The sequence below is a fragment of the Malaya genurostris genome, chromosome 1, assembly GCF_030247185.1.
Source record: "Malaya genurostris strain Urasoe2022 chromosome 1, Malgen_1.1, whole genome shotgun sequence".
Taxonomy (NCBI): domain Eukaryota; kingdom Metazoa; phylum Arthropoda; class Insecta; order Diptera; family Culicidae; genus Malaya; species Malaya genurostris.
In genome coordinates, this window is record NC_080570.1 from 115,182,433 (window position 1) to 115,326,611 (window position 144,179).

General features: G+C 40.0%; 19 protein-coding genes and 1 pseudogene across 22 annotated transcripts; 10 read left to right on the forward strand and 10 right to left on the reverse strand.

The window, feature by feature from the left end:
* The first annotated feature begins 45,234 nt into the window (after positions 1–45,234).
* Positions 45,235–53,572, forward strand: LOC131425461 (uncharacterized). 4 transcript variants are annotated; one of them, XR_009228994.1, is made up of 4 exons: positions 45,235–45,501; positions 45,703–45,733; positions 45,957–46,113; positions 52,851–53,572. XR_009228994.1 is itself a non-coding variant. In XM_058587406.1 (2 exons), exons 1-2 carry the CDS (start codon positions 49,176–49,178, stop codon positions 52,895–52,897), a joined length of 798 nt encoding a protein of 265 aa, XP_058443389.1. In that variant the 5' UTR covers positions 49,083–49,175; the 3' UTR covers positions 52,898–53,572. The 4 variants fall into 4 exon arrangements, 1 of the variants encoding a protein (XP_058443389.1); XR_009228993.1 differs by lacking the exon at positions 45,703–45,733; XR_009228992.1 differs by lacking the exon at positions 45,235–45,501 and having other exon boundaries at positions 45,581–46,113.
* Positions 53,573–64,267: 10,695 nt separating this feature from the next.
* LOC131440420 (histone H2A-like) lies at positions 64,268–64,576 on the forward strand (the record flags this gene model as incomplete). Its single annotated transcript, XM_058611692.1, has 1 exon — positions 64,268–64,576. A coding segment is annotated over one exon (309 nt), but the record flags the coding sequence as incomplete, so codon positions are not given.
* Positions 64,577–65,461: 885 nt separating this feature from the next.
* On the reverse strand, positions 65,462–66,169 carry LOC131440429 (histone H1B-like). Its single transcript, XM_058611703.1, has one exon. The coding sequence runs from the start codon at positions 66,167–66,169 to the stop codon at positions 65,495–65,497; it is 675 nt and encodes a 224-aa protein (XP_058467686.1). The 3' UTR covers positions 65,462–65,494.
* Positions 66,170–68,129: 1,960 nt separating this feature from the next.
* Positions 68,130–68,558, reverse strand: LOC131425462 (histone H3). The gene has a single exon (XM_058587407.1). The coding sequence runs from the start codon at positions 68,538–68,540 to the stop codon at positions 68,130–68,132; it is 411 nt and encodes a 136-aa protein (XP_058443390.1). The 5' UTR covers positions 68,541–68,558.
* Positions 68,559–69,229: 671 nt separating this feature from the next.
* LOC131425463 (histone H4) lies at positions 69,230–69,541 on the forward strand. Its single transcript, XM_058587408.1, has one exon. It carries the CDS (start codon positions 69,230–69,232, stop codon positions 69,539–69,541), a length of 312 nt encoding a protein of 103 aa, XP_058443391.1.
* A 999-nt stretch (positions 69,542–70,540) lies between these two features.
* LOC131440438 (histone H2B-like) lies at positions 70,541–70,915 on the reverse strand. Its single transcript, XM_058611715.1, has one exon. It carries the CDS (start codon positions 70,913–70,915, stop codon positions 70,541–70,543), a length of 375 nt encoding a protein of 124 aa, XP_058467698.1.
* Positions 70,916–71,182: 267 nt separating this feature from the next.
* LOC131440444 (histone H2A) lies at positions 71,183–71,557 on the forward strand. Its single transcript, XM_058611729.1, has one exon. It carries the CDS (start codon positions 71,183–71,185, stop codon positions 71,555–71,557), a length of 375 nt encoding a protein of 124 aa, XP_058467712.1.
* A 2,991-nt stretch (positions 71,558–74,548) lies between these two features.
* LOC131440452 (histone H2B-like) lies at positions 74,549–74,923 on the reverse strand. Its single transcript, XM_058611741.1, has one exon. It carries the CDS (start codon positions 74,921–74,923, stop codon positions 74,549–74,551), a length of 375 nt encoding a protein of 124 aa, XP_058467724.1.
* Positions 74,924–83,035: 8,112 nt separating this feature from the next.
* Positions 83,036–83,410, reverse strand: LOC131440460 (histone H2B-like). Its single transcript, XM_058611752.1, has one exon. It carries the CDS (start codon positions 83,408–83,410, stop codon positions 83,036–83,038), a length of 375 nt encoding a protein of 124 aa, XP_058467735.1.
* A 288-nt stretch (positions 83,411–83,698) lies between these two features.
* On the forward strand, positions 83,699–84,073 carry LOC131425466 (histone H2A). The gene has a single exon (XM_058587410.1). It carries the CDS (start codon positions 83,699–83,701, stop codon positions 84,071–84,073), a length of 375 nt encoding a protein of 124 aa, XP_058443393.1.
* Positions 84,074–84,781: 708 nt separating this feature from the next.
* LOC131425464 (histone H1B-like) lies at positions 84,782–85,666 on the reverse strand. Its single transcript, XM_058587409.1, has one exon. The coding sequence runs from the start codon at positions 85,664–85,666 to the stop codon at positions 84,992–84,994; it is 675 nt and encodes a 224-aa protein (XP_058443392.1). The 3' UTR covers positions 84,782–84,991.
* A 15,415-nt stretch (positions 85,667–101,081) lies between these two features.
* LOC131425475 (histone H4) lies at positions 101,082–101,393 on the forward strand. The gene has a single exon (XM_058587419.1). The coding sequence runs from the start codon at positions 101,082–101,084 to the stop codon at positions 101,391–101,393; it is 312 nt and encodes a 103-aa protein (XP_058443402.1).
* A 993-nt stretch (positions 101,394–102,386) lies between these two features.
* LOC131425474 (histone H2B-like) lies at positions 102,387–102,761 on the reverse strand. The gene has a single exon (XM_058587418.1). The coding sequence runs from the start codon at positions 102,759–102,761 to the stop codon at positions 102,387–102,389; it is 375 nt and encodes a 124-aa protein (XP_058443401.1).
* A 267-nt stretch (positions 102,762–103,028) lies between these two features.
* On the forward strand, positions 103,029–103,403 carry LOC131425470 (histone H2A). Its single transcript, XM_058587415.1, has one exon. The coding sequence runs from the start codon at positions 103,029–103,031 to the stop codon at positions 103,401–103,403; it is 375 nt and encodes a 124-aa protein (XP_058443398.1).
* A 9,604-nt stretch (positions 103,404–113,007) lies between these two features.
* Positions 113,008–113,382, reverse strand: LOC131425473 (histone H2B-like). Its single transcript, XM_058587417.1, has one exon. It carries the CDS (start codon positions 113,380–113,382, stop codon positions 113,008–113,010), a length of 375 nt encoding a protein of 124 aa, XP_058443400.1.
* A 288-nt stretch (positions 113,383–113,670) lies between these two features.
* Positions 113,671–114,045, forward strand: LOC131425468 (histone H2A). The gene has a single exon (XM_058587412.1). It carries the CDS (start codon positions 113,671–113,673, stop codon positions 114,043–114,045), a length of 375 nt encoding a protein of 124 aa, XP_058443395.1.
* Positions 114,046–114,671: 626 nt separating this feature from the next.
* LOC131425467 (histone H1B-like) lies at positions 114,672–115,638 on the reverse strand. The gene has a single exon (XM_058587411.1). It carries the CDS (start codon positions 115,636–115,638, stop codon positions 114,964–114,966), a length of 675 nt encoding a protein of 224 aa, XP_058443394.1. The 3' UTR covers positions 114,672–114,963.
* Positions 115,639–118,263: 2,625 nt separating this feature from the next.
* Positions 118,264–118,537, forward strand: LOC131425476 (histone H4-like; annotated as a pseudogene).
* A 1,022-nt stretch (positions 118,538–119,559) lies between these two features.
* Positions 119,560–119,934, reverse strand: LOC131425471 (histone H2B-like). Its single transcript, XM_058587416.1, has one exon. The coding sequence runs from the start codon at positions 119,932–119,934 to the stop codon at positions 119,560–119,562; it is 375 nt and encodes a 124-aa protein (XP_058443399.1).
* A 267-nt stretch (positions 119,935–120,201) lies between these two features.
* On the forward strand, positions 120,202–120,576 carry LOC131425469 (histone H2A). Its single transcript, XM_058587414.1, has one exon. It carries the CDS (start codon positions 120,202–120,204, stop codon positions 120,574–120,576), a length of 375 nt encoding a protein of 124 aa, XP_058443397.1.
* Positions 120,577–144,179: the final 23,603 nt, after the last annotated feature.

Consider the following 144,179-nt stretch of genomic DNA (forward strand, 5'->3'; position numbering starts at 1 on the left):
TGAAACTCCAATTGTCTTTATGAAATGATAAAGAAGTTTCATGTAAGGAAGATCACGACAAGCAAGAATGTCTCGAACTGGAACATTGGACAGTCTTTTTTTGGTGCGCAAAGAATTTATTAATTGAGATCTGACATCACGATACTCCACGCATGTCCAAACGACATGATCAATATTCCGATAACCTTCGCAACAAGCACAATGATTAGTCTCGGAGAGTCCAATTCGAAGGATATGTGCATCAGTCGGTGTTGAACAGTCGTTCGCACCGCACGCGTATAGCTCTTGGCTCCTGGAATTTTTTTCTGGCTACCTAGAGTTTCATTGATTCAAGGCTTCAGTCTTTTTCAAGACTACCTGAATCACTAACTAAGTGACTAAGTGATATTAGAGTGACTAAGTGATACAAAGAGTGATATTAGAGTGACTAAGAAATTAATCAGCCTTTTTTAAGGCTAGCTAGGAGTCTAATCGAAGACTAATTTAGCCTAGTTAATTTAATTTAAAATTTCATTTATTTCAAAAATGCCTGCGTCCAACCGGAAAGGCAACAAGCCTAAGGCTAAAAATAATTCAATACGGAATAAATCACAATCCGTTATTCAACATTTTTCTAATAACATTCACGATATTATAGAATCTGAATGTAAAAATAAAAGACAACGGACGGATTTCCCTTCCGCTGATCCTATGCCGTCTAACAATATTTACGAGATTCTTCCTGAATCCGATTGTAGCGACATAGAAGAAAATTCTTCAAAAATTCCCAAAATGGACGCTTGTCGTTCTGGGAAGAAACAACAATCTATGCCACCAGTGACGGTGATGATTTCCGACTTCAAAGCATTCCGTACTGAGCTTTCTACTTTTCTCCCGGAAGTAAAAGTCTCATTTCAAATCGGACGAAGAGGAGAATGTCGAGTCTTGGTGGATGGATTGGAAGATTACGAACGTCTTATTCGATATTTGACCGAGAAACTTCATAAATTTTATTCATATGATATAAAATCAGACAGACCCTTCAAGGCTGTCTTGAAAGGATTATCAAATGATCAAAGTATTGATGAAATTAAAAATGAACTAAAAGAATTGCTTGGTTTTGCCCCTTCCCAAGTAATACTTATGAAAAAAAGAGCGAATGGTACTTCTAAACCACGCTCTGGAATTTCGCATGAACTTTACCTAATACACTTCAATCGAAGTGATGTAAACAATTTGAAAACTTTAGAAAAAGTACGTTTCATTTCCCACATTAAAATTCATTGGGAACATTATAAACGGCATAATCGTATTGCAAACTTAACGCAATGTCGTCGTTGCCAAGGCTTCGGTCATGAAACCAAAAATTGTCATATGGATATACGGTGTTTGAATTGTGGTAAATCGCATTCGAAAGACGTTTGTCCAGTGAATGAAACCACTGATAAATTTTCATGTTCAAATTGCAATGGAAATCATAAATCCAATTATTTGAAATGTCCTGTCAGGGAAAAAATTTTAAACGCTCGTTCGCTTAGACAACAAGTCAAATCAACGACCTTAAATTTACAGAACATACCTGAAAATCAAAAGGCCGTTACAAATGCCACGCCTAATTTTTCTAAGGCACCTATTTCTTCGAATTTAAAACATAAAACAGGTACGCCTGCCAATTCGTCTTCTAACGAAAACAATTTATTGACAGGTAGATCGACCTCGTCATCATCTTCTTCTAATGTCAGTTATGCTGGTATATTAGGTAGAAAACTACCACCTATTTCTTCTAATGTAAATAATTCTAACGAAAACAATTTATTAATAGGTAGACCGGCCAAATCACCTTCTTCTAATGGCAGTCTACCTACCAATATTCCTTCAATGCCATTCGCTTCTTTAAATGAAGTCGATTTAGGCGATATAACTGAAAATAAAATGATCTACCTACAAGATCAACTTTTTCAAATGATCATCCAAATGAATTCGACTTCATCTCTTTTTGAAGCATTTCAAATCGGATGGCAATTTGCAAATAATATTATAATGAATTTAAAATTTAACAGTGATGTTAAATAAATATTTGAATATTTTAAATTGGAATGCTCGATCTTTGAAATCGAGTGAAGATGATTTTTATAATTTTCTCGAAGTTCACAAAATCCATATTGCCATTGTGACAGAAACTTTTCTTAAACCAAATGTCAAATTGAAAAGTAATCCACATTATGTGGTTCATCGATTTGACAGGTTTACTGGAATGGGTGGTGGAGTTGCCATTTTTGTCCAACGGCAAATTAAACATCGAATTTTACCTTCTTTCAATACTAAAGTTATTGAAAGCTTGGGAATCGAAGTTGAAACCATTCATGGAATTTATTTCATCGCTGGAGCATATTTGCCATTCCAATGCACCGGCGAACAATTAAATTTCTTTAAAGGCGACTTGCAAAAACTTACAAGATATCGATCGAAATTTTTCGTAATAGGGGACTTAAATGCTAAGCATGTCCAGTGGAATTGTAGGCAAAATAACAGTAATGGTAAAATACTTCATAATCAACTCTCAGCTGGTTACTTCACAGTTCTTCATCCCAGTAATCCTACTTGTTTCTCTTCCGTGAAAAACCCGTCTACAATTGATCTGGTTCTAACAGATCAAAGTCACATTTGTAGTGAACCGATTACTCATGCTGACTTTGACTCAGATCATCTTCCAGTAACATTCAGACTTTCCAACGAAGCTATAATTAATCCAATTAGTTCTATTATCAACTATCATAGAGCTAATTGGTTGGATTACAGATCTCACATTGAAAATCATGTGGATCATGAAACTGTTTTAGAAAATTCTGCGGACATCGACACAGCAATAGATAATTTGAATCATTATATTATCGAAGCTAGAAATCTTTCAGTTCCCAAAGCTCAAACTAAATTAAATTCTCCTATCATCGATGACAATCTTCAACTGTTCATTCGGTTGAAGAATGTTCGTCGCCGACAATATCAACGTTCTCGTGATCCTGCTATGAAAAACATAGTTAAAGATTTACAAAAAGAAATTAAACATAGATTTACTCTTTTGCGAAATGAAAATTTCGCTAAAGAAGTTGAACAAATTAAACCATATTCTAAACCTTTCTGGAAACTTTCTAAGGTTCTTAAGAAACCTCAGAAACCAATTCCTACTCTCAAGGAAGGAAATCAAATACTTCTTACAAATGGCGAAAAAGCTCAAAAACTTGCTCAGCAATTCGAGAGTGTCCACAATTTTAATTTGAACGTTATGAGTCCTATTGAAAATGAAGTCTCACTGAAATATGATCATATTTCAACCCAAGTGTTATCACACGATGACATTATTGAGACGAATTTTGATGAAATTAAACCAATTATTAGGAAACTCAAAAACATGAAGGCTCCTGGTAATGATGGAATTTTTAATATTCTTATTAAAAATCTTCCCCATGTTGCCTTGAGACTCCTGGTTAAAATTTTCAACAAGTGTTTTTCATTAGCTTACTTCCCAAAACGATGGAAAAACGCTAAGTAATTCATATCCTCGAACCTGATAAAAATCCAACAGAAGCATCAAGTTATCGACCAATTAGTTTACTTTCTTCTATCAGTAAACTTTTTTTTTAAATTATCTTGTTGAGAATGATGTCTCATAGAAATGAGAATTCATTTTTTACCAGAGCAGTTTGGATTTCGTCATGAACATTCAACTACTCATCAACTTGTAAGAGTACCGAACATGATAAAATCAAATAAATCTTCTGGATTATCCACTGGAGTTGCTCTTCTAGACATAGAAAAAGCATTCGACAGTGTTTGGCACAAAGGTTTAATAGCAAAAATGTCTGATTTCCAGTTTCCTATTTATTTGATCAAAATGATTCAAAATTATTTAACTGATCGTACTCTCCAGGTTAGCTATCAGAATTGTAAATCTGAATTGCTACCCGTACGAGCCGGTGTTCCGCAGGGTTCGAGTGTAGCTCCAATCTTGTATAATATTTTCACTTCTGATCTTCCAAATCTACCCGTTGGTTGTCAGAAATCGCTATTCTGTGACGACACAAGTCTGGTAGCCACAGGTAAAAATCTAAGAGTGATCTGCAGTCGCCTACAAAGAAGTTTAAATATTTTCAGTGATTATCTGTCAAAATGGAAAATTAAACCAAATGCAGAAAAAACGCAATTAATTATCTTTCCTCATAAGCCAAGAGCTTTATTTCTCAAACCAAACAATAATCACATTCTAAAATTGAATGGCTTGGAATTGACATGGTCTGATCAAGCTTATAAGCAAATTCCGACAAAAATCGATCCAATCTTCAATTGAATCGATTCGCTCTCTGTATTAGTTAGTAAGTTAGTATATAAGTTCCTTTTCCCCATTACACAATACAAGTAGGTTTAGAATTTTCCCTACACAAAAATCTCAGAATTGCGGAAGCAAATAATGTCCTCATGGTAATAACCAAATCATATATATAATAGGGCTGAAAAGTCACCACTTGTGGCTGAACACCCAATTTGAATCTTAATAATTTAATTTTAACTCATATTCCAATAAATAATTATTTAAAAAAAAAAAAAAAAGGATATGTGCATCTAATACCGCTGACAGACATGTGATTTCCGTATAATGATTTCTGCAAGACGCTGTACGCGTAAAACGATGAGGTGACATACATGTTTTGCGCCCAGAAAGAATATACACTGAAGTCTTTTTTTATGCGAACCGCAACCGCTTAAAAAAACCGCATAACTCTAAAAATTCACATAAAAAAAACCGCATAACTCTGAAACTTCGCATAAAAAAACCGCGTAACTCTGAAACTTCGCATAAAAAAGACCGCAGAAGGGAAAACGCATAACTCTGAAAATTCGCATAAAAAACCGCATAACTCTGAAACTTTGCATAAAAAAAACCACATAACTCTGAAAATTCTCATAAAAAAAGTCGCGTAAAAAAACGCATAAAAAAAGACCGCATAAAAAAAGACCTCAATGTACAGAGAAACGAAACAACTCAAAACTTAGCTTGATTTCCCAACTCCGATGATCGATAATATAGAAACCAAAAATATTTACGGATAGAAGTGTATTCCTAGTAACTGATTCATGACAGATATATTCAATGCCTCTCTGAATTATTCAACTAGTTTTGTATGTAAGTGTTCATCGAATGACATTTTCACTCATAACAAATGTTATGGTTTTAAGGTACATTTATGACACGTTTGTTCTGGGATACAGAATTTTTTCATGCATTGTTTAAACGTAATTAGAATTACGGAATATTCGATGTCCATAATTTTGACCCCCTGAGAGAGTAGTGATAAGTTTATGATCGTGAATATCTCTTGCTGTATCTAACGTATCAATAAAATTTACGTATACGATTACTTTATGCCATCGGAAATATGATCATCAATTTATGATAACATTTTCAGTTGTATGACATTATCACGAACAATTCAAAATTAAAGTTTTCTGAAATGTTGGGTATCAACGAGTATCAAAGAATAAAACTCACGACGCCTTTTTCGTACCTGGGTAGGTACAGAAGGCCGACACTTGGTATATTTGCAGTTGCAGCTCACAATTGACTGAGCAGGAAGTAAAGCGGGAAACATTATGCAAAATCAGGCTTTTTTGGTGGCTCCTGGTTGTTATCTAAATAATTTTGAAGGTTGCTTCTTTGCAAATCGGAGATAGAAACCATCAGTTTAGTGCAAATATAGAATAGTTTGATTAGCTTTGTGCACTTTTCGTTGTGAAAAAATTTACACTAAACGTGTGCGAATAAAGCCAGCATTTGACTGATTCGCGTTCGAGCAAAATTTGTTTATTCTCATTTGTTCCGCGTTATTCAATTGTGTGGTAGAATATTTGTTGCCAATAAGTCAAGCTTTGCACCGTTACAATTCTGGAAGAGAAGCAGTACAACACCGTTCAAAATCACCGTTGCGCACGACTTTGCACGCATTTTTTTTCTTCGAGAGCGAAATTGTCAAGTATTTATCAGGGTTCAATTTTAAAAAAAGAGTCTAAATCTTTTGTCATACCATCAGTCACGTAGGACATGAATGACGATAGGTTGGTGGTTGTGGCATAAAACCATGTTGAGTATCGATAATATTTTGGTTGCAGTGGTTGAAAATCGGTGTCAGACCAACGTTTTCAAACAGTTCAGGAACTGCACTAAGCGATGGGATTCCACGGTAATTATTCAAATTGGGTTTGTCGCCTTTCTTATACACTGGGAACATAAAGACTTCCATAAGTTTGGAAAAAAAAAATTCCAGAAAGTGACATCCGAAATAGTCCACAAAGAGGTGCCATGATGGATGCCGTGACAGCTGGTTGGATCGTTTTGGTACAGAAAAGTCGATCGCGTAGATCATGACGTTAGAGAACGTCTCTTCAGCAGTGTTGACATGATCAGAATTTCTTCCCAGTCAATATGCATTAGAAAGTCGGTCATTTTAGTGTAGTTGGCTTTATTAAAATTATAGCTGATAATGTCGGTCGTGTTGTAGCCATCCGGTAGAAGATTAGAGTTGAGCATAATATGAAGTAGCGGGTGATGTCGAACAGATTTGACCAAAGGGAAGAAGCATAGATCCAACATTCGATCGTTTTCGTTTCCAATAAGATTCGATTGACGCAGTAAGTTGACATTGTAACCGACAAGCAAGATCGTAATGCCAACACGGAATGTTGAAAGCGTCGGATCAGCGAAAAGGAATCCACCGGAAGTTCCTTGCCATTTAGTTCCGGGAATATTAGTATCTAACAACTAAAATGTCATCAATGGGACGCGGGTGACTTGAAATTTCTAGTAGTGATTCTACGCGTGCATTGATCAGAGGAAGATCGCGACATCGATCAGGTGGAAAATATACTACGCAGAGGAAAAATGTGAGTTCGGCAAGCTTAATACTGATCCACGATTGTTCGACACGAATCCCAGGCGTAGATTCGATACACTGCGCTTCGAAACGTCTGTGGACTGCAACTAGCACTCCGCCTCCGATAGTTTTGAGACTGTTAAGAAGACTGCGATCGGTGCGAAAAATTTCGAAACTGGCACAAAACTTGCACGGATAGCGTGGTTTCACTGAGCCAAGTTTTTGTAAGAGCGTTGATGTCGAAACAATTGTCTGAACTTGCCAACAAATACTCGACAAATGAGTTCATACCACCGATGGTTTGGAAGTAAATTTGAAAGACTAGCGTTGCAAAATTGCTAATATCGACTCAGAATTGTTTTGACGTATGACTTCGTTTTGCCATACTATATTCACGATACTCACCTGGGTGCATTTTCAAAATTTCACATTTTGAGAGTGTAACAGAGATGTCAGGTCCCAGGCCTGCAGATTTGTCTGTAAATCGGTAGATTTCGTAAATAAGCTGCAGACATGTTTTTGCTGCAGACTTTTGAAAATCATGTTTTTCGTAGACATTCGTTTAAATTTACAGATTTAAAATAATCAACACGGCCTGTTTTAGCACGCTAAACCGATTTCATGCATCATCCTCTATAGAGAAATTAAAGTTCGCAGACTTTTTAGAAGTTTCCAGAGTTTTCAACCCTGCCTGAAGATAATTGTAATTTTCAGCCGGCATTTCTGGAGTGTAACGAATTATTAAGATTTGCTTTCCTAATAATGTTTTAATTGTTTAGATATGGTCTTTCTTTTACTAAATGAATGGGGAAGAGTAATCAGTTTGGTGAACTGTTCGCAATTCGCAGCGAACTTCGCATCAATCGAGTACAAATAAACCCAACATTAAGATGCTAATATAATCAACAATATTTCGTTCAATGCTTTTTGCTGTCGTTAGGCGCGCCGGTTTTGATTAGAATGAAGAGGAAACCTCATTGCATGAGAGCCCCTTGCGAAAATCACATCACTATTGTATCAATCCACACTGAGAGCAGTTCTACTGCGGAACAATTTTCATTCCGACTTTCAGCTTCTGATCCTTGGCAGATGAGGGAAATTCACGGAACAGTGCTAAACATCGGAGAAATAATATTGGCAACATTACGATATTATCAAAAGATATAATAAACAGCACTGTTTTGATCTCCTAAGCGTCAAATGGTTGTCTACCTCCTGTCAGGATGGCTGTGTCGGCAGGGGGAATGTCTGAGGTAAAAATATTGTAAAGGATTGGTCTCAACAAACTTACACTGTATGACACCGAATAGAATTTTAAAATTTTCTGATATGGGACCTTGCACCGATACTCGCAAAGCGGCAAATAGTTTTTGTTAAATAGATAAGGCTGGTTAATTTTACTCGCATAGTTTGTGCCGCAAAATCTCGTATCAAACATTGTCGAAGGCTTTCTCTACCCCTTGCAAAGCCATACCAGTGGACTTTAATAATGTTTTATTTCTTCACGTTTAGCCTTCGGCTTATCAGTGCCTAAAAGCAGTTCAATTTAAACCGCTAAGCAGACGCAAAATTTACCCATTATGGATATGGCACCGAAGTTTTAACTGCGAATGCAAATTAAATATGTGGTTTTTGTACGAACTAAAAAAACCCTAAATGTTTACATTGTGCCGACCAGTAATCAGTCGTCACTCGTTTACGTTCGAGACGTCGGAATGAATATTGCACTGCGATGCAATATCCATAAACTGTCTAATTTGTGTCTGCTTTGCGGCTCACATATACTTACATAAACATATACTTTTTGTACAGACGAAAGTCCCAGCACCGTTTAGAGATTTGAACTAGGAAGACAAATGAGCAAGTGCTCAAATGCTTCAGCTCGATGTTAAAGACCGGAGAGCTTTCGACGGCAATATTGCTGAGAAATTAGTCCAAAAGGGAATGAACTTCCGATTTGGACAGTCTCGTTGGGCTGTTCGAGGCGACGATGTTATACTGATCATCTTCTTGGTGATCTGCAAGGACGACTCCATTCCTGTTTCGGTTTCCGTTTTCCCATCTCTCGTGACGCGCGTTCAGATCACCGCCGATGATGTATTTGCCATTCCGTCGGGTCGTTTTTCAACGTTGCGGCTGTACTATTCCGAGTGCTGGTTTGCTTCGGACAGTTTGCTGCGATGATAATGATGGGTCCTCTATGGGTTTCAATCACGATCCTGATAGTTTCCAGAAGACGGAGCCGCGTGATGTTCGCCTTCACAATTTGCACATATAATTACCGGTTCTTTCATTGGCTCGCAATCATCCGTTTGGTGATTACCGGCGCAGGTCGAGCAATGGATTCGGATATGACAATTAATAGCTCCGTGTCCATATATAAGGAAGTTTAAGCATTGCTTTAATTACTTGCGGGCTTGTAGCGTTCCCACTCGACGACAATGTCAAAAAGAGCTTTAATATTCTTCAATTCGTTCAACGTAGTGGAACCTCTTTCCAAATGCACAAAATAGAGTTGATACCCGTACTTCACATTCTGGTTGTGTTGTTCTATCTTATAAACTACCGATGGCTTCCGTTTATTGTCAACCAGCTCTATCTAAAGCTCTTTGATAACCATATCCGATAGGCCACGAAAAAATAACCTTGCAGGGTTTACTGAATGCAATGTCATGGGTGAAGTAGTACTCCATCAGTGCTCTCTGGATGTCTTCTGGTGCCCGCAGCTGAAGATTTTCGCCAACACGAGAGTCGATAAGACGTTGAAAGTGACCCCAGTTCACATTGTGGTAGTCCTTCCGTTGATGCTTCGGGGCAAGTCCTCCAAGATTGCATCACTGTCCTTGCGTTGCGTCGAACAGTAGACAGCAAACATCCCAATGCTTCTCGATGTTGAAACTATTTCCACACCCAGTGCCTCGATGACAAATGAAGCAGAGTGAGGAAGTGTTGAAAGCTGATAGAAAGTGATATGTAAATTTCATGAGAGCGCATAAAATCTACTCTAGCTCTAGCCTTTTTGTATTGATTGAATGAACATTCCAATTTAGTAATCTTAGTGAGTTCATAACCATATTGAATTATGAACTCTCCAAGATACAGGATCTGGCACGCACGTGTGCGACACATAGCACTGAAGATTGGTAGCAATTCCTCTGGTGTAAACATGGGTGCAGTTTCGGTTTCTTCTGCTCGATTACGATTGTTTTGTTGCGAATGCCGGATAGAACCTGGTACATGATGATATTTTTAACCAACCGTCTTATTATTTCATTTTCAATGAGCAATTGAGCGTCATTATATCGATTCTTATTATCAACATAAAGCCTTTTAGAAGTAAGCGGAACCAAAAACATAGACTCTGTTCGCCTTGACTTATATTTATCTAGTATTTGACGAAATTATATCAATAGCCCAAATATATGCAATAATATCTATGTGCTTACTTGTGTTACAGATTCTGATATCTAAGCTTTTTTTCGCCAACTTTGTGTTCAAGTTTTACTTGCATGCAGTTGTTTTATAGCGTTAGGTTTCACTTGCGTTGTCGCGATAGTTTTTCTTATTATAAAACGAATTTATATTATTTGTATGATAGTTGTATATCTACCCTGGCTCAGTTCCTGATTTATGAAGCAAAAACGACATAAGAGAGCTTATAACAAGCCATAAACCCAAATCCAGAAAAATGGTTCCTGATTTTTAGCGCTACCTATGTCTCAATAATACAAAGCGTCAAGCCAGGAACCAAAACTGATGTCGATTCATGAATAAAAGTTTATTTTAAATTTAACTAGTAGAATTTAATGTTATCGTTAACTTATTTCGATCACCTTGGGTCGACAATTTACATAAAAAATGCACATTGATTGTATGATTTCTCGTCATTTCAGATCAATGTTACCTCCCTTTGATATGAATATTTATTCTACCTCCCTCTTGTTAATATTTTCGTGATTCTTTCTTAGTTGCTAGAAATATGCATTGGTATCTGTATTAGTCAAGAAGTATCGTTTCTCGTCACAAAAAAAAACAAATCTCGTCAAATCATTGGAATCCCCTTTTGTTAGTGAACTCAGTACTGCTCTTTGCCCTCTGAGTAGTGTAGAAAGTTTCTGTGCTCGATGGGGCGAAATGAAAATTGATTGTCAAGACCTCCTTCTTCTAGTCTAAATCCACAATTTTAAGGCACTTGTTACAAACTCCACCATTTTGTTCACCTGTGTAATGAATATCTTTTTTTGTGTATCATTTATTTATTTTCTGTTTTTACCTAGTTGCGGTTGTTCGCCGAATGAATATCTGATCTCACCAAGAAAAATGAAAAATACCCTTATTACCATCTCTGAACTGCAAAAACTACAAGGATCATAGAGACCACAGACCTCTTAGAGTTGCTCGAACCATTGATGTGGAACAAGGCAACCAAAAATTCTAATGATCGACATTTTCAATCAATCGGCACACTTTGGAATCCGCAATTGCACGAGAATCTGTTTAGATTGTTCTTTATTAGGAACCAACACCGAAGACGCAAACCTAGAATATAGACTTTGTTTGCCTCGATTTGTATTTTTATTTGTAGCCGACGAAATTACCCAAATGTATGCAATTATTTGTATATTAATTATATAGATACGGATTTTAATATTTAAACTTCTCTTCGCCAAGCTTGTATTCAAGTTTGGTATGCACGCTGTTATTTTTATAGCATTAAGTTTCTCTATCATTACCCAGTAAATCCGAGCATCGGACGCATCGTGCACGAAAGCTTTTGATTGCGTTTCGAACTTACGTAGTGTATCGGTAGAACAAAAGAGTGAAGATGTACTAAAGCAGAGAGCGGATGTCTGATACTCAGGAGAGATGCGATATATCGGGGTTTGGATTTCCAACCCCGAACATAGGGCAAGAGTTTTTCTGGCCCTAAGAGGCGAATGACCTTAACGGTAAAGCCTCTATGATCAAAACAAAACAGCGTTTAACACTCCTTCACACACAATCGGGGAGACGGCGGCCCGAATATGCCTAGTTTGATTTTCCTTCGCTCTGTTTCTCTAGCGATACATTATGTAAAAATAAAGCTTTCTTAAGTCGACGCGGTTGATGCAAATGGTGCAGAATTGTCCGATGACGGGCCGATCGAAGCGCTACGATCGGCCCCATATCGTGCTCAATCGGTCCGATAATCGGGCCGATGATCGGACCGATACGGGTCTACAAATTTCACTGGGTACTACCATTCTGCGAATTCGATTGAAGCGATAAATTTTTTCTCCTTAATCGAGTTCATCTTATATAAATTAGAAATTAATCTTAAGCACTCAACATTTACCATGGGGTAGTTGCAAATTTCTAAGACGAAAGCAACATAACAAGGAATTTCATCCAAACTCGCATGACACAAGCTTCAAATTTATAGCGAACGACACAAGCGTTGTTTTATGAAATCCGGTAAACCGGGGATGTTTAGCAGGCAAAACAGGATACTGTTAGCTAATAATCAACATTTCAATGATATATAATTGAAAATACATGGCTATGAACATTCAAATCAATACGTAGAAATATTTCCAATGAATTGGTGAAATAACACTGATTGAAACTGAACTGACTGAGTTGTAAGTGTTCAAAAGCTGACCACATTTCTACTTGTATTTATTCTAGAATTTCAAATTTGCACCCTTATATAGAAAACAAAGATGTGTTCCAATCAAAAGTACCTATGCCAAGTTTGGTGATAATCTACTGAGTTGAGTTGAGAGCTTTTTTCAAAGAGACGCTTGCTATATAATAAACATCTGTGCCTGCATGTTTTGTGTTTTGCTAAAAGCAAGGTGCATAAATTTGGGCGTTAAAAAAAGTTGTTTTCCCCTTCAAATTATCCAAATCTGTACGGCTAGATAGCCGAAGTCAGCTTCGTCCGAGACGTCAGTTTGCACATTACACTTCAGTGTAATAAAAAGGCGGGTGGGTAATGTCAGAGACATAACTGGATGTCGTGAATACGAAAACAACTGACATGTTCCTTAACACTTCCGAATATCAATTAGTTGATCAATTGTATGAATTATGCAAGCATTCCCCTTTGCACATTTTGCGCAAAAACAAAGAAGGCTTCACTTTTTATTGAGAGGCTTGTTTCTACCTGATTTCGTTTGTAGCTTTTTCACTAATGGGCGGTCCTAACGGCTATAAAAATATCAGCATTCAGAATTTTAATGTTGATTATTTCATTTCGGATTTGCATAATTTATTGAAAGAAACTATCAATATGCTGAAGGGACTCGTTTCTAGCATTCAGAAAGGTCAAATTGCGTAATTCTCTACGACATTAAACTCTGGAACATTTTTCGCAAAAACAAAGAAGGCTTCACTTGATCTCGTTTACTGTGAGTTTCACACAGCGAAATGTGCACAAATCTAACCAAACTGTTCTAGATTTGCAGTAAACTGAGGATATTTCCCTACGATTTGCGAACAACAAATCCTAATAGTTCTTTAGAAAACTTTTAGAGCCATTAGAACGGCTGATTTTGTGCAATGCTCTCCACCGTTGTTTTTTTTTCCAATGCTAATGACTGGCAGCTGTGACGTAATCGCTCTTGTCGAAAGCGAAACTAGCTGTGCAGACGACACAAAACACATCTGCTCGCAGTGGCGATAGAATCCAAACTGATTCAATTTTTGTTAAGAGATTTCCTTTTGTGTGATTTCGTTTGTAGCTTTTCCACTAATGGGCGGTCCTAACGGCTATAAAAATAGCCGCATATAGAATTTTAATGTCGATTATTTCATTTCGGATTTGCATAATTTATTGAAAGAAACTATCAATATGCTGTAGGGATTCGTTTCTAGCATTCAGAAGGACCAAATTGAGGAACTCACTACGATATTAAACTCGGAACATTTTTCTCAAAAAAAGGCTTCACTTGATCTCGATTACTGTGAATTTCACACAGCGAAAAGTGCACAAATCTAACCAAATTGTTCTTGATTTGCACTAAACTGAGGATAATTACCTGCGATTTGCGAAAAACAAATCCTAATAGTTCTTTAAAAAATTTTTAGAGCCATTAGAACGGCTGATTTTTTATAATGCTCTCCAACGTTGCTTTTTCATCCATCGAAATGACTGGCAGCTGTGACGTAATCGCTCTTGTCGAAAGCGAAACTAGCTGTGCAGACGACACAAAACACATCTGCTCGCAGTGGCGATAGAATCCAAACTGATTGAATTTTTTTTTTTTTTGCATAAATATCTGTTTATTAATCTTATTTTTGTGTATTACATCAACATTTTACAGTACAAGTGTTTTGACCCTTTGGCCTTTCATCTTTGTTGTTCATACGATTCGTTATTAATATTAGGTGTTTTAGTTACTCTTGTTTTACATGCTAATGTTTAATCATAATATTTATTTTAATTATTTATAAAATGTCTACCTACTTATAACTATGCTTAACCTAATACGTACAAATTTTGAATTATTTGTATTTCAGAGATTGAGCACCTCTCTTCAAATTTCGTGCAGTATTGTTCGAATTTTTGTTCTAGTATATCCAGTGAGGCCATCTCATGTACTTCACTAGTTCTTGTCCAAGGGGGTAGATTTAGAATCATCTTTAAGATCTTACTTTGAATGCGCTGAAGCCTAAGTTTGTGTGTTCGTGCACAGCCCCGCCAAACAGGGACTGCGTATTCAATTGCGGGGTAGATGATTTGTTTATAGACAGCCATCTGATTCTTCAGGCATAGTTTAGATGTTCTACAAATCAGCGGATACAGAGACCTAATGAGTATGCTGCATTTTTGAACGATTTTGTCAACATGTGACCTGAATATCAGATGTCTGTCAAAGGTGAGTCCTAGATAGATAACTTCATCGGACCATTGAATGACCTCATCACCGAATCGTATTCTGCATTCGTCTGATGGAACAAGTTTTGGAGATCTTGAATGTGGAAACAAGATGACCTGAGTTTTTGCTGCATTGATCACAATTTTCCAGCTTGTAAAATATTTCGTTAAAGCGTCCAGACCTGTCTGTAGTTTATTCTTCAGAGCATTAATGACACGACCTTTGTAAAGAATGGCAGTATCATCAGCAAATTGTGACAGAACACCACCACCTGGAAGAGGTGGGATGTCTGATGTGAAAATGTTGTATAGAATGGGGCCTAGGATACTTCCCTGGGGTACACCAGCAGGAATAGTAAATCTTTCTGAAAGTGCATTATTCAGAGAAACCTGGAATGCTCTATCTGCAAGATAATTTTTGATAATTTTAATAAGATACATGGGAAAATTATACCGATGCAGTTTGAACACCAGTCCATCGTGCCACACATTATCGAATGCCTTTTCAATATCCAATATTGCCATGGCAGTCGTTTTGGGATTGAATTTTTGTTAAGAGATTTCCTTTTATGTGATTTCGTTTGTAGCTTTTTCACTAATGGGCGGTCCTAACGGCTATAAAAATAACCGCATATAGAATTTTAATGTCGATTATTTCATTTCGGATTTGCATAATTTATTGAAAGAAACTATCAATATGTTGTAGGGATTCGTTTCTAGCATTCACAAGGACCAAATTGAGGACCTCACTGCGATATTCACCACTTCTCGGAACATTTTTCCCGGACGATTTGTTGTACAGCAGCAGATATTTCGTTCTCTTCCTTAGAACGCGTTCTGATTGGCTGGTGTTGACATGGATCAAATGAGACAAGTTTTTCAATAGTGTACTATTGAAATACTTCAATGCTTTTGCTATACACGTTTAAATTGAAAAATTTCGATTCTATTGGTAGTTAGATTTTATAAATCCTTTCACAGACCACTGAGCTATGAGCTTTAAAAATACGAGAAAGGCAAACGCGCCATATGAATTATCCTCTTCGATACTCGTTTATACCAAACATTTCAGAAAAGTTTAATTTTGAATTATTTGAGACTATGTCACAAAACTGAAAATTTTATCATAAAATTGTGATCATATTTCCGATGGCATGTCGCAAGAATTATGTTGATTCATTAGATACAACAATAGGTATTCACGATCAAAAACTTATCACTCTCTCAGAGGGTAAATTTTGAAAAGGCACCGCATAGTAAAGTAAGTCGTATTCACGACAAAATTAAAACAAAAATTTATTGCTTGAATTGAATTATGCAAATTAATTGTATTTACCTTGTCCCGGCACGTTGCGGGTCACGTCGATACGCTTCCGTATCGCCCGCGCCAACGCCGTAAATTGTCTTTTTAATGATCTTAAGTTTTGAATCATTCCTCTTTGGAATAGAAAAAAAAGGAAAAACGTACTTATTACTTTTAAATTAAAATACTTACTATATTTGACGCTGAATTATAAAGTTGTTGGTTTTGCTGCTGCCTTTTGTGGCGATTACCATGCTGTTGCTTATTACCCGGCTGCCGTTTGTCCTGCTTTCGTTCTGCTAGAACTACAAATCGGTGTATAGCGCTTTGTGGGATGCTTGCTGTCTATCAGCGACCTTTCTCTAACATATTTCATGTGAAACTGAAGAGTTTGCATTTTTGATGTGGAACACGTCTTAGTTTTCTATTTAGGGGTGCAAATTAGAAATTAGGTTTGTAACACTTACAGCTCAGTCAATTTTGTATGAATTATTAATATCATTTCATATTTGATTTTTAAATATTTCCAATTTCCGATTTTAAGGTATCAAGCCATGTATTTTCAATTATATATGACTGAAATTTTGAATAATAACGAGCAGTGTACTATTTTGTCAGTAGTTTTGAAGGAATAAGGTAGTTGCTAGACAACAAGTATCAAAGAAAGCGCTATAGAACTACTTGAAGCTTTAACTGGTTTGCTTTGATCACGTGTCATGCGAGTTTGGATGAAATGCTTTGTTATGTCATTTTTATCTGAGAAATCTGCAAATATCCCATGATAAATTTTAAGTGTTGAAGATTAATTTCTAATTTAAATAAGACGAACTCGATCAATGATCGAAATCGCATAATGATAGTAATGGTAGAGAACTTAGCGCTATAAAAATAACACCATGCATGCAAAACATGAATACAAGATTGGCGAAGAAAAGCTTAAATATCAAAATCCGTTACGCTAGAACGCATATGGGTATAATTGCATATATTTGGGCTATTGATGTAATTTCGTCGGATATAAGACAAATACGAATCAAGACAAACAGAGTCTGAGTTCACGTGTTCGATGTTGGTTCTCCATACACTGAGGAAGTTGTTTTACGCGATACGTATCGCGTTACTTCGGGAATTCGCTTAAAAACCGCGTAGCTTCGAAAACCCTCGTAAAATCCGCGTGTAATAGATTCGTAAAGTCCGCGTGTAATAGATTATTCAAAGGAGACTCTCAAGCAATCGAAAGCATGGCGATTGATTAAACTGTTTAGTTGAAAATATCGATCATTAGAAATTTTGGTTGACTTGTTGCACATCGAAAGCTCGAAAAACCCCATGGGGCTGATGCTAGTACTTTTATATCGTTACTGAACCAACTACGAAAGTTTCCAACCCTAGCGGCAATAATCTGTTATCATTTAGGGGTTTTCGATTTGTACAAAAATTACATATTTTGTTTCGACTCCTTCCCGTTTCTCCTTCGGCTCATTAGTGCTTAAGGTAGTTCAAATTCAACCGCCATCTCTGCCTAACAGTTCAATTTGAATCGCTAAGCAGACGCAAAGTCGTCACACGTTTTCCCCCGAGACGTCAAATAGGATACCACACCTAGTGAAATATCCTTAAAGTGTCATATAAATTGTATGAACCTGTGCGTCTACTCAGCGATTCAACGATGAACTTATACGATTACGCAAGGATATAATTGTCTTAGTACTGTCATCAATGTGGAGAAACTCATCTACCACCCCCATCTTGTTAGGACGTATCTTGATTCCGCCTCGGCGATGATGTTGGTCCGATGCTAGAGAGCACTATCGATGTCAGCTGCAGATACCAACGGAGGGTTAGCCTAGTTGATCTTCGACGAAGCGTTTCAGTCTGGGCCAGTTTACTCGATGATAATTGCGCCTATGAATCGGTTGGCGCATGTTGATTTCTCGTTGTACTTCGAATACCACCGGCTGGTAGTCGGATGATAGATCAGCAATCACACTGGGGATTGAGCAGCTATCCACCATATTGGTCAGCGCAAGATCAAGTATGGTGCCGAGTCCGGCCGGCATGTAGAAGGTTGGTGATTCCGGATGAAGTAATAGTGACCTGCTTGAAGGTCGTTTGCTAACACTACATCGTTGCTGTTGTTCCTCGTGTTCGCCCATAGCGAGCGGCGGGCATTGAGATAGCCAAAAAACATTAACTTTTCTCGTCTTCTTGTTACCTTCTTCCCTCACTGTGTTGGACAGTAAGCTGCAATCGCAGCAGTGAATATTGAAGCTCATGACCATAAGCAAAAGTGTTCGAAATGGTAGTATCAGCAGTTCCCATTTCAGGGGGAAAACCGTGGGTATTTGGATCCGGAAACGGTTGACATTCGGTTGTTTCCACTTGAAACCTGGAGGGATTGATGTCGAACGATCACGTTGCCCAGGACCTGTTCTGACGTCGAGTTAATTTCACTTGATCGTTGCGGATCTTCCTGGTCATACCGTTACTGTCGTAGCATTGCCGAGGACAGTAGGCAGCTATCACTAGTGGAGTCCCGGTGTTTGTTGAAATTTCCACGCCTATTGCTAGAAGTTGAATAGTGCGGTTGAACGATCAATTTATTGGTCTTTTGATCGTACCAGGCCGTATTCAGGAAGAATGAAGTTTATATTCGGTTTCAGAAACGTTTCCGTTATCACTATTATATCAATCTCTTCACGTGATGCTAATTCAAGCAATACCATGCACTTTGGTTTGATGGCATGGGCGTTCCACAGCAGTATTTTCAATAGTCTAGCATCCATATTTAATAACAAATTCTCCCAGTACTAATACTTGCTCAGCACGCGTGTTGCAGCACTGTAGCTGGGTCCACATAGCGGTAAAGATTGGCAGAAGCTCTGCAGCAGTATATTTGGGGGTATATTGATTACCTTCTTCAGGGTTTGAATTTGATTGTCCAGGAATTCGCCAAGGAGAGGAACTATCGTTGTTACCTTCTTAGAGTCCTAGGGGAAGCGGGTCGGAAGACTGAATTCCTTGAATGCCATTATCCAGTCCACCTGGTGGTAGCTCTTGGAAATTTTCTGGAGTGAACGCTGGAAATTTGTTCGGTCGACGTCCTGGCTGGTTTTTCGTGGATGCTTCTTTACGGATACGTCTGTACGTTTCACGTGCCCCGCACGTTCGATCGGTAGCACAATGTTGCTCACTGCAGTTGGCACACTTGAACTGAGTAGTTGCTTTGATTGCAATACACTGCGTAACATCACGGTGCATTCCACGGTACTATTCCCAGAAAATTTATTTATTTATTAATCTATTTCTTTCCATCTGACCTGGATTGATCTCAATGGAGTTTTTGGTGGAGTGGGAATAGCCCATTTGAAATTCATCACATGCGCGTAAAAACCCATCATCTTTTTAACATTTTACATATTTGTTTACATAATTACAATTCAAAAACATTAGCCTAACGAATAGAGGTACAAACATTGTCCAGTGCTATAAAATAAATAAGTTCTACTTATAATCTATTTGAGTCTCTTAAGCCTATTCTTGAAAACAACACTAGATACACAAAAGTCAAAAAGGTCGTACACACTATTGAAAACATTGCACACTGCCCTAATCGGTTCGTTTTGACCATATTCCGTTCTTCGTAAGTCGAGTCGCAAGAAATAACGACGTTGCAGCGTATCGGGGCGCTAATCGAGACATCACACAGTGCCAGCGGTGTCTAAATTTCGGACATGGCACCAAAAACTGAAACGTTTAACCACGATGTGGAAACTGCGCGCAGTCACATGAAACCAGTGACTGTTTCGTAGAAGGTGCTATCAAATACCGCTGTGCAAGTTGCGGTGGGCGTGTCTGTCTGAAGCGTGCGGAATATAAACATACTCGGAAGCAAGCATCTACGAAACCCCAAGCGGGGAAAAAGAATCAAGAACCTCTCCACAATCAAAGGCGAATTTCCCTCATCTACCTGGCGCTGGTAGTAGGATCCTTCATCCAAAACTTCTGCGATTGGATAGACACAACACTCGTGGTGTAGGCGTAGCCATCATAGTTAAACAAGGTCTGCAATTTCAAGTCCTTCCACATCCCAACACATATTGCTGTGCACTGCCCCAGGCAATGCTACGATGGTAAAGGTTTAGCAAGAAAGTTCCAGAACGACTTGTTTAAACTCACCAGAACCAAGACCAAATTCATCATTGGAGGAGATTTCAACGCTCGCCATGACCTCTGGAGGAACAACCAGCGACATAGGAACAGGATTTTCTATGAGCCTATTTTCCTCTCCACTGCTGGAATCTCCTCAACACCAGCTAAGTTCCTATAACTACCCGGTGGTGTGCGAATCAATCAGTACACAGGAGACAATTAGACAGAATGAAATTGTTAGCTATTTGAACAAAATGATCCAATATAGGGTAGAAACCATGAAAAATGACAGCTTTTTCAGAGACATTAAAGCGCTTAAAAACTATTAGAAACCATTCTGGAAGGTTTCTAAGATCCCTAAATCCAAACCTCAACCGTTACATCCTCTAAAATTAGCCATTAGTGTATTAATCTCCCCCATCGAAAAAGCTAATGCAATTGGTGAACATTTACTCAGATCTCACAACTTGGGCAGTGAAATTCGTAGCCCTCTAGAAACGCAAGTCTCTCATTAGGCATGTCCGAAACACCAATCCGTTGCGGACTTCACGTACGACAAATCACCGGTGGGGCTTTTCGTTTACAGAAATCTCTATTTACGAACGGAAGCGAAAATTTTCAAAAACGCTTTTGTTATGAATATCATTTATAATACTTCTTAAACACACTTGACGTTGATATATTAGTAATTGAAGGTTCTAACTTCCGAAAATTAGCCGTAAATTAGATAGTGTTTCACAATTATTGGTCTATTTTTCAAATTAAGATCTGTTGAAAGAGTTTCAAAATAAACATATAATTTTTTGTATCGATCAAAGTTGGTTATGCTTGGTTGAATGAAAACGAGAATTATCTCGAGAATCAAGCTACTAAATTGAACATGACTATCTACAGATAGAAAATCGGACGGAGTCACTGCAACATCGTTTGGTAGTTCTGGAACGGCTCTACACTAGAGATGGTCGGGTATCGGGTATTTTACCCGAAACCCGACCCGTACCCGTACCCGACGGGTTTTTGGTCGGGTACGGGTAAAAATTTTTATTTCCAATCGGGTACGGGTCGGGTACGGGTAAAAAATTTTACTGCTCACTCGGGTACGGGTCGGGTACGGGTAAAAAAATTTACTGCTCACTCGGGTACGGGTCGGGTACGGGTAAATTTTTTTTTCTGATCGATTACCCGACCATTTGTACTTCACATAAATATGTTTATACGTTGACGAGAATTTTTTATTGCAAAACAGTTCTTCCGAAAAATAAACAATTTGATTCAAGGGGTTTTGACATTTCCAGAAAAAAAACATTTCTTTTCTTCATTTAAAAAAAGCGATCAATCATAGTTACGTGAAAAGTTATGTAATACACATTCAGATACAAGAAAACGGTTGTTTTAAATATTGGTTGGAGATTTTCAAAATTTTCATATAAATCATTAGGGTTTTTACCATAAAAACATGAACATTTATTTCAGAAAATCTGCATAGAAGTTCTTCTTATTCTTCACTTCTGGGTGGTGTCACCTCACTTGAAATGACACCGATTGATGGCACAGCAAGTTGGGCTATATTGCCAGTTAATTTTCGTTTCTTTTCACTGGACTACAAGTGAAAATCTCGATACGTGACAACGTGGAGTCGCAAAAGTACGGGTGAGAATCTTTTCTCGCGAAATACTCAAATTTTCACCGCGTTCACTCGTTGAGGGTTCCACCGGAGGTGGCAAAAAAGTTCAATTGCTGTAAAAACCACCAGCTACCGTTAACATAGTGGGTGTGGGTTTGTGAGCCAAAATCATAATTCATTTTGCTTTGTAGTAAAAAATTTTAACCAAAACAAATTTCCTGCGAATGTTTAAACTACTTACACTTGAAGGACTCACTGTTCACCATTTTCAAAATCGAATACACGTACATTGTTTGATGTTTGGTCAATACACGTAAACGAACTGATGATACTCTATTCATTTTAGGGAATCCTCGCATAACATTAATTTTCGTCACGTATAATATTCAATTAGACATTTGGAACCATTTAACGTGATTTTTCAAGTGATTTGAATGTGAATTTTGATTTGTGTGTCAAGATAATGAGAACGCTTACTTGTGGCTCTAAAGAATCGAATCAAAAGTCACACTATTTCGTAAAAACCATACCTACCCAAAATTGAATACAACGGGTATTACGACATTTTGGCTAAATATGCTTCTTGAAAAATTTGAGTAGATATTACTCTCTTTTGTTGACATTTGTAAATGAGTATAAAGTACCAAAGACATTGGAAATCTACAGGGTCCGCCATCTAACATTTATTTTTGAACTAGCGGTTATTTCGACATTAGTAACCTAAATGTCACTTCTGATTTGACAGAAACTTAGTTGTATCCTTCCGCTTGAGAAACGCGTGAAAAAAGTGCAGTTTTACTTTGAAAATCATGGTAATGTTGCGGAATGTGTGCAAAAAAATCATCTTTTCGGATGAGGCGCATTTTCATCTCGGCGGGTCTGTTAATAAGCAAAATTGTCGCATCTGGGGGACGGAAAACCCGCATGTTATCGTGGAGAAGTCGATGCATCCTCAGAGAGTGACGGTTTGGTGCATCATTGGCCCATTTATCTTCGTAAATGAGGCAGAAGCCGTCGCCACGGTCAATAGCGAGAGCTACCGCACCATGATTAGCGATTGGTTCTTCCTGTTACTTGAAGAGGAAGACTTGGACACCATTTGGTTCCAACAAGACGGCGCTCCGAACCACACAGCTAACGCTACGATCGATCTTTTGCGCACAGTCCTCGAAGATCGAATTATCAGTCGAAATTCGAATGTCGTTTGGCCGCCTCGGAGCTGTGATTTGCCGCCGTTAGACTATTATCTTTGAGACAATTCAAGCCTTGAAGGACAACATTCGTGCAGCCATAGCTGAAATAAAGCTGCATACAATCAAAAATGTACTAAAAAACTGGACCGACCGTATGGCGTACTGCAAGGCCAGCCGAGGCAGCCATTTGAATGAAATTATATTCCACAATTAACCGAAGAATTGTACTTTAATATGAAAAAAAAAAATAAATTTTGAAATCGGATGAACCGTTTGTGTTTTATTGCATGTTTAAAAAAAAAGTTACATGGCGGACCCTGTATTCATGTTTCATATTGTATTTATATTTTTAAATGTAAACAAGCATTTTAATGTATTTTACTTACCAACTAGAGCCTGATACGGCTCGATATCTAAAACACTTTAATTTTTCCATACTGAATTTTGGTAAAATTTTTACTACTCATTCGGGTCGGGTACGGGTACAGGTAATTTTTAATCGGGTACGGGTCGGGTACGGGTAAAATTTTTTATTTTTTTTCGGGTACGGGTCGGGTACGGGTAATTTTTTTTAATCATTGATCGGGTACGGGTCGGGTACGGGTAATTTTTTTAATTTTTGATCGGGTACGGGTCGGGTACGGGTAAATTTTTTTGCTGATCACTCGGGTACGGGTCGGGTTCGGGTATAAGAATTTATATACCCGACCATCTCTACTCTACACTAAATGGAAAGTATAACGGCATTTATTTTCCGGAAAAAAAGAAAAAACTGGGATAGCTTTATAATGCATTTGGAATAAAAACATCAACCATGTTTCTTGATGAATTGTCGCAACCTAGATTTTAACGAACGGACTTCATCAATACGTGTATAATCCGTCTACATTTTTAGTAATCACCTACCGATTCTTTCGCTTACCGACTGAGCGAACGAACATGTTTTAATTGTTTTGATCGGACGTGTTTTAATTTGGCCGCAAGTTTGTTAGTGTTTAGTAGATTCGGAAAACCAGTTCGGCCGTATGACCAAACGCAGGAAGAAGAATCCGGGTGTCATCCCGAATTCAGCAGATGTTACAGCGAGTACTCCTGAACAAATAAAGAAAAAGCAGCGTCAGGGCGACGATGGCAAATCAGTGCATTATATTATTTTATAATTATATCGCAAAATCGGTTCATCGTTCTCAGCGAGAAAACAGTAGGAAATACGAGCGACCTCAATGGTTTCGGAGATGATGTCCCATCTCACGGAAACTTATACTTCCCCCAATTGTTGTGCAGTCCATCCGGCTCGAAAAACTGTCAAACGATATGCGATCCATGCAAATTGATGCGAAATACAAACTAACGAGAATTGGGATCAAAATATTGACCGAATCCCGAGAAGATTATACCAAAGTTATGGAGTATCTTAACACACAAAACACAGAATATTTCACCCATGATGTTCAATCGGATAAACCGTTCAAAGTAGTTATCCGGGGTCTACCAAACATGAAACTCGAATACATAAAAACGGAAGTGGAAGAGAGATTTAAACTGCAACCACTGGCAATATACACCATCACAAGAAAAGCGGAAATCCGTACATTCAAAGATAGGCTTTATCTTGTACATTTCAAAAAAGGCACTGTTACCCTCGGAGCTTTGAAAGCTGTGCAATCGTTATTCAATATCGTAGTCTCATGGGAGGCTCATAGAGGTGCCCGTAACGAAGTTACTCAGTGTACGCGTTGCCTAAAGTTTGGACATGGAGCAAGAAACTACAGAATAGAAACACGATGTAATGTCTGCGCCCAGCAACATGAAACTAAAGAGTGCCCAATCGGAGAAACTGATGCTTATAAATGTGTGGTAACTGTCTTGGAAATCATCGAGCTACTGACCGTTCTTGTCCAAAAAGAGAAGAGTACAAATATTTTCGAAGAGAGGCTCCAATCAAACCTCAACCTGGACGTCACCCACGTAAAGTTCCCTAGCTGAATGAAGAAAACTTTCCATCGCTCCCCTCGAATGGAAATCAAAACAAAGGACCTGTCCCGAACTGGAACATTCCGCTACATCCTGGTTCCTACTGGGCTCATCATTCACCTGACTCTTTCCGAAACCGACCAGAAGAAACCGGAACAGCACCCTTGCTTACACCTGAGGAATTGTTACCAATTTTCAGTGCCATGTGGGCAAAAATTAAACCGTATCGAACACGTGCAGACCAGATCCTGTGTCTTGGCGAGTTTATCATTCAACGTGGCTGTTAACTCGCTAAAAATATCAAATTGGAATGCTCGTTCGGTTAAAACGAAAAAGATAGAGTTAGTGGATTTCATGCGCAGTCGTGAAATTGACATCGCACTTGTTACCGAAACACATCTCTCCTCATCGGTAACATTCTCAATTCCGGACTATTCAACCATAAGGCTGGACCGCACTGCATCAAAAGGTGGCGGAGTTGCTATCATCATTCGTAAAGGCGTTTAATTTTCAACTCTTCCTCACCCTGCCACATCCATCATCCAGGCACTGGGGGGGTGGAAATAGAAACAGCTTCGAGAAGCATTAAAGTGTTTGTTGTCTACTGTCCGACGCAAACCAAGGACAGTAATGGCTCATCGCGGCGGTTTAAGAACGATCCAGCCAAACTGACAAGAAATCGTTCCCAATTTATAATCGGACTAGACATGATCTTTGGAGAAATAATCACCAAAATAAGAATGGATCGATCCTGTTCGACGACATGCAGCTTGGCTACTACACTGCATTATCCGGATGAAACGACCTATCTCTCTTCCGCTGGTATTACCTCAGCGCTCGACATCTTCCTGACGAACATCAACATCGGTAAGCCGATAACGTACCAAGAACTGAGTTCCGACCACTACCCGGTGGTATGTGAACTTAGTAAGCAGATCTCAACAGCACCAAAACATCAACGGAAGAACTACCACAACGTAAACTGGATTCAATTACAACGGATAGTCGACTCTCGGGTTGGCGAAAACCTCCAGCTGCAATCCCCAGAAAACATCGACCGGGCGCTGGATATCATCGGCTCAGCCATTGAAGAAGCGGACAGAACCTGCGTAAGAAAAGTACCTGTTAGGGGTAAGTTCATTCCATTAGACCACTAGACGAAAATGTTGATTAGGTTGAGGAACATTCGCAGAAGACAGTTTCAGAGAACAAGTGATCTTAGAAAGAAAGAAAGCGTTAACTTTTTAAACAGTATGATCCCAACTAGAGTAGAATTTTTGGAAAATGATAGTTTTTCCAAAGACATTCAAACTATAAAAGAACACTCGCAACCCATCTGGAAAGTCACAAAAATTCTCAAAACCAAACCTAAACCAGTACCACCTTTAAAAATAGCCAACAACATTTTAATTGCCCCCATCGAAAAAGCCAATGCAATTAATTTGCGAACATTTTATAAAATCCCACAACTTAGGTAGCACAACCCAAGTCTCTGATAGAATCATCACGCTGGATAATATTCTGTACCAAACGAAAAGAAAATCACGGTCGAGCAAGTACAGTTGGCCATATGAAAGCACCAGGATTCGACGGTATATTCAATCTAATCCTAAAAAGCTGAGTCCTATGGTAATATCTGCAATCTGTGTCTTATTCAACAAATGTTTGGAACTAAATTATTTCCCAAACATCTGGAAACGTTCTAAAATCATACCTATCCTGAAACCTGGCAGAGATCCAACTTCCCCGACAAGCTATCGTCCCATAAGCTTGCTCGCTTCGCTCAGTAAAATTTTTGAAAGGCTGGTACTGGACCGCTTACTAGCCTTTATTGATGAAAATAATGTCATACTTCCGGAACAGTTCGGTTTCCGTAAAGGCCACGCTACAATCCATCAACTGTTGAGGGTGGTGAATATTGTCAAAAAGCACAAAACAGTATCGAAATCCACCGGAATGGCACTTCTCGATGTGGAAAAAGCTTTTGACAATGTCTGGCACGACGGACTATTGTACAAACTATGTGCAGCAAAGATCCTTTCAAGTATCGTTGCAAGGTACTGTTTCAGAAACTTTCCAAATCCCAGCCGGTGTTCCACAAGGTAGCTTGTTGGGACCAATACTGTACAATATATTTACCTCGGACATTCCCCAGTTGCCCGCAGGTTGCTTTCTCTCCTTATTCGCTGACGATACAGCCATTCTGGTGGGAGGCAGACAACCGGGTAAAATTAAAAGTAAGCTGCAGCGATGCTTGAACATCTACGTCGAATATATGAAAAAACTACAAGGATCAGCCCCATGGGGTTGTTCGAGTCATTGATGTGGAACAAGGGAACAAAAATTTCAATTGATCGACTTTCAATCAAACAGTTCAATCAATCACTTTTGAATCCGCAACTGCACGAGAGTATGCTATGTATGATCTATATTAGGAACCAACACCAAACACGCGAACCCAAAATATAGACTCTATTTGTCTTGATTTGTATTTGTTTTGCAGCCAACGTGATTACATCAATATCCCAAATGTATGCAATTATAATTTGTACATACTTGCAATACGGATTTCGATATTAAGCTTCCTTTCGCCAAGCTTGTGTTCAAGTTTTGTATGCGAGCAGATTTTTTTATAGCGGTAATTTTCTCTACCATTCTGCGATTTCGGTTGAAGCGATAAACATTTTCTCATTATTAATCGAGTTTATCTTATTAAATATAAATTAGGAATTAATCTCAAACACTCAAAATTGACCTTAAAGTAGTTGCAAATTTCTCAGACGAAAACGACATAACATGGAATTTCATCCGAACTCGCATCACACAAGATCAGAGTATACCAAGTAAAGCTTCGAATCGTTTTATGGCACTTATTGTCTTGCTGTCTAACAACAACCTACCTCTGGTATGATACACGTAAGACTGAAACGTTAGCTATTTTTATTGTCGTGAATACGACTTACTTTACTATGGGGTGCCTTTTCAAAATTTACCCTCTGAGAGAGTGATAAGTTTTTGATCGTGAATATCTCTTGTTGTATCTAACGAATCAACATAATTTTTGCTACATGCCATCGGAAATATGATCACAATTTTATGATAAAATTTTCAGTTGTGTGACATAATCTCAAATAGTTCAAAATTAAACTTTTCTGAAATGTTTGGTATAAACGAGTATCAAAGAGGATAATTCATATGGCGCGTTTGCCTTTCTCGTATTTTGAAAGCTCATAGCTCAGTGATCTGTGGAAGGATTTATATAATCTAACTACCAATAGAATCGAAATTTTTCAACTTAAACGTGTATAGCAAGAGCATTGAAGTATTTCAATAGTACACTATTGAAAAACCTATCTCATTTGACCCATGTCAACACCAGCCAATCAGAACGCGTTCTGAGGAAGAGAAGAAAATAGCTGCTGCTGTACAACAAATCGTTCAAGAAAAATGTTTCCAAAAGTGGTGAATATCGTAGTGAGTTCCTCAATTTGGTCCTTCTGAATGCTAGAAACGAATCCCTACAGCATATTGATAGTCTCTTTCAATAAATTATGCAAATCCGAAATGAAATAATCGACATTGAAATTCTATATGCGGCTATTTTTATAGCCGTTAGGACCGCCCATTAGTGAAAAAGCTACAAACGAAATCACATAAAAGGAAATCTCTTAACAAAAATTGAATCAGTTTGGATTCTATCGCCACTGCGAGCAGATGTGTTTTGTGTCGTCTGCACAGCTAGTTTCGCTTTCGACAAGAGCGATTACGTCACAGCTGCCAGTCATTTCGATGGATGAAAAAGCAACGTTGGAGAGCATTATAAAAAATCAGCCGTTCTAATGGCTCTAAAATTTTTCTAAAGAACTATTAGGATTTGTTTTTCGCAAATCGCAGGTAATTATCCTCAGTTTAGTGCAAATCAAGAACAATTTGGTTAGATTTGTGCACTTTTCGCTGTGTGAAATTCACAGTAATCGAGATCAAGTGAAGCCTTTTTTTGCGAAAAATGTTCCGAGTTTAATATCGTAGAGAATTACGCAATTTGACCCTTCTGAATGTTGGAAATGAATCCCTACAGCATATTGATAGTTTTTTTTCAATAAATTATGCAAATCCGAAATGAAATAATCGACATTGAAATTCTATATGCGGCTATTTTTATAGCCGTTAGGACCGCCCATTAGTGAAAAAGCTACAAACGAAATCACACAAAAGGAAATCTCTTAACAAAAAGGCGGGTGGGTAATGTCAGAGACATAACTGGATGTCGTGAATACGAAAACAACTGACATGTTCCTTAACACTTGCGAATATCAATTGTATGAATTATGCACGCATTCCCCTTTTTCACATTTTTCGCAAAAACAAAGAAAGCTTCACTTGATCTCGATTACTGTGAATTTCACACAGCGAAAAGTGCACAAATCTAAGCAAACTATTCTTGATTTGCAGTAAACTGAGGATATTTCCCTACGATTTGCAAACAACAAATCCTAATAGTTCTTTAGAAAACTTTTAGAGCCATTAGAACGGCTGATATTGTGCAATGCTCTCCACCGTTGTTTTTTTCCCAATGCTAATGACTGGCAGCTGTGACGTAATCGCTCTTGTCGAAAGCGTGCAGACGACACAAAACACATCTGCTCGCAGTGGCGATACAATCCAAACTGATTGAATTTTTGTTAAGAGATTTCCTTTTATGTGATTTCGTTTGTAGCTTTTTCACTAATGGGCGGTCCTAACGGCTATAAAATTAGCCGCATACAGAATTTTATTGTCGATTATTTCATTTCGGATTTGCATAATTTATTGAAAGAAACTATCAATATGCTGTAGGGATTCGTTTCCAGCATTCAGAAGAGTCAAATTGCGTAGTTCTCTACGACATTAAACTCTAAAACATTTTTTGCAAAAAAAAGGCTTCACTTGATCTCGATTACTGTGAATTTCACACAGCGAAAAGTGCACAAATCTAAGCAAACTATTCTTGATTTGCAGTAAACTGAGGATATTTCCCTACGATTTGCAAACAACAAATCCTAATAGTTCTTTAGAAAACTTTTAGAGCCATTAGAACGGCTGATATTGTGCTATGCTTTCCACCGTTGTTTTTTTTCCAATGCTAATGACTGGCAGCTGTGAAGTAATTCCTCTTGCCGAAAGCGTGCAGACGACACAAAACACATCTGCTCGCAGTGGCGATACAATCCAAACTGATTGAATTTTTGTTAAGAGATTTCCTTTAATGTGATTTCGTTTGTAGCTTTTTCACTAATGGGCGGTCCTAACGGCTATAAAATTAGCCGCATACAGAATTTTATTGTCGATTATTTCATTTCGGATTTGCATAATTTATTGAAAGAAACTATCAATATGCTGTAGGGATTCGTTTCCAACATTCAGAAGAGTCAAATTGCGTAGTTCTCTACGACATTAAACTCTAAAACATTTTTTGCAAAAAAAAGGCTTCACTTGATCTCGATTACTGTGAATTTCACACAGCGAAAAGTGCACAAATCTAAGCAAACTATTCTTGATTTGCAGTAAACTGAGGATATTTCCCTACGATTTGCAAACAACAAATCCTAATAGTTCTTTAGAAAACTTTTAGAGCCATTAGAACGGCTGATATTGTGCTATGCTTTCCACCGTTGTTTTTTTTCCAATGCTAATGACTGGCAGCTGTGACGTAATCGCTCTTGTCGAAAGCGTGCAGACGACACAAAACACATCTGCTCGCAGTGGCGATACAATCCAAACTGATTCAAGTTTTGTTGAGAGGCTTGTTTCTACCTGATTTCGTTTGTAGCTTTTTCACTAATAGGCGGTCCTAACGGCTATAAAAATAGCCGCATACAGAATTTTAATGTCGATTATTTCATTTCGGATTTGCATATTTTATTGAAAGAAACTATCAATATGCTGTAGGGATTCGTTTCCAGCATTCAGAAGAGTCAAATTGCGTAATTCTCTACGACATTAAACTCTGGAACATTTTTCGCAAAAAAAGGCTTCACTTGATCTCGATTACTGTGAATTTCACACAGCGAAAAGTGCACAAATCTAAGCAAACTGTTCTTGATTTGCAGTAAACTGAGGATATTTCCCTACGATTTGCGAACAACAAATCCTAATAGTTCTTTAGAAAACTTTTAGAGCCATTAGAACGGCTGATATTGTGTAATGCTCTCCACCGTTGTTTTTTTTTCCCAATGCTAATGACTGGCAGCTGTGACGTAATCGCTCTTGTCGAAAGCGTGCAGACGACACAAAACACATCTGCTCGCAGTGGCGATACAATCCAAACTGATTGAATTTTTGTTAAGAGATTTCCTTTTATGTGATTTCGTTTGTAGCTTTTTCACTAATGGGCGGTCCTAACGGCTATAAAAATAGCCGCATACAGAATTTTATTGTCGATTATTTCATTTCGGATTTGCATAATTTATTGAAAGAAATTATTAATATGCTGTAGGGATTCGGTTCTAGCATTCACAAGGACCAAATTGAGGAACTCAATTTGGTCCGTCGCTGCTGGTTGATGATTCCACTTCCACGACGTCTGCTTCCATCGAACGCACGAAAAGAAATGATCGATTTTCGATCACGGTTCCCCTTTTATACGCATTCAGTTGAAGATATGTGCCTGACTACCTCAAAATCGTCGTCCCTGCGCGAAAAACCCAAGCAAAAGTAAGGTGTTTTCCGCGTTGTTTTCAAATTTTAAGAAAACTTAATTTTTGAGTTGTTTGTGGTTATCGCACACTGTTCAAAATATTATCCTGAATTCCTGATCATATTTTTGATGAAATGGTGAAAGAATTATGTTGCTACCATTAATACAAGTCGAGATATTCACGATTAAGTTCTGCCCATTCTTCCATATGGGTAATTTTGAAAAGGCGCCCCATAGTAAAGTAAGTCGTATTCACGACAAAATTGAATCAGTTTGGATTCTATCGCCACTGCGAGCAGATGTGTTTTGTGTCGTCTGCACAGCTAGTTTCGCTTTCGACAAGAGCGATTACGTCACAGCTGCCAGTCATTTCGATGGATGAAAAAGCAACGTTGGAGAGCATTATAAAAAATCAGCCGTTCTAATGGCTCTAAAATTTTTCTAAAGAACTATTAGGATTTGTTTTTCGCAAATAGCAGGTAATTATCCTCAGTTTAGTGCAAATCAAGAACAATTTGGTTAGATTTGTGCACTTTTCGCTGTGTGAAATTCACAGTAATCGAGATCAAGTGAAGCCTTTTTTTGCGAAAAATGTTCCGAGTTTAATATCGTAGAGAATTACGCAATTTGACCCTTCTGAATGTTGGAAATGAATCCCTACAGCATATTGATAGTTTTTTTTCAATAAATTATGCAAATCCGAAATGAAATAATCGACATTGAAATTCTATATGCGGCTATTTTTATAGCCGTTAGGACCGCCCATTAGTGAAAAAGCTACAAACGAAATCACACAAAAGGAAATCTCTTAACAAAAATTGAATCAGTTTGGATTCTATCGCCACTGCGAGCAGATGTGTTTTGTGTCGTCTGCACAGCTAGTTTCGCTTTCGACAAGAGCGATTACGTCACAGCTGCCAGTCATTTCGATGGATGAAAAAGCAACGTTGGAGAGCATTATAAAAAATCAGCCGTTCTAATGGCTCTAAAATTTTTCTAAAGAACTATTAGGATTTGTTTTTCGCAAATAGCAGGTAATTATCCTCAGTTTAGTGCAAATCAAGAACAATTTGGTTAGATTTGTGCACTTTTCGCTGTGTGAAATTCACAGTAATCGAGATCAAGTGAAGCCTTTTTTTGCGAAAAATGTTCCGAGTTTAATATCGTAGAGAATTACGCAATTTGACCCTTCTGAATGCTGGAAATGAATCCCTACAGCATATTGATAGTTTTTTTTCAATAAATTATGCAAATCCGAAATGAAATAATCGACATAAAAATTCTGTATGCGGCTATTTTTATAGCCGTTAGGACCGCCCATTAGTGAAAAAGCTACAAACGAAATCACATAAAGGAAACTCTTAACAAAAATTGAATCAGTTTGGATTCTATCGCCAATGCGAGCAGATGTATTTTGTGCCGTTTGCAAAGCTAGTTTCGCTTCCGATAAGAGTGATTACGTCACAGCTGCCAGTCATTTCGATGGATAAATAAGCATCGTTGGAAAGCATTATAAAAAATCAGCCGTTCTAATGGCTCTAAAATTTTTCTAAAGAACTATTAGGATTTGTTTTTCGCAAACCGCAGGTAATTATCCTCAGTTTAGTGCAAATCAAGAACAATTTGGTTAGATTTGTGCACTTTTCGCTGTGTGAAATTCACAGTAATCGAGATCAAGTGAAGCTTTTTTTTGCGAAAATGTTCCGAGTTTAATATCGTAGAGAATTACGCAATTTGTCCCTTCTGAATGCTGGAAATGAATCCCTACAGCATATTGATAGTTTTTTTTTTTTCAATAAATTTGCAAATGCGAAATAAAATAATCGACATTAATATTCTGTATGCGACTATTTTTATAGCCGTTAGGACCGCCCATTAGTGAAAATGCTACAAACGAAATCACGTAAAAGAAAGCTCCTAACAAAAATCTAATCAGTTTGGATTCTATCGCCAATGCGAGCAGATGTATTTTGTGCCGTTTGCAAAGCTAGTTTCGCTTCCGATAAGAGTGATTACGTCACAGCTGCCAGTCATTTCGATGGATGAATAAGCATCGTTGAAAAGCATTATAAAAAATCAGCCGTTCTAATGGCTCTAAAAGTTTTCTGAAGAACTATTAGGATGTGTTGTTCGCAAATCGAAAGAAAATATCCTCAGTTTAGTGCAAATGTAGAACAGTTTGGTTAGATTCTTGCACTTTTCGCTGTGTGAAATTCACAGTAATCGAGATCAAGTGAAGCCTTCTTTGTTTTTGCGAAAAATGTGGAAAAGGGGAATGCTTGCATAATTCATACAATTGATCAACTATTTGATATTCGGAAGTGTTAAGGAACATGTCATTTGTTTTCGTATTCACGACATCCAGTTATGTCTCTGACATTACCCACCCGCCTTTTTTTTATATCATTACTGAACTTTATGTTGTGAAGTTTTTTAACCCTAGTTGCAATAATTCTGTTGAGTTTTGTCGTGAATACGACTTACTTTACTATGGGGCGCCTTTTCAAAATTTACCCTCTGAGAGAGTGATAAGTTTTGTCGTGAATACGACTTACTTTACTATGGGGTGCCTTTTCAAAATTAGCCATATGGAAGAATGGGCAGAACTTAATCGTGAATATCTCGACTTGTATTAAAGGCAGCAACATAATTCTTTCACCATTTCATCAAAAATATGATCAGGAATTTAGGATAATATTTTGAACAGTGTGAGATAACCACAAACAACTCAAATATTAAGTTTTCTCAAACTTTGAAAACAACGCGGAAAACTTTTTATTTTTGCTTGGCTTTTTCGCGCAAGGACGACGATTTTGAGGTAGTCAGGCACATATCTTCAACTGACTGCGTATAAAAGAGGAAACGTGGTCGAAATTCGGTCATTTCTTCTTGTGCGTTGGATGCAAGCAGACGTCGTGGGACCAGCAGCTTCGGAGAGCAGACCTTTTGCGTGGTGCCAAACCTCAAACGCTCAGGTCGTGCTCTCATTTGGACTTCAGCCGTCAGGTGGAGCAGTCGGCAATGAAAGCAGACCTTTTGCGTGGTATAAAGCCTCAAACGCTTAGGTCGTGCTTTCATTTGGACTTCAATCGTCGGGAGCAGCGGTCATCGATAATGAGAGCAGGCCTTTTGCGTGGTGCCAAACCTCAAACGCTCAGGTCATGCTCTCATTTGGACTTCAGTCGTCAGGTGGAGCAGTCGTCAATGAAAGCAGACCTTTTGCGTGGTATAAAACCTCAAACGCTTAGGTCGTGCTTTCATTTGGACTTCAATCGTCGGGAGCAGCGGTCATCGATAATGAGAGCAGGCCTTTTGCGTGGTGCCAAACCTCAAACGCTCAGGTCGTGCTCTCATTTGGACTTCAGCCGTCAGGTGGAGCAGTCGGCAATGAAAGCAGACCTTTTGCGTGGTATAAAACCTCAAACGCTTAGGTCGTGCTTTCATTTGGACTTCAATCGTCGGGAGCAGCGGTCATCGATAATGAGAGCAGGCCTTTTGCGTGGTGCCAAACTTCAAACGCTCAGGTCATGCTCTCATTCGGACTTCAGTCGTCAGGTGAAGCAGTCGTCAATGAAAGCAGACCTTTTGCGTGGTATAAAACCTCAAACGCTTAGGTCGTGCTTTCATTTGGACTTCAATCGTCGGGAGCAGCGGTCATCGATAATGAGAGCAGGCCTTTTGCGTGGTGCCAAACCTCAAACGCTCAGGTTCGTGCTCTCATTTGGACTTCAGTCGTCAGGTGGAGCAGTCGGCAATGAAAGCAGATCTTTTGCGTGGTATAAAGCCTCAAACGCTTAGGTCGTGCTTTCATTTGGACTTCAATTGTCGAGAGAAACAGTCATCGATAATGAGAGCAGACCTTTTGCGTGGTGCCAAACCTCAAACGCTCAGGTCGTGCTCCCATTTGGACTTCATCCGTCAGGTGGAGCAGTCGGCAATGAAAGCAGACCTTTTGCGTGGTATAAAACCTCAAACGCTTAGGTCGTGCTTTCATTTGGACTTCAATCGTCGGGAGCAGCGGTCATCGATAATGAGAGCAGGCCTTTTGCGTGGTGCCAAACCTCAAACGCTCAGGTCGTGCTCTCATTTGGACTTCAGCCGTCAGGTGGAGCAGTCGGCAATGAAAGCAGACCTTTTGCGGTATAAAGCCTCAAACGCTTAGGTCGTGCTTTCATTTGGACTTCAATCGTCGGGAGCAGCGGTCATCGATAATGAGAGCAGGCCTTTTGCGTGGTGCCAAACCTCAAACGCTCAGGTCATGCTCTCATTCGGACTTCAGTCGTCAGGTGGAGCAGTCGGCAATGAAAGCAGACCTTTTGCGTGGTATAAAGCCTCAAACGCTTAGGTCGTGCTTTCATTTGGACTTCAATCGTTGGGAGCAGCGGTCATCGATAATGAGAGCAGACCTTTTGCGAGGTGCCAAACCTCAAACGCTTAGGTCAAGCACTCATTAGGACTTCAGCCGTCAGGTGGAGCAGTCGGCAATGAAAGCAGACCTTTTCTGAATTTAATTCTTGAACTCAGATCCAGTTCCTAATTTCAGAATTCTTCAAATCGGTTCTTTTTAGAACCATAATAATACTCCCAAAGAATTATGCGAAATTTTACTTTTCTGTACTCTATACAACCCATTTTTAAATTGGTTGCAGTTTGTAGAACTTCCTTCTGATTTGCTATATAAAATGCATAGCACCGACTCAGAAGCCATTCATTTCGAATTTGGCTGTCGTTGTCAACGTATCGATTATGGCGCGATCGAGGCATCTCCAGGCGAAATACAAAGCTTGCTACCGCAAGCGGAAGAAGCAGGAGGCTTCAACAGAACTCGCAGAAGGAGAGCCGAGTCGGCTGTTGAGACGCGTTGAGCAGACAGTAGCAGAGCCGAGTGATGGAGGTGGTTCGTTGAGTTCGCAACCGAGTGGAGTACAAGATGAGCACTCGAATGGAATCCGATCAGGTATGTTATTATCACTTATTCTGAATAGTGACGTATTGATTTTCCGATCGGATCCAAGCTACCCTGGATTTCGACAGCGTTTTTAGAAATATCAATAATATTCGTTCGAAGTTCTAGTGATAATATTACGGATAGCAGAATAACGGTTCTTGATATTTTCCAATAATCTTACATCCTGTTGATTAACCTTAATGCGCGCTGAATAATCGATATTTCATATGATTGATTTTATTACTTCAAAACTTTTAATGTCATTTAGTAATTTGTTCATTACGATTAGTATGATTATTATTATTATTATAATTATTATTATTATTATTTATTATTATTATTATTATTATATTATTATTATTATTATTATTATTATTATTATTATTATTTATTATTATTATTATTATTATATTATTATTATTATTATTATTATTATTTTATTATCAAAATTATAATTGCACAACGGAAGTACACATTTCAAAACGGACCATTGCAATTGTCTCTTAATGAAATCTTCGTACTTGAAAGTTTTCATTGAAATTACTTCAGAAATTTGTTGTACCCAGCCTATATTAGTATATTAAAAATGAATTGTTTTACGCTTAGAATATATAGTTTTGCATTCCATTACCAGCTGCCGAGAATGAAATGTATGAATGGTTTTTTATTTCTTCATAGATATGATGTGTGTTTATGAAAGGGCTGATCGCGAGTTCAAAAAGCGGTTTACTGATAATGAGTTTGGTGTAGTGTGTAGCGTTTGCGATCGATTATGGTTTCAAAATGATTTGAAAACGATTAACAGAGAAGAGGAAAATTTGCTTATTACATTAGCTTCTTTTGAATCCACAAATAACTTTAGAGCATGTCAAACATGCCGAAGCAGTTTGAGACGTGGGGTTGTACCTAAGCTAGCAAAAACGAATGGTTTTGTATATCCCAATCGTCCGCTAGGTCTACCTCCACTTGATCCCATAAGTGAGAGACTCATCTCACCAAGAATACCTTTTATGCAGATTCGCCGTTTGCGTCATGCTGCAGGTAGTCATTCAATTATGGGACAAATTATTAATGTACCAGTAGATGTTTCTGAGATGGTTCGCGTGCTTCCTAGAAACATTGATGATGATTATTCATTCAATGTTAGCATTAAGAAGCATTCGATTCACAAATCATCCTATTTGAATGGATTCGTTAAAAAAGCTACTGTGAAAAAGTGGCTTATGTACCTTGTTGATACTCCATTATACCGTCGTTATAATATAGTCATCAATCAAGATCAACTAAACCAGTTTGACCACTCATCGTCAACATTACTTGATCCTGACAACGAGCCGGAATGTATTGATTCTGAGAGTGATTTTGAGCTTTTAATTGGACAACAACAAACGCTCCTTTGGAATGAAGACCAGTGTTTGGAAATTGCGCCCGCTCAGAATAGAATTCCTCTGTCAATAATATATGACGAATTTGCGGAAGAACTCTCATTTCCAGATATTTATTTCGGGCATCCACGCACTTATAGAACTGATGTTCATGTTACACCATTTATGATGGCTACAAGTGAGCTCAGGCGCCAGGATAGGCGAGGTGCCAAACCGAAACACCTGTTGTATATGGCAGCAAAAATAATGCGACTTCGTGTTTCAGAAGGTTTGCACAGCACTTTTAAGTGTATGGGAACTGCGAATATAACTCGCGAAATGTTAAAGAACCGAGAGTTCTTGGAGACTTGCATTGAGCGTAATTTATCGTTTCTCAAATCTATCCCAAATTCAGTTCAATATTGGCAACAACGTAAGCATGATGTTTTCGCTATGATTAGACAACTTGGAAGACCAACAATATTCATGACTTTGAGTGCCAATGAAACTCGATGGCCCGAATTGTTAAAAATTTTACATAGACTTTCTGATGAACATATCGCTAATTTAGCAAACCCAGTAGATCAACTGACTGCTTTGCAGCGAGCTACACTCGTTAGTGAGGATCCAGTCACTTGTTGCATTTATTTCAATAAACTCGTGGATACCTTGCTCAACATATTATCTTCGTCAAGATTTAGTCCCTTTGGTGAATATTATGTGGTCGATTATTTCAAAAGAATAGAGTTTCAGCATCGTGGCAGTCCACATGCACACATTTTGCTGTGGTTAAACAATGATCCTAAAGAAACAATTTCAGAGGACATGCCCGCTACAATTGAACTTATTAATAGACTTTGTTCCATCAATTCTAACAGTAATCAGGTACATAAGCATACATTTACCTGTTACAAACGGAACGAAAAGCGATGTCGGTTTAATATCCCATATTGGCCCATGGATCAAACAAGAATTATTTTGCCAATGCCATCGAATGACTCCCGTCGTAATCGGTTGATGAAAAAAGGTGAAGAAATGCGCGAAAATTTGAATATAAAAATTTATGCGACATTAGATGAATACCTTTGCGATTGTAATTGTTCATACGATGACTACTTGGATGTAATTCGTGCCTCCACACCAAGACCTATAATTCTTTTGAAACGTTCCATGGAAGAACTTTGGACCAACCCGTATAATAAATGGGTTGCAAACAAATTACTGTCAAACATGGATCTTCAATTTATTCTAGATGAATATTCATGTGCTGCGTATGTTGTTGAATATGTTAATAAAACGAACAGAGGTATTAGTAACTTACATCTCGAATTAGTTAAGTTACAAGAAGAATACCCTGATCAAGATTATGCTTCATTACTGAAAAAAGTTAGTATTAAAATGCTAAATTCAGTAGAAATGTGTGCCCAAGAAGCTGCTTGGTACTTACTACGTCAACCAATGTCAGAAGCCAGCCGGAAAGTACAATTTATACCCACCATGTGGCCACATGAACGTATAAAGTCTAGAAAGCATACTAAACAAATGGACGAGGAAGGAATTGATGATGATTCTACCGATGTTTGGACGCTGAACATAGTACAAAAATATGAAAAGCGTGCAGATCTCGATGACATTTGTTTAGCTGACTTCGTAGCGTGTTACACGAAGGATAACAGTAACACGAATTCGTATAAGAAGCGAAATGCACCTCGCATAGTGCGATGGTTGAAATATAAAATGTCTGAATTAAACGATTACAAGCGTGAAATGGTTCTTCTGTTTCTACCATTTCGAAATGAAGCTTGTGATATTCTTGATCGTAACAAGTTCATAGATTTGTATGATCAAAATAAAACTATCATATTCGACAAGTTAAAAGAATATGATTGTGATATTAAGTTGGAACAGATCGTCGAAGAATATCTTCGTGTTGCAGAAGAAAATGAAAGTGATGATCAACAAAAATCCAACGATAAACACAATGAGTACGTACGGGCCATAACTATGGAGCCCAACGATGATGATATAGAACAGTTGCCTACTGGTGCTCTGTCAGCTGTCATCAAAAAACGTACCAATGTCATGAGCAAACAGGATTATTGTGCTATGGTCAGGGCCACAAATGTAGATCAAAGAAAATTGATTTTACATTTGATTGATATTTTGCATGCGTTCGACGGTATGAACACGCCTTTGCAGATATTCTTCACTGGCCCCGCAGGATGTGGTAAAACGTTTACTCTGAAAATATTGATGGAGACTTATAATCGTTTTAGTCAAGCACACAATTTACTTAAAAACGCATATGTCGCCTGTGCATCAACAGGGAAAGCAGCGGTAGCTATTGGAGGCACTACAGTTCATTCTGCTTTTCGAATTTCAATGGCACGTAGAAGTAGTTCAAAACTTGGGTTCGAAGCACTTCAACTGTATCGCAATGCTTTTGCAGGCGTTAAAGCGATTATTATCGACGAAGTAAGCATGATTGGCGCAGATATGCTTAATATTATTCACACTCGGTTGCAAGACATCACTGGGAACTATGATGATCCTTTTGGCGGAATTCATATAATATTCTGTGGTGATCTTCGCCAACTGCCACCTGTGAACGCACGGCCAGTTTTCAAGCCATGTAAAAACTCTATTCTTGGACCTGTACTCTGGCAATCACTTAATTTCTTCCCATTAGTTCAAGTTATGCGACAAGCTGACATTGAATTTTCTTCCATACTTACTAAAATAGGTAATGGTATGCCACTTACTGATTCTGAAAATGAGCGTATTGAAAGCCGCTTTCGAACAGCTGAGTGGTGTAAACAAAATGTTCCGAATGCTATACGTCTCTTCCATCGCAATATGGATGTTGAAAGATATAATACGGAAGCATTGCGTGAACGAGAGGGCTATGATTTTATTGTCAACGATGTTTTCACAGGTTATCGAAATGCGGAACAACTAGCTAGTGCTAGATTAAAGATGCATAAGATGAGCGTAGTGGAAACAGGCGGTCTACCTTATCTATTACGGTTGACGCTTGGAATGCCCTATATGATCTCAACTAACATTGATGTCGAAGATGGGCTAGTTAACGGGGCCATAGGAGAGCTTAAATTTATCGAACATGATGATGATAATCCCGAAGAGCGCATTATTCGATTATGGCTAAAATTTGAGAGTAATATTATCGGTGCCAGCTTAAAGGTCAAATCTAGACCTTTAGTGTATTCTAACCCAGGTCAACTGCAATTTGATTGGGTACCTATATTAAAACGATCAGCCAATATTAAGCTTGGTAGCATCAACTGTAAAAGAATTCAATTTCCGATAGTTAGTGCATGTGCACTCACGGTCCATAAATCGCAGGGAGGTACATTTTCTGAAATTGTACTTGACTACGATAAATCTTTGGAACAACAACTAGTATATGTTGGATTGTCACGGGTGACAACAATGGATGGGCTTTACTTAACTAACCAAAAGAACTTCTTCAAATTTTGGCACTCAAAGGGTAGTGATTCGCCCAGAATGACGGAACTGAGAACAGAGTTAAACCGACTATCCAGTCATAAACTATCCACAATCAGTGACGCACTGTTGGATTTTATCGCTATGACAAATCAAGGTTTAAGCTTAATCAGTTTCAATGTTCAAAGCTTAAATGCTCATGCTTCAGATATTTTCACTGACAATATACTAACCAAAGTTGATATTTTAGCATTTAGTGAAACTTGGTTGGACAATTGTTCTGCAGTGAGTATAACAGGCTATAATTGCATCGCCGAATATAAACGTTCTAATTGTAGAGCTGGTGGTGTTGCAATTTACCTAAAGGACACTGCGTCTTTGATTGCTACTGTTCATAAACTCGAACAACTTAGTGAGCAATATGATGAAAATTTGTTGTTGGCTGACAATTTCGGCGACATATGTGCAATCGATATTATGCTAAATGGTATAAAAACACTGTTAGCTGTTCTATATATTTCGCCAGATACAACTTACAAAGAGAAGCAATTTTTCATCACGCGTAATTTATTTTTATATTCTCGTAAAATTACACCGATGATCGTTGTGGGGGATTTCAATATAGATGCCTCAAAACAAGATAATATTAAATTCATTGATTTCATGAGCAAGTATATGAAGCTGGATATGGAATCTGATCCTTCACAAGCTACTACGATTGGAGGCACATGTATCGATCTTGTTTTTGCTAGGAACATCAATGTAGAAAGCCGTAGATATATTTCATACTTTTCATATCACAGGCCTATTGTATCATTGATCAATCCAGCAACTTGAAGTTTCCTTTACTGAAAGATTGTAATCGATTGTGAACGCTATACCTACACAAACCATATCAGTATCGCACCCACGGACAACAGCCTGGTCAGCCTGGAAACAGATGAAGGAAGTCAGCGGTATCCATCGAAAGTCAACGGTATCCATCGGAATTCGAACTCAACTCGTCACTCTCCATCACGAACGCTTTCATAAAAGGTTCTTTTCAGAGCCACCATTATTTTATTATAAAGAACTATACTGCTTATTTCATAATATTTAATTGCGTTTCAGAATGATTAATGTAACTAATCTGTAATCTAGTCTAGGCGCATCGTTTAAAATTCTAGTAATGAAAGAGGGGGAAGTTGCACAATTCAAACAATCGATCAACTACCAATTCGAATTCGGAAGTATAAATAAAGCGTGTCATATTCGTATTCACGACATCCAGTTATGTCTCTGACATTACACACCCGTACTTTTTTTAATCGTGAATATCTTCTGTTGTATCTAATGAATCAACATAATTCTTGCTACATGCCATCGGAAATATGATCACAATTTTATGATAAAATTTTCAGTTGTGTGACATAATCTTAAATAGTTCAAAATTAAACTTTTCTCAAATGTTTGGTACAAACGAGTGTCAAAGAGGATAATTCATATGGCGCGTTTGCCTTTCTCGTATTTTGGAAGCTCATAGCTCAGTGATCTGTAGAAGGATTTATATAATCTAACTACCAATAGAATCGAAAATTTTCAACTTGAACGTGTATTGCAACAACATTGAAGTTTTTCAATAGTATACTATTGAAAAACCTGTTTGATTTAACCCATGACAGCACCAGCCAATCAGAACGCGAGATGTCTGCATCTATACAAGAGGATCCATATAAAAGTTGAGTGCTTCATTTTTCCTACCATTTGCTGAGCATCTGTTCCCGAAACAAGACACACGAGAGCAACATCGTGGACCTGTCGTCTCACTATTTCCCGTTCTGCGTACAGGAAAGGAATTCTGAAAGGCAGCCGAAAATTCCAGCAAATTCAAATAGCACTTTTAAGTGCTAAAAATAATCATAAAGAATTAGTTGAATTTTATCGCTTTCCTACCATTTTCCGAGCAAGTGTTGCCGAAACAAGGCACACCCAAGAAGTTAAATTAATTTGCACCGTCACTAACACATTCAATTACGAACGGCAATGCGAAAGAGGAAGTGATGATGTTGAATACATCTTTATACTAGTACACAAATATGCCGTGCGAAAGAGTTGCCACGTACAGATCAATATGTATTTTTTTTTGTCGTGAATTCTTTAGTATGGGGCGCTTTTTGATCATGATATCTAACACATTCAATTACGACAAGACAGTAACGCTGTCTCGCAATACGAAACAGAACATTTTGATTTAGAAACATCTTTATACTAGTATACTTTATACAAATTATTAGAACAAATGTTTTCACTTGATTTGCGCATTCTACTTTCTAGGCGTATCAGAACTGGCTAAATTTAAAGCAATCCTAAATATTTCTTTATCACAGTTATGTGGTCGTCCTGAAAAGGACGGGGTTTTCAACTCCTCGTCGTTACGGATGGACAGCTGCAGATGGCGAGGGATGATTTTCGTTTTCTTGTTGTCGCGGGCAGCATTACCAGCCAATTCCAACACTTCGGCAGCCAAGTACTCCATCACTGTCGCCAGATAGACCGGTGCACCGGCACCGACACGCTCTGCGTAGTTTCCCTTCCGGAGCAGACGATGGAGATTTTGCCAACTGGGAACTGCAGACCAGCACGGTTCGAGCGGGACTTTGCCTTGCCCTTAATTGTTCCTCCTGTGTGCGTGTTTCCGCGTGAAAATTCCACAAAAAGCTGTTAACCGTTAGACAGCCAGTTCAGTATTACTGACTGCCGCTCTACTAACTCTCTCTTTTATATCGTCTCACTGTTTCCCGTTCTGTGAAGGGGAGGTCCGTACACCGCTACCAGTATAAATTGAAATGTGATGTGAGAAATAGCGTCATTTGAGTTAAAGCAGCTACTCTGTACGTACGAGACACCGTCAGAACGATGGCACCGTAAACAGGTAGAAAAGCAGATTTGTACCGTCACTAACACATTCAATTACGAACGGCAATGCGAAAGCGAATGTTGAACACATTTTTATACTAGTATGGGACCGTGTAAAAATATGCCATGCGAAACAGGGTTGCCATATAAACAGGTTAATCTCTATTATTATTATTATTATTATTATTATTATTATTATTATTATTATTATTTTTATTATTATTATTATTATTACTATCATTATTATTATTAGAATAACTCTTGCATACCGAAGATCGTCGATACATTTCAGACCAGCCCATTGCAATTGTCTCGTACTGAAATTTCGAGAACAATCAGATATCTTCGAACTTTGTAGCATCAATAAAAATAAACTACAAATTTGTCGTACCTAGCCTGCTATATTAGCAAATTATAAAAGAATTGTTTCAAGTTTGGAATATATAGTTGTAGAATAGTAGCTGTTTAATGTAACTAATCTGTATTTTAATGTAGGTGCATCGCTTAAACTCTATTAGTGAAAAAGAGGAAAGCTTGCACAATTCATACAATCAATCAACTAACTGATATTCGGAAAAGTGATGGGAGCGTATCAGTTTTTTCGTATTCACGACATCCAGTTATGTCTCTGACATTACCCTCCCACCTTTTTTTTATAAAGCACTTTGCTGAGAATATTTTTTGTTCTTTAGAATTGTGTTCGATGATAGTGTTGGTCAGGTGCTGGAGAGCATTGTCAATCCGGAAGTTTATCTTCGACGAAACGTTGCAGCAGAGGCTAGTTTACTTGATGATAGTTGCGTCTGCAAGCCTGTTGGCGCATGTTGATTTCGCGTTGTAACTGAAATCTGCTTAGATTGATCTTGCTTAGTGTAATGTAAAGCAGGTTTTTACCATGATAATTTTGTACAGTGTAAATAGGATTAATAACACGTAACGTGTCATAACACATTCTGAAGCATAATGAAAATATAACCAGCTAGAAGCTGAGCATTCTATTCTGAGTATTCAAGTAGTTCGGTTGTACATTTGGTTAAAAGAAAAATCCCTGTTTGCTCTTTATCGTTCTCTAACCTTTGGCATCTGAGTTCATCGACCTGTTACAGAGAAAAGCATTTACCTGTGGCTAGTACTTTGCTAACTGGTAAGTTTAACAGTGCTTTGGCTATATTAAAGTTAGCCATAAAGATAATAAAGTGGCGACGAGTAAAAAAAAAAAAAAAAAAAAAAAAAAATAAATAAATTGAACTAACGCGGTGGTTTTCGCCGGAAAATAATTTTCTTTTGCATTCTTTTGTTCCATTATTCCATTGTTTGACATTGGCGTCACATATATATTCGGCAGTGAAGTGTTCTGGTACAAAAGGTTAATGCCCGTAAGTAGGTGATACATATAAAAAAAAAAAGGTTATTTCTGTTAAACGATACTGACAGTTTGCTTATGATATAAAAGGAAAAAAATGAAATATAAAAATTAATTCCTTGGAAAAGTGCCATTTTGTCTAAGCGCGTCGGATGACATTGTGCTTTCAGTTCCTTTGTTTCAATTGTCTGATATCTAGAATTCTAAGAGAGTTTTCTTTTCTTTCGTTAATACAGGCAGTGGTGCTAAATTTTATTGAAACGGAAATTAGTGGTCGCTAAAGGGTGGCACATCTTCGGAAGCTAAATTGGCTGGAAAAAAAAAAAAAAGAAAAAGCAAAATTAATTACTAAGGAAACATTCGAGAGAGGTCAAGGTTAAGTCGCAGATTAAGGTAAGCCGCTTAATTTTTTCCCTTTTGGTTTTACTTACTGGACGGTTTTCTTGTATTTATACGGCAGTTTTTTCTGAATTATCCAAGAGCCCAACCGTTTTTCTTTCTTTATTTGCTACAAATATATATACATAATTCAAATGGCTCAAGTGAATGTCAGTACGACAATTGAACCCTATCGTAAGGGGTGTTCATTTACGGAATGGGTAGAACGGTTAGGTTATTTCTTTATAGTAAATAACGTACCTGTTGAGACAAAAAGGCGGGTGGGTAATGTCAGAGACATAACTGGATGTCGTGAATACGAAAACAACTGACATGTTCCTTAACACTTGCGAATATCAATTGTATGAATTATGCACGCATTCCCCTTTTTCACATTTTTCGCAAAAACAAAGAAAGCTTCACTTGATCTCGATTACTGTGAATTTCACACAGCGAAAAGTGCACAAATCTAAGCAAACTATTCTTGATTTGCAGTAAACTGAGGATATTTCCCTACGATTTGCAAACAACAAATCCTAATAGTTCTTTAGAAAACTTTTAGAGCCATTAGAACGGCTGATATTGTGCAATGCTCTCCACCGTTGTTTTTTTCCCAATGCTAATGACTGGCAGCTGTGACGTAATCGCTCTTGTCGAAAGCGTGCAGACGACACAAAACACATCTGCTCGCAGTGGCGATACAATCCAAACTGATTGAATTTTTGTTAAGAGATTTCCTTTTATGTGATTTCGTTTGTAGCTTTTTCACTAATGGGCGGTCCTAACGGCTATAAAATTAGCCGCATACAGAATTTTATTGTCGATTATTTCATTTCGGATTTGCATAATTTATTGAAAGAAACTATCAATATGCTGTAGGGATTCGTTTCCAGCATTCAGAAGAGTCAAATTGCGTAGTTCTCTACGACATTAAACTCTAAAACATTTTTTGCAAAAAAAAGGCTTCACTTGATCTCGATTACTGTGAATTTCACACAGCGAAAAGTGCACAAATCTAAACAAACTATTCTTGATTTGCAGTAAACTGAGGATATTTCCCTACGATTTGCAAACAACAAATCCTAATAGTTCTTTAGAAAACTTTTAGAGCCATTAGAACGGCTGATATTGTGCTATGCTTTCCACCGTTGTTTTTTTTCCAATGCTAATGACTGGCAGCTGTGAAGTAATTCCTCTTGCCGAAAGCGTGCAGACGACACAAAACACATCTGCTCGCAGTGGCGATACAATCCAAACTGATTGAATTTTTGTTAAGAGATTTCCTTTTATGTGATTTCGTTTGTAGCTTTTTCACTAATGGGCGGTCCTAACGGCTATAAAATTAGCCGCATACAGAATTTTATTGTCGATTATTTCATTTCGGATTTGCATAATTTATTGAAAGAAACTATCAATATGCTGTAGGGATTCGTTTCCAACATTCAGAAGAGTCAAATTGCGTAGTTCTCTACGACATTAAACTCTAAAACATTTTTTGCAAAAAAAAGGCTTCACTTGATCTCGATTACTGTGAATTTCACACAGCGAAAAGTGCACAAATCTAAGCAAACTATTCTTGATTTGCAGTAAACTGAGGATATTTCCCTACGATTTGCAAACAACAAATCCTAATAGTTCTTTAGAAAACTTTTAGAGCCATTAGAACGGCTGATATTGTGCTATGCTTTCCACCGTTGTTTTTTTTCCAATGCTAATGACTGGCAGCTGTGACGTAATCGCTCTTGTCGAAAGCGTGCAGACGACACAAAACACATCTGCTCGCAGTGGCGATACAATCCAAACTGATTCAAGTTTTGTTGAGAGGCTTGTTTCTACCTGATTTCGTTTGTAGCTTTTTCACTAATAGGCGGTCCTAACGGCTATAAAAATAGCCGCATACAGAATTTTAATGTCGATTATTTCATTTCGGATTTGCATATTTTATTGAAAGAAACTATCAATATGCTGTAGGGATTCGTTTCCAGCATTCAGAAGAGTCAAATTGCGTAATTCTCTACGACATTAAACTCTGGAACATTTTTCGCAAAAAAAGGCTTCACTTGATCTCGATTACTGTGAATTTCACACAGCGAAAAGTGCACAAATCTAAGCAAACTGTTCTTGATTTGCAGTAAACTGAGGATATTTCCCTACGATTTGCGAACAACAAATCCTAATAGTTCTTTAGAAAACTTTTAGAGCCATTAGAACGGCTGATATTGTGTAATGCTCTCCACCGTTGTTTTTTTTTCCCAATGCTAATGACTGGCAGCTGTGACGTAATCGCTCTTGTCGAAAGCGTGCAGACGACACAAAACACATCTGCTCGCAGTGGCGATACAATCCAAACTGATTGAATTTTTGTTAAGAGATTTCCTTTTATGTGATTTCGTTTGTAGCTTTTTCACTAATGGGCGGTCCTAACGGCTATAAAAATAGCCGCATACAGAATTTTATTGTCGATTATTTCATTTCGGATTTGCATAATTTATTGAAAGAAATTATTAATATGCTGTAGGGATTCGGTTCTAGCATTCACAAGGACCAAATTGAGGAACTCAATGTGGTCCGTCGCTGCTGGTTGATGATTCCACTCCCACGACGTCTGCTTCCATCGAACGCACGAAAAGAAATGATCGATTTTCGATCACGGTTCCCCTTTTATACGCATTCAGTTGAAGATATGTGCCTGACTACCTCAAAATCGTCGTCCCTGCGCGAAAAACCCAAGCAAAAGTAAGGTGTTTTCCGCGTTGTTTTCAAATTTTAAGAAAACTTAATTTTTGAGTTGTTTGTGGTTATCGCACACTGTTCAAAATATTATCCTGAATTCCTGATCATATTTTTGATGAAATGGTGAAAGAATTATGTTGCTACCATTAATACAAGTCGAGATATTCACGATTAAGTTCTGCCCATTCTTCCATATGGGTAATTTTGAAAAGGCGCCCCATAGTAAAGTAAGTCGTATTCACGACAAAAAGGCGCACTTTATAACTTTGAGTGGTCCGGCAGTTTACACAGAATTGAAACTATTATTCCCAAATGGTAATTTGGAGACAGTTGACTATGATCAAATGATTCAAAAGTTAAAAGCTAGATTTGATAAAACGGAATCAGATCTGATTCAACGTTTTAAATTCAATAACCGGGTACAATTACCGGATGAATCGGTTGAAGATTTCGTTTTATCAATAAAATTGCAGGCCGAATTTTGCCAATTTGGAAATTTTAAGGAAGCTGCTGTTAGAGATCGTATCATCGCGGGGGTGCGAGATCGAGCTCTACAACAAAGACTTTTGAATGAAGAAACGTTGACATTAGAAGCAGTCGAAAAAATCATTACGACGTGGGAAATGGCGGGTGCTAATGCTAGGACCTTAGTTACAAATACTAACCAGGATAATGATCAGATAGCGTCAGTTAGTCATCCAATCAAAACAGGTTCTCATTTCGATAAATTAATAGCGGCTTACAACTTAGCCCAACAAGATACTAAGGGGAAACGACAAGGTGAGCATAGGGGCCCCGTGAAATCCAGACTTGGGTTTAAAAATAAAACTTTTCAAAGAGAGGGTAGAAATCCCGCTGAATGGCGCGAAAGTCAATATAGGAAAAGACCTGATTATTCGGATTATATTTGCGATTTCTGTGGTTTGAAGGGGCATATAAAACGAAAATGCTTTAAATTAAAAAATTTGAAACGTGACACGGTACAGTTCGTCGACAATTGGGAGCAGCCTGGACCTAGCAAAAGTAGCGGATTGAGTGAAGCTTTCAGCAAGATGCGTGCAGAGGATTCGGATAGCGACGACGAACGTGATATGGGTAATGTTGAATGTATGCAAGTGGCGTCTGTAAATAATATAAATAATCCTTGTTTAATAAATTTGACAATGGAAGGAAAAATAATTCGAATGGAGATTGACTGTGGGTCGTCCGTCTCAGTTATGAGTAAGAAGCAATATTTTGCAAATTTTATTAAACCTCTCTTCCATAGTAGCAAAAAATTAATTGTTGTGAATGGTGATGAACTGAAAATCGAGGGTGAAGCAAATGTTTCAATATGGGTTAATGGCATGCATGCTATGTTAAAGCTTTTAATATTAGATTGTGAACACGAATTCATTCCATTGTTTGGGCGAACGTGGCTGGACGTGTTCTTCAAAGATTGGAGACAATATTTCACAAATTCTTGGAATATAAATAGTATGAACTTATCAACAAATAATAGAATGATAGAAGAGATAAAGCAAAAATATGCAAATGTTTTTAGGAAAGATTTTTCATCTCCCATTGTGGGATTTGAAGCAGACTTAGTTTTGAAAAGTGATGCTCCGATTTTTAGAAAGGCTTACGACGTGCCCTTTCGGTTAAGGGATAAGGTTTCGGAATATTTAGACAAACTTCAAAAGGAAAATGTTATCACTCCTATAAAAACAAGTGAATGGGCTTCACCAGTTGTGATAGTAATGAAAAAAAATAACGAAATACGCTTGGTAATAGATTGTAAGGTATCAATAAATAAAGCCTTAATCCCTAATGCGTATCCCTTGCCAACTGCACAAGATTTGTTTGCAGGTTTGGCCGGATGCAGGGTGTTTTGTGCACTTGATTTAGAAGGGGCATATACGCAACTATCTCTTTCGGAAAGATCCAGGAAGTTCATGGTGATAAATACTTCAAGGGGTTTGTTTACATACAATAGGTTACCACAAGGGGCTTCTTCAAGTGCTTCAATTTTCCAGCAAGTCATGGACCAAGTCCTAAAGGGAATTGAACATGTGTACTGCTACCTAGATGACGTGTTAATAGCGGGTAAAGATCTGGAAGACTGTAATAAAAAACTGATTTTGGTGTTAGAGAGATTGTCTTCAGCCAACTTGAAGGTGAATTGGGAAAAATGCAAATTTTTTGTGACGGAGCTCCCATATTTGGGACATGTTATTAGTGAAAAAGGACTTTTACCATGTCCGGATAAAATTTCAACGATACAACGAGCACATGTACCACGAAATGTGACAGAGCTTAAATCCTTTTTAGGCTTGATAAATTACTATCACAAATTTATACCATTGCTATCAACGAAATTATATTATTTGTATAATTTATTAAAAAAGGGAGTTAAATATGTTTGGGATAAAAATTGCGAGAAAGTGTTTGGTGAAAGTAAGAAGCTTCTTACGGAAACAAAGTTTTTAGAGTTCTATGACCCTTTGAAACCTCTTGTAGTTGTATCGGACGCGTCAGGCTATGGCTTAGGAGGAGTAATTGCCCATATCGTTGATGGAGTTGAAAAGCCAATTTGTTTTACCTCTTTTTCATTAAATGATGCTCAAAAAAATTACCCTATATTACATCTTGAAGCGCTGGCTCTGGTTTGCACGATTAAGAAATTTCATAAATATATCTATGGGAAGAAGTTTTTTGTTTTCACTGATCATAAACCTTTGGTAGGAATTTTTGGGAAAGAGGGTAAAAACCCGATTTACGTCACAAGATTACAGAGATACATTCTGGAACTTTCAATATATGATTTTGAAATACATTATAGGCCATCGACAAAAATGGGAAATGCGGATTTTTGTTCGAGATTCCCTTTAGAACAGTCCGTCCCTAAAGAATTAGATAGTGAGATAATTAAAAGCATAAATTTTGGTACGGAATTTCCACTGGATTATAAGGAAATTGCTAAAATGACTAAAAATGACGAGTTTTTACAAAAAATTATATATTATATAAAAAATGGTTGGCCAAAAAAACTTGATAAAAGCCTTGTTGACATTTTTGCAAACCAACATGAAATTGAGTTAGTAAATGATTGTTTATTGTACCGTAACAGAGTTATTATACCGCATATATTACAAAGCGAGATTTTGAAAATATTACATGCCAATCATGCAGGAATAGTTAGAATGAAACAGTTGGCAAGACGGACAGTTTACTGGTTTGGTATTAACTTCAGCATTGAAAAATTTGTTTCTGGTTGCGACGTTTGCAATAGTATGGCCATAGTGCATAAACCAGAGTTTAGGTCTCAATGGACACCTACTATTAAACCATTTAGTAGGGTGCATATAGATTTTTTCTATTTCTCACATAACACATTTTTATTAATTGTAGACAGTTACTCAAAGTGGGTAGAGGTGGAATTAATGAAAGGAGGCACGGATTGTGCTAAAGTCATAAAGAAATTAGTAGCATTTTTCGCTCGCTTTGGGTTGCCAGATGTTTTAGTGTCAGACAATGGTCCACCATTCAATTCATATTTATTTAAACAGTTTCTGGAAAGGCAGGGTATAAAAGTATTGAATAGCCCGCCGTATAACCCTCCGAGTAACGGACAAGCAGAAAGATTAGTTAGAACGGTGAAGGAGGTGTTAAAAAAATTCTTATTGGAACCTGCATTTAATGGATTGGATATAGAGGATCTAGTAAATTTATTTTTGATTAATTATAGAAATAATTGTTTGACAAAGAGCGGTAAATTTCCGTCGGAGAACATTTTCTCGTTCATGCCAAAAACTTTGATTGATCTAATAAATCCAAAAAAATGTTACAAACAAAATATGCTTCCACAAAAAACTCCTTCAGATGATGTTTACAACCCAAAGGATTTAGCTAATGGCAATGATCCTTTGGATAAACTGATGGCGGGAGATGTGGTTTGGTACAAAAACCACAACCCCCAAAATCAGTTCCGGTGGTTGAAAGCAACTTTTATTAAAAAGCATTCTCAAAATATATTTCAGGTGGCAATTGGAAACGCAACCTTCACTGCTCATCGAAGGCAAATTAGGACAGTGGATAAGGATAACGCTCCACGGCCAAATGTCACGATGTCGTGGAAGTTTCCTAAGGGAAATGCAGACGATGAAAGCGATGGTGAACCATTTTTCGGATTCCCGGAAAATGAATCAAGAAGAAGCAGGAAACGTAAAGCTGAGACGACAACGGTTGTGCCGAGGCGTTCAAAACGCCTTCGTTTGGCAAAGGCTGATCCAGATTTTTTGTACGGAAACGAGTTGCTATACAGTGGTTAAAAAACCCATCTGAACTTTCCATAAATTAAATTCGAATTGTTTTTTTTTCTGGCTAAGGCCAATCGAAATATTTAGAATGGATTTATGATTAATCTTTCGAATAATGAATTGATGTTGAATTATTAACTATAGAAGGAAGAGTTGTAATGTAAAGCAGGTTTTTACTATGATAATTTTGTACAGTGTAAATAGGATTAATAACACGTAACGTGTCATAACACATTCTGAAGCATAATGAAAATATAACCAGCTAGAAGCTGAGCATTCTATTCTGAGTATTCAAGTAGTTCGGTTGTACATTTGGTTAAAAGAAAAATCCCTGTTTGCTCTTTATCGTTCTCTAACCTTTGGCATCTGAGTTCATCGACCTGTTACAGAGAAAAGCATTTACCTGTGGCTAGTACTTTGCTAACTGGTAAGTTTAACAGTGCTTTGGCTATATTAAAGTTAGCCATAAAGATAATAAACTTAGGAACCAACACCGATCGTTGTTTGTCATGATTCGTGTTTGTTTTATAGCCGACGAAATTACACCAATATCCCAAATGTATGCAATTATATCTTCGTACATACTTGCGATTTCAATATTTAAGCTTCTCTTCACCAAGCTTGCGTTCAAGTTTTGTATGGAAGCAGTTAATTTTATAGCGTTAAATTTCTTTACCATTCTACGATGTCGGTTGAGCGATGAACTTTTTTTCATTATTAATCGAGTTCATCTTATATAAGTTAGAAATTAATATTAAGCACTCAAAATTTATTTCGTATTCCCAATGGATACAGTTCTGTCTAAATTTATAACATGATTCAGTTATTGTTTGATCAATGGTTCGAAGTTTAGTTAAACTGTGTAAAACTATTCTATTTTGAAACACCTGCAATCTGTTTTTATATGACATCGTTACCGATTGCCATATTGGAACCGCATAACAAATAACAGGCAATATTATTTGTTTGTAGACTGTTAATTTTGCAGTTTCTATTGAGCAAGAGATAGAGTGATCGAACTATTTTATTGCATTTTGTTTTCATTTTTTCGAGATGAGAACGGAAGAGCAATTTTTTGTCAGAAGTGATACCTAAATAAATTACTTCAGGAGACCATTCGACAGGCGTGTTTTCCATGGCTATCTTACAGTCATCTGGTGGCTTGAGCCTTGGAGAACGGCTGTATGGAAAAATAATAGTTTGCGTTTTAGCGGCATTTAGCTCACGGAACGACCGAAATTAGCTTTGCGCCTAATTCGTATTACTGTTTTTGAATTAGTTGATTTTAACAACAAAATTTCCAAAATAACTATAAAATTAGTTAAAATTTAGAATTTACTTTGCTGAGAAAAAAAATCTTATTTTTAGAGAATGTGTTTAGTTGGCAAATATTCTGGACACAAGCCAGCAATATTTCAATCCAACACGAAATTCTCATTGACAACTAATTTTGTTATTAAAATCAGAAAATTTGTTTCTATTTATCTATCACCATCATTACTGAAGGACAGCACAAAGAAAACAAAAATGAAATTGGTTTTATTAACAAGTTTATTAGCCAAAAACTCATAAGAAGTGTCAAAGCAAAACAGCGATTTAGAAGAAAAATTTTAAAAAAGAAGTTTTTGTTTCGCTTATGTCTCTTTCTCCAATACAACATCGTATTTATACCTGCCAATATAGAAAAGATAATCGCTTTCGGTAGTAGTGCCATCTAGTGGCTAGATAATTTTTTTTCGGTAGTAGTGCCATCTAGTGGCTAGTAGTCATTACGGTGTTAATGTTTTTTTCGGTGACAGAGCGCCATATAGCTGCAAATTGCAGAAACCAATTCAACCATTTACGTTGGTTGAAAACAACGTTTTATTTCTCTAATTCAACTAAAAAATTAGTTGAATGGATATGAAGTTTGCCTTAGCTAAGAAATGACAGCACGTTTAATTGGTGAATTCAACTAAAAAATAGCCATTTCAACAAATATTTTATTATTATTATTAAGGGTGTGAGAATTAAAAAATTTTAATTAGCAAAAGTAAGAATTTTTTAGTTGTCTCAAAAAATAACTAACTAAAATCAGAAAATCAACTAATTTTTTCCTATAACTTTTTGGACTGGTAGGGTCTTTGTCGGGTTTCAAAATTGGAATAATTTTGGCAATTTTCCAACTTGATGGGAAGTAATTTAGATCTAAGCATTTGTTGAAGATTTTGGCTATGTGAGAGATGGATGATGTGCTTAGCTTTTTCAGTACAAGATTAAAAGTTGAATCAAAGCCTGGGGCTTTCATGTTTTTGGAACCATTAAGTGCTACCTCCACTTGATCTGTTGTGATTTTCTTGTTTTCGGAGACATAGCATGGAGTATTATTTAAAACTGCTACGGTGTCGTTAACTATTTGTTCCATCGGGCTGATTATATCTCTACCAATCAAATGTGACTGACCAAAGTGAGTTGCTATTGCTTGAACTTTTTCAGATGGAGATACAAGAAGACTATCATTGCACTTGAGTGGTGGGATCTGCTGTGGTTTGCTTTTTTAGCACTTTTGCTACTTTCCAAAAGGGTCTTGAATAGGGGTTCATTTTACGGATATCTTTTCTGAAATTTTTGTTTTTAAGTTCCTGAATATGGAAAGCTATAAGTTTTGTAAGGTAATTTGCTGCCGACTTTTTTAACAAATCGCCGGTGCGTTGAAACTGTCGCCTAAAGACATTTCTTGCTCGTATGCTGCTTTTTGTTAAAGGATCTAATTGAAGTTGTTTACTTGCAACAGGAATCAACGTGTACAACAACTGGTAGATGGTCGGAGCTTAAATCGTTGATCGACGTTGGTGTTGACACAGGAACATTCGTGAGGAAGAAGTCGAAAGTAGAAGGCACTTCCGCTGGCGATAGATACGTTGGTTCGTTGGGTGCTTGTACGGTGAAGTATCACAATTCCGATTCACTGAAGAGAAGGTTTCCATTTTTGTTCCGTAGATGGTTATTCCATGCCTCATGTCGTGCGTTTAGATCACATGCCAGTATGAATTTTGTCGTGAATACGACTTACTTTACTATGGGGCGCCTTTTCAAAATTTACCCTCTGAGAGAGTGATAAGTTTTTGATCGTGAATATCTCCTGTTATATCTAACGAATCAACATAATTCTTGCTACATGCCATCGGAAATATGATCACAATTTTATGATAAAACTTTCAGTTGTGTGACATATTCTTAAATAGTTCACAATTAAACTTTTCTGAAATGTTTGGTATAAACGAGTATCAAAGAGGATAATTCATATGGCGCGTTTGCCTTTCTCGTATTTTGAAAGCTCATAGCTCAGTGATCTGTAGAAGGACTTATATAATCTAACTACCAATAGAATCGAAAATATTCTACTTGAACGTGTATTACAACAATATTGAAGTTTTTCAATAGTACACTATTGAAAAACCTGTTTGATTTAACCCATGACAGCACCAGCCAATCAGAACGCGAGATGTCTGTATCTATACAAGAGCATCCATATAAAAGTTGAATGGTTCACTTTTCCTATCATTTGCTGAGCAACTCTTCTCGAAACAAGACACACGACAGCAACATCGAGGACCTGTCGTCTCATTGTTTCCCGATATGAATGCACGAGACACCGTCAGCACAATGCCACCGAAAAAGGCAGCCAAAAAGTCCAGCAAGGCCCATTACCGAAACAAGACACACACGAGAACCATCTCAGATCTCAATATTTCCTACCAAAAGATTCATCAAGATGGGAGTTAAAATAATTTGCACCGTCACTAACACATTCAATTACGAACGGCAATGCGAAAGCGAAAGTGATGATTTTGAACACATCTTTATACTAGTTTACAAATATGCCGTGCGAAACAGAGTTGCCACAGATCAATATGTATTTTTGTCGCGAGTACTTTAGTATGCGGCCGAAAACAAAAATTGTTAGAACAAATGTTTCCACTTGATTTGCGCATTCTACTTTCCAGGCGTATCAGAACTGGCTAAACTTAAAGCAATTCTAAATATTTCTTTATCACAGTGATGTGGTCATCCTGAAAAGGACGGGGTTTTCAACGGATGGCCAGCTGCAGATGGCGAGGAATGATTTTCGTTTTCGTTGTCATGGGCAGCGTTACCGGTCAACTCCAACACTTCGGCAACCAAGTACTCCATCACTGCCGCCAGATAGACCGATGCACCAGCACTGACACGCTCGGCGTAGTTCCCCTTCCGAGGCAAACGATGGATTCTGCCGCCAACTGGGCACTTCAGACCAGCACAGTTTGAGCGGGACTTTGCCTTGCCCTTAATTGTTCCTCCACAGCTCGACGACCCATTCAGTATTACTGGCTGCCGCTCTGCTAACTCTCTCTTTTATATCGTTTCACTGTTTCCCGTTCTGCGTATAGGAAAGGAATTCTAACAAAGGGGACGTCCTACCGTGCTACCACTAGCACGTATAAAAGGAAATGTGATGTGAGAAATAGCGTCTAGGGATGTCGGAAAATTCGAATTACTCGATTATTCAATAATCGAGTATGATTTTGAAACTAATCGATTGAAATTTATTCGATTATTTGGGTTATTAATCGATTACTCGATTATTCATTCGATTATTACTATGGGATTTTTTTAATTATTCGATTAGCTCAATAATCGAATATTAGTTTTAAGCTATTCGATTAAATATTACTCGATTATCTGGGTTATTAATCGATTACTCGATTAATCGATCAATATTACGACATCCCTAATAGCGTCATTTAAGTTAAAGCAGCTACTCTGTACGTACGAGACACCGTCAGAACGATGGCTCCGAAGACAGGTAGAAAAGCAGATTTGTACCGTCACTAACACATTCAATTACGAACGGCAATGCGAAAGCGAAAATGATGATGTTGAACACATCTTTATACTAGTATGGGGTCGTGTGAAAATATGCCTTGCGAAACAGGGTTGCCATATATACAGATTAATCTGTATTATCATTATTATTATTATTATTATTATCATTATTATTATTATTATTATCATTATTATTATTATTATTAGAATCACTCTTGCATACCGAAGATCGTAGATACATTTCAGACCAGGCCATTGCAATTGTCTCGTACTGAAATTTCGAGAAGAATCAGATATCTTCGAACTTCATAGCTTCAATAAAAATAAACTACAAATTTGTCGTACCTAGCTTCCTATATTAGCAAATTAAAAAGGAATTGTTTCAAGTTTATAATATATAGTTGTAGAATAGTAGCTGTTTAATGTAACTAAACTGTACTTTAATGTAGGTGTATCGCTTCAAATTCTATTAGTGAAAAAGAGGAAAGCTTGCACAATTCATACAATCAATCAACTAACTGATATTCGGAAAAGTGATGGGAGCGTGTCAGTTTTTTCGTATTCACGACATCCAGTTATGTCTCTGACATTACTCACCCGCCTTTTTTCCTATGCCGAGTCAGTTTCACCAGGTCGTTTTTGAATTGTTGCGCTCTTCCTTGTGTTTCATAACATTGCCGTGGACAGTAGGCAGCAATAATTAACAGTGATCCATTGTTAGTGATGAGTTCGATTCCCAATGCTTCGATGATTTTTGTACGGTAGTACGAATGTTTCGTGAACTTTAGCGGGCATTTCATTGCGATGGCTACACCTCCCCATTCGAGTGTAGATGATCGAGTCTGGTAACAATGTATCCTGGGAGACTGAATTTATCACCGGGCTTCAGATGTGTTTCGGTAATGACGATTACATCCACTGCTTCACTAACCGCCAAGTCGACTAGTTCCACAGCTTTGTTTTTGACAGCGTGGGCGTTCCAGAGCATAATTTTTATCCTATTGTCCATAAGTAATGATGAATTCTCCTAGGGTACGTATTTGCTCAGAGCGAGTGTTACATCGATGTAGCTGGGTCCACATAGTGGTAAAGATCGGCAGAAGCTCTGCAGCGGTATATTTGGGGGTAGAATGGTTACCTTCTTGAGGGTTTGAATTTGATTTTCCAGGAATACGCCAAGCAGAGAAAGAATCATTACCTCCTTGGAATCCTGGGGGAAGCGGGTTAGGAGACTGACGGTACGGTTCCCACGAAATAACGACGTTGCAGATCACTTTCATGGCTTTTAAAGCACCAAGGGTTACTGTTCCCTTACGGAAATGAACGAGGTAGAGACAGTCTCTAAACTGCTGGTGCACTTGTTGCTTTCTTGCGATGACAAACACTGCTAGAGAATTTAGTTTGTATTTTTCCTCCAGCTCGGCCTTGATGTCGGCTGTTTGCATTATCGGTAAACCTCTCAACACTGCTTTAAACGTTTTTTCCGACATCATGTCGTGGGTAAAATACTGTGCTTTTTGTTCATTCAGATATGATTTAGTTTTCACATATTCGTCCTTTGACTGTATCATCACTTTTGTACCAACTCTGGTAAGTTTAAACTGCGCACTGATGCCTTTCGACTTGAGATCCAGCTGCAATTTCATCAGGGGAATCGACTTCACTATCAGCGGTGGTAGTTTTGTGGCTACGACGACAGGAGGGTTTTCTACTTCTTCCTCTTGACCGAATCCGTCCAATTCACTGCCATTAATGGCTGTACTATTTTCACTGAGAACACTGAATCTGTTTGCAGACAGTAGCGAAGCTTCATCGTTCGTTCGAATTTTCTTTGCCGGGACGCCCGGTGTACTAACAGTGACATTAGCAGACTTTACTGTACTGGCTGAAACGTTAGCAGATTTTCTGCGTCGCATTTTGGGACTGGAACCAGATTTCTTCCGTTTACCCATTGACGGAATAGAGCGAATGAAAAACTAACAGCGACTAAAAAACACGCAAACAAATGAATGACCGACGCTATTTGCCACATGACAGCTCATTTTATACCTGCTATTGACAGCGGTGAACGGACTGCCCCTTTTTTTTTATTCAATAATATAATATAATTTTTCAGGCACACTGCTTAAGCTCTAAGATGCCGGCATTTTCTAATTTTAGTTAACGACTAACATAAAACTGTAATATTGTATTGGTGTTGAAATTGTCGATTCTCCAGGATTCAGCCTACAGCTGGCAATCCGCAGTGGTCGATGAACTGAATATAGCGTGAGTCTTCCAGATGACGTTGGGAAATATTTATGCTGGCCGCATCCTTTGGTCCATGTGGGACCGCGGGAAACACCCCCAGGCTACGAAGACCCGGCGGGTGGCCCGCATGCTGGTCATCGATTGGAGCGATTTTCCATTGGGGTTGATGGTTATGTTACGGAAGAGAATTAAAGAGACATAGACTAGTAAATATTGTAGAAAAACAGGGTAAAAAGGGGATATGGGAACGAAATGCCTAGAAAACGACAGAGATCTAATTAGTTGACAACGAGATGGTGAAGAGACGGGGATAGGGAGAACAGAAAAGTTAGTGACAACAAAAAGATCTAGTTAGTTCCAATGAAGATGGTGGACAGGACGAGGGGTCGATATAATCGGGCGGATGTTAGTGTCGAACCTGCAGTTGGAGATTATTCTTAGACATAGTTAAAATATCGTCGAGGAATGGGAGGAACTTTCTCTGCAAGATATAATAGATTACACTTGTATATGGATGTGTTTAAGGAATTGGTACATGAGAAGCATGTATGAACTATCCCGACTCGCCAACACATCCCGAACCGGAACCTCAGGCGGTCTACCTCGGGCCCTAAGGGATTCCAGTAGCTTCGACCTGGCGTCACGATACTCTACGCACGACCACACGACATGCTCGATGTCCTGGTAACCGTTGCCACAGGTGCAGAAATTGCTCTCCACGAGCCCAATACGCCGAAGATGTGCGTTGAATATATAGTGATTTGACATTTCCCGGAATGGAACAATGCGAAGGGACCCAGACTAACGATATTGAATAAGACCGTCCAGATAAAGTTCTCAAGTATTCCCGTATTTTCCCCAGGAAATATGGGGGATACTTTCCTGGCTTCATCGTCCGGAGAGCCTCTATTGAACTTAGACTGTCCGTGACAATGAAGTAATGGTCCTTGGGCAAGGTTTCAATGATCTCGAGGGTGTACTGAATAGCAGCTAATTCTGCGACGTAAACTGAAGCTGGATCACTGAGTTTGTAAGAAGCGGTGATGTTTTGATTGAAGATGCCGAAGCCTGTGGACTTGTTGATGTTTGATCCATCAGTGTAAAACACCTTTTCACAGTTGACTGTTCTAAGGGTTGATATTCTGAGCCATGTAATCAAAATACAACGACATGAAACGGGTCTGAGAATTGAGCTCGACAAGCCTTTCGAAGTTTTCAATCACCATCGGATTCAAGATGTCGCATCGGATTAGCAATCGATATGAAAGATCCCAGAGTCGATTTTTCAACGGTAAGACGCCCGCGAACACTTTGAGACTCATCGTATGAGTCGATTGCATGCAACCCAAGGCAATACGCAAACAACGTTACTGAATTCTTTCCAGTTTAATGAAATGGGTGTTCGCGGCGGATCGGAAGCAGAAGCATCCATATTCCATTACGGACAATATCGTTGTTTGGTACAGCCTGATCAGGTCTCCTGGATGAGCACCCCACCAAGTTCCGGTTATTGTGCGAAGAAAATTGATTCTCTGCTGACATTTTTGTTTCAGATACCTAATGTGACATCCCCAGGTGCCTTTGGAGTCAAACCAGACCCCGAGATATTTAAATGTGAAGACCTGAGCTATGGTTCCACCCCCTAGTTGAAGCTGTAATTGTGCTGGTTCTCGCTTCCTTGAAAATACAACCAGCTCAGTTTTCTCCGTAGAGAACTCGATACCCATTTGAAGAGCCCAAGTCGACAAGTTGTCGAGGGTATCTTGTAGTGGTCCTTGGAGATCGGCAGCTTTGGGTCCTATAACAGACACAACGCTGTCATCGGCAAGTTGTCTTAGCATGCAAGATGTATTAATACATTCATCAATGTTGTTTACGTAAAAAATGTATAGAAGGGGGCTCAAGCATGAGCCCTGAGGAAGACCCATGTAACTGAATCGTATTGTTGTCAAATCATCATGCTCGAAATACATGTGTTTCTCAGACAATAGATTATACAAAAAGTTGTTCAAAATCGGTGAAAGACCATGCTGATGCAACTTCTCAGATAGGATGTTTATAGAAACTGAGTCAAAAGCCCCCTTGATGTCAAGGAAAACTGATGCCATTTGTTCTTTACGGGCAAATGCCATTTGAATTTCGGTTGAGAGCAACGCAAGACAATCGTTCGTTCCTTTGCCCCTGCGGAAACCAAATTGTGTATCTGAAAGGAAGCCATTAGTCTCGACCCAATTGTCTAGACGAAACAGAATCATTTTTTCGAACAATTTCCGGATACAGGAAAGCATAGCAATCGGTCGATACGAATTGTAATCGAAGGCTGGTTTCCCTGGTTTTTGAATAGCGATAACTCTTACTTGTCTCCAGTTATGTGGGACAATATTATTCTCAAGAAACTTATTGAATAAATTCAATAAACGTCTTTTGGCAGAATCAGGCAAATTTTTCAACAAGTTAAATTTGATTTTGTCTAACCCCGGAGCTTTATTGTTACACGATAAGAGCGCAAGTGAGAACTCTACCATCGAAAAAGGTATTTCGTGTGCATTTGACGTCGCGGTGCGGGAGATCCTCTGGTCCGGAGCAGAGTCTGGGCATACTTTTTTAGCGAAATCGAACATCCAGCGGCTAGAATATTCCTCGCTTTCGTTTGTGGTGTTTTTGTTGCGCATTCGTCGGGCTGTGTTCCAAAGAGTGCTCATAGATGTTTCTTTTTCTAATACGTCAATAAACCGGCGCCAGTAACCGCGTTTTTTTGCTTTAATTAAGTTTTTCATTTGCGTGTCTAACGTTGCGTAATTACGATAATATTCAGGTGTTCCATTGGCTCTAAACTGTTTGAACGCGGAGGCTCTATCCGCGTTTAGTGATGAGCACTCTTTATCCCACCATGGATTGGGAGGACGGATGTTAGTTTTCGCGCCGGGTACACGTTTCGTCTGAGCTTGAATCGCAGTATCGAGAATCAAGCCAGCCATAAACGTGTACTCTTCCTCCGGAGGAAGTTCTTGTGTTGTTTTGAGTTTCTCAGATATCGAATTTACGTAGTCTTTCCAATCAATATTTCGTGTGAGGTCATACAAAACATTGATTGTTTCCGATGGTCTTAATCCGCTGGCGATTGAAATTACGATAGGCAGATGATCGCTACCGTGGGGATCAGGGATTACCTTCCACGTGCAGTCCAACCGTAGCGATGTCGAGCAAAGGGATAGATCTAGCGCACTTGGTCTTGCTGGTGGTGCAGGAATTCGTGTCATTTCTCCCGTATTCAAGAGTGTCATATTGAAGTTGTCGCAAATATCATAAATCATAGCTGATCTGTTATCATCGTGAAGACAACCCCAACCCATACCGTGTGAGTTAAAGTCTCCTAAAACTAACGTCGGTGCGGGAAGGAGTTCCATGATATCGCTGAACCGCCGATGCCCAATCGAGGCTCTTGGAGGAATATAGATTGAAGCAATGCAAAGGTCCTTGCCTTTTATTGTTATTTGACATGCGACAACTTCAATGCCTGGTATCGAGGGGAGGGTAATTCAATAGAAAGAATAGCACTTTTTGATCCCCAAAAGTACTCCTCCATAGGGATCATCACGATCCAGACGTATAATGCTAAAATCGTGGAAGTTTAGGGGTACATCAGAAGTTAGCCAAGTTTCGCACAATGCAAATGCGTCACATTTCAGATTATTCGCTAGAATTTTGAAAGAATCTATTTTCGGAATGATACTTCTACAATTCCACTGTAAAACAGTGTTTGAATCCTTAACCTCAGTGGGTGACTTAGCCATCGAAGGATACGATCGCTGAAAAGAGGGGCCAATTTGCAGTCATCTGCTTCAAATATGTTTTCACTGTAGGCATGAATGCAATTAAAATGCTTTTAAGAGGGTCAGATATGTTGAAATTTTTGAAAATCCAGTCCACAATATCTGAGAACTTGATAAGTCCACGCAGAAACACGCACACACAAAATGTCTGGCCGTGGTAAAGGAGGAAAAGTCAAGGGAAAGGCAAAGTCCCGCTTAAACCGTGCTGGTCTGCAGTTCCCAGTAGGCAGAATCCACCGTCTGCTTCGGAAAGGAAACTACGCCGAACGTGTCGGTGCCGGTGCACCGGTCTATCTGGCGGCAGTGATGGAATACCTGGCCGCCGAAGTGCTGGAATTGGCCGGTAACGCTGCCCGTGACAACAAGAAAACGAGAATCATCCCTCGTCATCTGCAGCTGGCCATCCGTAACGACGAGGAGTTGAACAAACTGCTCTCCGGAGTTACCATCGCACAGGGCGGTGTACTGCCAAACATCCAGGCAGTGTTGCTCCCGAAGAAAACCGAAAAGAAGGCCTAAATTGCACTTGATTCGCACTGAAACCAATCGAAAAAACGTCCTTTTCAGGACGACCACAATTTTCTGATAAAGAACTTATAGAAATTTACTATTTTACTATCGATCAATCATATTTACTCATGCAAGCGCCATAAGACTTGTTTTTTTTTCCATAGCTTCTAGGATAATTTCCCACATTACAAGTGAAAAGTCGATGGTCGGTGGTCGATTGCGCTGGAGAATAGATTTATTTTTTTTTTTACCGATCAAGCAAGGTTGGTTGAATGAAAACGACAATCGTCTGGAGAGTCAAGCTACTAAATTAAATATGATTATACGAAAAACCGCGTACAGAGCGATACCGTGTCCGAACTGGCTCTACACTAAATGGAAACTATAACGGCATTCATTTTCCAAGAAAAGGAAAACTGGGATAGTTTTAAAATACAAATATAATTGGGAACAAAAACATCAACCATTTTTATTGATGAATTTTCGCAAGCTAGATTTTTACGAACGGACTTCATCAATCATCGTGCATAATCCGTCCGCATTTTCATTTGATCACCTACCGATCCTTTCGTCGCTGCTTACCGACTGAGCGAACGAACATATTTGATTGTACTACAAGAGAAGCATGCGCGTAGCAGCGGGGTCGGCTCTATGGCTGCGCACCAATTTATCCACTATAGCGTGTCGGTGAAGCACACGCTCAGAAAGTAGTGCTGCTGTGATGGATAAAAGCATACTTTTTTTTTTTTTCTTACTGTGCAGTTTTGTTGAAGCGGACTACCCAAAAGCGAGCGAAGTAGGAAATATCGATTAATTCTTTGCATGGATTTTTTGGTAGTCCTGAAAAGGACTGTTTTGTTGAACACCGTCGAAATAAGAACGGTAGAATTCGACATGATGATGATGACTGACTGACGATGGGTCAATTTACTTCTTGGCAGCCACCTTCTTCGGGGCAGCTTTTTTGGCTGGCGCGGCCTTCTTTGGCTTCGGGGTCTTGGGCTTGTTGGCAGCGGCTTTCGATGGCTTGGTGGCCTTCTGCTTCGGTGCAGCAGCCTTCTTGGCGGCCTTGGCTGGTGCTGCCTTAGCCTTCTTTGCAGCGGCGGCTTTCGGCTTTTTCTCACCTGCAGGCTTTTTGGCCTTCGGTTTCTTCTCGCCAGCGGGTTTCTTGGCAACCTTTTTCTTCTCTCCGGCAGCCTTCTTCGGTTTTTTGGCAGCAGCCTTCTTCGGCTTCTTCTCGCCAGCCGGTTGCTTGGCACCGGCTTTGATTTTGAACGAGCCGGATGCACCGGAACCCTTGGTCTGGGTGAGCTTTCCCTTCTCGACGCCAGATTTCAGGGCCTTCTTGATGAACGGGGCCAGCTTGGCGACGTCGCACTTGTAGTTGGCGGCGATGTACTTCTTGATGGCCTGCAGCGAAGATCCGTTGCGTTCCTTCAGCGTCTTGATGGCAGCCACTACCATGTCATTGACTGGTGGATGTGTCGATGGCTTCTTCGGTTTTTTGGCTTCTCCCTTGGCGGCTTTGGCTTTCTTCGGTGCCTTGGCCGGTGAAGCAGCAACCGGAGCTGCGGCCGATACGTCAACAGCGGTTTCAGCCATTTTTTCTAATGTGCACTTTTCTAAAGCAGGTAGAACGAGCGAACGACTAAGCGAATACAAACGAGTGTGTGAATGCAGTAGAATCGTGCGATACGTTCGGGCACCGAATCCGTCGGCCCTGTTAGGGAATACGCACATGACGGTTACCATTCGGTGCTAGGTAGGTGTAGGTAATTTTTCTGGACTATTGTTTTTAAATTGTAAACAATGAATCGACAGCAGCGGAAGTATCGCCAAAGAGTGGTTTTATGTTTGCTACGATGTTTGAACTTTCTGCTCCACCATTCGCGAACAGCCGGACGGGCAGTGATGATAGCGAAATATGCATTCAATATCGGACAAACGGTACATGCTTATTTCGAATTGTCAAAAATAGTAAAACAGTACCATTTAAACAATGCGGACTCCAACGAAACATGGTTCATTGGGAAGAGAAATATTTTCTCTTGACAACTAACACAACCCGTTCGATGACGGTTGCGACGCGCACGAGATTGAATCGGTCAAACTTGAACCTGCTGTCTGGCGCAAATCGATCAAACGACCAAAACGCAGTACGAACCGGTGACTAAGCTTTTCAATTTTTCCGTGTTCTGCATTTGGAAAATACAATTTTTAAACAATTTGACTAACAGATATGTTACGTGAGCATAATATTTCCGAACATGCCTTCCGAAATCTGGAACACGATGGCACTGCCAACGAATAATGCTGGCCAACGTCGCCAACGCCCGGGCGTGTCGGTTGTTCTGAAAGCATTTTGGTTACTATTTTTTGTAATGAACTTGTTTTGCCATTTGAATTTGGTTCATCTTGCAAATATTAAACCTGAACATCAGGACAGGTCAATTCCAAGAGAGAGGATGTTTAAAAATTTCGACAGTGAAAAATTAGAATCAAACAAACCGAAGTCCTTTCTAACACAACGAGTCAAATGTGTGGTGTGTTGTTCACGTACCACAAACGGCTGGCTGGGCTGAGAATATTTGTCATCAGAAGCAAAAACCAAAAAACAATCTTTCCCAAATCAGAATACCGGAATTGTGGAGCGCATTTAGGATTTTACATGCAAAATATACGGTGCAAGTATTACCATTAAATAATAATAATAATCCTTCGACACCTCCATCTGTCTAGCGTGCGTGCCAGACATAGTCAGTCTCTCAGTCTCAATCGATTGGCAACAAAGAACTCGAGCAGTGATTTGATTTGATACCGAATTTGAGTGTTGCTTATATTTGATAGATATTGGCCGAAAATTGTCACGTACCGGAAGAAAGCACCGAACCCAACCGAACATTAGCCTACTATTCAAAGATTGGCAATTGCTGTGTATTTCTTTCGCCAGAAACATCCCCACCAGTCGTCTGGGGATGGGACGTTGACTATGTCAACGGCAAGCAAGCGTCTGTCGGGGTAGTCTTGGAACGAAACAAATTGGTATTTTCATGATTTTGAACCAATATTGTATAGTATAGTGTATTGAGAGTAGCAGTAGCAGAGTAATACTAGTAACTGGTGGCCGAATCCCGTCAGAATTGTCAGGCAGTCAGTCACATGGCATGACACGGCGAGTGCACGATGTGTTGCAAGCTGGGTTACAAATTTTGCTGAACTATGTAACAGGGAAGCAATGTGTATTGTCTGTGCTGCTTGTCTGTCAGCAGGTCGTCTATTCTCCTCTCAACTGCTACTTTAGCAGAAACAAAAATGAAAGACCAAAAAATAAGGAAAACATTTCAAACACCTATAGATTACTGACTTTCCATATGGGGCATGAATTGTGCAACGGATCGGATGTCATTTTCTGTGCGCGCGCAACTTGTGTGTGTGTGTCTGAGTATGTGATTGTTTAAGGGAAAATATTCGAATTCGTAAACTCGTTGGTAATTGATTGGGTGGCCCTGAAAAGGGCCTTTGGGGTATATGTTGTGAGATCAAACGAAAGCCGATAGCCTGTTTAAGCACGTTCGCCACGGATCCGACGAGCCAGCTGGATGTCCTTTGGCATGATGGTAACACGCTTGGCGTGGATCGCGCATAGATTGGTGTCCTCGAACAAACCGACTAGATAGGCTTCGCTGGCCTCCTGCAGTGCCATGACGGCGGAACTCTGGAAGCGAAGGTCGGTCTTGAAATCTTGGGCAATTTCACGCACTAAACGCTGGAACGGCAGCTTGCGAATCAACAGCTCAGTCGATTTCTGGTAACGACGGATCTCCCGAAGGGCTACTGTTCCTGGCCGATAACGATGGGGTTTCTTCACTCCGCCAGTAGCAGGAGCACTTTTGCGAGCAGCCTTTGTCGCCAGTTGCTTACGAGGAGCCTTTCCTCCGGTCGATTTACGAGCGGTCTGCTTGGTACGAGCCATTATTTCTTTCTTTTGCTTATCCTTTCTCTCTACACCGTACTGTACGCGTTGAAAATAGAGATGGGCAATTCGCTCCTGAGCTGTTCCAGTGAATCGAATCATTGAAGTGAGCTGACAGCTCACAGCTCTTTTCAAAAGAACCGCAGCTCATCAGCTCACTCATTTGCTACCCAGTTCACTGCATTATGACGAAGGGAACACGCTACGAGCTGATCGGATCTTCGGCTCTTTAAGAGATTCAATTTAGTCGACATCAATTAAAGATAAACTAATTCGCATTGCATTCATTGCATCATTGCAAATCAATGATTCAATTTCTATCATGCATATGAAAGAAAACCGGTGCATAAGAAAAACGGCGCACAAAATGAACTTTAAGTTCAAACTAAAAGAGCTGATGAGCTGATACATCGAATCGATTCACTTTGGTGAGCTGATCGGTTCGGAGCTGTTCACCAAAATGAGCTGTTTTGCACGCCTCTAGTTGAAAACAAAACACAGAATGAGCTCAAAACGGACCTGGCTGGCTGTTTTATACCTGCCCGACCGCTCTGAAGCAGCCAATCAGCACAAAGCAAAGCACGAAACGGACCCTCTCGGTAGGTATAAAAAAAAGCACCGGTCTGCGAAGTGGCATTAGTTTCACTTGTACTGTCTTACTTGCAAGAACAAGCAGCTAGCAGAGAAAAATGACTGGTCGCGGCAAAGGAGGAAAGGGACTCGGAAAAGGAGGCGCCAAGCGTCATCGTAAAGTGCTTCGTGATAACATCCAGGGAATTACCAAGCCCGCTATCCGTCGTCTGGCTCGTCGTGGTGGTGTCAAGCGTATCTCCGGTCTGATCTATGAGGAAACTCGTGGAGTGCTGAAGGTGTTCCTGGAAAATGTGATCCGAGATGCAGTAACCTACACTGAACACGCCAAGCGCAAGACCGTCACCGCCATGGATGTCGTGTATGCTCTGAAGCGACAGGGTCGCACTCTGTATGGTTTCGGAGGTTAAACGTCGTAACGAGAACACACATAACATAATACGGAAGGATAAAAGGCCCTTTTCAGGGCCACCAATATGTTTCGCAAAGAATTAGTTAGCATTTGCTGGTATTCATTATAATCTATAATCATGATGATGATGATGATGATGATGGTGGTGGTGGTGGTGATGATATGAGAATAGTAAGAAGTGTGCAATAGAGTAGTGAGTAGTGTGAATTCAACCGGGTTCGAAACTGACTAGATTTTTCAGTCCAACAACTAGGTTTTCAAACAAACAATTTAACCAGCAGTCGTTAGGGTGGAAACTGGTTTTCGGTTTCGCATCAAGCAAACACGACATTATTATTTCTGGTCGGTTGTGAGTTTCAAACTGCTGTTGACACTTGAGTACTACTTAACGCGCCGCTGAAAAACGTAACATTTGAGAAAAGAAATTAGTTATGTTGTTTAACATGAACTATCTTTTCGAAATCATTCATTCCCATTCAACTGTTCTGGTCAACTGTCAATGCTGTTGGCTTCGAATTTCGACTATACAACATGCAGCATTTGCTCAAAGCCGCCTAGGATAGAAAAACGATTGCTGTTGATATGTCATTGGTTGGTTTACAGTAGCATGCATGTGTATGTGTAGCAATTTATTATTTGGTTGGTCGACCAAGTCTGTCGATTGGTCCGAAAAGTAATCGATACTTTTCTTTATTTCGAAACCAACATATTTTTGCTCCGAACAATATATTGTCCATATGGCATGGATGAATACTCCGAAACGCGAGAACAATTGTACCTGTGTTGTTCATAATTTGTTCTGTTTTTCTCGTTAGGTGTTTGTTGGCTGATGAAAGTAAAATCATCAACGAACAAAATGTGTTTGGTGATTGAATGAGGGAAATATGCGAACTTAACACTTTGTGTAGATTTGTTTGTGGCCCTTAAAAGGGCCGATTATGCTTGGCGATTCGTATGCACACACACGATCGGGGGGGTTTGGTTGTTCTCACTCAGTTTACTTGGAGCTAGTGTACTTGGTGACGGCTTTGGTTCCTTCCGAAACGGCGTGCTTGGCCAACTCTCCTGGCAAAAGCAGACGAACGGCGGTCTGGATTTCGCGAGAGGTAATCGTCGAACGTTTGTTGTAATGGGCCAAACGCGATGCCTCGGATGCAATGCGTTCGAAGATGTCATTGACGAAACTGTTCATGATGCTCATCGCCTTCGAGGATACTCCGGTATCAGGGTGGACCTGTTTCAACACTTTGTAGATGTAGATAGCGTAGCTTTCCTTCCTGCGGATCTTCTTCTTTTTCTTATCTCCCTTGGCGATGTTTTTCTGGGCCTTGCCGGATTTTTTGGCTGCCTTTCCACTGGTTTTCGGTGCCATCGTGCTTGACGGTTCTCGTACGTTCAGAGTAACTGCTTTAACTTAAATGACGCTATTTGCCATATGACAGCTCGTTTTATACCTGCTATTGAGAGCGGCGCATGGACTGCCCCTTTGTTAGAATTCCTTTTCCTGTTCGCAGAACGGGAAACAGTGAGACGATATAAAACAGAGGGTTAGTACGGCGGCAGCCAGTATTGCTGAATTGGCTGTCTAGTCGTTAACAGCATCTCGTGGATTTTTTACGCAGAAACACGCACACACAAAATGTCTGGCCGTGGTAAAGGAGGAAAAGTTAAGGGAAAGGCAAAGTCCCGCTCAAACCGTGCTGGTCTGCAGTTCCCAGTAGGCAGAATCCACCGTCTGCTCCGGAAGGGAAACTACGCCGAACGTGTCGGTGCCGGTGCACCGGTCTATCTGGCGGCAGTGATGGAATACCTGGCCGCCGAAGTGCTGGAATTGGCCGGTAACGCTGCCCGTGACAACAAGAAAACGAGAATCATCCCTCGCCATCTGCAGCTGGCCATCCGTAACGACGAGGAGTTGAACAAACTGCTCTCCGGAGTTACCATCGCACAGGGCGGTGTACTGCCAAACATCCAGGCAGTGCTGCTCCCGAAGAAAACCGAGAAAAAGGCCTAAATTGCGATTTCCGGAACATATTGGTGTTACCCCCCTTACAGAACCCGTCCTTTTCAGGACGACCACCTCACTGTGATAAAGAAATATTTAAGATTGCTTTGAATTAAAGATTGCTAAAGTTGTGATACGCCTGGAAAGTATAATGCGCAAATCAAGTATAGCGACCTTTGTTCATTTTCGTTTTCGGAATTTTACCCTGAATCGGTGTATCTACCTGATGCGAAAATGATGTCCGCTTTTTCAGTGTTTGGAAAACAGAAGACAAAATCGGTCATACCAGACGAATCGGAATTTTAGAATGATCGATGTGAGTTCAATGGCGAAAATCTTTCCCATCGATTTACCGGAAAATGCAGCCATTAAAACATCCAAACTTGATCATATAATCTTAGAGAAAGTGTCGCACGAGAAATAAGAGAATAATTTTCGTTCGTATCCGTGACGACACACCGATCCAATATAGCGCATGTATCTGTGTCATCGGTCGGCATCATCTCATGAATGGTGACGACCGACTAGAAAAAAAGAAGAAGAAGAAGAAGATATCGTAGCTACCACCATGATGGTGAATAAACACTGCCACACACACAGGCCAAAAACAAATGGTAATGTAATGTGTATATGAGGAAACGAAAATCAAGCTGTACCTAAGTTCAGCCATCGGTCTCAGAACCGGAGGGCAAGGTCGCATAAACGCGCGCGTGCGTGTGTGTGTGTGTGTGTGTGTGTGTCTGTATATTCATTTACATTACATTAGCGGCCCCTACACGTGGCATTGTTTATTATTGACAACCAAAAGCATCGTCAGTACCACCAATCCAATTAGCTTGGTAACTTGTGTCGGTATTTTTCGAGAAAACGTTTAGAGCTTTAAGTATTGCAACTGAATATTGAAACATTGAGAGAAGAGTTCATTAAACAGTACACTCTCGCCAATGAAAGTTTTGTTGGATTGGCGAATAATTTTGATTGTTTGAACATATTCTCATCAATCCGATGATGTTTCGACCATTCGACTAACATATATTTTCGAACGAATACGAATGCCACAAATACGATAGCGACACGAACGTAAACAATAAGGAGAGTAATATTGGCTACTACGAGAATGCGAGAGGCGTGAAAGAGAGAATGAAAATAACCGACGAACAACTATGGCAACAGTGTACACCAATTGTCTAGACCGAACCGCAGTTTAGTGGTTGGTAAGTGTGTATTGGTGTGCGATTCTAGCAGGAAAAATAAAAACTGCTGCTCATTAGAATATCCTATTGGAAAGACTATCTACTTGGAAAACAGGAACTCCGAATTGTTTTCCGACGGTCCATGTAAGAAATTACTGAAAGATTACTCAATAGCAAGTTGCTTATTTAGCATCGATTGTTGAGTTTCGTTGACATGATCAAACGATGAACGCGGCTTACTCAATCCTAACGCAGTGAACGGAACTCTCGCTGTTCGGATGGTTAGGTTAGCTTAGCAACAATGACAAATGGCAACTGAACGAAAAATGGTTGAAATGGTGAAAAATCTCTCAAACTCTCAAGTGAAAAGTAGTCCAGGTTAACCGGTATTTTTTCTCCCTCTGCTCATGCTCATGGATGGGATATGGGAAATCGGTTTGACTTTGCGTCGTATAAACGGTTGTTCGTTTCTACCTACCACCATCCGAGAGGTAAACAATACGTACATGAAAAAAAAAACTTAACGACAAAAGTAAAAACCAATCTTTATATGATACCTTCCCGTTATTGTACGTGTTTCAAAACGCTTGTGCCTACAAAATTGAAAAAATTTGTCTTGTGTTTTCTTTTCCGCAATTTTCAGTAGCAAGCAATTTTGTGAATCGCATACCTCAGTTGCACTATTGCGCAAATTGTGTGTGTGTGTGTGTGTGTGTGTGTGTGTGTGTGTGTGTGTGTGTGTGTGTGTGTGTGTGTGTGTGTGTAGACTGCCATGAACAACATGTTCCAACTTATCGCAAACAGAGGTGCGTTGGGAGAGCGAGAGAGAGAGAAAAGCAAGTTAGAGAACATAAGAATGAACTTTATTATGACTGAGGGAAAAACCAATACCCATACATTGAAGTAAACCAGTATGACGTTGATATACATATGTATTGGTGTATGTTTTTGGAAAGCGGAAAATCTTTTTCGTTCTTTGTCTCCGAATTCATCTCCTTTCATTGATAATCGATGGATGAGTGATAAATGATGAATGCTAACTCAAATCGCTATTAAAATATAAATCACCACTCGCAAAATCGAACAAACTAATGTTTTCTGTCCTGCAGGTACAAATCTAATTGTTCCTAACAAGCAAACAGTAAACTTCGGTTGCTAGAGATGATGTCCGATTTTTCGACATTTTCGTTATTTTGGCACAGGAGATTTATTCTTCTCGAAAACCTGCGATTTTCACGAAAACAAACACACACGCACGCGCGCAATCAAATGAAAAAGTGCATGTTCGAAAGAAATTTACATTTGCTTGTCGTCTTCGTGATGAAGTCTTACCATCAAAGCATCATAGAAGAATACTTTACTATGGAACGCCTTTTCAAAATTTACCCTCTGAGAATGTGATAAGTTTTTTGTTTTATCAATGTCTTCTTTCGCCGTTCTTCGGAAAAGGCGGGAAATCTTTGGTCATCCCTGTACAAAAGTAGTGCCTAAAACAATTCGCTCTCTCTCGCTTCCGCAACGGTGTGTGGCTGGTTTCAAGGAATTCAGTTCCAGCATAATGTAATGCACAAATTGGATGAGATTGTTCAAAACAACTAAACTCACTCAAACCAATTGCCCAGCACCTTCCCTCTATTGCACTTTCTTTCACAAACGGCCACCACCATCACAATCGAAACGAGTAAAGAAGAAGCAAGCAAAACAACACACGAGAATTCGAATTTAACACTTTGTGTAGATTTGTTTGTGGCCCTTAAAAGGGCCGTTTGTTAGTTCTCGCATACACGGGGTCGGTGTTGTTCTCAGTTTACTTGGAGCTGGTGTACTTGGTGACGGCTTTGGTTCCCTCAGAAACGGCGTGCTTGGCCAACTCTCCTGGCAAAAGCAGACGAACGGCAGTCTGGATTTCGCGAGAGGTAATCGTCGAACGTTTGTTGTAATGAGCCAAACGCGATGCCTCGGATGCAATGCGTTCGAAGATGTCATTGACGAAACTGTTCATGATGCTCATCGCCTTCGAGGATACTCCGGTATCAGGGTGGACCTGCTTCAACACTTTGTAGATGTAGATAGCGTAGCTTTCCTTCCTGCGGATCTTCTTCTTCTTCTTATCACCCTTGGCGATGTTCTTCTGGGCCTTGCCGGATTTTTTGGCCGCCTTTCCACTAGTTTTCGGTGCCATCGTTCTAACGTTGACGTGCGTTCAGAGTAGCTGTTTTCACGTAAATGACGCTAGCTCGCCCAAGAAACCCCGTTTTATACCTGCTACAGGCAACGCAGTAGGGACAGCCCCTTTGTCAAAATTTGATCCTCTTTTGCGCTTTATGCTCTGCCTATTCGCAGAACGAGAAACAGCGAGATGGTATAAAACAGAGGGTTAGTACTGCGGCAGCCAGTATTACCGAGTTAGCATCCTAGCTGTTAGCATCGTTTCGTGGATTTTGTCGTGAATACGACTTACTTTACTATGGGGTGCCTTTTCAAAATTAGCCATATGGAAGAATGGGCAGAACTTAATCGTGAATATCTCGACTTGTATTAAAGGCAGCAACATAATTCTTTCACCATTTCATCAAAAATATGATCAGGAATTTAGGATAATATTTTGAACAGTGTGAGATAACCACAAACAACTCAAATATTAAGTTTTCTCAAACTTTGAAAACAACGCGGAAAACTTTTTATTTTTGCTTGGCTTTTTCGCGCAAGGACGACGATTTTGAGGTAGTCAGGCACATATCTTCAACTGACTGCGTATAAAAGAGGAAACGTGGTCGAAATTCGGTCATTTCTTCTTGTGCGTTGGATGCAAGCAGACGTCGTGGGACCAGCAGCTTCGGAGAGCAGACCTTTTGCGTGGTGCCAAACCTCAAACGCTCAGGTCGTGCTCTCATTTGGACTTCAGCCGTCAGGTGGAGCAGTCGGCAATGAAAGCAGACCTTTTGCGTGGTATAAAGCCTCAAACGCTTAGGTCGTGCTTTCATTTGGACTTCAATCGTCGGGAGCAGCGGTCATCGATAATGAGAGCAGGCCTTTTGCGTGGTGCCAAACCTCAAACGCTCAGGTCATGCTCTCATTTGGACTTCAGTCGTCAGGTGGAGCAGTCGTCAATGAAAGCAGACCTTTTGCGTGGTATAAAACCTCAAACGCTTAGGTCGTGCTTTCATTTGGACTTCAATCGTTGGGAGCAGCGGTCATCGATAATGAGAGCAGACCTTTTGCGAGGTGCCAAACCTCAAACGCTTAGGTCAAGCACTCATTAGGACTTCAGCCGTCAGGTGGAGCAGTCGGCAATGAAAGCAGACCTTTTCTGAATTTAATTCTTGAACTCAGATCCAGTTCCTAATTTCAGAATTCTTCAAATCGGTTCTTTTTAGAACCATAATAATACTCCCAAAGAATTATGCGAAATTTTACTTTTCTGTACTCTATACAACCCATTTTTAAATTGGTTGCAGTTTGTAGAACTTCCTTCTGATTTGCTATATAAAATGCATAGCACCGACTCAGAAGCCATTCATTTCGAATTTGGCTGTCGTTGTCAACGTATCGATTATGGCGCGATCGAGGCATCTCCAGGCGAAATACAAAGCTTGCTACCGCAAGCGGAAGAAGCAGGAGGCTTCAACAGAACTCGCAGAAGGAGAGCCGAGTCGGCTGTTGAGACGCGTTGAGCAGACAGTAGCAGAGCCGAGTGATGGAGGTGGTTCGTTGAGTTCGCAACCGAGTGGAGTACAAGATGAGCACTCGAATGGAATCCGATCAGGTATGTTATTATCACTTATTCTGAATAGTGACGTATTGATTTTCCGATCGGATCCAAGCTACCCTGGATTTCGACAGCGTTTTTAGAAATATCAATAATATTCGTTCGAAGTTCTAGTGATAATATTACGGATAGCAGAATAACGGTTCTTGATATTTTCCAATAATCTTACATCCTGTTGATTAACCTTAATGCGCGCTGAATAATCGATATTTCATATGATTGATTTTATTACTTCAAAACTTTTAATGTCATTTAGTAATTTGTTCATTACGATTAGTATGATTATTATTATTATTATAATTATTATTATTATTATTTATTATTATTATTATTATTATATTATTATTATTATTATTATTATTATTATTATTATTATTTATTATTATTATTATTATTATATTATTATTATTATTATTATTATTATTATTATTTTATTATCAAAATTATAATTGCACAACGGAAGTACACATTTCAAAACGGACCATTGCAATTGTCTCTTAATGAAATCTTCGTACTTGAAAGTTTTCATTGAAATTACTTCAGAAATTTGTTGTACCCAGCCTATATTAGTATATTAAAAATGAATTGTTTTACGCTTAGAATATATAGTTTTGCATTCCATTACCAGCTGCCGAGAATGAAATGTATGAATGGTTTTTTATTTCTTCATAGATATGATGTGTGTTTATGAAAGGGCTGATCGCGAGTTCAAAAAGCGGTTTACTGATAATGAGTTTGGTGTAGTGTGTAGCGTTTGCGATCGATTATGGTTTCAAAATGATTTGAAAACGATTAACAGAGAAGAGGAAAATTTGCTTATTACATTAGCTTCTTTTGAATCCACAAATAACTTTAGAGCATGTCAAACATGCCGAAGCAGTTTGAGACGTGGGGTTGTACCTAAGCTAGCAAAAACGAATGGTTTTGTATATCCCAATCGTCCGCTAGGTCTACCTCCACTTGATCCCATAAGTGAGAGACTCATCTCACCAAGAATACCTTTTATGCAGATTCGCCGTTTGCGTCATGCTGCAGGTAGTCATTCAATTATGGGACAAATTATTAATGTACCAGTAGATGTTTCTGAGATGGTTCGCGTGCTTCCTAGAAACATTGATGATGATTATTCATTCAATGTTAGCATTAAGAAGCATTCGATTCACAAATCATCCTATTTGAATGGATTCGTTAAAAAAGCTACTGTGAAAAAGTGGCTTATGTACCTTGTTGATACTCCATTATACCGTCGTTATAATATAGTCATCAATCAAGATCAACTAAACCAGTTTGACCACTCATCGTCAACATTACTTGATCCTGACAACGAGCCGGAATGTATTGATTCTGAGAGTGATTTTGAGCTTTTAATTGGACAACAACAAACGCTCCTTTGGAATGAAGACCAGTGTTTGGAAATTGCGCCCGCTCAGAATAGAATTCCTCTGTCAATAATATATGACGAATTTGCGGAAGAACTCTCATTTCCAGATATTTATTTCGGGCATCCACGCACTTATAGAACTGATGTTCATGTTACACCATTTATGATGGCTACAAGTGAGCTCAGGCGCCAGGATAGGCGAGGTGCCAAACCGAAACACCTGTTGTATATGGCAGCAAAAATAATGCGACTTCGTGTTTCAGAAGGTTTGCACAGCACTTTTAAGTGTATGGGAACTGCGAATATAACTCGCGAAATGTTAAAGAACCGAGAGTTCTTGGAGACTTGCATTGAGCGTAATTTATCGTTTCTCAAATCTATCCCAAATTCAGTTCAATATTGGCAACAACGTAAGCATGATGTTTTCGCTATGATTAGACAACTTGGAAGACCAACAATATTCATGACTTTGAGTGCCAATGAAACTCGATGGCCCGAATTGTTAAAAATTTTACATAGACTTTCTGATGAACATATCGCTAATTTAGCAAACCCAGTAGATCAACTGACTGCTTTGCAGCGAGCTACACTCGTTAGTGAGGATCCAGTCACTTGTTGCATTTATTTCAATAAACTCGTGGATACCTTGCTCAACATATTATCTTCGTCAAGATTTAGTCCCTTTGGTGAATATTATGTGGTCGATTATTTCAAAAGAATAGAGTTTCAGCATCGTGGCAGTCCACATGCACACATTTTGCTGTGGTTAAACAATGATCCTAAAGAAACAATTTCAGAGGACATGCCCGCTACAATTGAACTTATTAATAGACTTTGTTCCATCAATTCTAACAGTAATCAGGTACATAAGCATACATTTACCTGTTACAAACGGAACGAAAAGCGATGTCGGTTTAATATCCCATATTGGCCCATGGATCAAACAAGAATTATTTTGCCAATGCCATCGAATGACTCCCGTCGTAATCGGTTGATGAAAAAAGGTGAAGAAATGCGCGAAAATTTGAATATAAAAATTTATGCGACATTAGATGAATACCTTTGCGATTGTAATTGTTCATACGATGACTACTTGGATGTAATTCGTGCCTCCACACCAAGACCTATAATTCTTTTGAAACGTTCCATGGAAGAACTTTGGACCAACCCGTATAATAAATGGGTTGCAAACAAATTACTGTCAAACATGGATCTTCAATTTATTCTAGATGAATATTCATGTGCTGCGTATGTTGTTGAATATGTTAATAAAACGAACAGAGGTATTAGTAACTTACATCTCGAATTAGTTAAGTTACAAGAAGAATACCCTGATCAAGATTATGCTTCATTACTGAAAAAAGTTAGTATTAAAATGCTAAATTCAGTAGAAATGTGTGCCCAAGAAGCTGCTTGGTACTTACTACGTCAACCAATGTCAGAAGCCAGCCGGAAAGTACAATTTATACCCACCATGTGGCCACATGAACGTATAAAGTCTAGAAAGCATACTAAACAAATGGACGAGGAAGGAATTGATGATGATTCTACCGATGTTTGGACGCTGAACATAGTACAAAAATATGAAAAGCGTGCAGATCTCGATGACATTTGTTTAGCTGACTTCGTAGCGTGTTACACGAAGGATAACAGTAACACGAATTCGTATAAGAAGCGAAATGCACCTCGCATAGTGCGATGGTTGAAATATAAAATGTCTGAATTAAACGATTACAAGCGTGAAATGGTTCTTCTGTTTCTACCATTTCGAAATGAAGCTTGTGATATTCTTGATCGTAACAAGTTCATAGATTTGTATGATCAAAATAAAACTATCATATTCGACAAGTTAAAAGAATATGATTGTGATATTAAGTTGGAACAGATCGTCGAAGAATATCTTCGTGTTGCAGAAGAAAATGAAAGTGATGATCAACAAAAATCCAACGATAAACACAATGAGTACGTACGGGCCATAACTATGGAGCCCAACGATGATGATATAGAACAGTTGCCTACTGGTGCTCTGTCAGCTGTCATCAAAAAACGTACCAATGTCATGAGCAAACAGGATTATTGTGCTATGGTCAGGGCCACAAATGTAGATCAAAGAAAATTGATTTTACATTTGATTGATATTTTGCATGCGTTCGACGGTATGAACACGCCTTTGCAGATATTCTTCACTGGCCCCGCAGGATGTGGTAAAACGTTTACTCTGAAAATATTGATGGAGACTTATAATCGTTTTAGTCAAGCACACAATTTACTTAAAAACGCATATGTCGCCTGTGCATCAACAGGGAAAGCAGCGGTAGCTATTGGAGGCACTACAGTTCATTCTGCTTTTCGAATTTCAATGGCACGTAGAAGTAGTTCAAAACTTGGGTTCGAAGCACTTCAACTGTATCGCAATGCTTTTGCAGGCGTTAAAGCGATTATTATCGACGAAGTAAGCATGATTGGCGCAGATATGCTTAATATTATTCACACTCGGTTGCAAGACATCACTGGGAACTATGATGATCCTTTTGGCGGAATTCATATAATATTCTGTGGTGATCTTCGCCAACTGCCACCTGTGAACGCACGGCCAGTTTTCAAGCCATGTAAAAACTCTATTCTTGGACCTGTACTCTGGCAATCACTTAATTTCTTCCCATTAGTTCAAGTTATGCGACAAGCTGACATTGAATTTTCTTCCATACTTACTAAAATAGGTAATGGTATGCCACTTACTGATTCTGAAAATGAGCGTATTGAAAGCCGCTTTCGAACAGCTGAGTGGTGTAAACAAAATGTTCCGAATGCTATACGTCTCTTCCATCGCAATATGGATGTTGAAAGATATAATACGGAAGCATTGCGTGAACGAGAGGGCTATGATTTTATTGTCAACGATGTTTTCACAGGTTATCGAAATGCGGAACAACTAGCTAGTGCTAGATTAAAGATGCATAAGATGAGCGTAGTGGAAACAGGCGGTCTACCTTATCTATTACGGTTGACGCTTGGAATGCCCTATATGATCTCAACTAACATTGATGTCGAAGATGGGCTAGTTAACGGGGCCATAGGAGAGCTTAAATTTATCGAACATGATGATGATAATCCCGAAGAGCGCATTATTCGATTATGGCTAAAATTTGAGAGTAATATTATCGGTGCCAGCTTAAAGGTCAAATCTAGACCTTTAGTGTATTCTAACCCAGGTCAACTGCAATTTGATTGGGTACCTATATTAAAACGATCAGCCAATATTAAGCTTGGTAGCATCAACTGTAAAAGAATTCAATTTCCGATAGTTAGTGCATGTGCACTCACGGTCCATAAATCGCAGGGAGGTACATTTTCTGAAATTGTACTTGACTACGATAAATCTTTGGAACAACAACTAGTATATGTTGGATTGTCACGGGTGACAACAATGGATGGGCTTTACTTAACTAACCAAAAGAACTTCTTCAAATTTTGGCACTCAAAGGGTAGTGATTCGCCCAGAATGACGGAACTGAGAACAGAGTTAAACCGACTATCCAGTCATAAACTATCCACAATCAGTGACGCACTGTTGGATTTTATCGCTATGACAAATCAAGGTTTAAGCTTAATCAGTTTCAATGTTCAAAGCTTAAATGCTCATGCTTCAGATATTTTCACTGACAATATACTAACCAAAGTTGATATTTTAGCATTTAGTGAAACTTGGTTGGACAATTGTTCTGCAGTGAGTATAACAGGCTATAATTGCATCGCCGAATATAAACGTTCTAATTGTAGAGCTGGTGGTGTTGCAATTTACCTAAAGGACACTGCGTCTTTGATTGCTACTGTTCATAAACTCGAACAACTTAGTGAGCAATATGATGAAAATTTGTTGTTGGCTGACAATTTCGGCGACATATGTGCAATCGATATTATGCTAAATGGTATAAAAACACTGTTAGCTGTTCTATATATTTCGCCAGATACAACTTACAAAGAGAAGCAATTTTTCATCACGCGTAATTTATTTTTATATTCTCGTAAAATTACACCGATGATCGTTGTGGGGGATTTCAATATAGATGCCTCAAAACAAGATAATATTAAATTCATTGATTTCATGAGCAAGTATATGAAGCTGGATATGGAATCTGATCCTTCACAAGCTACTACGATTGGAGGCACATGTATCGATCTTGTTTTTGCTAGGAACATCAATGTAGAAAGCCGTAGATATATTTCATACTTTTCATATCACAGGCCTATTGTATCATTGATCAATCCAGCAACTTGAAGTTTCCTTTACTGAAAGATTGTAATCGATTGTGAACGCTATACCTACACAAACCATATCAGTATCGCACCCACGGACAACAGCCTGGTCAGCCTGGAAACAGATGAAGGAAGTCAGCGGTATCCATCGAAAGTCAACGGTATCCATCGGAATTCGAACTCAACTCGTCACTCTCCATCACGAACGCTTTCATAAAAGGTTCTTTTCAGAGCCACCATTATTTTATTATAAAGAACTATACTGCTTATTTCATAATATTTAATTGCGTTTCAGAATGATTAATGTAACTAATCTGTAATCTAGTCTAGGCGCATCGTTTAAAATTCTAGTAATGAAAGAGGGGGAAGTTGCACAATTCAAACAATCGATCAACTACCAATTCGAATTCGGAAGTATAAATAAAGCGTGTCATATTCGTATTCACGACATCCAGTTATGTCTCTGACATTACACACCCGTACTTTTTTTTGTTTTATCAATGTCTTCTTTCGCCGTTCTTCGGAAAAGGCGGGAAATCTTTGGTCATCCCTGTACAAAAGTAGTGCCTAAAACAATTCGCTCTCTCTCGCTTCCGCAACGGTGTGTGGCTGGTTTCAAGGAATTCAGTTCCAGCATAATGTAATGCACAAATTGGATGAGATTGTTCAAAACAACTAAACTCACTCAAACCAATTGCCCAGCACCTTCCCTCTATTGCACTTTCTTTCACAAACGGCCACCACCATCACAATCGAAACGAGTAAAGAAGAAGCAAGCAAAACAACACACGAGAATTCGAATTTAACACTTTGTGTAGATTTGTTTGTGGCCCTTAAAAGGGCCGTTTGTTAGTTCTCGCATACACGGGGTCGGTGTTGTTCTCAGTTTACTTGGAGCTGGTGTACTTGGTGACGGCTTTGGTTCCCTCAGAAACGGCGTGCTTGGCCAACTCTCCTGGCAAAAGCAGACGAACGGCAGTCTGGATTTCGCGAGAGGTAATCGTCGAACGTTTGTTGTAATGAGCCAAACGCGATGCCTCGGATGCAATGCGTTCGAAGATGTCATTGACGAAACTGTTCATGATGCTCATCGCCTTCGAGGATACTCCGGTATCAGGGTGGACCTGCTTCAACACTTTGTAGATGTAGATAGCGTAGCTTTCCTTCCTGCGGATCTTCTTCTTCTTCTTATCACCCTTGGCGATGTTCTTCTGGGCCTTGCCGGATTTTTTGGCCGCCTTTCCACTAGTTTTCGGTGCCATCGTTCTAACGTTGACGTGCGTTCAGAGTAGCTGTTTTCACGTAAATGACGCTAGCTCGCCCAAGAAACCCCGTTTTATACCTGCTACAGGCAACGCAGTAGGGACAGCCCCTTTGTCAAAATTTGATCCTCTTTTGCGCTTTATGCTCTGCCTATTCGCAGAACGAGAAACAGCGAGATGGTATAAAACAGAGGGTTAGTACTGCGGCAGCCAGTATTACCGAGTTAGCATCCTAGCTGTTAGCATCGTTTCGTGGATTTTTTACGAAAACAAAACACATAAAAGAAAATGTCTGGCCGTGGCAAAGGAGGAAAAGTTAAGGGAAAGGCAAAGTCCCGCTCGAACCGTGCTGGTCTGCAGTTCCCAGTAGGCAGAATCCACCGTCTGCTTCGGAAAGGAAACTACGCCGAACGTGTCGGTGCCGGTGCACCGGTCTATCTGGCGGCAGTGATGGAATACCTGGCCGCCGAAGTGCTGGAATTGGCCGGTAACGCTGCCCGTGACAACAAGAAAACGAGAATCATCCCTCGTCATCTGCAGCTGGCCATCCGTAACGACGAGGAGTTGAACAAACTGCTCTCCGGAGTTACCATCGCACAGGGCGGTGTACTGCCAAACATCCAGGCAGTGTTGCTCCCGAAGAAAACCGAAAAGAAGGCCTAAATTGCACTTGATTCGCACTGAAACCAATCGAAAAAACGTCCTTTTCAGGACGACCACAATTTTCTGATAAAGAACTTATAGAAATTTACTATTTTACTATCGATCAATCATATTTACTCATGCAAGCGCCATAAGACTTGTTTTTTTTTCCATAGCTTCTAGGATAATTTCCCACATTACAAGTGAAAAGTCGATGGTCGGTGGTCGATTGCGCTGGAGAATAGATTTATTTTTTTTTTACCGATCAAGCAAGGTTGGTTGAATGAAAACGACAATCGTCTGGAGAGTCAAGCTACTAAATTAAATATGATTATACGAAAAACCGCGTACAGAGCGATACCGTGTCCGAACTGGCTCTACACTAAATGGAAACTATAACGGCATTCATTTTCCAAGAAAAGGAAAACTGGGATAGTTTTAAAATACAAATATAATTGGGAACAAAAACATCAACCATTTTTATTGATGAATTTTCGCAAGCTAGATTTTTACGAACGGACTTCATCAATCATCGTGCATAATCCGTCCGCATTTTCATTTGATCACCTACCGATCCTTTCGTCGCTGCTTACCGACTGAGCGAACGAACATATTTGATTGTACTACAAGAGAAGCATGCGCGTAGCAGCGGGGTCGGCTCTATGGCTGCGCACCAATTTATCCACTATAGCGTGTCGGTGAAGCACACGCTCAGAAAGTAGTGCTGCTGTGATGGATAAAAGCATACTTTTTTTTTTTTTTCTTACTGTGCAGTTTTGTTGAAGCGGACTACCCAAAAGCGAGCGAAGTAGGAAATATCGATTAATTCTTTGCATGGATTTTTTGGTAGTCCTGAAAAGGACTGTTTTGTTGAACACCGTCGAAATAAGAACGGTAGAATTCGACATGATGATGATGACTGACTGACGATGGGTCAATTTACTTCTTGGCAGCCACCTTCTTCGGGGCAGCTTTTTTGGCTGGCGCGGCCTTCTTTGGCTTCGGGGTCTTGGGCTTGTTGGCAGCGGCTTTCGATGGCTTGGTGGCCTTCTGCTTCGGTGCAGCAGCCTTCTTGGCGGCCTTGGCTGGTGCTGCCTTAGCCTTCTTTGCAGCGGCGGCTTTCGGCTTTTTCTCACCTGCAGGCTTTTTGGCCTTCGGTTTCTTCTCGCCAGCGGGTTTCTTGGCAACCTTTTTCTTCTCTCCGGCAGCCTTCTTCGGTTTTTTGGCAGCAGCCTTCTTCGGCTTCTTCTCGCCAGCCGGTTGCTTGGCACCGGCTTTGATTTTGAACGAGCCGGATGCACCGGAACCCTTGGTCTGGGTGAGCTTTCCCTTCTCGACGCCAGATTTCAGGGCCTTCTTGATGAACGGGGCCAGCTTGGCGACGTCGCACTTGTAGTTGGCGGCGATGTACTTCTTGATGGCCTGCAGCGAAGATCCGTTGCGTTCCTTCAGCGTCTTGATGGCAGCCACTACCATGTCATTGACTGGTGGATGTGTCGATGGCTTCTTCGGTTTTTTGGCTTCTCCCTTGGCGGCTTTGGCTTTCTTCGGTGCCTTGGCCGGTGAAGCAGCAACCGGAGCTGCGGCCGATACGTCAACAGCGGTTTCAGCCATTTTTTCTAATGTGCACTTTTCTAAAGCAGGTAGAACGAGCGAACGACTAAGCGAATACAAACGAGTGTGTGAATGCAGTAGAATCGTGCGATACGTTCGGGCACCGAATCCGTCGGCCCTGTTAGGGAATACGCACATGACGGTTACCATTCGGTGCTAGGTAGGTGTAGGTAATTTTTCTGGACTATTGTTTTTAAATTGTAAACAATGAATCGACAGCAGCGGAAGTATCGCCAAAGAGTGGTTTTATGTTTGCTACGATGTTTGAACTTTCTGCTCCACCATTCGCGAACAGCCGGACGGGCAGTGATGATAGCGAAATATGCATTCAATATCGGACAAACGGTACATGCTTATTTCGAATTGTCAAAAATAGTAAAACAGTATCATTTAAACAATGCGGACTCCAACGAAACATGGTTCATTGGGAAGAGAAATATTTTCTCTTGACAACTAACACAACCCGTTCGATGACGGTTGCGACGCGCACGAGATTGAATCGGTCAAACTTGAACCTGCTGTCTGGCGCAAATCGATCAAACGACCAAAACGCAGTACGAACCGGTGACTAAGCTTTTCAATTTTTCCGTGTTCTGCATTTGGAAAATACAATTTTTAAACAATTTGACTAACAGATATGTTACGTGAGCATAATATTTCCGAACATGCCTTCCGAAATCTGGAACACGATGGCACTGCCAACGAATAATGCTGGCCAACGTCGCCAACGCCCGGGCGTGTCGGTTGTTCTGAAAGCATTTTGGTTACTATTTTTTGTAATGAACTTGTTTTGCCATTTGAATTTGGTTCATCTTGCAAATATTAAACCTGAACATCAGGACAGGTCAATTCCAAGAGAGAGGATGTTTAAAAATTTCGACAGTGAAAAATTAGAATCAAACAAACCGAAGTCCTTTCTAACACAACGAGTCAAATGTGTGGTGTGTTGTTCACGTACCACAAACGGCTGGCTGGGCTGAGAATATTTGTCATCAGAAGCAAAAACCAAAAAACAATCTTTCCCAAATCAGAATACCGGAATTGTGGAGCGCATTTAGGATTTTACATGCAAAAGTACGGGTGTGTAATGTCAGAGACATAACTGGATGTCGTGAATACGAATATGACACGCTTTATTTATACTTCCGAATTCGAATTGGTAGTTGATCGATTGTTTGAATTGTGCAACTTCCCCCTCTTTCATTACTAGAATTTTAAACGATGCGCCTAGACTAGATTACAGATTAGTTACATTAATCATTCTGAAACGCAATTAAATATTATGAAATAAGCAGTATAGTTCTTTATAATAAAATAATGGTGGCTCTGAAAAGAACCTTTTATGAAAGCGTTCGTGATGGAGAGTGACGAGTTGAGTTCGAATTCCGATGGATACCGTTGACTTTCGATGGATACCGCTGACTTCCTTCATCTGTTTCCAGGCTGACCAGGCTGTTGTCCGTGGGTGCGATACTGATATGGTTTGTGTAGGTATAGCGTTCACAATCGATTACAATCTTTCAGTAAAGGAAACTTCAAGTTGCTGGATTGATCAATGATACAATAGGCCTGTGATATGAAAAGTATGAAATATATCTACGGCTTTCTACATTGATGTTCCTAGCAAAAACAAGATCGATACATGTGCCTCCAATCGTAGTAGCTTGTGAAGGATCAGATTCCATATCCAGCTTCATATACTTGCTCATGAAATCAATGAATTTAATATTATCTTGTTTTGAGGCATCTATATTGAAATCCCCCACAACGATCATCGGTGTAATTTTACGAGAATATAAAAATAAATTACGCGTGATGAAAAATTGCTTCTCTTTGTAAGTTGTATCTGGCGAAATATATAGAACAGCTAACAGTGTTTTTATACCATTTAGCATAATATCGATTGCACATATGTCGCCGAAATTGTCAGCCAACAACAAATTTTCATCATATTGCTCACTAAGTTGTTCGAGTTTATGAACAGTAGCAATCAAAGACGCAGTGTCCTTTAGGTAAATTGCAACACCACCAGCTCTACAATTAGAACGTTTATATTCGGCGATGCAATTATAGCCTGTTATACTCACTGCAGAACAATTGTCCAACCAAGTTTCACTAAATGCTAAAATATCAACTTTGGTTAGTATATTGTCAGTGAAAATATCTGAAGCATGAGCATTTAAGCTTTGAACATTGAAACTGATTAAGCTTAAACCTTGATTTGTCATAGCGATAAAATCCAACAGTGCGTCACTGATTGTGGATAGTTTATGACTGGATAGTCGGTTTAACTCTGTTCTCAGTTCCGTCATTCTGGGCGAATCACTACCCTTTGAGTGCCAAAATTTGAAGAAGTTCTTTTGGTTAGTTAAGTAAAGCCCATCCATTGTTGTCACCCGTGACAATCCAACATATACTAGTTGTTGTTCCAAAGATTTATCGTAGTCAAGTACAATTTCAGAAAATGTACCTCCCTGCGATTTATGGACCGTGAGTGCACATGCACTAACTATCGGAAATTGAATTCTTTTACAGTTGATGCTACCAAGCTTAATATTGGCTGATCGTTTTAATATAGGTACCCAATCAAATTGCAGTTGACCTGGGTTAGAATACACTAAAGGTCTAGATTTGACCTTTAAGCTGGCACCGATAATATTACTCTCAAATTTTAGCCATAATCGAATAATGCGCTCTTCGGGATTATCATCATCATGTTCGATAAATTTAAGCTCTCCTATGGCCCCGTTAACTAGCCCATCTTCGACATCAATGTTAGTTGAGATCATATAGGGCATTCCAAGCGTCAACCGTAATAGATAAGGTAGACCGCCTGTTTCCACTACGCTCATCTTATGCATCTTTAATCTAGCACTAGCTAGTTGTTCCGCATTTCGATAACCTGTGAAAACATCGTTGACAATAAAATCATAGCCCTCTCGTTCACGCAATGCTTCCGTATTATATCTTTCAACATCCATATTGCGATGGAAGAGACGTATAGCATTCGGAACATTTTGTTTACACCACTCAGCTGTTCGAAAGCGGCTTTCAATACGCTCATTTTCAGAATCAGTAAGTGGCATACCATTACCTATTTTAGTAAGTATGGAAGAAAATTCAATGTCAGCTTGTCGCATAACTTGAACTAATGGGAAGAAATTAAGTGATTGCCAGAGTACAGGTCCAAGAATAGAGTTTTTACATGGCTTGAAAACTGGCCGTGCGTTCACAGGTGGCAGTTGGCGAAGATCACCACAGAATATTATATGAATTCCGCCAAAAGGATCATCATAGTTCCCAGTGATGTCTTGCAACCGAGTGTGAATAATATTAAGCATATCTGCGCCAATCATGCTTACTTCGTCGATAATAATCGCTTTAACGCCTGCAAAAGCATTGCGATACAGTTGAAGTGCTTCGAACCCAAGTTTTGAACTACTTCTACGTGCCATTGAAATTCGAAAAGCAGAATGAACTGTAGTGCCTCCAATAGCTACCGCTGCTTTCCCTGTTGATGCACAGGCGACATATGCGTTTTTAAGTAAATTGTGTGCTTGACTAAAACGATTATAAGTCTCCATCAATATTTTCAGAGTAAACGTTTTACCACATCCTGCGGGGCCAGTGAAGAATATCTGCAAAGGCGTGTTCATACCGTCGAACGCATGCAAAATATCAATCAAATGTAAAATCAATTTTCTTTGATCTACATTTGTGGCCCTGACCATAGCACAATAATCCTGTTTGCTCATGACATTGGTACGTTTTTTGATGACAGCTGACAGAGCACCAGTAGGCAACTGTTCTATATCATCATCGTTGGGCTCCATAGTTATGGCCCGTACGTACTCATTGTGTTTATCGTTGGATTTTTGTTGATCATCACTTTCATTTTCTTCTGCAACACGAAGATATTCTTCGACGATCTGTTCCAACTTAATATCACAATCATATTCTTTTAACTTGTCGAATATGATAGTTTTATTTTGATCATACAAATCTATGAACTTGTTACGATCAAGAATATCACAAGCTTCATTTCGAAATGGTAGAAACAGAAGAACCATTTCACGCTTGTAATCGTTTAATTCAGACATTTTATATTTCAACCATCGCACTATGCGAGGTGCATTTCGCTTCTTATACGAATTCGTGTTACTGTTATCCTTCGTGTAACACGCTACGAAGTCAGCTAAACAAATGTCATCGAGATCTGCACGCTTTTCATATTTTTGTACTATGTTCAGCGTCCAAACATCGGTAGAATCATCATCAATTCCTTCCTCGTCCATTTGTTTAGTATGCTTTCTAGACTTTATACGTTCATGTGGCCACATGGTGGGTATAAATTGTACTTTCCGGCTGGCTTCTGACATTGGTTGACGTAGTAAGTACCAAGCAGCTTCTTGGGCACACATTTCTACTGAATTTAGCATTTTAATACTAACTTTTTTCAGTAATGAAGCATAATCTTGATCAGGGTATTCTTCTTGTAACTTAACTAATTCGAGATGTAAGTTACTAATACCTCTGTTCGTTTTATTAACATATTCAACAACATACGCAGCACATGAATATTCATCTAGAATAAATTGAAGATCCATGTTTGACAGTAATTTGTTTGCAACCCATTTATTATACGGGTTGGTCCAAAGTTCTTCCATGGAACGTTTCAAAAGAATTATAGGTCTTGGTGTGGAGGCACGAATTACATCCAAGTAGTCATCGTATGAACAATTACAATCGCAAAGGTATTCATCTAATGTCGCATAAATTTTTATATTCAAATTTTCGCGCATTTCTTCACCTTTTTTCATCAACCGATTACGACGGGAGTCATTCGATGGCATTGGCAAAATAATTCTTGTTTGATCCATGGGCCAATATGGGATATTAAACCGACATCGCTTTTCGTTCCGTTTGTAACAGGTAAATGTATGCTTATGTACCTGATTACTGTTAGAATTGATGGAACAAAGTCTATTAATAAGTTCAATTGTAGCGGGCATGTCCTCTGAAATTGTTTCTTTAGGATCATTGTTTAACCACAGCAAAATGTGTGCATGTGGACTGCCACGATGCTGAAACTCTATTCTTTTGAAATAATCGACCACATAATATTCACCAAAGGGACTAAATCTTGACGAAGATAATATGTTGAGCAAGGTATCCACGAGTTTATTGAAATAAATGCAACAAGTGACTGGATCCTCACTAACGAGTGTAGCTCGCTGCAAAGCAGTCAGTTGATCTACTGGGTTTGCTAAATTAGCGATATGTTCATCAGAAAGTCTATGTAAAATTTTTAACAATTCGGGCCATCGAGTTTCATTGGCACTCAAAGTCATGAATATTGTTGGTCTTCCAAGTTGTCTAATCATAGCGAAAACATCATGCTTACGTTGTTGCCAATATTGAACTGAATTTGGGATAGATTTGAGAAACGATAAATTACGCTCAATGCAAGTCTCCAAGAACTCTCGGTTCTTTAACATTTCGCGAGTTATATTCGCAGTTCCCATACACTTAAAAGTGCTGTGCAAACCTTCTGAAACACGAAGTCGCATTATTTTTGCTGCCATATACAACAGGTGTTTCGGTTTGGCACCTCGCCTATCCTGGCGCCTGAGCTCACTTGTAGCCATCATAAATGGTGTAACATGAACATCAGTTCTATAAGTGCGTGGATGCCCGAAATAAATATCTGGAAATGAGAGTTCTTCCGCAAATTCGTCATATATTATTGACAGAGGAATTCTATTCTGAGCGGGCGCAATTTCCAAACACTGGTCTTCATTCCAAAGGAGCGTTTGTTGTTGTCCAATTAAAAGCTCAAAATCACTCTCAGAATCAATACATTCCGGCTCGTTGTCAGGATCAAGTAATGTTGACGATGAGTGGTCAAACTGGTTTAGTTGATCTTGATTGATGACTATATTATAACGACGGTATAATGGAGTATCAACAAGGTACATAAGCCACTTTTTCACAGTAGCTTTTTTAACGAATCCATTCAAATAGGATGATTTGTGAATCGAATGCTTCTTAATGCTAACATTGAATGAATAATCATCATCAATGTTTCTAGGAAGCACGCGAACCATCTCAGAAACATCTACTGGTACATTAATAATTTGTCCCATAATTGAATGACTACCTGCAGCATGACGCAAACGGCGAATCTGCATAAAAGGTATTCTTGGTGAGATGAGTCTCTCACTTATGGGATCAAGTGGAGGTAGACCTAGCGGACGATTGGGATATACAAAACCATTCGTTTTTGCTAGCTTAGGTACAACCCCACGTCTCAAACTGCTTCGGCATGTTTGACATGCTCTAAAGTTATTTGTGGATTCAAAAGAAGCTAATGTAATAAGCAAATTTTCCTCTTCTCTGTTAATCGTTTTCAAATCATTTTGAAACCATAATCGATCGCAAACGCTACACACTACACCAAACTCATTATCAGTAAACCGCTTTTTGAACTCGCGATCAGCCCTTTCATAAACACACATCATATCTATGAAGAAATAAAAAACCATTCATACATTTCATTCTCGGCAGCTGGTAATGGAATGCAAAACTATATATTCTAAGCGTAAAACAATTCATTTTTAATATACTAATATAGGCTGGGTACAACAAATTTCTGAAGTAATTTCAATGAAAACTTTCAAGTACGAAGATTTCATTAAGAGACAATTGCAATGGTCCGTTTTGAAATGTGTACTTCCGTTGTGCAATTATAATTTTGATAATAAAATAATAATAATAATAATAATAATAATAATAATATAATAATAATAATAATAATAAATAATAATAATAATAATAATAATAATAATAATAATAATATAATAATAATAATAATAATAAATAATAATAATAATAATTATAATAATAATAATAATCATACTAATCGTAATGAACAAATTACTAAATGACATTAAAAGTTTTGAAGTAATAAAATCAATCATATGAAATATCGATTATTCAGCGCGCATTAAGGTTAATCAACAGGATGTAAGATTATTGGAAAATATCAAGAACCGTTATTCTGCTATCCGTAATATTATCACTAGAACTTCGAACGAATATTATTGATATTTCTAAAAACGCTGTCGAAATCCAGGGTAGCTTGGATCCGATCGGAAAATCAATACGTCACTATTCAGAATAAGTGATAATAACATACCTGATCGGATTCCATTCGAGTGCTCATCTTGTACTCCACTCGGTTGCGAACTCAACGAACCACCTCCATCACTCGGCTCTGCTACTGTCTGCTCAACGCGTCTCAACAGCCGACTCGGCTCTCCTTCTGCGAGTTCTGTTGAAGCCTCCTGCTTCTTCCGCTTGCGGTAGCAAGCTTTGTATTTCGCCTGGAGATGCCTCGATCGCGCCATAATCGATACGTTGACAACGACAGCCAAATTCGAAATGAATGGCTTCTGAGTCGGTGCTATGCATTTTATATAGCAAATCAGAAGGAAGTTCTACAAACTGCAACCAATTTAAAAATGGGTTGTATAGAGTACAGAAAAGTAAAATTTCGCATAATTCTTTGGGAGTATTATTATGGTTCTAAAAAGAACCGATTTGAAGAATTCTGAAATTAGGAACTGGATCTGAGTTCAAGAATTAAATTCAGAAAAGGTCTGCTTTCATTGCCGACTGCTCCACCTGACGGCTGAAGTCCTAATGAGTGCTTGACCTAAGCGTTTGAGGTTTGGCACCTCGCAAAAGGTCTGCTCTCATTATCGATGACCGCTGCTCCCAACGATTGAAGTCCAAATGAAAGCACGACCTAAGCGTTTGAGGCTTTATACCACGCAAAAGGTCTGCTTTCATTGCCGACTGCTCCACCTGACGACTGAAGTCCGAATGAGAGCATGACCTGAGCGTTTGAGGTTTGGCACCACGCAAAAGGCCTGCTCTCATTATCGATGACCGCTGCTCCCGACGATTGAAGTCCAAATGAAAGCACGACCTAAGCGTTTGAGGCTTTATACCGCAAAAGGTCTGCTTTCATTGCCGACTGCTCCACCTGACGGCTGAAGTCCAAATGAGAGCACGACCTGAGCGTTTGAGGTTTGGCACCACGCAAAAGGCCTGCTCTCATTATCGATGACCGCTGCTCCCGACGATTGAAGTCCAAATGAAAGCACGACCTAAGCGTTTGAGGTTTTATACCACGCAAAAGGTCTGCTTTCATTGCCGACTGCTCCACCTGACGGATGAAGTCCAAATGGGAGCACGACCTGAGCGTTTGAGGTTTGGCACCACGCAAAAGGTCTGCTCTCATTATCGATGACTGTTTCTCTCGACAATTGAAGTCCAAATGAAAGCACGACCTAAGCGTTTGAGGCTTTATACCACGCAAAAGATCTGCTTTCATTGCCGACTGCTCCACCTGACGACTGAAGTCCAAATGAGAGCACGAACCTGAGCGTTTGAGGTTTGGCACCACGCAAAAGGCCTGCTCTCATTATCGATGACCGCTGCTCCCGACGATTGAAGTCCAAATGAAAGCACGACCTAAGCGTTTGAGGTTTTATACCACGCAAAAGGTCTGCTTTCATTGACGACTGCTCCACCTGACGACTGAAGTCCGAATGAGAGCATGACCTGAGCGTTTGAAGTTTGGCACCACGCAAAAGGCCTGCTCTCATTATCGATGACCGCTGCTCCCGACGATTGAAGTCCAAATGAAAGCACGACCTAAGCGTTTGAGGTTTTATACCACGCAAAAGGTCTGCTTTCATTGCCGACTGCTTCACCTGACGGCTGAAGTCCAAATGAGAGCACGACCTGAGCGTTTGAGGTTTGGCACCACGCAAAAGGCCTGCTCTCATTATCGATGACCGCTGCTCCCGACGATTGAAGTCCAAATGAAAGCACGACCTAAGCGTTTGAGGTTTTATACCACGCAAAAGGTCTGCTTTCATTGACGACTGCTCCACCTGACGACTGAAGTCCAAATGAGAGCATGACCTGAGCGTTTGAGGTTTGGCACCACGCAAAAGGCCTGCTCTCATTATCGATGACCGCTGCTCCCGACGATTGAAGTCCAAATGAAAGCACGACCTAAGCGTTTGAGGCTTTATACCACGCAAAAGGTCTGCTTTCATTGCCGACTGCTCCACCTGACGGCTGAAGTCCAAATGAGAGCACGACCTGAGCGTTTGAGGTTTGGCACCACGCAAAAGGTCTGCTCTCCGAAGCTGCTGGTCCCACGACGTCTGCTTGCATCCAACGCACAAGAAGAAATGACCGAATTTCGACCACGTTTCCTCTTTTATACGCAGTCAGTTGAAGATATGTGCCTGACTACCTCAAAATCGTCGTCCTTGCGCGAAAAAGCCAAGCAAAAATAAAAAGTTTTCCGCGTTGTTTTCAAAGTTTGAGAAAACTTAATATTTGAGTTGTTTGTGGTTATCTCACACTGTTCAAAATATTATCCTAAATTCCTGATCATATTTTTGATGAAATGGTGAAAGAATTATGTTGCTGCCTTTAATACAAGTCGAGATATTCACGATTAAGTTCTGCCCATTCTTCCATATGGCTAATTTTGAAAAGGCACCCCATAGTAAAGTAAGTCGTATTCACGACAAAATATACGGTGCAAGTATTACCATTAAATAATAATAATAATCCTTCGACACCTCCATCTGTCTAGCGTGCGTGCCAGACATAGTCAGTCTCTCAGTCTCAATCGATTGGCAACAAAGAACTCGAGCAGTGATTTGATTTGATACCGAATTTGAGTGTTGCTTATATTTGATAGATATTGGCCGAAAATTGTCACGTACCGGAAGAAAGCACCGAACCCAACCGAACATTAGCCTACTATTCAAAGATTGGCAATTGCTGTGTATTTCTTTCGCCAGAAACATCCCCACCAGTCGTCTGGGGATGGGACGTTGACTATGTCAACGGCAAGCAAGCGTCTGTCGGGGTAGTCTTGGAACGAAACAAATTGGTATTTTCATGATTTTGAACCAATATTGTATAGTATAGTGTATTGAGAGTAGCAGTAGCAGAGTAATACTAGTAACTGGTGGCCGAATCCCGTCAGAATTGTCAGGCAGTCAGTCACATGGCATGACACGGCGAGTGCACGATGTGTTGCAAGCTGGGTTACAAATTTTGCTGAACTATGTAACAGGGAAGCAATGTGTATTGTCTGTGCTGCTTGTCTGTCAGCAGGTCGTCTATTCTCCTCTCAACTGCTACTTTAGCAGAAACAAAAATGAAAGACCAAAAAATAAGGAAAACATTTCAAACACCTATAGATTACTGACTTTCCATATGGGGCATGAATTGTGCAACGGATCGGATGTCATTTTCTGTGCGCGCGCAACTTGTGTGTGTGTGTGTCTGAGTATGTGATTGTTTAAGGGAAAATATTCGAATTCGTAAACTCGTTGGTAATTGATTGGGTGGCCCTGAAAAGGGCCTTTGGGGTATATGTTGTGAGATCAAACGAAAGCCGATAGCCTGTTTAAGCACGTTCGCCACGGATCCGACGAGCCAGCTGGATGTCCTTTGGCATGATGGTAACACGCTTGGCGTGGATCGCGCATAGATTGGTGTCCTCGAACAAACCGACTAGATAGGCTTCGCTGGCCTCCTGCAGTGCCATGACGGCGGAACTCTGGAAGCGAAGGTCGGTCTTGAAATCTTGGGCAATTTCACGCACTAAACGCTGGAACGGCAGCTTGCGAATCAACAGCTCAGTCGATTTCTGGTAACGACGGATCTCCCGAAGGGCTACTGTTCCTGGCCGATAACGATGGGGTTTCTTCACTCCGCCAGTAGCAGGAGCACTTTTGCGAGCAGCCTTTGTCGCCAGTTGCTTACGAGGAGCCTTTCCTCCGGTCGATTTACGAGCGGTCTGCTTGGTACGAGCCATTATTTCTTTCTTTTGCTTATCCTTTCTCTCTACACCGTACTGTACGCGTTGAAAACAAAACACAGAATGAGCTCAAAACGGACCTGGCTGGCTGTTTTATACCTGCCCGACCGCTCTGAAGCAGCCAATCAGCACAAAGCAAAGCACGAAACGGACCCTCTCGGTAGGTATAAAAAAAAAGCACCGGTCTGCGAAGTGGCATTGGATTGGGTATTCAAGTGTGAACAAGTCCAGACGTGTTTTCTCTTGCGTGCGCGTTTTTCTCTCGTGTTTTTTCTCTCGTTCTTCGCTTATGACGAAACGAAGGCGGCGTTCGGGCGCCGGTTCGAAATCTAGCCCGAAACAGAAAACCAGTACCGGTGTGCTGGTTAGTCCCAAGGAACCAGATGGCAAACGTCTGCGATCAGATGCAGGCATCGTTTCTAATCGTTCTTCACGTCACGCGAGCATAGCTAGTGTTGCTAAAACCGTGACAAATAACAGTGAACTAGATGGGTTTGGTGATTTGAATCCAGATTTTCCACCAAATAATCAACCGCTACCAGTCAAAATCAAGCTTCCCCCCATCATGGTGAAGGCAATTCCCCTGGATAAATTAATGAAAACACTCAAAGCTCTCGGAATCTGTGCGCAGTATAAAATCTGCCAGATCGGCATAAAAGTGATAGTGCAATCTAAGAATGAATATTTCAAAGTTACAACATATCTGAAAAAGTCGAAAACTGAGTTTTTCACCCACGACATCTCTGGTGATAAACCGTTCAAGGCTGTAGTAAGAGGACTTCCACAGATGAGTGTGCAGGAAATTGATGACGAGCTCCGTTCACACTACAAGCTATCTCCAGTGGGGATATTCCAAATGTCTCGCCGAGATAAAAGCCAATCGTTCCGGGACTCTCTTTACCTGGTCCACTTTGCAAAGGGCACTGTCTCGCTCAATGCACTGCAGGCTATAAGAACCATTTGCTCAGTGGTCGTTCGATGGGAACCGTATCGGGGCACAAATCGAGACGTCACACAGTGCCAGCGGTGCTTAAATTTTGGACATGGCACCAGAAACTGCAATGTAAACCCACGATGCGGAAACTGTGCGCAGTCACATGCAACTAGTGACTGTTTGCTTGAAGGTGCAATCAATTACCGCTGTGCCAATTGCGGTGGTAATCATCGGGGATCAGAGCGCTCCTGTCCGAAGCGGGAGGAATACAAATATATTCGAAAACAAGCTTCTTCGAAACCCCAACAAGTAAATAAGAAACAACAAACCCCTCCATTATCGAAGGCGGACTTTCCTCCTCTACCTGGCGCTGGTACTAGGACCCCTCCTAATGGACCCTCTGTAATGAACGGAAACCCTCCAGGCGGTTCAGTCTGGAACAATGGACACCCGATGAATCCTACAGAACAGCTTTTTTCGCCAGAACAACTGATGAGCATCTTCACCGAGATGTGCGGCAATCTCCAGCAATGCCGAACACGTCGTGACCAGATCTACGCTTTGGGTCTTCTCGTCATCAGATATGGCTGCTAAACCGTTAAAAATCCTCAACTGGAACGCTCGTTCTCTTAGAACGAAAAAAATAGAGTTAGTGGATTTCATGCGCAATCGTGAAATTGACATCGCACTTGTTACCGAAACACATCTCTCCCCATCGGTAACATTCTCAATTCCGGACTATTCAACCATAAGACTGGACCGCACTGCATCACAAGGTGGCGGAGTAGCTATCATCATTCGAAAAGGCGTTAAATTTTCAACACTTCCTCATCCTACCACATCCGTCATCGAAGCACTGGGGGTTGAATTAGCAACAACTTCGAGAAGCATCAAAGTGTTTGCTGTTTACTGCCCGTTACAAGCCAGGGACAGCAACGGTTCAACGCGGCGGTTCAAGAACGACTTGGCCAAACTGACACGAAATCGCTCCCAGTTTATAATCGGAGGTGACCTCAACGCCAGACACGATCTTTGGAGAAATAATCACCAAAATAAGAACGGATCGATCCTGTACGACGACATGCAGCTAGGCTACTACACTGTACATCATCCGGATGAACCGACCTATCTCTCTCCCGCTGGTATCACCTCAACGCTCGACATCTTCCTGACGAACATCAACATTGGTAAGCCGATAACGTACCAAGAACTGAGTTCCGACCACTACCCGGTGGTATGCGAACTTAGTGAGCAGATCTCAACAGCACCAAAACATCAACGGAAGAACTATCACAACGTAAACTGGATTCAATTTCAACGGATAGTCGATTCTCGGGTCGGCGAAAACCTCCAGCTGCAATCCCCAGCAGACATCGACCGGGCGCTGGATATCATCGGCTCAGCCATTGATGAAGCGGACAGAACCTGCGTAAGAAAAGTACCTGTTAGGGGTAAGTTCATTCATTTAGACAACTACACGAAAATGCTGATTAGGTTGAGGAACATTCGCAGAAGGCAGTTTCAGAGAACAAGTGACCTTAGAAAAAAAGAAAGCGTTAACGTTTTAAACAGCATGATCCGAACTAGGGTAGAATTTTTGAAAAATGATAGCTTTTCCAAAAACATTCAAACTTTAAAAGACCACTCACAACCCTTCTGGAAAGTCGCCAAGATTCTTAAAACCAAACCTAAACCAGTACCACCTTTAAAAATAGCCAACAACATTTTAATTGCCCCTATAGAAAAAGCCAATGCAATTGGCGAACACTTCATAAAATCCCACAACTTAGGTAGCACAATCCACAGCCCTCTAGAAGTTCAAGTTTCTGATAGAATCCTCGCGCTGGATAATACTCCGTGTATAGTTCCAGACAATAAGAAAATCACAGTCGAGCAAGTACAGTCGGCCATAAAAACGACGAAAAATATGAAAGCACCAGGATTTGACGGTATATTTAATCTAATCCTAAAAAAGCTGAGTCCTAGGGTAATATCTGCAATCTGTGTCTTATTTAACAAATGTTTAGAGCTAAATTACTTCCCAAACATCTGGAAACGTGCTAAAATCATACCCATCCTGAAACCTGGCAAAGATCCAACTTCCCCGACAAGCTATCGTCCCATAAGCTTGCTCGCTTCGCTCAGTAAAATTTTTGAAAGGCTGGTACTGGACCGCTTACTAGCCTTTATTGATGAAAATAATATAATTCTTCCGGAACAGTTCGGTTTCCGTAAAGGCCACGCTACTACCCATCAACTGTTGAGGGTGGTGAATATTGTCAAAAAGCACAAAACAGTATCGAAATCCACCGGAATGGCACTTCTCGATGTGGAAAAAGCTTTTGATAATGTCTGGCACGACGGACTATTGTACAAACTGTGTGAGCTGAATGTACCAATCTACTTATCAAAAATCATTCGCAGCTATCTGCATCAAAGATCCTTTCAAGTATCGTTGCAAGGTGCTGTTTCAGAAACTTTCCAAATCCCAGCCGGTGTTCCACAAGGCAGCTTGTTGGGACCAATACTGTACAATATATTTACTTCGGACATTCCCCAGTTGCCCGCAGGTTGCTTTCTCTCCTTATTCGCTGACGATACAGCCATTCTGGTGGGAGGCAGACAACCGCGTGAAATTAAAAGTAAACTACAGCGTTGCTTGAACATCTATGTTGAATACATGAATAAATGGAAAATTAAACTAAACTTGCCAAAAACCCAAGCAATAATCTTTAAACATCGTCAAACCTATCGACTAGACCCTCCAGAAGACTGCAAGATCGAACTCGATGGCCACCTTATCGATTGGTCACTCGAAGCCGTTTATCTTGGTCTCAATCTGGATTCTAAACTTCTTTTTCGCCAACACGTTGAAAAAACAAAAACCAAATGCTCTCTACTAGTGAAGCGTCTTTACCCGTTGATAAAACGGCGGTCAAAACTAACTAAGAAGAATAAATTAGCGGTCTATAAACAAATAATCAGTCCAGTCATTGACTATGCTGTTCCGGTGTGGAACTCCTGTGCAGTCACTCATAAGAAAAAACTGCAATGTCTTCAGAACAGAACTCTCCGAATGATCTTGGATGTTCCTTATGATACCAGGACTTCAGAAGTCCACCAGATGGCAAATTGCGACTTGCTACAGGTTCACTTTGATAAAATAATAACAAAATTCAGAGAAAAATGCACTGTATCCGATCATAGATTGATCAAAGAGCTATACGCTCCATAAAATTGTGTACATAGTAGATTTAGGTGTAAATAGTAGGTTTAGTAGTAGATATAGTTAGGTTAAGAAATCAAAAACGAAACAATTCCGACTAATCGGTAATCCGTAACAAATCCAATGACCATTGGAAACATTGTAACATGAGCAAGACAGGAAAAATTTACCAAAGATGAAAAGTGTCATACTGTATCACTTAAGAGAAAAATATGTAACCAGGGTTAAATGAAAGAAATAAAGTTCAATTTAAACAAAACAAAAAAAGCGAAGTGGCATTAGTTTCACTTGTACTGTCTTACTTGCAAGAACAAGCAGCTAGCAGAGAAAAATGACTGGTCGCGGCAAAGGAGGAAAGGGACTCGGAAAAGGAGGCGCCAAGCGTCATCGTAAAGTGCTTCGTGATAACATCCAGGGAATTACCAAGCCCGCTATCCGTCGTCTGGCTCGTCGTGGTGGTGTCAAGCGTATCTCCGGTCTGATCTATGAGGAAACTCGTGGAGTGCTGAAGGTGTTCCTGGAAAATGTGATCCGAGATGCAGTAACCTACACTGAACACGCCAAGCGCAAGACCGTCACCGCCATGGATGTCGTGTATGCTCTGAAGCGACAGGGTCGCACTCTGTATGGTTTCGGAGGTTAAACGTCGTAACGAGAACACACATAACATAATACGGAAGGATAAAAGGCCCTTTTCAGGGCCACCAATATGTTTCGCAAAGAATTAGTTAGCATTTGCTGGTATTCATTATAATCTATAATCATGATGATGATGATGATGATGGTGGTGGTGGTGATGATATGAGAATAGTAAGAAGTGTGCAATAGAGTAGTGAGTAGTGTGAATTCAACCGGGTTCGAAACTGACTAGATTTTTCAGTCCAACAACTAGGTTTTCAAACAAACAATTTAACCAGCAGTCGTTAGGGTGGAAACTGGTTTTCGGTTTCGCATCAAGCAAACACGACATTATTATTTCTGGTCGGTTGTGAGTTTCAAACTGCTGTTGACACTTGAGTACTACTTAACGCGCCGCTGAAAAACGTAACATTTGAGAAAAGAAATTAGTTATGTTGTTTAACATGAACTATCTTTTCGAAATCATTCATTCCCATTCAACTGTTCTGGTCAACTGTCAATGCTGTTGGCTTCGAATTTCGACTATACAACATGCAGCATTTGCTCAAAGCCGCCTAGGATAGAAAAACGATTGCTGTTGATATGTCATTGGTTGGTTTACAGTAGCATGCATGTGTATGTGTAGCAATTTATTATTTGGTTGGTCGACCAAGTCTGTCGATTGGTCCGAAAAGTAATCGATACTTTTCTTTATTTCGAAACCAACATATTTTTGCTCCGAACAATATATTGTCCATATGGCATGGATGAATACTCCGAAACGCGAGAACAATTGTACCTGTGTTGTTCATAATTTGTTCTGTTTTTCTCGTTAGGTGTTTGTTGGCTGATGAAAGTAAAATCATCAACGAACAAAATGTGTTTGGTGATTGAATGAGGGAAATATGCGAACTTAACACTTTGTGTAGATTTGTTTGTGGCCCTTAAAAGGGCCGATTATGCTTGGCGATTCGTATGCACACACACGATCGGGGGGGTTTGGTTGTTCTCACTCAGTTTACTTGGAGCTAGTGTACTTGGTGACGGCTTTGGTTCCTTCCGAAACGGCGTGCTTGGCCAACTCTCCTGGCAAAAGCAGACGAACGGCAGTCTGGATTTCGCGAGAGGTAATCGTCGAACGTTTGTTGTAATGAGCCAAACGCGATGCCTCGGATGCAATGCGTTCGAAGATGTCATTGACGAAACTGTTCATGATGCTCATCGCCTTCGAGGATACTCCGGTATCAGGGTGGACCTGTTTCAACACTTTGTAGATGTAGATAGCGTAGCTTTCCTTCCTGCGGATCTTCTTCTTTTTCTTATCTCCCTTGGCGATGTTTTTCTGGGCCTTGCCGGATTTTTTGGCTGCCTTTCCACTGGTTTTCGGTGCCATCGTGCTTGACGGTTCTCGTACGTTCAGAGTAACTGCTTTAACTTAAATGACGCTATTTGCCATATGACAGCTCGTTTTATACCTGCTATTGAGAGCGGCGCATGGACTGCCCCTTTGTTAGAATTCCTTTTCCTGTTCGCAGAACGGGAAACAGTGAGACGATATAAAACAGAGGGTTAGTACGGCGGCAGCCAGTATTACTGAATTGGCTGTCTAGTCGTTAACAGCATCTCGTGGATTTTTTACGCAGAAACACGCACACACAAAATGTCTGGCCGTGGTAAAGGAGGAAAAGTTAAGGGAAAGGCAAAGTCCCGCTCAAACCGTGCTGGTCTGCAGTTCCCAGTAGGCAGAATCCACCGTCTGCTCCGGAAGGGAAACTACGCCGAACGTGTCGGTGCCGGTGCACCGGTCTATCTGGCGGCAGTGATGGAATACCTGGCCGCCGAAGTGCTGGAATTGGCCGGTAACGCTGCCCGTGACAACAAGAAAACGAGAATCATCCCTCGCCATCTGCAGCTGGCCATCCGTAACGACGAGGAGTTGAACAAACTGCTCTCCGGAGTTACCATCGCACAGGGCGGTGTACTGCCAAACATCCAGGCAGTGCTGCTCCCGAAGAAAACCGAGAAAAAGGCCTAAATTGCGATTTCCGGAACATATTGGTGTTACCCCCCTTACAGAACCCGTCCTTTTCAGGACGACCACCTCACTGTGATAAAGAAATATTTAAGATTGCTTTGAATTAAAGATTGCTAAAGTTGTGATACGCCTGGAAAGTATAATGCGCAAATCAAGTATAGCGACCTTTGTTCATTTTCGTTTTCGGAATTTTACCCTGAATCGGTGTATCTACCTGATGCGAAAATGATGTCCGCTTTTTCAGTGTTTGGAAAACAGAAGACAAAATCGGTCATACCAGACGAATCGGAATTTTAGAATGATCGATGTGAGTTCAATGGCGAAAATCTTTCCCATCGATTTACCGGAAAATGCAGCCATTAAAACATCCAAACTTGATCATATAATCTTAGAGAAAGTGTCGCACGAGAAATAAGAGAATAATTTTCGTTCGTATCCGTGACGACACACCGATCCAATATAGCGCATGTATCTGTGTCATCGGTCGGCATCATCTCATGAATGGTGACGACCGACTAGAAAAAAAGTACGGGTGTGTAATGTCAGAGACATAACTGGATGTCGTGAATACGAATATGACACGCTTTATTTATACTTCCGAATTCGAATTGGTAGTTGATCGATTGTTTGAATTGTGCAACTTCCCCCTCTTTCATTACTAGAATTTTAAACGATGCGCCTAGACTAGATTACAGATTAGTTACATTAATCATTCTGAAACGCAATTAAATATTATGAAATAAGCAGTATAGTTCTTTATAATAAAATAATGGTGGCTCTGAAAAGAACCTTTTATGAAAGCGTTCGTGATGGAGAGTGACGAGTTGAGTTCGAATTCCGATGGATACCGTTGACTTTCGATGGATACCGCTGACTTCCTTCATCTGTTTCCAGGCTGACCAGGCTGTTGTCCGTGGGTGCGATACTGATATGGTTTGTGTAGGTATAGCGTTCACAATCGATTACAATCTTTCAGTAAAGGAAACTTCAAGTTGCTGGATTGATCAATGATACAATAGGCCTGTGATATGAAAAGTATGAAATATATCTACGGCTTTCTACATTGATGTTCCTAGCAAAAACAAGATCGATACATGTGCCTCCAATCGTAGTAGCTTGTGAAGGATCAGATTCCATATCCAGCTTCATATACTTGCTCATGAAATCAATGAATTTAATATTATCTTGTTTTGAGGCATCTATATTGAAATCCCCCACAACGATCATCGGTGTAATTTTACGAGAATATAAAAATAAATTACGCGTGATGAAAAATTGCTTCTCTTTGTAAGTTGTATCTGGCGAAATATATAGAACAGCTAACAGTGTTTTTATACCATTTAGCATAATATCGATTGCACATATGTCGCCGAAATTGTCAGCCAACAACAAATTTTCATCATATTGCTCACTAAGTTGTTCGAGTTTATGAACAGTAGCAATCAAAGACGCAGTGTCCTTTAGGTAAATTGCAACACCACCAGCTCTACAATTAGAACGTTTATATTCGGCGATGCAATTATAGCCTGTTATACTCACTGCAGAACAATTGTCCAACCAAGTTTCACTAAATGCTAAAATATCAACTTTGGTTAGTATATTGTCAGTGAAAATATCTGAAGCATGAGCATTTAAGCTTTGAACATTGAAACTGATTAAGCTTAAACCTTGATTTGTCATAGCGATAAAATCCAACAGTGCGTCACTGATTGTGGATAGTTTATGACTGGATAGTCGGTTTAACTCTGTTCTCAGTTCCGTCATTCTGGGCGAATCACTACCCTTTGAGTGCCAAAATTTGAAGAAGTTCTTTTGGTTAGTTAAGTAAAGCCCATCCATTGTTGTCACCCGTGACAATCCAACATATACTAGTTGTTGTTCCAAAGATTTATCGTAGTCAAGTACAATTTCAGAAAATGTACCTCCCTGCGATTTATGGACCGTGAGTGCACATGCACTAACTATCGGAAATTGAATTCTTTTACAGTTGATGCTACCAAGCTTAATATTGGCTGATCGTTTTAATATAGGTACCCAATCAAATTGCAGTTGACCTGGGTTAGAATACACTAAAGGTCTAGATTTGACCTTTAAGCTGGCACCGATAATATTACTCTCAAATTTTAGCCATAATCGAATAATGCGCTCTTCGGGATTATCATCATCATGTTCGATAAATTTAAGCTCTCCTATGGCCCCGTTAACTAGCCCATCTTCGACATCAATGTTAGTTGAGATCATATAGGGCATTCCAAGCGTCAACCGTAATAGATAAGGTAGACCGCCTGTTTCCACTACGCTCATCTTATGCATCTTTAATCTAGCACTAGCTAGTTGTTCCGCATTTCGATAACCTGTGAAAACATCGTTGACAATAAAATCATAGCCCTCTCGTTCACGCAATGCTTCCGTATTATATCTTTCAACATCCATATTGCGATGGAAGAGACGTATAGCATTCGGAACATTTTGTTTACACCACTCAGCTGTTCGAAAGCGGCTTTCAATACGCTCATTTTCAGAATCAGTAAGTGGCATACCATTACCTATTTTAGTAAGTATGGAAGAAAATTCAATGTCAGCTTGTCGCATAACTTGAACTAATGGGAAGAAATTAAGTGATTGCCAGAGTACAGGTCCAAGAATAGAGTTTTTACATGGCTTGAAAACTGGCCGTGCGTTCACAGGTGGCAGTTGGCGAAGATCACCACAGAATATTATATGAATTCCGCCAAAAGGATCATCATAGTTCCCAGTGATGTCTTGCAACCGAGTGTGAATAATATTAAGCATATCTGCGCCAATCATGCTTACTTCGTCGATAATAATCGCTTTAACGCCTGCAAAAGCATTGCGATACAGTTGAAGTGCTTCGAACCCAAGTTTTGAACTACTTCTACGTGCCATTGAAATTCGAAAAGCAGAATGAACTGTAGTGCCTCCAATAGCTACCGCTGCTTTCCCTGTTGATGCACAGGCGACATATGCGTTTTTAAGTAAATTGTGTGCTTGACTAAAACGATTATAAGTCTCCATCAATATTTTCAGAGTAAACGTTTTACCACATCCTGCGGGGCCAGTGAAGAATATCTGCAAAGGCGTGTTCATACCGTCGAACGCATGCAAAATATCAATCAAATGTAAAATCAATTTTCTTTGATCTACATTTGTGGCCCTGACCATAGCACAATAATCCTGTTTGCTCATGACATTGGTACGTTTTTTGATGACAGCTGACAGAGCACCAGTAGGCAACTGTTCTATATCATCATCGTTGGGCTCCATAGTTATGGCCCGTACGTACTCATTGTGTTTATCGTTGGATTTTTGTTGATCATCACTTTCATTTTCTTCTGCAACACGAAGATATTCTTCGACGATCTGTTCCAACTTAATATCACAATCATATTCTTTTAACTTGTCGAATATGATAGTTTTATTTTGATCATACAAATCTATGAACTTGTTACGATCAAGAATATCACAAGCTTCATTTCGAAATGGTAGAAACAGAAGAACCATTTCACGCTTGTAATCGTTTAATTCAGACATTTTATATTTCAACCATCGCACTATGCGAGGTGCATTTCGCTTCTTATACGAATTCGTGTTACTGTTATCCTTCGTGTAACACGCTACGAAGTCAGCTAAACAAATGTCATCGAGATCTGCACGCTTTTCATATTTTTGTACTATGTTCAGCGTCCAAACATCGGTAGAATCATCATCAATTCCTTCCTCGTCCATTTGTTTAGTATGCTTTCTAGACTTTATACGTTCATGTGGCCACATGGTGGGTATAAATTGTACTTTCCGGCTGGCTTCTGACATTGGTTGACGTAGTAAGTACCAAGCAGCTTCTTGGGCACACATTTCTACTGAATTTAGCATTTTAATACTAACTTTTTTCAGTAATGAAGCATAATCTTGATCAGGGTATTCTTCTTGTAACTTAACTAATTCGAGATGTAAGTTACTAATACCTCTGTTCGTTTTATTAACATATTCAACAACATACGCAGCACATGAATATTCATCTAGAATAAATTGAAGATCCATGTTTGACAGTAATTTGTTTGCAACCCATTTATTATACGGGTTGGTCCAAAGTTCTTCCATGGAACGTTTCAAAAGAATTATAGGTCTTGGTGTGGAGGCACGAATTACATCCAAGTAGTCATCGTATGAACAATTACAATCGCAAAGGTATTCATCTAATGTCGCATAAATTTTTATATTCAAATTTTCGCGCATTTCTTCACCTTTTTTCATCAACCGATTACGACGGGAGTCATTCGATGGCATTGGCAAAATAATTCTTGTTTGATCCATGGGCCAATATGGGATATTAAACCGACATCGCTTTTCGTTCCGTTTGTAACAGGTAAATGTATGCTTATGTACCTGATTACTGTTAGAATTGATGGAACAAAGTCTATTAATAAGTTCAATTGTAGCGGGCATGTCCTCTGAAATTGTTTCTTTAGGATCATTGTTTAACCACAGCAAAATGTGTGCATGTGGACTGCCACGATGCTGAAACTCTATTCTTTTGAAATAATCGACCACATAATATTCACCAAAGGGACTAAATCTTGACGAAGATAATATGTTGAGCAAGGTATCCACGAGTTTATTGAAATAAATGCAACAAGTGACTGGATCCTCACTAACGAGTGTAGCTCGCTGCAAAGCAGTCAGTTGATCTACTGGGTTTGCTAAATTAGCGATATGTTCATCAGAAAGTCTATGTAAAATTTTTAACAATTCGGGCCATCGAGTTTCATTGGCACTCAAAGTCATGAATATTGTTGGTCTTCCAAGTTGTCTAATCATAGCGAAAACATCATGCTTACGTTGTTGCCAATATTGAACTGAATTTGGGATAGATTTGAGAAACGATAAATTACGCTCAATGCAAGTCTCCAAGAACTCTCGGTTCTTTAACATTTCGCGAGTTATATTCGCAGTTCCCATACACTTAAAAGTGCTGTGCAAACCTTCTGAAACACGAAGTCGCATTATTTTTGCTGCCATATACAACAGGTGTTTCGGTTTGGCACCTCGCCTATCCTGGCGCCTGAGCTCACTTGTAGCCATCATAAATGGTGTAACATGAACATCAGTTCTATAAGTGCGTGGATGCCCGAAATAAATATCTGGAAATGAGAGTTCTTCCGCAAATTCGTCATATATTATTGACAGAGGAATTCTATTCTGAGCGGGCGCAATTTCCAAACACTGGTCTTCATTCCAAAGGAGCGTTTGTTGTTGTCCAATTAAAAGCTCAAAATCACTCTCAGAATCAATACATTCCGGCTCGTTGTCAGGATCAAGTAATGTTGACGATGAGTGGTCAAACTGGTTTAGTTGATCTTGATTGATGACTATATTATAACGACGGTATAATGGAGTATCAACAAGGTACATAAGCCACTTTTTCACAGTAGCTTTTTTAACGAATCCATTCAAATAGGATGATTTGTGAATCGAATGCTTCTTAATGCTAACATTGAATGAATAATCATCATCAATGTTTCTAGGAAGCACGCGAACCATCTCAGAAACATCTACTGGTACATTAATAATTTGTCCCATAATTGAATGACTACCTGCAGCATGACGCAAACGGCGAATCTGCATAAAAGGTATTCTTGGTGAGATGAGTCTCTCACTTATGGGATCAAGTGGAGGTAGACCTAGCGGACGATTGGGATATACAAAACCATTCGTTTTTGCTAGCTTAGGTACAACCCCACGTCTCAAACTGCTTCGGCATGTTTGACATGCTCTAAAGTTATTTGTGGATTCAAAAGAAGCTAATGTAATAAGCAAATTTTCCTCTTCTCTGTTAATCGTTTTCAAATCATTTTGAAACCATAATCGATCGCAAACGCTACACACTACACCAAACTCATTATCAGTAAACCGCTTTTTGAACTCGCGATCAGCCCTTTCATAAACACACATCATATCTATGAAGAAATAAAAAACCATTCATACATTTCATTCTCGGCAGCTGGTAATGGAATGCAAAACTATATATTCTAAGCGTAAAACAATTCATTTTTAATATACTAATATAGGCTGGGTACAACAAATTTCTGAAGTAATTTCAATGAAAACTTTCAAGTACGAAGATTTCATTAAGAGACAATTGCAATGGTCCGTTTTGAAATGTGTACTTCCGTTGTGCAATTATAATTTTGATAATAAAATAATAATAATAATAATAATAATAATAATAATATAATAATAATAATAATAATAAATAATAATAATAATAATAATAATAATAATAATAATAATATAATAATAATAATAATAATAAATAATAATAATAATAATTATAATAATAATAATAATCATACTAATCGTAATGAACAAATTACTAAATGACATTAAAAGTTTTGAAGTAATAAAATCAATCATATGAAATATCGATTATTCAGCGCGCATTAAGGTTAATCAACAGGATGTAAGATTATTGGAAAATATCAAGAACCGTTATTCTGCTATCCGTAATATTATCACTAGAACTTCGAACGAATATTATTGATATTTCTAAAAACGCTGTCGAAATCCAGGGTAGCTTGGATCCGATCGGAAAATCAATACGTCACTATTCAGAATAAGTGATAATAACATACCTGATCGGATTCCATTCGAGTGCTCATCTTGTACTCCACTCGGTTGCGAACTCAACGAACCACCTCCATCACTCGGCTCTGCTACTGTCTGCTCAACGCGTCTCAACAGCCGACTCGGCTCTCCTTCTGCGAGTTCTGTTGAAGCCTCCTGCTTCTTCCGCTTGCGGTAGCAAGCTTTGTATTTCGCCTGGAGATGCCTCGATCGCGCCATAATCGATACGTTGACAACGACAGCCAAATTCGAAATGAATGGCTTCTGAGTCGGTGCTATGCATTTTATATAGCAAATCAGAAGGAAGTTCTACAAACTGCAACCAATTTAAAAATGGGTTGTATAGAGTACAGAAAAGTAAAATTTCGCATAATTCTTTGGGAGTATTATTATGGTTCTAAAAAGAACCGATTTGAAGAATTCTGAAATTAGGAACTGGATCTGAGTTCAAGAATTAAATTCAGAAAAGGTCTGCTTTCATTGCCGACTGCTCCACCTGACGGCTGAAGTCCTAATGAGTGCTTGACCTAAGCGTTTGAGGTTTGGCACCTCGCAAAAGGTCTGCTCTCATTATCGATGACCGCTGCTCCCAACGATTGAAGTCCAAATGAAAGCACGACCTAAGCGTTTGAGGCTTTATACCACGCAAAAGGTCTGCTTTCATTGCCGACTGCTCCACCTGACGACTGAAGTCCGAATGAGAGCATGACCTGAGCGTTTGAGGTTTGGCACCACGCAAAAGGCCTGCTCTCATTATCGATGACCGCTGCTCCCGACGATTGAAGTCCAAATGAAAGCACGACCTAAGCGTTTGAGGCTTTATACCGCAAAAGGTCTGCTTTCATTGCCGACTGCTCCACCTGACGGCTGAAGTCCAAATGAGAGCACGACCTGAGCGTTTGAGGTTTGGCACCACGCAAAAGGCCTGCTCTCATTATCGATGACCGCTGCTCCCGACGATTGAAGTCCAAATGAAAGCACGACCTAAGCGTTTGAGGTTTTATACCACGCAAAAGGTCTGCTTTCATTGCCGACTGCTCCACCTGACGGATGAAGTCCAAATGGGAGCACGACCTGAGCGTTTGAGGTTTGGCACCACGCAAAAGGTCTGCTCTCATTATCGATGACTGTTTCTCTCGACAATTGAAGTCCAAATGAAAGCACGACCTAAGCGTTTGAGGCTTTATACCACGCAAAAGATCTGCTTTCATTGCCGACTGCTCCACCTGACGACTGAAGTCCAAATGAGAGCACGAACCTGAGCGTTTGAGGTTTGGCACCACGCAAAAGGCCTGCTCTCATTATCGATGACCGCTGCTCCCGACGATTGAAGTCCAAATGAAAGCACGACCTAAGCGTTTGAGGTTTTATACCACGCAAAAGGTCTGCTTTCATTGACGACTGCTTCACCTGACGACTGAAGTCCGAATGAGAGCATGACCTGAGCGTTTGAAGTTTGGCACCACGCAAAAGGCCTGCTCTCATTATCGATGACCGCTGCTCCCGACGATTGAAGTCCAAATGAAAGCACGACCTAAGCGTTTGAGGTTTTATACCACGCAAAAGGTCTGCTTTCATTGCCGACTGCTCCACCTGACGGCTGAAGTCCAAATGAGAGCACGACCTGAGCGTTTGAGGTTTGGCACCACGCAAAAGGCCTGCTCTCATTATCGATGACCGCTGCTCCCGACGATTGAAGTCCAAATGAAAGCACGACCTAAGCGTTTGAGGTTTTATACCACGCAAAAGGTCTGCTTTCATTGACGACTGCTCCACCTGACGACTGAAGTCCAAATGAGAGCATGACCTGAGCGTTTGAGGTTTGGCACCACGCAAAAGGCCTGCTCTCATTATCGATGACCGCTGCTCCCGACGATTGAAGTCCAAATGAAAGCACGACCTAAGCGTTTGAGGCTTTATACCACGCAAAAGGTCTGCTTTCATTGCCGACTGCTCCACCTGACGGCTGAAGTCCAAATGAGAGCACGACCTGAGCGTTTGAGGTTTGGCACCACGCAAAAGGTCTGCTCTCCGAAGCTGCTGGTCCCACGACGTCTGCTTGCATCCAACGCACAAGAAGAAATGACCGAATTTCGACCACGTTTCCTCTTTTATACGCAGTCAGTTGAAGATATGTGCCTGACTACCTCAAAATCGTCGTCCTTGCGCGAAAAAGCCAAGCAAAAATAAAAAGTTTTCCGCGTTGTTTTCAAAGTTTGAGAAAACTTAATATTTGAGTTGTTTGTGGTTATCTCACACTGTTCAAAATATTATCCTAAATTCCTGATCATATTTTTGATGAAATGGTGAAAGAATTATGTTGCTGCCTTTAATACAAGTCGAGATATTCACGATTAAGTTCTGCCCATTCTTCCATATGGCTAATTTTGAAAAGGCACCCCATAGTAAAGTAAGTCGTATTCACGACAAAAGTGCATGTTCGAAAGAAATTTACATTTGCTTGTCGTCTTCGTGATGAAGTCTTACCATCAAAGCATCATAGAAGAATACTTTACTATGGGACGCCTTTTCAAAATTTACCCTCTGAGAATGTGATAAGTTTTTTGTTTTATCAATGTCTTCTTTCGCCGTTCTTCGGAAAAGGCGGGAAATCTTTGGTCATCCCTGTACAAAAGTAGTGCCTAAAACAATTCGCTCTCTCTCGCTTCCGCAACGGTGTGTGGCTGGTTTCAAGGAATTCAGTTCCAGCATAATGTAATGCACAAATTGGATGAGATTGTTCAAAACAACTAAACTCACTCAAACCAATTGCCCAGCACCTTCCCTCTATTGCACTTTCTTTCACAAACGGCCACCACCATCACAATCGAAACGAGTAAAGAAGAAGCAAGCAAAACAACACACGAGAATTCGAATTTAACACTTTGTGTAGATTTGTTTGTGGCCCTTAAAAGGGCCGTTTGTTAGTTCTCGCATACACGGGGTCGGTGTTGTTCTCAGTTTACTTGGAGCTGGTGTACTTGGTGACGGCTTTGGTTCCCTCAGAAACGGCGTGCTTGGCCAACTCTCCTGGCAAAAGCAGACGAACGGCAGTCTGGATTTCGCGAGAGGTAATCGTCGAACGTTTGTTGTAATGAGCCAAACGCGATGCCTCGGATGCAATGCGTTCGAAGATGTCATTGACGAAACTGTTCATGATGCTCATCGCCTTCGAGGATACTCCGGTATCAGGGTGGACCTGCTTCAACACTTTGTAGATGTAGATAGCGTAGCTTTCCTTCCTGCGGATCTTCTTCTTCTTCTTATCACCCTTGGCGATGTTCTTCTGGGCCTTGCCGGATTTTTTGGCCGCCTTTCCACTAGTTTTCGGTGCCATCGTTCTAACGTTGACGTGCGTTCAGAGTAGCTGTTTTCACGTAAATGACGCTAGCTCGCCCAAGAAACCCCGTTTTATACCTGCTACAGGCAACGCAGTAGGGACAGCCCCTTTGTCAAAATTTGATCCTCTTTTGCGCTTTATGCTCTGCCTATTCGCAGAACGAGAAACAGCGAGATGGTATAAAACAGAGGGTTAGTACTGCGGCAGCCAGTATTACCGAGTTAGCATCCTAGCTGTTAGCATCGTTTCGTGGATTTTTTACGAAAACAAAACACATAAAAGAAAATGTCTGGCCGTGGCAAAGGAGGAAAAGTTAAGGGAAAGGCAAAGTCCCGCTCGAACCGTGCTGGTCTGCAGTTCCCAGTAGGCAGAATCCACCGTCTGCTTCGGAAAGGAAACTACGCCGAACGTGTCGGTGCCGGTGCACCGGTCTATCTGGCGGCAGTGATGGAATACCTGGCCGCCGAAGTGCTGGAATTGGCCGGTAACGCTGCCCGTGACAACAAGAAAACGAGAATCATCCCTCGTCATCTGCAGCTGGCCATCCGTAACGACGAGGAGTTGAACAAACTGCTCTCCGGAGTTACCATCGCACAGGGCGGTGTACTGCCAAACATCCAGGCAGTGTTGCTCCCGAAGAAAACCGAAAAGAAGGCCTAAATTGCACTTGATTCGCACTGAAACCAATCGAAAAAACGTCCTTTTCAGGACGACCACAATTTTCTGATAAAGAACTTATAGAAATTTACTATTTTACTATCGATCAATCATATTTACTCATGCAAGCGCCATAAGACTTGTTTTTTTTTTTCCATAGCTTCTAGGATAATTTCCCACATTACAAGTGAAAAGTCGATGGTCGGTGGTCGATTGCGCTGGAGAATAGATTTATTTTTTTTTTACCGATCAAGCAAGGTTGGTTGAATGAAAACGACAATCGTCTGGAGAGTCAAGCTACTAAATTAAATATGATTATACGAAAAACCGCGTACAGAGCGATACCGTGTCCGAACTGGCTCTACACTAAATGGAAACTATAACGGCATTCATTTTCCAAGAAAAGGAAAACTGGGATAGTTTTAAAATACAAATATAATTGGGAACAAAAACATCAACCATTTTTATTGATGAATTTTCGCAAGCTAGATTTTTACGAACGGACTTCATCAATCATCGTGCATAATCCGTCCGCATTTTCATTTGATCACCTACCGATCCTTTCGTCGCTGCTTACCGACTGAGCGAACGAACATATTTGATTGTACTACAAGAGAAGCATGCGCGTAGCAGCGGGGTCGGCTCTATGGCTGCGCACCAATTTATCCACTATAGCGTGTCGGTGAAGCACACGCTCAGAAAGTAGTGCTGCTGTGATGGATAAAAGCATACTTTTTTTTTTTTCTTACTGTGCAGTTTTGTTGAAGCGGACTACCCAAAAGCGAGCGAAGTAGGAAATATCGATTAATTCTTTGCATGGATTTTTTGGTAGTCCTGAAAAGGACTGTTTTGTTGAACACCGTCGAAATAAGAACGGTAGAATTCGACATGATGATGATGACTGACTGACGATGGGTCAATTTACTTCTTGGCAGCCACCTTCTTCGGGGCAGCTTTTTTGGCTGGCGCGGCCTTCTTTGGCTTCGGGGTCTTGGGCTTGTTGGCAGCGGCTTTCGATGGCTTGGTGGCCTTCTGCTTCGGTGCAGCAGCCTTCTTGGCGGCCTTGGCTGGTGCTGCCTTAGCCTTCTTTGCAGCGGCGGCTTTCGGCTTTTTCTCACCTGCAGGCTTTTTGGCCTTCGGTTTCTTCTCGCCAGCGGGTTTCTTGGCAACCTTTTTCTTCTCTCCGGCAGCCTTCTTCGGTTTTTTGGCAGCAGCCTTCTTCGGCTTCTTCTCGCCAGCCGGTTGCTTGGCACCGGCTTTGATTTTGAACGAGCCGGATGCACCGGAACCCTTGGTCTGGGTGAGCTTTCCCTTCTCGACGCCAGATTTCAGGGCCTTCTTGATGAACGGGGCCAGCTTGGCGACGTCGCACTTGTAGTTGGCGGCGATGTACTTCTTGATGGCCTGCAGCGAAGATCCGTTGCGTTCCTTCAGCGTCTTGATGGCAGCCACTACCATGTCATTGACTGGTGGATGTGTCGATGGCTTCTTCGGTTTTTTGGCTTCTCCCTTGGCGGCTTTGGCTTTCTTCGGTGCCTTGGCCGGTGAAGCAGCAACCGGAGCTGCGGCCGATACGTCAACAGCGGTTTCAGCCATTTTTTCTAATGTGCACTTTTCTAAAGCAGGTAGAACGAGCGAACGACTAAGCGAATACAAACGAGTGTGTGAATGCAGTAGAATCGTGCGATACGTTCGGGCACCGAATCCGTCGGCCCTGTTAGGGAATACGCACATGACGGTTACCATTCGGTGCTAGGTAGGTGTAGGTAATTTTTCTGGACTATTGTTTTTTAAATTGTAAACAATGAATCGACAGCAGCGGAAGTATCGCCAAAGAGTGGTTTTATGTTTGCTACGATGTTTGAACTTTCTGCTCCACCATTCGCGAACAGCCGGACGGGCAGTGATGATAGCGAAATATGCATTCAATATCGGACAAACGGTACATGCTTATTTCGAATTGTCAAAAATAGTAAAACAGTACCATTTAAACAATGCGGACTCCAACGAAACATGGTTCATTGGGAAGAGAAATATTTTCTCTTGACAACTAACACAACCCGTTCGATGACGGTTGCGACGCGCACGAGATTGAATCGGTCAAACTTGAACCTGCTGTCTGGCGCAAATCGATCAAACGACCAAAACGCAGTACGAACCGGTGACTAAGCTTTTCAATTTTTCCGTGTTCTGCATTTGGAAAATACAATTTTTAAACAATTTGACTAACAGATATGTTACGTGAGCATAATATTTCCGAACATGCCTTCCGAAATCTGGAACACGATGGCACTGCCAACGAATAATGCTGGCCAACGTCGCCAACGCCCGGGCGTGTCGGTTGTTCTGAAAGCATTTTGGTTACTATTTTTTGTAATGAACTTGTTTTGCCATTTGAATTTGGTTCATCTTGCAAATATTAAACCTGAACATCAGGACAGGTCAATTCCAAGAGAGAGGATGTTTAAAAATTTCGACAGTGAAAAATTAGAATCAAACAAACCGAAGTCCTTTCTAACACAACGAGTCAAATGTGTGGTGTGTTGTTCACGTACCACAAACGGCTGGCTGGGCTGAGAATATTTGTCATCAGAAGCAATAACCAAAAAACAATCTTTCCCAAATCAGAATACCGGAATTGTGGAGCGCATTTAGGATTTTACATGCAAAATATACGGTGCAAGTATTACCATTAAATAATAATAATAATCCTTCGACACCTCCATCTGTCTAGCGTGCGTGCCAGACATAGTCAGTCTCTCAGTCTCAATCGATTGGCAACAAAGAACTCGAGCAGTGATTTGATTTGATACCGAATTTGAGTGTTGCTTATATTTGATAGATATTGGCCGAAAATTGTCACGTACCGGAAGAAAGCACCGAACCCAACCGAACATTAGCCTACTATTCAAAGATTGGCAATTGCTGTGTATTTCTTTCGCCAGAAACATCCCCACCAGTCGTCTGGGGATGGGACGTTGACTATGTCAACGGCAAGCAAGCGTCTGTCGGGGTAGTCTTGGAACGAAACAAATTGGTATTTTCATGATTTTGAACCAATATTGTATAGTATAGTGTATTGAGAGTAGCAGTAGCAGAGTAATACTAGTAACTGGTGGCCGAATCCCGTCAGAATTGTCAGGCAGTCAGTCACATGGCATGACACGGCGAGTGCACGATGTGTTGCAAGCTGGGTTACAAATTTTGCTGAACTATGTAACAGGGAAGCAATGTGTATTGTCTGTGCTGCTTGTCTGTCAGCAGGTCGTCTATTCTCCTCTCAACTGCTACTTTAGCAGAAACAAAAATGAAAGACCAAAAAATAAGGAAAACATTTCAAACACCTATAGATTACTGACTTTCCATATGGGGCATGAATTGTGCAACGGATCGGATGTCATTTTCTGTGCGCGCGCAACTTGTGTGTGTGTGTCTGAGTATGTGATTGTTTAAGGGAAAATATTCGAATTCGTAAACTCGTTGGTAATTGATTGGGTGGCCCTGAAAAGGGCCTTTGGGGTATATGTTGTGAGATCAAACGAAAGCCGATAGCCTGTTTAAGCACGTTCGCCACGGATCCGACGAGCCAGCTGGATGTCCTTTGGCATGATGGTAACACGCTTGGCGTGGATCGCGCATAGATTGGTGTCCTCGAACAAACCGACTAGATAGGCTTCGCTGGCCTCCTGCAGTGCCATGACGGCGGAACTCTGGAAGCGAAGGTCGGTCTTGAAATCTTGGGCAATTTCACGCACTAAACGCTGGAACGGCAGCTTGCGAATCAACAGCTCAGTCGATTTCTGGTAACGACGGATCTCCCGAAGGGCTACTGTTCCTGGCCGATAACGATGGGGTTTCTTCACTCCGCCAGTAGCAGGAGCACTTTTGCGAGCAGCCTTTGTCGCCAGTTGCTTACGAGGAGCCTTTCCTCCGGTCGATTTACGAGCGGTCTGCTTGGTACGAGCCATTATTTCTTTCTTTTGCTTATCCTTTCTCTCTACACCGTACTGTACGCGTTGAAAACAAAACACAGAATGAGCTCAAAACGGACCTGGCTGGCTGTTTTATACCTGCCCGACCGCTCTGAAGCAGCCAATCAGCACAAAGCAAAGCACGAAACGGACCCTCTCGGTAGGTATAAAAAAAAGCACCGGTCTGCGAAGTGGCATTAGTTTCACTTGTACTGTCTTACTTGCAAGAACAAGCAGCTAGCAGAGAAAAATGACTGGTCGCGGCAAAGGAGGAAAGGGACTCGGAAAAGGAGGCGCCAAGCGTCATCGTAAAGTGCTTCGTGATAACATCCAGGGAATTACCAAGCCCGCTATCCGTCGTCTGGCTCGTCGTGGTGGTGTCAAGCGTATCTCCGGTCTGATCTATGAGGAAACTCGTGGAGTGCTGAAGGTGTTCCTGGAAAATGTGATCCGAGATGCAGTAACCTACACTGAACACGCCAAGCGCAAGACCGTCACCGCCATGGATGTCGTGTATGCTCTGAAGCGACAGGGTCGCACTCTGTATGGTTTCGGAGGTTAAACGTCGTAACGAGAACACACATAACATAATACGGAAGGATAAAAGGCCCTTTTCAGGGCCACCAATATGTTTCGCAAAGAATTAGTTAGCATTTGCTGGTATTCATTATAATCTATAATCATGATGATGATGATGATGATGATGATGGTGGTGGTGGTGATGATATGAGAATAGTAAGAAGTGTGCAATAGAGTAGTGAGTAGTGTGAATTCAACCGGGTTCGAAACTGACTAGATTTTTCAGTCCAACAACTAGGTTTTCAAACAAACAATTTAACCAGCAGTCGGTTTTCGGTTTCGCATCAAGCAAACACGACATTATTATTTCTGGTCGGTTGTGAGTTTCAAACTGCTGTTGACACTTGAGTACTACTCAACGCGCCGCTGAAAAACGTAACATTTGAGAAAAGAAATTAGTTATGTTGTTTAACATGAACTATCTTTTCGAAATCATTCATTCCCATTCAACTGTTCTGGTCAACTGTCAATGCTGTTGGCTTCGAATTTCGACTATACAACATGCAGCATTTGCTCAAAGCCGCCTAGGATAGAAAAACGATTGCTGTTGATATGTCATTGGTTGGTTTACAGTAGCATGCATGTGTATGTGTAGCAATTTATTATTTGGTTGGTCGACCAAGTCTGTCGATTGGTCCGAAAAGTAATCGATACTTTTCTTTATTTCGAAACCAACATATTTTTGCTCCGAACAATATATTGTCCATATGGCATGGATGAATACTCCGAAACGCGAGAACAATTGTACCTGTGTTGTTCATAATTTGTTCTGTTTTTCTCGTTAGGTGTTTGTTGGCTGATGAAAGTAAAATCATCAACGAACAAAATGTGTTTGGTGATTGAATGAGGGAAATATGCGAACTTAACACTTTGTGTAGATTTGTTTGTGGCCCTTAAAAGGGCCGATTATGCTTGGCGATTCGTATGCACACACACGATCGGGGGGGTTTGGTTGTTCTCACTCAGTTTACTTGGAGCTAGTGTACTTGGTGACGGCTTTGGTTCCTTCCGAAACGGCGTGCTTGGCCAACTCTCCTGGCAAAAGCAGACGAACGGCGGTCTGGATTTCGCGAGAGGTAATCGTCGAACGTTTGTTGTAATGGGCCAAACGCGATGCCTCGGATGCAATGCGTTCGAAGATGTCATTGACGAAACTGTTCATGATGCTCATCGCCTTCGAGGATACTCCGGTATCAGGGTGGACCTGCTTCAACACTTTGTAGATGTAGATAGCGTAGCTTTCCTTCCTGCGGATCTTCTTCTTTTTCTTATCTCCCTTGGCGATGTTTTTCTGGGCCTTGCCGGATTTTTTGGCTGCCTTTCCACTGGTTTTCGGTGCCATCGTGCTTGACGGTTCTCGTACGTTCAGAGTAACTGCTTTAACTTAAATGACGCTATTTGCCATATGACAGCTCGTTTTATACCTGCTATTGAGAGCGGCGCATGGACTGCCCCTTTGTTAGAATTCCTTTTCCTGTTCGCAGAACGGGAAACAGTGAGACGATATAAAACAGAGGGTTAGTACGGCGGCAGCCAGTATTACTGAATTGGCTGTCTAGTCGTTAACAGCATCTCGTGGATTTTTTACGCAGAAACACGCACACACAAAATGTCTGGCCGTGGTAAAGGAGGAAAAGTTAAGGGAAAGGCAAAGTCCCGCTCAAACCGTGCTGGTCTGCAGTTCCCAGTAGGCAGAATCCACCGTCTGCTCCGGAAGGGAAACTACGCCGAACGTGTCGGTGCCGGTGCACCGGTCTATCTGGCGGCAGTGATGGAATACCTGGCCGCCGAAGTGCTGGAATTGGCCGGTAACGCTGCCCGTGACAACAAGAAAACGAGAATCATCCCTCGCCATCTGCAGCTGGCCATCCGTAACGACGAGGAGTTGAACAAACTGCTCTCCGGAGTTACCATCGCACAGGGCGGTGTACTGCCAAACATCCAGGCAGTGCTGCTCCCGAAGAAAACCGAGAAAAAGGCCTAAATTGCGATTTCCGGAACATATTGGTGTTACCCCCCTTACAGAACCCGTCCTTTTCAGGACGACCACCTCACTGTGATAAAGAAATATTTAAGATTGCTTTGAATTAAAGATTGCTAAAGTTGTGATACGCCTGGAAAGTATAATGCGCAAATCAAGTATAGCGACCTTTGTTCATTTTCGTTTTCGGAATTTTACCCTGAATCGGTGTATCTACCTGATGCGAAAATGATGTCCGCTTTTTCAGTGTTTGGAAAACAGAAGACAAAATCGGTCATACCAGACGAATCGGAATTTTAGAATGATCGATGTGAGTTCAATGGCGAAAATCTTTCCCATCGATTTACCGGAAAATGCAGCCATTAAAACATCCAAACTTGATCATATAATCTTAGAGAAAGTGTCGCACGAGAAATAAGAGAATAATTTTCGTTCGTATCCGTGACGACACACCGATCCAATATAGCGCATGTATCTGTGTCATCGGTCGGCATCATCTCATGAATGGTGACGACCGACTAGAAAAAAAGAAGAAGAAGAAGAAGATATCGTAGCTACCACCATGATGGTGAATAAACACTGCCACACACACACAGGCCAAAAACAAATGGTAATGTAATGTGTATATGAGGAAACGAAAATCAAGCTGTACCTAAGTTCAGCCATCGGTCTCAGAACCGGAGGGCAAGGTCGCATAAACGCGCGCGTGCGTGTGTGTGTGTGTGTGTGTGTGTGTGTGTGTGTGTGTGTGTGTGTGTGTGTGTCTGTATATTCATTTACATTACATTAGCGGCCCCTACACGTGGCATTGTTTATTATTGACAACCAAAAGCATCGTCAGTACCACCAATCCAATTAGCTTGGTAACTTGTGTCGGTATTTTTCGAGAAAACGTTTAGAGCTTTAAGTATTGCAACTGAATATTGAAACATTGAGAGAAGAGTTCATTAAACAGTACACTCTCGCCAATGAAAGTTTTGTTGGATTGGCGAATAATTTTGATTGTTTGAACATATTTTCATCAATCCGATGATGTTTCGACCATTCGACTAACATATATTTTCGAACGAATACGAATGCCACAAATACGATAGCGACACGAACGTAAACAATAAGGAGAGTAATATTGGCTACTACGAGAATGCGAGAGGCGTGAAAGAGAGAATGAAAATAACCGACGAACAACTATGGCAACAGTGTACACCAATTGTCTAGACCGAACCGCAGTTTAGTGGTTGGTAAGTGTGTATTGGTGTGCGATTCTAGCAGGAAAAATAAAAACTGCTGCTCATTAGAATATCCTATTGGAAAGACTATCTACTTGGAAAACAGGAACTCCGAATTGTTTTCCGACGGTCCATGTAAGAAATTACTGAAAGATTACTCAATAGCAAGTTGCTTATTTAGCATCGATTGTTGAGTTTCGTTGACATGATCAAACGATGAACGCGGCTTACTCAATCCTAACGCAGTGAACGGAACTCTCGCTGTTCGGATGGTTAGGTTAGCTTAGCAACAATGACAAATGGCAACTGAACGAAAAATGGTTGAAATGGTGAAAAATCTCTCAAACTCTCAAGTGAAAAGTAGTCCAGGTTAACCGGTATTTTTTCTCCCTCTGCTCATGCTCATGGATGGGATATGGGAAATCGGTTTGACTTTGCGTCGTATAAACTGTTGTTCGTTTCTACCTACCACCATCCGAGAGGTAAACAATACGTACATGAAAAAAAAAACTTAACGACAAAAGTAAAAACCAATCTTTATATGATACCTTCCCGTTATTGTACGTGTTTCAAAACGCTTGTGCCTACAAAATTGAAAAAATTTGTCTTGTGTTTTCTTTTCCGCAATTTTCAGTAGCAAGCAATTTTGTGAATCGCATACCTCAGTTGCACTATTGCGCAAATTGTGTGTGTGTGTGTGTGTGTGTGTGTGTAGACTGCCATGAACAACATGTTCCAACTTATCGCAAACAGAGGTGCGTTGGGAGAGCGAGAGAGAGAGAGAAAAGCAAGTTAGAGAACATAAGAATGAACTTTATTATGACTGAGGGAAAAACCAATACCCATACATTGAAGTAAACCAGTATGACGTTGATATACATATGTATTGGTGTATGTTTTTGGAAAGCGGAAAATCTTCTTTTTCGTTCTTTGTCTCCGAATTCATCTCCTTTCATTGATAATCGATGGATGAGTGATAAATGATGAATGCTAACTCAAATCGCTATTAAAATATAAATCACCACTCGCAAAATCGAACAAACTAATGTTTTCTGTCCTGCAGGTACAAATCTAATTGTTCCTAACAAGCAAACAGTAAACTTCGGTTGCTAGAGATGATGTCCGATTTTGAGACATTTTCGTTATTTTGGCACAGGAGATTTATTCTTCTCGAAAACCTGCGATTTTCACGAAAACAAACACACACGCACGCGCGCAATCAAATGAAAAAGTGCATGTTCGAAAGAAATTTACATTTGCTTGTCGTCTTCGTGATGAAGTCTTACCATCAAAGCATCATAGAAGAATACTTTACTATGGGACGCCTTTTCAAAATTTACCCTCTGAGAATGTGATAAGTTTTGTCGTGAATACGACTTACTTTACTATGGGGTGCCTTTTCAAAATTAGCCATATGGAAGAATGGGCAGAACTTAATCGTGAATATCTCGACTTGTATTAAAGGCAGCAACATAATTCTTTCACCATTTCATCAAAAATATGATCAGGAATTTAGGATAATATTTTGAACAGTGTGAGATAACCACAAACAACTCAAATATTAAGTTTTCTCAAACTTTGAAAACAACGCGGAAAACTTTTTATTTTTGCTTGGCTTTTTCGCGCAAGGACGACGATTTTGAGGTAGTCAGGCACATATCTTCAACTGACTGCGTATAAAAGAGGAAACGTGGTCGAAATTCGGTCATTTCTTCTTGTGCGTTGGATGCAAGCAGACGTCGTGGGACCAGCAGCTTCGGAGAGCAGACCTTTTGCGTGGTGCCAAACCTCAAACGCTCAGGTCGTGCTCTCATTTGGACTTCAGCCGTCAGGTGGAGCAGTCGGCAATGAAAGCAGACCTTTTGCGTGGTATAAAGCCTCAAACGCTTAGGTCGTGCTTTCATTTGGACTTCAATCGTCGGGAGCAGCGGTCATCGATAATGAGAGCAGGCCTTTTGCGTGGTGCCAAACCTCAAACGCTCAGGTCATGCTCTCATTTGGACTTCAGTCGTCAGGTGGAGCAGTCGTCAATGAAAGCAGACCTTTTGCGTGGTATAAAACCTCAAACGCTTAGGTCGTGCTTTCATTTGGACTTCAATCGTCGGGAGCAGCGGTCATCGATAATGAGAGCAGGCCTTTTGCGTGGTGCCAAACCTCAAACGCTCAGGTCGTGCTCTCATTTGGACTTCAGCCGTCAGGTGGAGCAGTCGGCAATGAAAGCAGACCTTTTGCGTGGTATAAAACCTCAAACGCTTAGGTCGTGCTTTCATTTGGACTTCAATCGTCGGGAGCAGCGGTCATCGATAATGAGAGCAGGCCTTTTGCGTGGTGCCAAACTTCAAACGCTCAGGTCATGCTCTCATTCGGACTTCAGTCGTCAGGTGAAGCAGTCGTCAATGAAAGCAGACCTTTTGCGTGGTATAAAACCTCAAACGCTTAGGTCGTGCTTTCATTTGGACTTCAATCGTCGGGAGCAGCGGTCATCGATAATGAGAGCAGGCCTTTTGCGTGGTGCCAAACCTCAAACGCTCAGGTTCGTGCTCTCATTTGGACTTCAGTCGTCAGGTGGAGCAGTCGGCAATGAAAGCAGATCTTTTGCGTGGTATAAAGCCTCAAACGCTTAGGTCGTGCTTTCATTTGGACTTCAATTGTCGAGAGAAACAGTCATCGATAATGAGAGCAGACCTTTTGCGTGGTGCCAAACCTCAAACGCTCAGGTCGTGCTCCCATTTGGACTTCATCCGTCAGGTGGAGCAGTCGGCAATGAAAGCAGACCTTTTGCGTGGTATAAAACCTCAAACGCTTAGGTCGTGCTTTCATTTGGACTTCAATCGTCGGGAGCAGCGGTCATCGATAATGAGAGCAGGCCTTTTGCGTGGTGCCAAACCTCAAACGCTCAGGTCGTGCTCTCATTTGGACTTCAGCCGTCAGGTGGAGCAGTCGGCAATGAAAGCAGACCTTTTGCGGTATAAAGCCTCAAACGCTTAGGTCGTGCTTTCATTTGGACTTCAATCGTCGGGAGCAGCGGTCATCGATAATGAGAGCAGGCCTTTTGCGTGGTGCCAAACCTCAAACGCTCAGGTCATGCTCTCATTCGGACTTCAGTCGTCAGGTGGAGCAGTCGGCAATGAAAGCAGACCTTTTGCGTGGTATAAAGCCTCAAACGCTTAGGTCGTGCTTTCATTTGGACTTCAATCGTTGGGAGCAGCGGTCATCGATAATGAGAGCAGACCTTTTGCGAGGTGCCAAACCTCAAACGCTTAGGTCAAGCACTCATTAGGACTTCAGCCGTCAGGTGGAGCAGTCGGCAATGAAAGCAGACCTTTTCTGAATTTAATTCTTGAACTCAGATCCAGTTCCTAATTTCAGAATTCTTCAAATCGGTTCTTTTTAGAACCATAATAATACTCCCAAAGAATTATGCGAAATTTTACTTTTCTGTACTCTATACAACCCATTTTTAAATTGGTTGCAGTTTGTAGAACTTCCTTCTGATTTGCTATATAAAATGCATAGCACCGACTCAGAAGCCATTCATTTCGAATTTGGCTGTCGTTGTCAACGTATCGATTATGGCGCGATCGAGGCATCTCCAGGCGAAATACAAAGCTTGCTACCGCAAGCGGAAGAAGCAGGAGGCTTCAACAGAACTCGCAGAAGGAGAGCCGAGTCGGCTGTTGAGACGCGTTGAGCAGACAGTAGCAGAGCCGAGTGATGGAGGTGGTTCGTTGAGTTCGCAACCGAGTGGAGTACAAGATGAGCACTCGAATGGAATCCGATCAGGTATGTTATTATCACTTATTCTGAATAGTGACGTATTGATTTTCCGATCGGATCCAAGCTACCCTGGATTTCGACAGCGTTTTTAGAAATATCAATAATATTCGTTCGAAGTTCTAGTGATAATATTACGGATAGCAGAATAACGGTTCTTGATATTTTCCAATAATCTTACATCCTGTTGATTAACCTTAATGCGCGCTGAATAATCGATATTTCATATGATTGATTTTATTACTTCAAAACTTTTAATGTCATTTAGTAATTTGTTCATTACGATTAGTATGATTATTATTATTATTATAATTATTATTATTATTATTTATTATTATTATTATTATTATATTATTATTATTATTATTATTATTATTATTATTATTATTTATTATTATTATTATTATTATATTATTATTATTATTATTATTATTATTATTATTTTATTATCAAAATTATAATTGCACAACGGAAGTACACATTTCAAAACGGACCATTGCAATTGTCTCTTAATGAAATCTTCGTACTTGAAAGTTTTCATTGAAATTACTTCAGAAATTTGTTGTACCCAGCCTATATTAGTATATTAAAAATGAATTGTTTTACGCTTAGAATATATAGTTTTGCATTCCATTACCAGCTGCCGAGAATGAAATGTATGAATGGTTTTTTATTTCTTCATAGATATGATGTGTGTTTATGAAAGGGCTGATCGCGAGTTCAAAAAGCGGTTTACTGATAATGAGTTTGGTGTAGTGTGTAGCGTTTGCGATCGATTATGGTTTCAAAATGATTTGAAAACGATTAACAGAGAAGAGGAAAATTTGCTTATTACATTAGCTTCTTTTGAATCCACAAATAACTTTAGAGCATGTCAAACATGCCGAAGCAGTTTGAGACGTGGGGTTGTACCTAAGCTAGCAAAAACGAATGGTTTTGTATATCCCAATCGTCCGCTAGGTCTACCTCCACTTGATCCCATAAGTGAGAGACTCATCTCACCAAGAATACCTTTTATGCAGATTCGCCGTTTGCGTCATGCTGCAGGTAGTCATTCAATTATGGGACAAATTATTAATGTACCAGTAGATGTTTCTGAGATGGTTCGCGTGCTTCCTAGAAACATTGATGATGATTATTCATTCAATGTTAGCATTAAGAAGCATTCGATTCACAAATCATCCTATTTGAATGGATTCGTTAAAAAAGCTACTGTGAAAAAGTGGCTTATGTACCTTGTTGATACTCCATTATACCGTCGTTATAATATAGTCATCAATCAAGATCAACTAAACCAGTTTGACCACTCATCGTCAACATTACTTGATCCTGACAACGAGCCGGAATGTATTGATTCTGAGAGTGATTTTGAGCTTTTAATTGGACAACAACAAACGCTCCTTTGGAATGAAGACCAGTGTTTGGAAATTGCGCCCGCTCAGAATAGAATTCCTCTGTCAATAATATATGACGAATTTGCGGAAGAACTCTCATTTCCAGATATTTATTTCGGGCATCCACGCACTTATAGAACTGATGTTCATGTTACACCATTTATGATGGCTACAAGTGAGCTCAGGCGCCAGGATAGGCGAGGTGCCAAACCGAAACACCTGTTGTATATGGCAGCAAAAATAATGCGACTTCGTGTTTCAGAAGGTTTGCACAGCACTTTTAAGTGTATGGGAACTGCGAATATAACTCGCGAAATGTTAAAGAACCGAGAGTTCTTGGAGACTTGCATTGAGCGTAATTTATCGTTTCTCAAATCTATCCCAAATTCAGTTCAATATTGGCAACAACGTAAGCATGATGTTTTCGCTATGATTAGACAACTTGGAAGACCAACAATATTCATGACTTTGAGTGCCAATGAAACTCGATGGCCCGAATTGTTAAAAATTTTACATAGACTTTCTGATGAACATATCGCTAATTTAGCAAACCCAGTAGATCAACTGACTGCTTTGCAGCGAGCTACACTCGTTAGTGAGGATCCAGTCACTTGTTGCATTTATTTCAATAAACTCGTGGATACCTTGCTCAACATATTATCTTCGTCAAGATTTAGTCCCTTTGGTGAATATTATGTGGTCGATTATTTCAAAAGAATAGAGTTTCAGCATCGTGGCAGTCCACATGCACACATTTTGCTGTGGTTAAACAATGATCCTAAAGAAACAATTTCAGAGGACATGCCCGCTACAATTGAACTTATTAATAGACTTTGTTCCATCAATTCTAACAGTAATCAGGTACATAAGCATACATTTACCTGTTACAAACGGAACGAAAAGCGATGTCGGTTTAATATCCCATATTGGCCCATGGATCAAACAAGAATTATTTTGCCAATGCCATCGAATGACTCCCGTCGTAATCGGTTGATGAAAAAAAAAAGTACGGGTGTGTAATGTCAGAGACATAACTGGATGTCGTGAATACGAATATGACACGCTTTATTTATACTTCCGAATTCGAATTGGTAGTTGATCGATTGTTTGAATTGTGCAACTTCCCCCTCTTTCATTACTAGAATTTTAAACGATGCGCCTAGACTAGATTACAGATTAGTTACATTAATCATTCTGAAACGCAATTAAATATTATGAAATAAGCAGTATAGTTCTTTATAATAAAATAATGGTGGCTCTGAAAAGAACCTTTTATGAAAGCGTTCGTGATGGAGAGTGACGAGTTGAGTTCGAATTCCGATGGATACCGTTGACTTTCGATGGATACCGCTGACTTCCTTCATCTGTTTCCAGGCTGACCAGGCTGTTGTCCGTGGGTGCGATACTGATATGGTTTGTGTAGGTATAGCGTTCACAATCGATTACAATCTTTCAGTAAAGGAAACTTCAAGTTGCTGGATTGATCAATGATACAATAGGCCTGTGATATGAAAAGTATGAAATATATCTACGGCTTTCTACATTGATGTTCCTAGCAAAAACAAGATCGATACATGTGCCTCCAATCGTAGTAGCTTGTGAAGGATCAGATTCCATATCCAGCTTCATATACTTGCTCATGAAATCAATGAATTTAATATTATCTTGTTTTGAGGCATCTATATTGAAATCCCCCACAACGATCATCGGTGTAATTTTACGAGAATATAAAAATAAATTACGCGTGATGAAAAATTGCTTCTCTTTGTAAGTTGTATCTGGCGAAATATATAGAACAGCTAACAGTGTTTTTATACCATTTAGCATAATATCGATTGCACATATGTCGCCGAAATTGTCAGCCAACAACAAATTTTCATCATATTGCTCACTAAGTTGTTCGAGTTTATGAACAGTAGCAATCAAAGACGCAGTGTCCTTTAGGTAAATTGCAACACCACCAGCTCTACAATTAGAACGTTTATATTCGGCGATGCAATTATAGCCTGTTATACTCACTGCAGAACAATTGTCCAACCAAGTTTCACTAAATGCTAAAATATCAACTTTGGTTAGTATATTGTCAGTGAAAATATCTGAAGCATGAGCATTTAAGCTTTGAACATTGAAACTGATTAAGCTTAAACCTTGATTTGTCATAGCGATAAAATCCAACAGTGCGTCACTGATTGTGGATAGTTTATGACTGGATAGTCGGTTTAACTCTGTTCTCAGTTCCGTCATTCTGGGCGAATCACTACCCTTTGAGTGCCAAAATTTGAAGAAGTTCTTTTGGTTAGTTAAGTAAAGCCCATCCATTGTTGTCACCCGTGACAATCCAACATATACTAGTTGTTGTTCCAAAGATTTATCGTAGTCAAGTACAATTTCAGAAAATGTACCTCCCTGCGATTTATGGACCGTGAGTGCACATGCACTAACTATCGGAAATTGAATTCTTTTACAGTTGATGCTACCAAGCTTAATATTGGCTGATCGTTTTAATATAGGTACCCAATCAAATTGCAGTTGACCTGGGTTAGAATACACTAAAGGTCTAGATTTGACCTTTAAGCTGGCACCGATAATATTACTCTCAAATTTTAGCCATAATCGAATAATGCGCTCTTCGGGATTATCATCATCATGTTCGATAAATTTAAGCTCTCCTATGGCCCCGTTAACTAGCCCATCTTCGACATCAATGTTAGTTGAGATCATATAGGGCATTCCAAGCGTCAACCGTAATAGATAAGGTAGACCGCCTGTTTCCACTACGCTCATCTTATGCATCTTTAATCTAGCACTAGCTAGTTGTTCCGCATTTCGATAACCTGTGAAAACATCGTTGACAATAAAATCATAGCCCTCTCGTTCACGCAATGCTTCCGTATTATATCTTTCAACATCCATATTGCGATGGAAGAGACGTATAGCATTCGGAACATTTTGTTTACACCACTCAGCTGTTCGAAAGCGGCTTTCAATACGCTCATTTTCAGAATCAGTAAGTGGCATACCATTACCTATTTTAGTAAGTATGGAAGAAAATTCAATGTCAGCTTGTCGCATAACTTGAACTAATGGGAAGAAATTAAGTGATTGCCAGAGTACAGGTCCAAGAATAGAGTTTTTACATGGCTTGAAAACTGTCCGTGCGTTCACAGGTGGCAGTTGGCGAAGATCACCACAGAATATTATATGAATTCCGCCAAAAGGATCATCATAGTTCCCAGTGATGTCTTGCAACCGAGTGTGAATAATATTAAGCATATCTGCGCCAATCATGCTTACTTCGTCGATAATAATCGCTTTAACGCCTGCAAAAGCATTGCGATACAGTTGAAGTGCTTCGAACCCAAGTTTTGAACTACTTCTACGTGCCATTGAAATTCGAAAAGCAGAATGAACTGTAGTGCCTCCAATAGCTACCGCTGCTTTCCCTGTTGATGCACAGGCGACATATGCGTTTTTAAGTAAATTGTGTGCTTGACTAAAACGATTATAAGTCTCCATCAATATTTTCAGAGTAAACGTTTTACCACATCCTGCGGGGCCAGTGAAGAATATCTGCAAAGGCGTGTTCATACCGTCGAACGCATGCAAAATATCAATCAAATGTAAAATCAATTTTCTTTGATCTACATTTGTGGCCCTGACCATAGCACAATAATCCTGTTTGCTCATGACATTGGTACGTTTTTTGATGACAGCTGACAGAGCACCAGTAGGCAACTGTTCTATATCATCATCGTTGGGCTCCATAGTTATGGCCCGTACGTACTCATTGTGTTTATCGTTGGATTTTTGTTGATCATCACTTTCATTTTCTTCTGCAACACGAAGATATTCTTCGACGATCTGTTCCAACTTAATATCACAATCATATTCTTTTAACTTGTCGAATATGATAGTTTTATTTTGATCATACAAATCTATGAACTTGTTACGATCAAGAATATCACAAGCTTCATTTCGAAATGGTAGAAACAGAAGAACCATTTCACGCTTGTAATCGTTTAATTCAGACATTTTATATTTCAACCATCGCACTATGCGAGGTGCATTTCGCTTCTTATACGAATTCGTGTTACTGTTATCCTTCGTGTAACACGCTACGAAGTCAGCTAAACAAATGTCATCGAGATCTGCACGCTTTTCATATTTTTGTACTATGTTCAGCGTCCAAACATCGGTAGAATCATCATCAATTCCTTCCTCGTCCATTTGTTTAGTATGCTTTCTAGACTTTATACGTTCATGTGGCCACATGGTGGGTATAAATTGTACTTTCCGGCTGGCTTCTGACATTGGTTGACGTAGTAAGTACCAAGCAGCTTCTTGGGCACACATTTCTACTGAATTTAGCATTTTAATACTAACTTTTTTCAGTAATGAAGCATAATCTTGATCAGGGTATTCTTCTTGTAACTTAACTAATTCGAGATGTAAGTTACTAATACCTCTGTTCGTTTTATTAACATATTCAACAACATACGCAGCACATGAATATTCATCTAGAATAAATTGAAGATCCATGTTTGACAGTAATTTGTTTGCAACCCATTTATTATACGGGTTGGTCCAAAGTTCTTCCATGGAACGTTTCAAAAGAATTATAGGTCTTGGTGTGGAGGCACGAATTACATCCAAGTAGTCATCGTATGAACAATTACAATCGCAAAGGTATTCATCTAATGTCGCATAAATTTTTATATTCAAATTTTCGCGCATTTCTTCACCTTTTTTCATCAACCGATTACGACGGGAGTCATTCGATGGCATTGGCAAAATAATTCTTGTTTGATCCATGGGCCAATATGGGATATTAAACCGACATCGCTTTTCGTTCCGTTTGTAACAGGTAAATGTATGCTTATGTACCTGATTACTGTTAGAATTGATGGAACAAAGTCTATTAATAAGTTCAATTGTAGCGGGCATGTCCTCTGAAATTGTTTCTTTAGGATCATTGTTTAACCACAGCAAAATGTGTGCATGTGGACTGCCACGATGCTGAAACTCTATTCTTTTGAAATAATCGACCACATAATATTCACCAAAGGGACTAAATCTTGACGAAGATAATATGTTGAGCAAGGTATCCACGAGTTTATTGAAATAAATGCAACAAGTGACTGGATCCTCACTAACGAGTGTAGCTCGCTGCAAAGCAGTCAGTTGATCTACTGGGTTTGCTAAATTAGCGATATGTTCATCAGAAAGTCTATGTAAAATTTTTAACAATTCGGGCCATCGAGTTTCATTGGCACTCAAAGTCATGAATATTGTTGGTCTTCCAAGTTGTCTAATCATAGCGAAAACATCATGCTTACGTTGTTGCCAATATTGAACTGAATTTGGGATAGATTTGAGAAACGATAAATTACGCTCAATGCAAGTCTCCAAGAACTCTCGGTTCTTTAACATTTCGCGAGTTATATTCGCAGTTCCCATACACTTAAAAGTGCTGTGCAAACCTTCTGAAACACGAAGTCGCATTATTTTTGCTGCCATATACAACAGGTGTTTCGGTTTGGCACCTCGCCTATCCTGGCGCCTGAGCTCACTTGTAGCCATCATAAATGGTGTAACATGAACATCAGTTCTATAAGTGCGTGGATGCCCGAAATAAATATCTGGAAATGAGAGTTCTTCCGCAAATTCGTCATATATTATTGACAGAGGAATTCTATTCTGAGCGGGCGCAATTTCCAAACACTGGTCTTCATTCCAAAGGAGCGTTTGTTGTTGTCCAATTAAAAGCTCAAAATCACTCTCAGAATCAATACATTCCGGCTCGTTGTCAGGATCAAGTAATGTTGACGATGAGTGGTCAAACTGGTTTAGTTGATCTTGATTGATGACTATATTATAACGACGGTATAATGGAGTATCAACAAGGTACATAAGCCACTTTTTCACAGTAGCTTTTTTAACGAATCCATTCAAATAGGATGATTTGTGAATCGAATGCTTCTTAATGCTAACATTGAATGAATAATCATCATCAATGTTTCTAGGAAGCACGCGAACCATCTCAGAAACATCTACTGGTACATTAATAATTTGTCCCATAATTGAATGACTACCTGCAGCATGACGCAAACGGCGAATCTGCATAAAAGGTATTCTTGGTGAGATGAGTCTCTCACTTATGGGATCAAGTGGAGGTAGACCTAGCGGACGATTGGGATATACAAAACCATTCGTTTTTGCTAGCTTAGGTACAACCCCACGTCTCAAACTGCTTCGGCATGTTTGACATGCTCTAAAGTTATTTGTGGATTCAAAAGAAGCTAATGTAATAAGCAAATTTTCCTCTTCTCTGTTAATCGTTTTCAAATCATTTTGAAACCATAATCGATCGCAAACGCTACACACTACACCAAACTCATTATCAGTAAACCGCTTTTTGAACTCGCGATCAGCCCTTTCATAAACACACATCATATCTATGAAGAAATAAAAAACCATTCATACATTTCATTCTCGGCAGCTGGTAATGGAATGCAAAACTATATATTCTAAGCGTAAAACAATTCATTTTTAATATACTAATATAGGCTGGGTACAACAAATTTCTGAAGTAATTTCAATGAAAACTTTCAAGTACGAAGATTTCATTAAGAGACAATTGCAATGGTCCGTTTTGAAATGTGTACTTCCGTTGTGCAATTATAATTTTGATAATAAAATAATAATAATAATAATAATAATAATAATAATATAATAATAATAATAATAATAAATAATAATAATAATAATAATAATAATAATAATAATAATATAATAATAATAATAATAATAAATAATAATAATAATAATTATAATAATAATAATAATCATACTAATCGTAATGAACAAATTACTAAATGACATTAAAAGTTTTGAAGTAATAAAATCAATCATATGAAATATCGATTATTCAGCGCGCATTAAGGTTAATCAACAGGATGTAAGATTATTGGAAAATATCAAGAACCGTTATTCTGCTATCCGTAATATTATCACTAGAACTTCGAACGAATATTATTGATATTTCTAAAAACGCTGTCGAAATCCAGGGTAGCTTGGATCCGATCGGAAAATCAATACGTCACTATTCAGAATAAGTGATAATAACATACCTGATCGGATTCCATTCGAGTGCTCATCTTGTACTCCACTCGGTTGCGAACTCAACGAACCACCTCCATCACTCGGCTCTGCTACTGTCTGCTCAACGCGTCTCAACAGCCGACTCGGCTCTCCTTCTGCGAGTTCTGTTGAAGCCTCCTGCTTCTTCCGCTTGCGGTAGCAAGCTTTGTATTTCGCCTGGAGATGCCTCGATCGCGCCATAATCGATACGTTGACAACGACAGCCAAATTCGAAATGAATGGCTTCTGAGTCGGTGCTATGCATTTTATATAGCAAATCAGAAGGAAGTTCTACAAACTGCAACCAATTTAAAAATGGGTTGTATAGAGTACAGAAAAGTAAAATTTCGCATAATTCTTTGGGAGTATTATTATGGTTCTAAAAAGAACCGATTTGAAGAATTCTGAAATTAGGAACTGGATCTGAGTTCAAGAATTAAATTCAGAAAAGGTCTGCTTTCATTGCCGACTGCTCCACCTGACGGCTGAAGTCCTAATGAGTGCTTGACCTAAGCGTTTGAGGTTTGGCACCTCGCAAAAGGTCTGCTCTCATTATCGATGACCGCTGCTCCCAACGATTGAAGTCCAAATGAAAGCACGACCTAAGCGTTTGAGGCTTTATACCACGCAAAAGGTCTGCTTTCATTGCCGACTGCTCCACCTGACGACTGAAGTCCGAATGAGAGCATGACCTGAGCGTTTGAGGTTTGGCACCACGCAAAAGGCCTGCTCTCATTATCGATGACCGCTGCTCCCGACGATTGAAGTCCAAATGAAAGCACGACCTAAGCGTTTGAGGCTTTATACCGCAAAAGGTCTGCTTTCATTGCCGACTGCTCCACCTGACGGCTGAAGTCCAAATGAGAGCACGACCTGAGCGTTTGAGGTTTGGCACCACGCAAAAGGCCTGCTCTCATTATCGATGACCGCTGCTCCCGACGATTGAAGTCCAAATGAAAGCACGACCTAAGCGTTTGAGGTTTTATACCACGCAAAAGGTCTGCTTTCATTGCCGACTGCTCCACCTGACGGATGAAGTCCAAATGGGAGCACGACCTGAGCGTTTGAGGTTTGGCACCACGCAAAAGGTCTGCTCTCATTATCGATGACTGTTTCTCTCGACAATTGAAGTCCAAATGAAAGCACGACCTAAGCGTTTGAGGCTTTATACCACGCAAAAGATCTGCTTTCATTGCCGACTGCTCCACCTGACGACTGAAGTCCAAATGAGAGCACGAACCTGAGCGTTTGAGGTTTGGCACCACGCAAAAGGCCTGCTCTCATTATCGATGACCGCTGCTCCCGACGATTGAAGTCCAAATGAAAGCACGACCTAAGCGTTTGAGGTTTTATACCACGCAAAAGGTCTGCTTTCATTGACGACTGCTTCACCTGACGACTGAAGTCCGAATGAGAGCATGACCTGAGCGTTTGAAGTTTGGCACCACGCAAAAGGCCTGCTCTCATTATCGATGACCGCTGCTCCCGACGATTGAAGTCCAAATGAAAGCACGACCTAAGCGTTTGAGGTTTTATACCACGCAAAAGGTCTGCTTTCATTGCCGACTGCTCCACCTGACGGCTGAAGTCCAAATGAGAGCACGACCTGAGCGTTTGAGGTTTGGCACCACGCAAAAGGCCTGCTCTCATTATCGATGACCGCTGCTCCCGACGATTGAAGTCCAAATGAAAGCACGACCTAAGCGTTTGAGGTTTTATACCACGCAAAAGGTCTGCTTTCATTGACGACTGCTCCACCTGACGACTGAAGTCCAAATGAGAGCATGACCTGAGCGTTTGAGGTTTGGCACCACGCAAAAGGCCTGCTCTCATTATCGATGACCGCTGCTCCCGACGATTGAAGTCCAAATGAAAGCACGACCTAAGCGTTTGAGGTTTTATACCACGCAAAAGGTCTGCTTTCATTGCCGACTGCTCCACCTGACGGCTGAAGTCCAAATGAGAGCACGACCTGAGCGTTTGAGGTTTGGCACCACGCAAAAGGTCTGCTCTCCGAAGCTGCTGGTCCCACGACGTCTGCTTGCATCCAACGCACAAGAAGAAATGACCGAATTTCGACCACGTTTCCTCTTTTATACGCAGTCAGTTGAAGATATGTGCCTGACTACCTCAAAATCGTCGTCCTTGCGCGAAAAAGCCAAGCAAAAATAAAAAGTTTTCCGCGTTGTTTTCAAAGTTTGAGAAAACTTAATATTTGAGTTGTTTGTGGTTATCTCACACTGTTCAAAATATTATCCTAAATTCCTGATCATATTTTTGATGAAATGGTGAAAGAATTATGTTGCTGCCTTTAATACAAGTCGAGATATTCACGATTAAGTTCTGCCCATTCTTCCATATGGCTAATTTTGAAAAGGCACCCCATAGTAAAGTAAGTCGTATTCACGACAAAAGTACGGGTGTGTAATGTCAGAGACATAACTGGATGTCGTGAATACGAATATGACACGCTTTATTTATACTTCCGAATTCGAATTGGTAGTTGATCGATTGTTTGAATTGTGCAACTTCCCCCTCTTTCATTACTAGAATTTTAAACGATGCGCCTAGACTAGATTACAGATTAGTTACATTAATCATTCTGAAACGCAATTAAATATTATGAAATAAGCAGTATAGTTCTTTATAATAAAATAATGGTGGCTCTGAAAAGAACCTTTTATGAAAGCGTTCGTGATGGAGAGTGACGAGTTGAGTTCGAATTCCGATGGATACCGTTGACTTTCGATGGATACCGCTGACTTCCTTCATCTGTTTCCAGGCTGACCAGGCTGTTGTCCGTGGGTGCGATACTGATATGGTTTGTGTAGGTATAGCGTTCACAATCGATTACAATCTTTCAGTAAAGGAAACTTCAAGTTGCTGGATTGATCAATGATACAATAGGCCTGTGATATGAAAAGTATGAAATATATCTACGGCTTTCTACATTGATGTTCCTAGCAAAAACAAGATCGATACATGTGCCTCCAATCGTAGTAGCTTGTGAAGGATCAGATTCCATATCCAGCTTCATATACTTGCTCATGAAATCAATGAATTTAATATTATCTTGTTTTGAGGCATCTATATTGAAATCCCCCACAACGATCATCGGTGTAATTTTACGAGAATATAAAAATAAATTACGCGTGATGAAAAATTGCTTCTCTTTGTAAGTTGTATCTGGCGAAATATATAGAACAGCTAACAGTGTTTTTATACCATTTAGCATAATATCGATTGCACATATGTCGCCGAAATTGTCAGCCAACAACAAATTTTCATCATATTGCTCACTAAGTTGTTCGAGTTTATGAACAGTAGCAATCAAAGACGCAGTGTCCTTTAGGTAAATTGCAACACCACCAGCTCTACAATTAGAACGTTTATATTCGGCGATGCAATTATAGCCTGTTATACTCACTGCAGAACAATTGTCCAACCAAGTTTCACTAAATGCTAAAATATCAACTTTGGTTAGTATATTGTCAGTGAAAATATCTGAAGCATGAGCATTTAAGCTTTGAACATTGAAACTGATTAAGCTTAAACCTTGATTTGTCATAGCGATAAAATCCAACAGTGCGTCACTGATTGTGGATAGTTTATGACTGGATAGTCGGTTTAACTCTGTTCTCAGTTCCGTCATTCTGGGCGAATCACTACCCTTTGAGTGCCAAAATTTGAAGAAGTTCTTTTGGTTAGTTAAGTAAAGCCCATCCATTGTTGTCACCCGTGACAATCCAACATATACTAGTTGTTGTTCCAAAGATTTATCGTAGTCAAGTACAATTTCAGAAAATGTACCTCCCTGCGATTTATGGACCGTGAGTGCACATGCACTAACTATCGGAAATTGAATTCTTTTACAGTTGATGCTACCAAGCTTAATATTGGCTGATCGTTTTAATATAGGTACCCAATCAAATTGCAGTTGACCTGGGTTAGAATACACTAAAGGTCTAGATTTGACCTTTAAGCTGGCACCGATAATATTACTCTCAAATTTTAGCCATAATCGAATAATGCGCTCTTCGGGATTATCATCATCATGTTCGATAAATTTAAGCTCTCCTATGGCCCCGTTAACTAGCCCATCTTCGACATCAATGTTAGTTGAGATCATATAGGGCATTCCAAGCGTCAACCGTAATAGATAAGGTAGACCGCCTGTTTCCACTACGCTCATCTTATGCATCTTTAATCTAGCACTAGCTAGTTGTTCCGCATTTCGATAACCTGTGAAAACATCGTTGACAATAAAATCATAGCCCTCTCGTTCACGCAATGCTTCCGTATTATATCTTTCAACATCCATATTGCGATGGAAGAGACGTATAGCATTCGGAACATTTTGTTTACACCACTCAGCTGTTCGAAAGCGGCTTTCAATACGCTCATTTTCAGAATCAGTAAGTGGCATACCATTACCTATTTTAGTAAGTATGGAAGAAAATTCAATGTCAGCTTGTCGCATAACTTGAACTAATGGGAAGAAATTAAGTGATTGCCAGAGTACAGGTCCAAGAATAGAGTTTTTACATGGCTTGAAAACTGTCCGTGCGTTCACAGGTGGCAGTTGGCGAAGATCACCACAGAATATTATATGAATTCCGCCAAAAGGATCATCATAGTTCCCAGTGATGTCTTGCAACCGAGTGTGAATAATATTAAGCATATCTGCGCCAATCATGCTTACTTCGTCGATAATAATCGCTTTAACGCCTGCAAAAGCATTGCGATACAGTTGAAGTGCTTCGAACCCAAGTTTTGAACTACTTCTACGTGCCATTGAAATTCGAAAAGCAGAATGAACTGTAGTGCCTCCAATAGCTACCGCTGCTTTCCCTGTTGATGCACAGGCGACATATGCGTTTTTAAGTAAATTGTGTGCTTGACTAAAACGATTATAAGTCTCCATCAATATTTTCAGAGTAAACGTTTTACCACATCCTGCGGGGCCAGTGAAGAATATCTGCAAAGGCGTGTTCATACCGTCGAACGCATGCAAAATATCAATCAAATGTAAAATCAATTTTCTTTGATCTACATTTGTGGCCCTGACCATAGCACAATAATCCTGTTTGCTCATGACATTGGTACGTTTTTTGATGACAGCTGACAGAGCACCAGTAGGCAACTGTTCTATATCATCATCGTTGGGCTCCATAGTTATGGCCCGTACGTACTCATTGTGTTTATCGTTGGATTTTTGTTGATCATCACTTTCATTTTCTTCTGCAACACGAAGATATTCTTCGACGATCTGTTCCAACTTAATATCACAATCATATTCTTTTAACTTGTCGAATATGATAGTTTTATTTTGATCATACAAATCTATGAACTTGTTACGATCAAGAATATCACAAGCTTCATTTCGAAATGGTAGAAACAGAAGAACCATTTCACGCTTGTAATCGTTTAATTCAGACATTTTATATTTCAACCATCGCACTATGCGAGGTGCATTTCGCTTCTTATACGAATTCGTGTTACTGTTATCCTTCGTGTAACACGCTACGAAGTCAGCTAAACAAATGTCATCGAGATCTGCACGCTTTTCATATTTTTGTACTATGTTCAGCGTCCAAACATCGGTAGAATCATCATCAATTCCTTCCTCGTCCATTTGTTTAGTATGCTTTCTAGACTTTATACGTTCATGTGGCCACATGGTGGGTATAAATTGTACTTTCCGGCTGGCTTCTGACATTGGTTGACGTAGTAAGTACCAAGCAGCTTCTTGGGCACACATTTCTACTGAATTTAGCATTTTAATACTAACTTTTTTCAGTAATGAAGCATAATCTTGATCAGGGTATTCTTCTTGTAACTTAACTAATTCGAGATGTAAGTTACTAATACCTCTGTTCGTTTTATTAACATATTCAACAACATACGCAGCACATGAATATTCATCTAGAATAAATTGAAGATCCATGTTTGACAGTAATTTGTTTGCAACCCATTTATTATACGGGTTGGTCCAAAGTTCTTCCATGGAACGTTTCAAAAGAATTATAGGTCTTGGTGTGGAGGCACGAATTACATCCAAGTAGTCATCGTATGAACAATTACAATCGCAAAGGTATTCATCTAATGTCGCATAAATTTTTATATTCAAATTTTCGCGCATTTCTTCACCTTTTTTCATCAACCGATTACGACGGGAGTCATTCGATGGCATTGGCAAAATAATTCTTGTTTGATCCATGGGCCAATATGGGATATTAAACCGACATCGCTTTTCGTTCCGTTTGTAACAGGTAAATGTATGCTTATGTACCTGATTACTGTTAGAATTGATGGAACAAAGTCTATTAATAAGTTCAATTGTAGCGGGCATGTCCTCTGAAATTGTTTCTTTAGGATCATTGTTTAACCACAGCAAAATGTGTGCATGTGGACTGCCACGATGCTGAAACTCTATTCTTTTGAAATAATCGACCACATAATATTCACCAAAGGGACTAAATCTTGACGAAGATAATATGTTGAGCAAGGTATCCACGAGTTTATTGAAATAAATGCAACAAGTGACTGGATCCTCACTAACGAGTGTAGCTCGCTGCAAAGCAGTCAGTTGATCTACTGGGTTTGCTAAATTAGCGATATGTTCATCAGAAAGTCTATGTAAAATTTTTAACAATTCGGGCCATCGAGTTTCATTGGCACTCAAAGTCATGAATATTGTTGGTCTTCCAAGTTGTCTAATCATAGCGAAAACATCATGCTTACGTTGTTGCCAATATTGAACTGAATTTGGGATAGATTTGAGAAACGATAAATTACGCTCAATGCAAGTCTCCAAGAACTCTCGGTTCTTTAACATTTCGCGAGTTATATTCGCAGTTCCCATACACTTAAAAGTGCTGTGCAAACCTTCTGAAACACGAAGTCGCATTATTTTTGCTGCCATATACAACAGGTGTTTCGGTTTGGCACCTCGCCTATCCTGGCGCCTGAGCTCACTTGTAGCCATCATAAATGGTGTAACATGAACATCAGTTCTATAAGTGCGTGGATGCCCGAAATAAATATCTGGAAATGAGAGTTCTTCCGCAAATTCGTCATATATTATTGACAGAGGAATTCTATTCTGAGCGGGCGCAATTTCCAAACACTGGTCTTCATTCCAAAGGAGCGTTTGTTGTTGTCCAATTAAAAGCTCAAAATCACTCTCAGAATCAATACATTCCGGCTCGTTGTCAGGATCAAGTAATGTTGACGATGAGTGGTCAAACTGGTTTAGTTGATCTTGATTGATGACTATATTATAACGACGGTATAATGGAGTATCAACAAGGTACATAAGCCACTTTTTCACAGTAGCTTTTTTAACGAATCCATTCAAATAGGATGATTTGTGAATCGAATGCTTCTTAATGCTAACATTGAATGAATAATCATCATCAATGTTTCTAGGAAGCACGCGAACCATCTCAGAAACATCTACTGGTACATTAATAATTTGTCCCATAATTGAATGACTACCTGCAGCATGACGCAAACGGCGAATCTGCATAAAAGGTATTCTTGGTGAGATGAGTCTCTCACTTATGGGATCAAGTGGAGGTAGACCTAGCGGACGATTGGGATATACAAAACCATTCGTTTTTGCTAGCTTAGGTACAACCCCACGTCTCAAACTGCTTCGGCATGTTTGACATGCTCTAAAGTTATTTGTGGATTCAAAAGAAGCTAATGTAATAAGCAAATTTTCCTCTTCTCTGTTAATCGTTTTCAAATCATTTTGAAACCATAATCGATCGCAAACGCTACACACTACACCAAACTCATTATCAGTAAACCGCTTTTTGAACTCGCGATCAGCCCTTTCATAAACACACATCATATCTATGAAGAAATAAAAAACCATTCATACATTTCATTCTCGGCAGCTGGTAATGGAATGCAAAACTATATATTCTAAGCGTAAAACAATTCATTTTTAATATACTAATATAGGCTGGGTACAACAAATTTCTGAAGTAATTTCAATGAAAACTTTCAAGTACGAAGATTTCATTAAGAGACAATTGCAATGGTCCGTTTTGAAATGTGTACTTCCGTTGTGCAATTATAATTTTGATAATAAAATAATAATAATAATAATAATAATAATAATAATATAATAATAATAATAATAATAAATAATAATAATAATAATAATAATAATAATAATAATAATATAATAATAATAATAATAATAAATAATAATAATAATAATTATAATAATAATAATAATCATACTAATCGTAATGAACAAATTACTAAATGACATTAAAAGTTTTGAAGTAATAAAATCAATCATATGAAATATCGATTATTCAGCGCGCATTAAGGTTAATCAACAGGATGTAAGATTATTGGAAAATATCAAGAACCGTTATTCTGCTATCCGTAATATTATCACTAGAACTTCGAACGAATATTATTGATATTTCTAAAAACGCTGTCGAAATCCAGGGTAGCTTGGATCCGATCGGAAAATCAATACGTCACTATTCAGAATAAGTGATAATAACATACCTGATCGGATTCCATTCGAGTGCTCATCTTGTACTCCACTCGGTTGCGAACTCAACGAACCACCTCCATCACTCGGCTCTGCTACTGTCTGCTCAACGCGTCTCAACAGCCGACTCGGCTCTCCTTCTGCGAGTTCTGTTGAAGCCTCCTGCTTCTTCCGCTTGCGGTAGCAAGCTTTGTATTTCGCCTGGAGATGCCTCGATCGCGCCATAATCGATACGTTGACAACGACAGCCAAATTCGAAATGAATGGCTTCTGAGTCGGTGCTATGCATTTTATATAGCAAATCAGAAGGAAGTTCTACAAACTGCAACCAATTTAAAAATGGGTTGTATAGAGTACAGAAAAGTAAAATTTCGCATAATTCTTTGGGAGTATTATTATGGTTCTAAAAAGAACCGATTTGAAGAATTCTGAAATTAGGAACTGGATCTGAGTTCAAGAATTAAATTCAGAAAAGGTCTGCTTTCATTGCCGACTGCTCCACCTGACGGCTGAAGTCCTAATGAGTGCTTGACCTAAGCGTTTGAGGTTTGGCACCTCGCAAAAGGTCTGCTCTCATTATCGATGACCGCTGCTCCCAACGATTGAAGTCCAAATGAAAGCACGACCTAAGCGTTTGAGGCTTTATACCACGCAAAAGGTCTGCTTTCATTGCCGACTGCTCCACCTGACGACTGAAGTCCGAATGAGAGCATGACCTGAGCGTTTGAGGTTTGGCACCACGCAAAAGGCCTGCTCTCATTATCGATGACCGCTGCTCCCGACGATTGAAGTCCAAATGAAAGCACGACCTAAGCGTTTGAGGCTTTATACCGCAAAAGGTCTGCTTTCATTGCCGACTGCTCCACCTGACGGCTGAAGTCCAAATGAGAGCACGACCTGAGCGTTTGAGGTTTGGCACCACGCAAAAGGCCTGCTCTCATTATCGATGACCGCTGCTCCCGACGATTGAAGTCCAAATGAAAGCACGACCTAAGCGTTTGAGGTTTTATACCACGCAAAAGGTCTGCTTTCATTGCCGACTGCTCCACCTGACGGATGAAGTCCAAATGGGAGCACGACCTGAGCGTTTGAGGTTTGGCACCACGCAAAAGGTCTGCTCTCATTATCGATGACTGTTTCTCTCGACAATTGAAGTCCAAATGAAAGCACGACCTAAGCGTTTGAGGCTTTATACCACGCAAAAGATCTGCTTTCATTGCCGACTGCTCCACCTGACGACTGAAGTCCAAATGAGAGCACGAACCTGAGCGTTTGAGGTTTGGCACCACGCAAAAGGCCTGCTCTCATTATCGATGACCGCTGCTCCCGACGATTGAAGTCCAAATGAAAGCACGACCTAAGCGTTTGAGGTTTTATACCACGCAAAAGGTCTGCTTTCATTGACGACTGCTTCACCTGACGACTGAAGTCCGAATGAGAGCATGACCTGAGCGTTTGAAGTTTGGCACCACGCAAAAGGCCTGCTCTCATTATCGATGACCGCTGCTCCCGACGATTGAAGTCCAAATGAAAGCACGACCTAAGCGT

Coding starts and splice junctions, on each gene's coding strand:
- LOC131440460 (XM_058611752.1), bottom strand. CDS start 83,410: ATGGCACCGAAAACTAGTGGAAAGGCGGCCAAAAAATCCGGCAAGGCC.
- LOC131425473 (XM_058587417.1), bottom strand. CDS start 113,382: ATGGCACCGAAAACTAGTGGAAAGGCGGCCAAAAAATCCGGCAAGGCC.
- LOC131425461 (XM_058587406.1), top strand. CDS start 49,176: ATGATTCAAAAGTTAAAAGCTAGATTTGATAAAACGGAATCAGATCTG. Junction 49,927..52,850: donor CGACGACGAACGTGATATGG/GTAATGTTGAAT, acceptor AATATATTTCAG/GTGGCAATTGGAAACGCAAC.
- LOC131425471 (XM_058587416.1), bottom strand. CDS start 119,934: ATGGCACCGAAAACCAGTGGAAAGGCAGCCAAAAAATCCGGCAAGGCC.
- LOC131425466 (XM_058587410.1), top strand. CDS start 83,699: ATGTCTGGCCGTGGCAAAGGAGGAAAAGTTAAGGGAAAGGCAAAGTCC.
- LOC131440438 (XM_058611715.1), bottom strand. CDS start 70,915: ATGGCACCGAAAACCAGTGGAAAGGCAGCCAAAAAATCCGGCAAGGCC.
- LOC131425469 (XM_058587414.1), top strand. CDS start 120,202: ATGTCTGGCCGTGGTAAAGGAGGAAAAGTTAAGGGAAAGGCAAAGTCC.
- LOC131440452 (XM_058611741.1), bottom strand. CDS start 74,923: ATGGCACCGAAAACTAGTGGAAAGGCGGCCAAAAAATCCGGCAAGGCC.
- LOC131425474 (XM_058587418.1), bottom strand. CDS start 102,761: ATGGCACCGAAAACCAGTGGAAAGGCAGCCAAAAAATCCGGCAAGGCC.
- LOC131425470 (XM_058587415.1), top strand. CDS start 103,029: ATGTCTGGCCGTGGTAAAGGAGGAAAAGTTAAGGGAAAGGCAAAGTCC.
- LOC131425468 (XM_058587412.1), top strand. CDS start 113,671: ATGTCTGGCCGTGGCAAAGGAGGAAAAGTTAAGGGAAAGGCAAAGTCC.
- LOC131425467 (XM_058587411.1), bottom strand. CDS start 115,638: ATGGCTGAAACCGCTGTTGACGTATCGGCCGCAGCTCCGGTTGCTGCT.
- LOC131440444 (XM_058611729.1), top strand. CDS start 71,183: ATGTCTGGCCGTGGTAAAGGAGGAAAAGTTAAGGGAAAGGCAAAGTCC.
- LOC131425462 (XM_058587407.1), bottom strand. CDS start 68,540: ATGGCTCGTACCAAGCAGACCGCTCGTAAATCGACCGGAGGAAAGGCT.
- LOC131425464 (XM_058587409.1), bottom strand. CDS start 85,666: ATGGCTGAAACCGCTGTTGACGTATCGGCCGCAGCTCCGGTTGCTGCT.
- LOC131425475 (XM_058587419.1), top strand. CDS start 101,082: ATGACTGGTCGCGGCAAAGGAGGAAAGGGACTCGGAAAAGGAGGCGCC.
- LOC131425463 (XM_058587408.1), top strand. CDS start 69,230: ATGACTGGTCGCGGCAAAGGAGGAAAGGGACTCGGAAAAGGAGGCGCC.
- LOC131440429 (XM_058611703.1), bottom strand. CDS start 66,169: ATGGCTGAAACCGCTGTTGACGTATCGGCCGCAGCTCCGGTTGCTGCT.